Raw genomic sequence first — 125,421 nt, 5'->3', positions numbered from 1 at the left:
GGGATGTGCAGGTTAGGGTGGATTGGCCGTGCTAAATTACCAATAGTTCCAGGGATGTGCAGGGTAGGGTGGATTGGCCGTGCTAAATTACCCATAGTGCCCAGGGATGTGCAGGTTAGGATGGATTGGCCGTGCTAAATTACCCATAGTGCCCAGGGATGTGTAGGATAGGGTGGATTGGCCATGCTAAGTTACCCATAGCGTCCAGGGATGTGTAGGTTAGGGTGGATTGGCCGTGCTAAATTACCCATAGTGCCCAGGGATGTGCAGGTTAGGATGGATTAGCCGTGCTAAATTACCCATAGTGCCCAGTGATGTGCAGGTTAGGGTGGATTGGCCATGCTAAATTACCCATAGTGCCCAGGGATGTGCAGGTTAGGGTGGATTGGCCGTGCTAAATTACCCATAGTGCCCAGGGATGTGCAGGTTAAGGTGGATTGGCCATGCTAAATTACCCATAGTGTTCAGGGATGTGCAGGTTAGGGTGGATTGGCCATGCTAAATTACCCATAGTGTCCAGGGATGTGCAGGTTAAGGTGGATTGGCCATGCTAAATTACCCATAGTGTCCAGGGATGTGCAGGTTAGGGTGGATTGGCCGTGCTAAATTACCCATAGTGCCCGGGGATGTGCAGATTCGGGTGGATTGGCCGTGCTAAATTACCCACAGTGCCCAGGGATGTGCAAGTTAGGGTGGATTGGCCGTGCTAAATTACCAATAGTTCCAGGGAAGTGCAGGGTAGGGTGGATTGGCCGTGCTAAATTACCCCTAGTGTCCAAGGAAGTGCAGGTTAGAGTGGATTAGCCGTGCTAAATTACCCATAGTGCCCAGGGATGTGCAGGTTAGGATGGATTGGCCATGCTAAATTACCCATAGTGCCCAGGGATGTGCAGGTTAGAGTGGAATGGCCATGCTAAATTACCCATAGCGTTCAGGGATGTGTAGGTTAGGGTGGATTGGCCGTGCTAAATTACCCATAGTGCCCAGGGATGTGCAGGTTAGGGTGGATTAGCCGTGCTAAATTACCCATAGTGTCCAGGGATGTGCAGGTTAAGGTGGATTGGCCATGCTAAATTACCCATAGTGTCCAGGGATGTGCAGGTTAAGGTGGATTGGCCATGCTAAATTACCCAGAGTGTGCAGGGATGTGTAGGTTAGGGTGGATTGGCCATGCTAAATTATCCATAGTGTCCAGCGATGTGTAGGTTAGGGTGGATTGGCCATGCTAAATTACCCATAGTGCCCAGGGATGTGCAGGTTAGGGTGGATTGGCCATGCTACATTACCCATTGTGTCCAGGGATGTGCAGGTTAGGGTGAGTTAGTCAGGGGTGAAGGTAGAGTAACAGGGTCGGGGAATGGATCTTGGTGGGTTACTCTTCGCAAGGGCTGGTGTGGACTTGTTGGGCCGAAGGGCCTGTTTCAACACTGTAGGGGATTCTAAGAAGGTGTTGGACAGAATCATCCAGCACGGGAAAACAGACCCTTCGGCTCGAACAGCCCGTACCGACCACAATCCCAAACTAAATCAGTTCCAGTTGCCTGCTCCGGGCATATATCCCTCTGGAACCATTTCTGTTCGATAACTCATCCAAATGTCATTTTGTAACTGTCCGTACATTCACCACTTCCTCAGGAAGTCTGAACCACACACAGAATAGCCCCCTCGTGTCCTTTACGGTAAAAAGCTTTCTCCTCTAACTTTAAAAATATGTCCCCTTTCGGTTTGACTATCCTGGGGATATGGCCTTGGCCTGGTCCATACACTCCCCTCCCCGTGACCTTGTCAACATCAGTGAGGGTTTGTCAAAGCCCAGGGCTAGAGGGATCAAGGGGAAGGGGGCAGAGGGATCGAGGGGAAGGGGGCAGAGGGATCGAGGGGAAGGGGGGAGAGGGACCGAGGGGAAGGGGGAGAGGGATCGAGAGGAAGGGGGGAGAGGGACCGAGGGGAAGGGGGAGAGGGATCGAGGGGAAGGGGGGAGAGGGACCGAGGGGAAGGGGGAGAGGGATCGAGGGGAAGGGGGGAGAGGGACCGAGGGGAAGGGGGAGAGGGATCGAGGGGAAGGGGGGAGAGGGACCGAGGGGAAGGGGGAGAGGGATCGAGGGGAAGGGGGGAGAGGGACCGAGGGGAAGGGGGAGAGGGACCGAGGCGAAGTGGGGAGAGGGACCGAGGGGAAGGGGGGAGAGGGATCGAGGGGAAGGGGGGGAGAGGGACCGAGGGGAAGGGGGGAGAGGGATCGAGGGGAAGGGGGGAGAGGGACTGAGGGGAAGGGGGAGAGGGACCGAGGGGAAGGGGGGAGTGGAACCGAGGGGGAGAGGGATCGAGGGGAAGGGGGGAGTGGGATCGAGGGGAAGGGGGGAGAGGGACCGAGGGGAAGGGGGGAGTGGGACCGAGGGGAAGGGGGGAGTGGAACCGAGGGGGAGAGGGATCGAGGGGAAGGGGGGAGTGGGATCGAGGGGAAGGGGGGAGAGGGACCGAGGGGAAGGGGGGAGTGGGATCCGAGGGGAAGGGGGGAGAGGGATCGAGGGGAAGGGGGAGTGGGATCCGAGGGGAAGGGGGGAGAGGGATCGAGGGGAAGGGGGGAGTGGGACCGAGGGGAAGGGGGAGAGGGATCGAGGGGAAGGGGGGAGTGGGACCGAGGGGAAGGGGGGAGAGGCACCGAGGGGAGGGGGGGGGAGAGGGATCGAGGGGAAGGGGGAGAGGGACCGAGGGGAAGGGGGGAGAGGGACCGAGGGGAAGGAGGGGAATGGGATCCGAGGGGAAGGGGGGAGGGGGACCGAGGGGAAGGGGGGAGTGGGATCGAGGGGAAGGGGGGGAGAGGGACCGAGGGGAAGGGGGAGTGGGATCGAGGGGAAGGGGGGAGAGGGACCGAGGGGGAGAGGGACTGAGGGGGAGAGGGACCGAGGGGGAGAGGGACTGAGGGGGGGGGGGGAGTGGGATTGAGGGGGAGAGGGGAGAGAGATCGAGGGGAAGGGGGGAGAGAGATCGAGGGGGAGTGGGACTGAGGGGGAGAGGGACCGAGGGGGAGAGGGACTGAGGGGAAGGGGGGAGAGGGACCGAGGGGAAGGGGGGAGTGGGATTGAGGGGGAGAGGGGAGAGAGATCGAGGGGAAGGGGGGTGAGAGATCGAGGGGAAGGGGGGTGAGAGATCGAGGGGGAGAGGGATCGAGGGGGAGAGGGACTGGGGGGAAGGGGGGAGTGGGATCGAGGGGAAGGGGGGAGAGGGACCGAGGGGGAGTGGGATCGAGGAGAAGGGGGGAGAGGGACCGAGGGGAAGGGGGGAGTGGGATGAAAGGCTGTGATGCTGTGGCCTGGGGTTGGGACCAAACGAAAAGTGCAGATGCTGGAATCCAAAGGGGAACAGGCAGAAGGAGACAGCAAGGCCAGGCAGGGTTGTACAGGGCAGGTACAGGGTCGAGGGGCTGAATAGCCTCCTGGTGTTCCCGAATCCTCTGTCTCTGTCCAGCTGAGAGTCTGTGCGGAGGGAGCGGGGAGCTCTGGGACACTGACCCTGCAGCCTGACATCGCCTGGAGCTGGTGGGGGACGGGAGCACACACAGAGATGGGAGAGTGTGTTGTTTTTATGGGGGGGGGGGAGGGGAAGGACGGTGGTGGAGAGCTGGGGAGGAGAGGTGGGGGTAGGGTTTAGATAGGCTCTGCCCACCGAATTATCCTCTTCCCCTCGCTGGGGGAGGGAAAGGGGGGGAAGAAAATCCTCCCCTTACATCCAAGACACACTCACTCTCTCACTCACTCTCTCACTCACTCTCTCTCACTCTCCCTCTTACCTGTTGAACATCAGCTGCAGCTGGGAGACTCTCTCTCTCTCTCTCTCTCTACAAAGAGAGAGGAAAAGGCAAGTCTTTTTGTTCCCGAAACTTCCTCCTCTCACTCTGCTCCCAGAGGAGTGACAGAGTTGTGGGTGGTTTCGTTTCTTCCCAGTCTCGCTGTACTTCACCTCTCTCTCTCTCTCTCTCTATTCCCTCCTGCCTTTCCTCTCTCCTCCCCCTCTCTCTCTCTATTCCCTCCTGCCTTTCCTCTCTCCTCCCTCTCTCTCTCTCCTCCCTCCTGCCTTTCCCCTCTCTTGTTTTCTCTCTATCTCCTCCCTCCTGCCTTTCCCCTCTCTCTCTCTCTCTCTCCTCCCTCCTGCCTTTCCCCTCTCTCGTTTTCTCTCTCTCTCCCTCTCTCTCCTCCCTCCTGCCTTTCCCCTCTCTCGTTTTCTCTCTCTCTCTCTGTGTGAGTGTGGGGGACCTCCCTCCTCAAAATCCTAATCTGGTATCTCCAATTCCTGGGACCATCTCAGGAAATTGAGAGAGAGAGAGAGACACAGAGACAAACACGCAAACAGAGGAGCAACAAAACCTGGGAGGGGACTCGATCCTTCTCTAACCTCTTGCGTTTTCTCATTTTTAAAAAATGTTCGTTAACCCTTTCCCTGCCACATCTCTCCTGCATTGTTCAGCTTTAGTCAGAGATTTGGGAGCACTAGCTCTGGGTTCTCTCTCTCTCTCTCTCTCTCTGTCCCCTGCCAGGCCAACAGACTTAACAAACTGTAGATTCCGGAATCAAAGGGAGACAGACCGGCCACTGGAAGAACCCACTGGGGCTGGGGTAACATCAGGAATGTGTAACCCTTCTCCAGGACCGGCCGCCAACCCGGCTTGCTCAGTTTGTCCAGCCTCCTGTTTGGTCTACCTTTGCTGAGTTAAAGAGACGTACAGCACAGAAACAGACCCTTTGGTCCAACTCAGCCTAAACTGTTCTCGTCCCGTGTGCCAGCACCCGGCCCATATCCCTCCAAACCCTTCCTATTCATATACCCATCCAAATGCCTCTTAAATGTTGTAATTGTACCAGCCCCCACCACTTCCTCTGGCAGCTCATTCCATACACGTACCACCCTCTGGGTGAAAATATTCACCCGCAGGTCCCTTTCCCCTCTCACCTTAAACCCTCTAGTTCTGGACACCCCCACCCCATGGAAAAGACCTTGTCTGTTTACCCTAACCATGGCCCTCGTGATTTTATAAACCTCTGACAGGTCACCCCTCAGCCCCCAGGGAAAACAGCCCCAGTCTCTCCTCAAACCCTTTCAAGTTTCACAACATCTTTCCGATAGCGGGAAGAATTGATTGGGGTATTCCAGAAGTGTCCCATACGGCCGCAACATGGTGTCCCCAACTGCTCGCCCACAATATTCTGACCAATTAAAGCAGCTTCAGGTCTCTGGCAACTGAAGACCTTTTGCACAGAATCCCTACAGTGTGGGTGCAGGCCATTCAGCCCATCAGGTCTACACTGACCCTCCGAAGAGCATCCCACCCACCATTTCCCGTGGCTAACCCAGCTAACCTGCACATCCCTGGGCACTATGGGTAATTTATCACTGCCAATCCACCCTAACCTGCACATCCCTGGGCACTATGGGTAATTTAGCATGGCCAATCCACCTTAATCCACACATTCCTGGGCACTATGGGTAATTTAGCACGGCCAATCCACCCTAACCTGCACTTCCCTGGACACTATGGGTAATTTAGCACGGCCAATCCACCCTAACCTGCACTTCCCTGGGCACTATGGGTAATTTAGCACGGCCAATCCACCCCAACCTGCACATCCCTGGGCACTATGGGTAATTTAGCACGGCCAATCCACCCCAACCTGCACATCCCTGGGCACTATGGGTAATTTAGCATGGCCAATCCACCCTAACCTGCACATCCCTGGACACTATGGGTAATTTAGCACGGCCAATCCACCCTAACCTGCACTTCCCTGGGCACTATGGGTAATTTAGCACGGCCAATCCACCCCAACCTGCACATCCCTGGGCACTATGGGTAATTTAGCACGGCCAATCCACCCCAACCTGCACATCCCTGGGCACTATGGGTAATTTAGCACGGCCAATCCACCCCAACCTGCACATCCCTGGGCACTATGGGTAATTTAGCACGGCCAATCCACCCCAACCTGCACATCCTGGGCACTATGGGTAATTTAGCATGGCCAATCCACCCTAACTTGCACCTCCCTGGGCACTATGGGTAATTTAGCACGGCTAATCCACCCTAACCTGCACCTCCCTGGGCACTGTGGGTAATTTAGCACGGCCAATCCACCCTAACCCGCACATCCCTGGGCACTATGGGTAATTTAGCATGGCCAATCCACCCTAACCTGCACATCCCTGGGCACTATGGGTAATTTAGCACGGCCAATCCATCCTAATCCACACATTCCTGGGCACTATGGGTAATTTAGCATGGCCAATCCACCCTAACCTGCACATCCCTGGGCACTATGGGTAATTTAGCACGGCCAATCCATCCTAATCCACACATTCCTGGGCACTATGGGTAATTTAGCATGGCCAATCCACCCTAACCTGCACATCCCTGGGCACTATGGGTAATTTAGCACGGCCAATCCACCCTAACCTGCACATCCCTGGGCACTATGGGTAATTTAGCACGGCCAATCCACCCTAACCTGCACATCCCTGGGCACTATGGGTAATTTAGCATGGCCAATCCACCCTAACTTGCACCTCCCTGGGCACTATGGGTAATTTAGCACGGCTAATCCACCCTAACCTGCACCTCCCTGGGCACTGTGGGTAATTTAGCACGGCCAATCCACCCTAACCCGCACATCCCTGGGCACTATGGGTAATTTAGCATGGCCAATCCACCCTAACCTGCACATCCCTGGGCACTATGGGTAATTTAGCATGGCCAATCCACCCTAACCTGCACATCATAAGCGTTTAGGAGGAAACCCGCAGAGGCAAGGCATTGTTCCTGGTCATTTATTTAAGATATTAAAGAACCAATTAAACAGCATGGCCTGGTCCCTCCTGTCCTCAGAGAAATGTACTTCAATACATTAATCTTCCCTGGCATCCCTGCTGGTTTCCCTCTCATACCATCTGCTACCCCCCCTTTAGCAGTTCCAGTTCCTGATGCAACATCACTCTGTGTTAGGGTCTCAGCCTCTGAGAGGCCCTCCCGAAACCCCTCCACCTCTCTCTTCCCCTTAAGCCACTTATTAACCTCAACCGAGCTGCCCCTGACATCTCACCGTCATAGAGTCACACAGCGCAGAGAAACAGACCCTTCGGCCCAACCAGTCCATGCTGACCATAATCCCAAATTAAACCAGTCCCACTGAGCCTGCTCCTGGTCCATATCCCTCTAACCCCTAACTATCCATGTCCTCATCCAAATGTCCGTTAAACGCTGTAGCTGTTCCTGTATCCAACACTTCCTCTGGTGGCTCATTCTGCACACGAAGCTCTCTCTCTGTAAAATAAAACTGCCCCTCATGTCCTTTTTAAATCTTTCCCGTCTCACCTTAAGGCTATGCCCCCTAGTTTGTAATCCCCCACTCTGGAGAAAACACACCTCTGTACCCTCCGTGAGTTTACGGTGGCACAGCGGTTAGCGCTGCTGCCTCATGGCGCCAGGGACCCGGGTTCAACTCCCGCCTCGGGCGACAGACTGTGTGGAGTTTTGCACATTCTCCCCGTGTCTGCGTGGGTTTCCTCTGGGTGCTCCGGTTTCCTCCCACAGTCCAAAGATGTGCAGGTTAGGGTGGATGGCCGTGCTAAATTGCCCGTAGTGTTAGGTGAAGGGGTAAATGTAGGGGAGTGGGTGTGGGTGGGTTGCGCTTCGGAGGGTCGGTGTGGACTTGTTAGGACCTGTTTCTACACTGTAGGGAATCTAATCTAATCTAACCTCTCAACCTTGTGTGCTCCAGTGATAAAAATCCCAGCCAATTCATAAAAGTCAAACCCTCCATGCCCTGCAACATTCTGGTAAATCTCTTCTGAACCATCTCCAAGTTTAATAATATCCTTCCTGTCACAGGGTGTTCCGAACTGGACACAGTATTCCAGAACAGGCCTCACCAATGTCCCGTAGAACCTCAACGTCATGTCCCAACTCCTGTACTCCAAGGTCCCAGTCACTCCTGGAGGAAATCTCTGGGGTAGTTTCCCGGAGTTGAAGGGGAGGGGGGGGGGCTGTAAAAATGTTGTTGTGGGGTGGGTGGGCCGATTCAAACACTGGTCCTGCCCCGGTTACAAGCTGGGGTGGGAGGGGGAGGGAACACAGGGAGGAGGGAGAGAGAGAGGGAGAGAGATAAACGCTCAGCCCGGGGCCTGACATCCGAGGCTTCGTCCCACCTCGCGGATTGGCTCGCTCCGAAAGTTGACCGTCTGTGGGATCTTGCTGTGCCCGTGATGGGTGGCGTGAGACCTGTCAAACGAACCTGACGGGAGTTTTGGGTGGGTGAGGGATTATCCGGTTAAATCCCCAGTGGGCGGAGCTATTCCAAAACTCGCCAGTTAACCCTTTCACGGTGTCACGTGGGCGGGGCATATTTCTAAGGGCGAGAAGAGGGAAGGTATAAAGGAGGCCTGAGGGGCAACTTGATTTCACACCCAGAGGGTGGTTCGTGTGTGGAATGAGCTGCCAGAGGAAGTGGCGGATACAGGTCCAGTTACAATGTCTAAAAGACTTCTGGATAAGTACATGAGTGGGATAGGTTTGGAGGGATATGGGTCAGGAGCAGGCAGACGGGACTGGTCTGGTTTGGGATTATGATCGGACATGATTCCTGATGAAGGGGTTATGCCCGATTCTCCTGCCCCTCGGAGGCTGCCTGACCGGCTGCGCTTTTCCAGCACCACACTCTCGACTCTGATCTCCAGCACCTGCAGGCCTCACTTTCTCCTGCAAGATGTTTCCCCCATCCTCTCCCCGCATCACCCCTCCCCCCCCCCAACTTTAGCCAAAAGACATCGGTGTGACATTGTGAAACTGTTAGGATCAGTTAGAATTGCCTACAGTGTGGACACAGGCCATTCGGCCCAACGGGTCCCCACTGAACCCACGCTGAGTAACCCAACCAGACCCATTCCCCTACCCCTGACTAATCCACCCTAACCTGTACATCTACAGGTAATTTAGCACGGCCAATCCACCCTAACCTGCACGTTCCTGGGCACTATGGGGTAATTTAGCATGGCCAATCCACCCTAACCTGCACGTTCCTGGGCACTACGGGTAATTTAGCATGGCCAATCCACCCTAACCTGCACATCCCTGGGCACTATGGGTAATTTAGCATGGCCAATCCACCCTAACCTGCACATCCCTGGGCATTATGGCTAATTTAGCACGGCCAATCCACCCTAACCTGCACATCCCTGGGCACTATGGCTAATTTAGCAAGGCCAATCCACCCTAACCTACACATCCCTGGGCACTATGGGTAATTTAGCATGGCCAATCCACCCTAACCTGCACGTTCCTGGGCACTATGGGTAATTTAGCATGGCCAATCCACCCTAACCTGCACATCCCTGGGCATTATGGCTAATTTAGCACGGCCAATCCACCCTAACCTGCACATCCCTGGGCACCATGGGTAATTTAGCATGGCCAATCCACCCTAATCTGCACGTTCCTGGGCACTATGGGTAATTTAGCATGGCCAATCCACCCTAACCTGCACATCCCTGGGCACTGTGGGTAATTTAGCACGGCCAATCCACCCTAACCTGCACATCCCTGGGCACTATGGCTAATTTAGCAAGGCCAATCCACCCTAACCTGCACATCCCTGGGCACTATGGGTAATTTAGCATGGCCAATCCACCCTAACCTACACATCCCGGGGCACTATGGGTAATTTAGCATGGCCAATCCACCCTAACCTGCACATCTTTTGAAGGAAACTGGAACACCCGGAGGAAACCCACGCAGACACGGGGAGAACGTGCGCAGACAGTCACCCGAGGCAGGAATCGAGCCCCAGTTCCGCCATGAATCTACTCTTGGAAGATTCTGGAACAAGCACCTGCCAGTATCCCCTTCCGCCAAAAGGTGCTACAGAAATGCACACTGCTTCCATCAAAAGGTGTTGCTTTGCTTCCTTGATCTGTGATTTAGAAACTAGCAGCTGCTGTAGGCCATTCAGCCCCCCCATAGTCTGCTGTCCCATTCAACTCAGCCCCCTGGTTCCCGCCCTCGCCCTTTGGCTCCTCAAGCCCCATGAACAATTCCTAATTCCAAAGGCCTCCCCACTCTCGGGGGGGGGGAGAAGACATTTCTCCTCAGCTCAGTCAGAAGAGCACGGTCGAGTCCCTTCAGTCCATTGAGACAGCGTTTGCCTACCTACTCTCATCCCGTGTTGCAGCTCTTGCTCCTGGCCTTGCGAATGGTGTGACATTCCAAGCGCTCACCCTTTCAACTTGAACTTTGAACTCAATAGCATATCTCTGTTACCCTATTTCTGACGCATCCCTGTGATTCATTCCCCCTCTCGTTCTCTCAGTCTGTCACTCTGCAACTACCCTCGAATCCCGGATTACAAGCATCCTCTGTCAGTACGTTTGCGGAACCCTTAATTGGCATATAACCCATTCTAATAATATTCCTGCCCTACCTCTCAAGTTAAGCTGCATTCTGTGCTCAGGACACAAGCAATCTATTTATTTCTTTGTTTGACCTTCCTCCTCCGTGCATGGTTTTGTCCCACCCCTCCCCCTTGCTACATTTCCTGTGATTCTGAATTTGTCTTTCTCTCTTCAAGGCCTAGAGTAGGATCCCCGTTATTTACAAGATGATGTTTTTAACACGGCCGTTACTGGTTGAGAATAGGGTGTGAGTGAGAGCCCAGTAACGCGTGTGGGACTGGGTCTAATCCATGATGCCACATACATGTGTGACTGGGTCTAATCCGTGATGCTACACATGCGTGTGTGACTGGATCTAATCTATGGTGACACACATGCGTGTGGGACTGGGTCTAATCCATGATGCCACACACATGTGTGACTGGATCTAATCCGTGATACTACACATGTGTGTGTGACGGGGTCTAATCTATGGTGACACACATGCATGTGGGACTGCGTGTAATCCGTGATGCCACACATGCGTGTGTGACTGAGTCTAATTCGTGATGCCACACACGCGTGTGTGACTGGGACTAATCCAGAGTGACGCACATGTATGTGGGACTGGGTCTAATCTATGATGCCACACGTGTGTAACTGGGTCAAACCCATGATGCCACACACACGCGTGTGTGACTGGGACTAATCTGTGATGCCACATATGTGTGTCACTGGGTCTAATCCATGATGCCACACACATGTGTGTGACTGGGTCTAAGCCATGATGCCACACACGCATGTATGACTGTATCTAATCCGTGATGCCACACACGCATGTGTAACTGGGGCTAAACCATGGTGACACACGTGTGTGTGGGTGGGAATAATCTGTGATGGCACATATACAAGTGGGACTGGGTCTAATCCATGATGCCACACACGCATGTGAGACTGGATCTCATCCGTGATACTACACATGCGTGTGGGACTCGGTCTAATCCATGATGCCACATACAGGTGTGACTGGGACTAATCCATGATGCCACACACACGTGTGTAACTGGGTCTAATCTGTGATGCCACACACGCGTGTGTGACTGGGACTAATCCATGGTGACACACATGCATGTGGGACTGGGTCTAATCCGTGATGCCACACATACATGTGTGACTGGGACTAATCCATGATGCCACATGCGTGTGTGACCGGGTCTGATCTGTGAGGCCACACACACACACACACATGAGAGAGACTGGATGTAATCCATGATGTCATACTCATGTGCTGCTGTAAACACAAAACAAAACATTTTCTCAATGACTTTTCTGTGTGTTTTCACTGGCAGGCTCAGTGTTGATCCACCGTTCATTCACAGATTAATCAATCATATCATTAATCTGTCTTCATAAACATTGGACAGCTAACTCTGGTCAATGACCCATTCCCTCTCTCTCTCTATAAGGTCTTTACTCTGTTACTTTACCATGGGGCTCCCTCAAGTGGCAGGGTCCAGAACTACAGCACATCCCTTGCCTCTACCTTGCCATTGTATAGCGCCTCATGGCCTTAACCCCTGAGCAATGTGGGTCTGGAGTTACACAGCGAGCAGTTAGCACAGTGCACAGCTCCTCATATGGCACCATAGTAATGCAACAAAGTTCATCCGTGATCATATTTCTGTCAGGATCAGTTAAACTCTCTGGGTGTGAGCATCGCTGGCTGGGATCTGCATTTATTGCACCATCCCGAGTTGCCCCTTGAGAGGGTGGAGGTGACTCATCTTTCGAGAATCGCTGAAGTCCATGTGGTGTAGAGACACGCCCACAGTGCTGTTAGGGAGGGGGTTCCAGCACTGTGCCCCAACAACACTGAAGGAACAGCACTGAGGGAGTTTTACTCTGTATCTAACCCCGTGCTGTCCCTGTCCCTGGGAGTGTTTGATGGGGACAGTGTAGAGGGAGCTTTACTCTGTCTCTAACCCCGTGCTGTCCCTGTCCCTGGGAGTGTTTGATGGGGACAGTGTAGAGGAAGCTTTACTCTGTATCTAACCCCGTGCTGTCCCTGTCTGGGGAGTGTTTGATGGGGGACAGTGTAGAGGGAGCTTTACTCTATATCTAACCCCGTGATGTCCCTGTCCTGGGAGTGTTTGAGGGGGCGACAGTGTAGAGGGAGCTTTACTCTATATCTAACCCCTTGCTGTCCCTGTCCTGGGAGTGTTTGATGGGGCGACAGTGTAGAGGGAGCTTTACTCTATATCTAACCCCGTGCTATCCCTGTCCTGGGAGTGTTTGATGGAGACAGTGTAGAGGAAGCTTTACTCTGTATCTAACCCTGTGCTGTCCCTGTCCTGGGAGTGTTTGATGGAGGGACAGTGTAGAGGGAGCTTTACTCTGTATCTAACCCTGTGCTGTCCCTGTCCTGGGAGTGTTTGATGGGGGACAGTGTAGAGGAAGCTTTACTCTATATCTAACCCCATGCTGTCCCTGTCCCTGGGAGTGTTGGATGGGGGGACAGTGTAGAGAGAGCTTCACTCTGTATGTAACCCCATGCTGTCCCTGTCCTGGGAGTGTTGGATGGGGGGTGAACGGTGTGGGGGGAGAGGGGGCGGGTGTGGGTGGAGAGAGGATGCTGGGACAGTGTGGTCCCAGCTGATTGGCTGTGGGAGGCTGACCAATGGGAGTTGATGCGGAACAATGCAGGAATCTACCAATGGGTTAATCAGAGGGGAGCACTCCTGGGGAACGAACCTAAAGGAAAACATGGTGGTAGTCGAGACACAGTTCAACATCACCCTTGGCATTGGCTGCATCAAACCCCTTTGATGTGGGGTGGGACAACCCTTCAGGGAGTGGAGGGGTGGGGGTGAGCGTCTGTAGATGACCAGCTGATACCACATTGCCATCTATTACACTGACATCCCCCCTCCCCACTTATAGTATCCCTTATAAACAACCCTACGCCAGCTCTCCTCCCTATCAGAGAGTCACGCAGCACCGAAACAGACCCTTCGGCCCACCAGTCCGTGCCAACCCTAATCCCAAACTAAACTAGTCCCAGCGAGTTTGGAGAAGATTTGAGCTTGAGGTTCTGGATGTAGGTTTGCTCGCCTGAGCTGGAGGGCTCGTTTTCAGACGTTTCGTCACCCAAACTCGGTGACATCTTCAGTCGCCGAAACGTCTGGAGATGAATCTTCCAGCGAGCAAACCGACATCCATAAGCTAGTCCCACTTTCCTGTTCCTCGCCCACATCCTCAAAATCTTTCCTATTCAAGAACTTATCCAAACGTCTGTTAACTGTTGGAACTATAGTTGCATCCACCACTTCCACATTCCAGGCACGGACCACCCTCTGTAAAAAGAAAATTGTCCCTCATGTCTTTTTAAGTCCCCTCGCATCTTAAAAATATGCCCCCTCACCTTGACATCCCCCACCCAAGGGAACACCTGCCATTCACCTTATCTATTACCTCTCGTGATTTTATAAAGCTGTTGTGATTTTATAAAGCTCCCCTCAACCTCCTACACTCCAGTGAAAAAGGTCCCGGCCTATCCAGCCTCTCCTGATAACTCTAACCCTCAGTTCCCAGCAACACCCTGGTAACTCTCTCCTGAACCCTCTCCACTTTATTGATATCCTTCCTGTAACATGGCGAGCAGAGCTGGACACAGTTACTCCAGACGGAGCCTCACCAACATCCTGTACAACCTCAACACGACGTTCCAACTCCTGTACTCCAAGGCCTGAGCAATGAAGGCAAGCGTGCCAAATGCTTTCTCAATCTACCTGCGATGAGGGGAAAGTGAGGACTGCAGGTGCTGGAGATCAGAGTCGAGAGAGTGTGGTGCTGGAAAAGTGCAGCCAGTCAGGCAGCATCCGAGGAGCAGGAGAATCGACGTTCCGGGCAGAAGCCCTTCATCAGAAGTGAGGTTCGTGGCCTGGCCTCCCACCCTAGCTCCTGTGAGGTTTTGGAAAACCCCCACCTAAAAAGTCAGCAACATAGCCTCCGGGACTCCCAGTCAGCAGCTGGGAACACTACCTACTCCCCTAATGGTCTCCTGTATCTGTTACATTTCTCTCACCTCACTCCCACTCCGATGGTGCTCTGCATCATTTTGCTCATCTTCCCAACAATCCGAGTCCTCGTTCACCTTGGGGAAAAGAACTTCCTTCCCGCTGGACAAGGACAGCGGCCCGAGCACCCTCCGGAGGTAATTTCTGGAAACCCATCCCCATACCTGACTCACTGAGAGTCGCACTCTCCCTATCCCGGACCAGAAACCAAACTCGAGAAGGGGTGACTGCCTCCTGGCACCTACGCCCTTCACTCATAGGTCACTGTGTCCCCAACTGACACTAACCAAAGCAGTGAGTCCACCTCAAACACTGCCCTGACCTCAGCCCTGACACTATCCCTATCCTTAACCTTATCCCTAACCCTATCCTTATCCCTAACCCTATTCCAAACTCTATCCCTAACCCTATCCCTAACCCTATTCCAAACTCTATCCCTAACCCTATCCCTAAAACCCAAACCCTAATCCTGACCCTAACCCTAAAACCCAAACCCTAATCCTGATTCTATTCCAAACCCTAACCTGACCTCTGAGCCCTGACCCTAATCCTGACCATAACCCTAACCCTACTGCTATCCCTATGCCTGACCCTAACACTAACCCTAACTGTAAACCTGACTCTAACTCTGACCCTAACCCTGACCCTAAACCTCACCCTAAACCTGACCCTAACCTCTGAGCCCTCACTCTAACCCTAACCCTAGCACTAACCCTCTGACTGACTCTATCCCTAACCCTTAACGTGACCCTAATCTTACCACTAACCCTATCCCTAACCATAACTCTGACCCTAACCCTGACCCTATCTCTGACTCTAACCCTATCCCTTACCATGACCTAACCCAATCCGTAACCATGACACTAACCCTAACCCTATCCCTAACCTGACCCTAACCCTAACCCAAACCCAATCCTTAATCATGATCCTAACCCTAACCATATCCCTAACCCAATCCCTAACCATGACACTAACCCTATCCCTATCCCTAAACTGACCCTAACCCTAACCCTAATCCTGATCCTAACCCAATCTCTAACCATGAGCCTAACCCTGACCCTAACCTTCTCCCTGGCCCTAACCCTATCCTTGACCCTAACCCAATCCCTAACCATGACACTAATCCTAACCCTATTCTGAACTTGACGCTAACCCCAACCCTAACCCTGACACTGACACTGACCCTGACCCTATCCCTGACCCTAATGGTATCCCTGACCCTAACCCTGACACTGACCCTGACCCTATTCCTGACCCTAACCCTGAACCTAACCCTGACACTGACCCTGACCCTGACCCTATCCCTGACCCTAACGGTATCCCTGAACCTAACCCTATCCCTGACCCTGACCCTATCCCTGACCCTAACGGTATCCCTGACACTGACCCTGACCCTGACCCTATCCCTGACCCTAACGGTATCCCTGACCCTAACCCTGAACCTAACCCTGACACTGACCCTGACCCTGACCCTAACGGTATCCCTGACCCTAACCCTGAACCTAACCCTGACACTGACCCTAACGGTATCCCTGACCCTAACCCTGACACTGACCCTGACCCTATCCCTGACCCTAACAGTATCCCTGACCCTAACCCTGAACCTAACCCTGACACTGACCCTAACAGTATTCCTGACCCTGACCCTATCCCTGACCCTGACCCTGACCCTATCCCTGACCCTGACCCTATCCCTGACTCTATGTCCAACAGAGAGTGGTCGCTCCATGCCCTCCTGAGGTCAACATCCATCTCTTTCATCTTGTCCACGTTCAGAGACAGGTTGTTGGCGCTACACCAGTCCGTTAGCTGCTGTCCCTCCTCTCTGTACGCTGACTCGTCATTCCTGCCATCGTGTCATCAGTGACCTCGATGGTGTGATTCAAGCCGTGCCTGACTGCCCAGTTGTGTGTCAGCAGGGTGGCCAGCGGTGGACTGAGCACACAGCCCTGGGGGGAATCTGTACTCAGCGTGATGGGGTTGGAGATGCTGTTCCCAATCCGCACTGACTGAGGCATCCCAGTCAGTAAGACCAGGATCCAGGGATTGGGTTAGGGTCAGGGTTAGGGATTGGGTTAGGGTTAGGGATAGGGATGGGGTTAGGGTCAGGGATAGGGTCATGGTTAAAGTTAGGGTCATGGTTAGGGATTAGGTTAGGATTAGGGATAAGGTTAGGGTTAGGGATAGGATTAGGGTTAGGGTTAGGGTTACGTTCATGGTTAGGAATTGGGTTAGGGTTAGGGATTGTGTTAGGGATAGGGATGGGGTTAGGGTTAGGGTCATGGTTAGGGTTAGGGTTAGGGTCATGGTTAGGGATTGTGTGAGGGTTAGGGGTAGGGTTAGGGTCATGGTCAGGGCTAGGGTCATGGTTAGAGTTAAGGTCATGGTTAGGGATTGGGTTTGGGTTTGGGATAGGGTTAGGGATGGGGTTATAGTTAGGGATTGGGTTAGGGTTAGGGATTGGGTTAGGGATAGGGATGGGGTTAGGGTTAGGGTCATGGTTAGGGATTGGGTTAGGGATAGGGTCATGGTTAGGGTTAGGGTCATGGCTAGGGATTGGGTTAGGATTAGGGATAAGGTTAGGGTTAGGGATTGGGTTAGGGTTAGGGATAGAGATGGGGTTAGGGTTAGGGTCATGGTTAGGGATTGGGTTAGGGTTTGGGATAGGGTTAGGGATGGGGTTATAGTTAGGGATTGGGTTAGGGATAGGGATGGGGTTAGGGTTAGGGATTGGGTTAGGGTTTGGAACAGGGTTAGGGATTGGGTTAGGGATGGGGTTAGGGTTAGGGTCATGGTTAGGGTTAGGGTCATGGTTAGGGATTGGGTTAGGGTTAGGGTTAGGGTTAGGGTCATGGTTAGGGATTGGGTTAGGGTTAGAGTTAGGGATTGCGTTAGGGATAGGGATGGGGTTATGGCTAGGGATGGGGATGGGGTTAGGGATAGGTATGGGTTCGGGATTGGGTTAGGGTTTGGGATAGGGTTAGAGATGGGGTTAGGGTTTGGGTTAGAGTCATGGTTAGGGATTGGGTTAGGGTTAGGGTTTGGGATAGGGTTAGAGATAGGGTTAAGGTTAGGGATAGGAATAGGGTTAGGGTCATGGTTAGGGTTAGGGTCATGGTTAGGGATTGGGTTAGGGTTTGGGATAAAGTTAGGGATGGGGTTAGGGTTAGGGATTGGGTTAGGGTTTGGGATAGGGTTAGGATTAGGGTTAGGGATTGGGTTAGGGATTGGGTTAGGGTTAGGGTCATGGTTAGGGTTAGGGTCATGGTTAGGGATTGGGTTAGGGTTTGGGATAAGGTTAGGGTTAGGGTTAGGATTAGGGTCATGGTTAGGGATTGGGTGAGGGTTAGAGTTAGGGATTGGGTTAGAGATAGGGATGGGGTTAGTGTTAGGGATAGGGTTTGGGATGGGGTTAGTGTTAGGGATAGGGTTAGGGATTGGGTTAGGGATAGGGACGGGGTTAGGGTTCAGGTTAGGGTCATGCTAAGGCCCAGCAGCCTCAGCTTTCCATTCAGGTTCTGAGGAATGATCGTGTTAAATGCACAGCTGAAGTAGATGCACAGTAATCTGGTGTCCATCTTCCCCAGGTGGGTGAGGGCCTGGTGGAGGGTGGAGGGTGGGCGAGGAGGGAATTGGCACCATGTGTTGAGTGGTTGGGATGATTTGCGAACTGCAGGGTGTTCAGCAACAGGGTCTTAATCTGCCTCATTACGAGCCTCTTGAAACCCTTCGCGATGATGCGTGTTAGCTCAACGGGGCGGTAGTCATTGAGGCAGGACACTAACGACTTCTTTGGCACGGGGGGGGCGATGGGAGAAGCCTTGAGGCACGTTGGGACAGCTCCAGGAGATGTTAAAGGTGTCCGTGCAAACATCCAGCAGAGCACCGTGTGACCACTCGGCCGGGGATGGTGTCGGGTTTTCCAGGGGGTTGACCCTGCGATAGGGTTTTCCTCACATTGGCCATGGTGAGACCCAGCGCCTGGGCATTGGGAGCAGGAGCAAGGCAGTCAACTTCCTCACTGCCATGGCGTTCTGTACCTCAAACCCGTGCATTAACGTTGTTCAACTCACCCGGGAGGCAGGCATCACGGGCACAAGCAGGCGATGCTGTTCCGTGGTTGGGGATGGCCCGAATGCCCTTCCACATGCTCCACGTATCGCTGCTGTCCTGAAAATGCCTCTATATCCATCTAACCCCCTTCCTATTCATATACCCATCCAGATGCCTTTTAAATGCTGTAATTGTACCAGCCTCCACCACATCCTCTGGCAGCTCATTCCATACACACACCACCCTCTGTGTGAAAAAGTTACCCCTTCAGTCCCTTTGAAATCATAGAATCCCTACAATGCAATACAAGGCCCTTCAGCCCCTCAAGTTCACACCGTCCCTCTGAAGACCATCCCACGCAGACACATCTCCATATACTATCCCTGCATTTCCTATGGCCAATCCACCCTAACCGACCCATCCCTGAACACTATGGGTAACTTAGCACAGCCAATCCACCCTAACCTGCACATCCCTGGGCACTATGGGTAATTTAGCATGGCCAATCCACCCTAACCTGCACATCCATGGGTACTATGGGTAATTTAGCACGGCCAATCCACCCTAACCTGCACATCCCTGGGCACTATGGGTAACTTAGCATGGCCAATCCACCCTAACCTGCACATCCCTGAACACTATGGGTAACTTAGCATGGCCAATCCACCCTAACCTGCACATCCCTGGGCACTATGGGTAATTTAGCACAGCCAATCCACCCTAACCTACACATCCCTGGGCACTATGGGTAATTTAGCATGGCCAATCCACCCTAACCTGCACATCCCTGGGCACTATGGGTAATTTAGCATGGCCAATCCACCCTAACCTGCACATCCCTGAACACTATGAGGTAACTTAGCATGGCCAATCCACCCTAACCTGCACATCCCTGGGCACTATGGGTAATTTAGCACAGCCAATCCACCCTAACCTACACATCCCTGGGCACTATGGGTAATTTAGCATGGCCAATCCACCCTAACCTGCACATCCCTGGGCACTATGGGTAATTTAGCATGGCCAATCCACCCTAACCTGCACATCCCTGGGCACTATGGGTAATTTAGCATGGCCAATCCACCCTAACCTGTACATCCCTGAACACTATGAGGTAACTTAGCATGGCCAATCCACCCTAACCTGCACATCCCTGGGCACTATGGGTAATTTAGCATGGCCAATCCACCCTAACCTACACATCTTTGTGATTGTGTGAGGAAACCGGAGCACCCGGAGGAAATGCACGCAGACACGGGGAGAATGTGTAAACCCCACACTGATAGTCAGCCGAGGCTGGAATCGAACCTGGGTCCCTGGCGCCATGAGGCAGCAGTGCTAACCACCGAGCCACTGTGCTATCTTTTCCCACTCACCTTAAACCTATACCCTCTAATTCTGGACTCCCTCACCCAAGGGGAAAGCCTATTTATCCTATCCACGTCCCTCATGATTGTATAAACCTCTGTAAGGTCACCCCTCAGCCTCCGACGCCCCAGCCTGTTCAGCCCTAACTCAAATCCTCCAGTCTTCCTAACATCTCCCGCTCTCTTAAACTCCACTGGATAACAGCTCAGCCTATGACCCCTATCCTCAACCTAGTCCTTACCGGTAAACCTCCTGTGAATGGCCTCCAGTCCACTTCCTATCTCCAGCAAGGCTCTGGAACCATCAGGCTAACATTCCAATATCATTGGTTAGGTCACACTTGGAGTAATGGGTATGGCTTTGGTTCCCTTATCTCCAGTAAAATATTATTGCCATCGACAGAGTGCAAAGAATGTCAGACAGGCCTATCCAGACAGAGGCTCAGGGGTGGCCTTATAGAGGTTTATAAAATCATGAGGGGCACGGATAGGATAAATAGACAAGGCCTTTTCCCTGGGGTGGGGGAGTCCAGAGTTAGAGGAGTATAGGTTTTGGGCGAGAGGAGAAAGATATAAAAGAGACCTAAGGGGCAACTTTTTCAGGCAGAGGATGGTACGTGTATGGAATGAGCTGCCAGAGGAAGTGGTGGAGGCTGGTACAACTGCAACATTTAAAAGGCATCTGGATGGGTATGTGAATAGGAAGGGTTTGGAGGGATATGGGCCGGGTGCTGGCAGGTGGGACTAGATTGGGTTGGGATATCTGGTTGGCATGGAGGAGATGGGCCGAAGGGTGTGTTTCCGTGCTGTACATCTCTATGACTCCCTAAAAGCTATTGTGCACGTTCCGAAAACAGAAATTGCTGGAGAAACTCAGCAGGTCTGGCAGCACCTGTGGGGAGAGAGAGATTGCAAAGAGTGAACGATTCCAGCTCGGTTACCTTTCTGGGAGCCCCACAACTGGGCAAACAATTGTTTACCGGTTCTGGGGAAGGGTCGACAGACTAACGCTGTTTTCTCTCTCTCTCTCTCTACAGATGCTGCCAGACCTGGTGAGTTTCTCCAGCAGGATCCGTTCTTTAAAAAAATTAGCACTGAGTCCTGAGATGAGGAGAAACTGATTTTCTAGGAAGAGGGTTTTGTTCAGGTTTGGTCCTGTTTTCAATATGTTTCAGAGAGAGATTGATAAATTTCCAATTTAATGGGGTGTGACACAACATTCCTCCCCTCTGTGCCTGTGAATCCTCACTGCATATCATTATTTTTTACTCAACCTTACTAAACATGACAGGACACATGTCTGGAGTAACTCTGGCTTGAACTTGGACTTTCTAGCTCAGAGGGAGGGACATTACCACTGCACCACAACAGCTTTTTGTCATCGGACAGATACTTACTGACGTGGTTATCTGTGAATAGATGACTTAGAGTGTGGAAACAGGCCCTTCGGCCCAACAAGTCCACACCGACCCACCCCCATAGTCCTACATTTACCCCTTCACCTAACACTACGGGCAATTTAGCACGGCCAATTCACCCTGACCTGCACATCTTTGGAGTGTGGGAGGAAACCGGAGCACCCGGAGGAAATCCACGCAGACACGGGAAAACTCCACACGGACAGTCGCCTGAGGCAGGAACTGAACCCGGGTCTCTGGCGCTGTGAGGCAGCAGTGCCGCCCATACTTGGAGTCACTCAGTTCGGAAACAGACCCTTCGGCCCAACCGGTCTGTGTCGACCTTAAGCCCAAGCTAAACCAGCCCCACCTGCCTGCGCCTGGCCCATATCCCTCCAAACTTTTCCTATTCATGAACTGATGTGTAAATGTCTTTTAAACATTGTAACTGTCGGCGCTCCCACCACTTCCTCTGGCAGTTCAATCAACACACGAACCACCGTCTGCGTAAAGAAAATTGCCTCTTGTGCCTCTCTCCCCTCACCTTAATAATATGCCCCTAGTCTTCAAACCCCGCCCCCCCCCACCCTAGGGAAGAAGACATCTGTCATTCACCTTATCTGTCCCGCTCATGATTTTATAAACCTCTATAAGGTGACCCTCTCAACTCTCCAGTGAACACAGCCCCAGTCTTTCCTTACAACTCAAACCCTCCATTCCCGGGAACGTCCTGGTAAATCCTTTTCTGAACCCTCTCTGATTTAATAACCTCCCTGCAACAGGGAAACCAGAACTGGGCACAGAAACTCCGAAAGAGGTTTATAAAATCATGAGGGGCGTGGATAGGGTGGAGTAGACAATGTCTCTTCGCTGGAGTCCAGAGGGTATAGGTTTAGGGTGAGAGGGGAAAGATTTAAAAGGGACCTAAGGGGCAAATTTTTCACACAGAGGGTGGTACGGGTATGGAATGAGCTGCCAGAGGAAGTGGTGGAGGCTGGTATAATTGCAACATCTAAAAGGCATCTGGATGGGTATATGAATAGGAAGGGTTTGGAGGGATATGGGCCAAGTGCTGGCAAATGGGACTAGATTGGGTCGGAATGGACGGGGATTGGGCCGAAGGGTCTGTTTCCGTGCTGAACATCTCAGTGACTCTAAGAGGCCTCACCAATGTCCTGTACAACCTCAACACGACGTCCCAACTCCTACACTCAAAGGTCTGAGCGATGAAGACAAGTGTGCTAAACACCTTCTCAGCTGAAAATGTGTTGCTGGAAAAGCGCAGCAGGTCAGGCAGCATCCAAAGAGCAGGAGAATCGACGTTTCGGGCATGAGCCCTTCTTCAGGAAGAAGGGGTCATGCCCGAAATGTCGATTCTCCTGCTCCTTGGATGCTGCCCGACCTGCTGTGCTTTTCCAGCAACACATTTTCAGCTCTGATCTCCAACATCTGCAGACCTCACTTTCTCCTTAAACACCTTCTTAACCTCCTCAGACCTAACCAATCCAGGTCTCTCTTAATATGTCAGTCCTGCCATTTTAGTCTTCAGTCTGCTAAACCTTTTCTGCGCCACCTCCTTCCTCAGATAAGGAGACCACAACACCATGCCATATACGACACATAAAGCTAACATTGAAAACATTAATTGCTTCCACTCATGGTTTTTGGCGATGGATACCTCGTTGGGAAGTAGACTTCCCTGTTCGAATCAACCGTCAACGTGCACCTCCAGGATCTGACCACCAGGTGGCTGCGCAGGGCAAGATATCAACTCTGAGTCAGAAAGCGCTGGAGAAACTCAGCAGGTCAGGCTGGGAGAGAAAACGCAGGTAACATTCCGAGTCCAGTGACCCTGCTTCAGAGCTGATAGCAGGTGGGTATTAATGCTGATAACGGGGTTGCGGTGGGGTGAAGAACGAGTGGAAAATTGGAGGCAGAATCGAAATCAAATCAAAGTTAGTTGCTATGCCATATCACTGGAAACATTACATGTTTTCTCTCGCCACAGGTGCTACCAGACTTGCTGAGTTTCTCCAGTGCTTCTCTGTGTTTATAGAGTCCTACAGCGCGGAAACAGACCCTTCGGTCCAAGCAGTCCATGCTGACCGTAAAACCCCAAACTAATCTAGTCCCACTTGTCTGCATTTGGTCCCCTATCTCTCTAAACCTTTCCTGTCCTAAATGTTGTAATCGCCCCTGCATCTATCATTTTGGGCATAAGCCCTTCATCAGGAGTGAGGCTTGTGGCTGAAGGGGGCTGAGGGATAAAGGGGGGAAGGAAGGGAAGGGAGGGGGGGTAAGGTAGCTGGTAATGTGATAGGTAGATGGAAGTGAGGGGTGAACCACGCACCAAGTGCAGAACCCCGCCAGTACTAGGAGCAGTTTTATCATGAAGTTACGCTACAGTGAGCATCTCAAAAGAGGCAGAGAGAGAAAGAGAGGTTAAGATATTTACAGAGCCATAGATTCTTGAGGATGCTGCCAGGGTTGGGCGATTTGAGCTATAGGGAGACACTGAACAGGCTGGGGCTGTTTTCTCTTGAGGACGGAAAAATAGCTGTGGTCATGCACTCCTCCAAACTGTGGAGGGCTTGAAGGAGATCCTAACACCGTAAGACATAGGGGCAGATATTAGGCCGTTTGGCCCATCGACTGAAGACACTCTCCCTGTGTCTGCGTGGGTTTCCTCCGGGTGCTCCAGTTTCCTCCCACATTCCAAAGATGTGCGGGTCAGGTGAATTGGCCATGCTAAATTGTCCGTAGTGTTAGGTAGGGGGTAAATGTAGGGGTATGGGTGGGTTACGCTTCGGCGGGTCGGTGTGGACTTGTTGGGCCGAAGGGCCTGTTTCCACAATGTAAGTAATCTAATCTAATCTAAAACTCTGCACTCACTATACACACACACACTTTCTCACACTCACAACCCCCACCCCAGACACACACAGACAGACAAAGACCCACATGAACACATATATTTCGTGGGGTGAATTTGTACTTGCAGAGTTACATTGCACTTTGCTGAAAAACTGCATGCATTCATGTAGCACTCTGAGCTCAAAAACTGCATGAGTTTATGTAACACTCTGTTATCTCACTTTTTAGATTCGAGTCAATCTAAACATCAGGTCATAGACAGAGAACACGGGGGGGGGGGGGGGGGCCAACACCTTCAACATACTGTCTAGATATTGCCATTGTTAACAGCTAACCCAAGAAGGTAAAAACAATGACTGCAGATGCTGGAAAGCTGATTCTGGATCAGTGGTGCTGGAAGAGCACAGCGGTTCAGGCAGCATCCGAGGAGCAGGGAAATCGACGTTTCGGGGGAAAAAGCCCTTCATGCCGAAAGGTCGATTTCGCTGCTCCTCGGATGCATCCTGAACTCTTCCAGCACCACTGATCCAGGATCTAACCTGGGAACGCTACTATAAATAAAAGGGTTTGTGATTTACACATGAAAGAAGTGAATCTATCATGGTATTCGAACAGATGAAAGGGCTTAACAGACAATCAGTGTATAATTTTAGTTAGATCCCACTGTAAATTTTTGCTGTAAATTCTGTGTTAGGACTGAGCCCTCCACTAAAACCTAATGAAGGGGCAGCGCTCTGAAAGCTAGTGCTTCCAATTAAACCTGTTGGACTATAACCTGGTGTTGTGTGGTTTTTAACGGTTCATCAAGTGCGTCGTAAAGGGTCCCCATCCCAGCTTCCCCCCCAAACTCCAGTCTCCAAGTGAAACCATTCCCCTCCCTCAGACCCCTTCATCCACCTCCAGTCCAGCCACTTTGAAGTGACGTCCCGCCCTCTGTCTGTCACCCCGGCCAATGGGAAGCCGTGACGGTTGACCGGCGGCCGGTGTGACCAATGGGGAAACGTGGCGGCTGAGTGGCGGTCCGTCCAGCCAATAGGAAGCGGGTTCGGTTGAGTGCCAGCCGGCTGGCCCAATGGAAGCTGGCGAGCAAAGGGCGGGGTTCTCCGGCCGGGCGGAGGACCCACGACACTGATGGACAGCCCTGATAGCCAATGGGAAGTGGGAGACCGGTACAACGGCTTCCTAACACCACCCCAGAAAGCGGGGCAGTCTGCGTACCGGACAGCTGGACCAATAGGATGCAAGCATTGCTCACAGCTGTGTACTTGACCAATGGGAGACAGAAGTGCTTGAGTGGCGGCCGAATTAACCAAACAGAAGCAGGATCTGTTGTGTGGCGGCCAACTAGACCAAGGGGAAACGTGCCCGCTGAGTGGCAGTCCGTCCAGCCAATGGGAGGCGGGCCCGGTTGAGTGCCAGCCGGCTGGTCCAATGGAAGCTGAGGGGGTAGCGAGCAAAGGGTGGGGTTCTCCGGCCGGGCGGTGGATCCACGACACTGATGGACAGCGCCGATAGCCAATGGGAAGTGGGAGACCGTTGCAACGGCTCCCTAACACCACCCCAGAAGGCGGGGCAGTCTCCGTACCGGACAGCTGGACCAATACGATGCAGGTGTTGTTAACAGCTGTGAACTTGACCAATGGAAGACAGGTGTTCTTGAGTGGCGGCCGAATTAACCAATCAGAAGCAGGATCGGTTGTGTGGCTGCCAACTGGACCAAGGGGAGGTGGGACGATTCAGTGGCGGCCTGCCCGACACGCGTAAATCCTGCGTACAGGACAGTTGGACCAATAGAAGGCAGCTACTGTTGACTGGCGGCCACCTGTACCACTGAGAGGAAGGTGTTGGTAGAGTGGCGGCCAGCTAGGCCAATGCGAGGAGGGTGAATAGCCATTATGACCAATCGGGGATGAGTATGACTGATTGGCAGTCAACATAGCCAATTGGGGGAGGCGAGGCCTCTTGAGCGGCGGCAAATCTGACCAATAGAAAATAGCGTTGACTGAGAGTAGGCCGAGGTGACCAGTGGGAGGCGGGTCATATTAAGTGGAAGTGAAAATGACCAATAGAATTCAGGGTCAGTTGAGTGACAACCAAGCTGCCCAACTGGAAGTGAGGCATGTTGCGTGCTGGCCATCCTGACGAATAGGAGATGGGGCATGTTGAGTGACAGCCACCCTAACCAATAGGAGACAGAGGGGCTCGAGCGGCTGCCACATTAACCTAGGGGCGAGGCACGTGAAGTGGTGGCTAAACCGACCAATAGAAGGCAGGGTTACTTGGGTGGCAGCAAGGCTGACCAATAGAAGGCAGAATCCGTTGAGTGACGACCAAGCTGCCCAAGTGGAAGTGAGGCATGTTGAGAGCTGGCTAACCCAAACCAATAGGAGATGTGTGGGAGGGCGTGGTGGGGTGGCGGCCACACTAACCAATAGGAGGCGAGGCATGTAAAGTGGGGACGAAACTGACCAATGAAAAACAGGATTAGTTGAGTGGCGGCCAAGATGACCAATAGAAAACAGGTGTACCTGAGTGACGGCTGGGCTAACCAATAGAACGCGAGTCTTACTGATGAGCAGCCGGATCAACCAATGGGGCATGTATTCCGTCCAAAGAGACGGTTGTCCCACCCCAGGAGGCGTGACCAATGATGGGGGTGCGCCTGGCGGGGCGTGCGCCGGCCGGACCAATGGCTGGAGAGAGAGGGCGGGGATTGGCCTCGCCTCACGGGCGCCCGGTGGAAAGTTGTCAACAGCGGGAGGGCCGCGGGTCCCGGGGACCGAGGGAAGGGGCTGATTGTGAAGCGGCGAGGCGAGTTTGGAGCGGGTTATAGGGGAGCGGCGATGGCGGCAGCGGCGGCGCGGGGCCTGCAGCGTGGAGGGGCCTCACGGTCGGCGCTGGCGGCGGAGGAGGAGAGGCAGCGGCGAGGAGCCTGACAGGTGGGAGAGCTCCCTCTACACCCGCCCCGACCCCTCACCCCCGACCCCTCACACTCACCCCCGACCCGACCCCTCACACTCACCCCCGACCCCTCACCCCCGACCCCTCACACTCACCCCCGACCCCTCACACTCACCCCCGACCCCGACCCCTCACCCCACACCCCGACCCCTCACCCCTCACCCCCGACCCCTCACCCCCGACCCCGACCCCTCACCCCCGACCCCGACCCCTCACACACACCCCCGCCTCGACCCCTCACACTCACCCCCGACCCCTCACCCCCGACCCCTCACCCCGCCCCGACCCCTCACCCCCCCACCCCGACCCCTCACCCCCCCACCTCGACCCCTCACCCCCCCACCCCGACCCCTCACCCCCCCACCCCGACCCCTCACCCCCCACCCCGACCCCTCACCCCCGACCCCGACCCCTCACACTCACCCCCGCCTCGACCCCTCACACTCACCCCCGACCCCGACCCCTCACCCCCGTCCGCTCACACTCACCCCCGACCCCTCACCCCTGCCTCGACCCCTCATACCCCCCGATCCCTCAACCCCCCCGACACCTTACTCCCCTCCTCTCCCGCCCCGGACACCTCACTCCCCCCCCCCCCCCAGACCCCTCACCCCCCACCACCCGACCCTTACACCCCCCACCCCCCCGACCCTTACAACCCCCCTGACCCTTACAACCCCCCTGACACCTCACAATGCCCCCCGACCCCTCGCACCCCCTCAACCCCTCGCACCCCCCCCCTCACACTCTCCCCGAACCCTCACACTCACCGGCCCCCCCCCCCCCCCCCACGCCCCCTGCCCTGCCCCGTGGTGTGTCTGAGGGAAATAAATAAACCCCCTTCACCCTGGCTGGGGAACTGTTTCAGGAAACTCCGAGGCTTCAGGTTCTGCTCCAGAGGGAGGGAGGGAAAGTCCCCGCATGTCCCCCACATCTGTCCCCACGTGTCCCCCACATCTGTCCCCGCGTGTCCCCCACATCTGTCCCCGCGTGTCCCCCACATCTGTCCCCGCGTGTCCCCCACATCTGTCCCCGCGTGTCCCCCACATCTGTCCCCGCGTGTCCCCCACATCTGTCCCCGCGTGTCCCCCCACATCTGTCCCCGCATGTCCCCCCACATCTGTCCCCGCATGTCCCCCCCACATCTGTCCCCGCATGTCCCCCACATCTGTCCCCGCATGTCCCCCACATCTGTCCCCGCATGTCCCCACATGTCCCCCACATCTATCCCCGCATGTCCCCCACATCTATCCCCGCATGTCCCCCACATCTATCCCCCCACATCTATCCCCGCATGTCCCCCCACATCTATCCCCGCATGTCCCCCCACATCTATCCCCGCATGTCCCCCACATCTGTCCCCGCATGTCCCCCCACATCTGTCCCCGCATGTCCCCCACATCTGTCCCCGCATGTCCCCCCACATCTGTCCCCGCATGTCCCCCCACATCTGTCCCCGCATGTCCCCCCACATCTGTCCCTGCATGTCCCCCCACATCTGTCCCCGCATGTCCCCCCACATCTGTCCCCGCATGTCCCCCCAATCTGTCCCCGCATGTCCCCCCAATCTGTCCCCGCATGTCCCCCACATCTGTCCCCGCATGTCCACCCAATCTGTCCCCGCATGTCCACCCAATCTATCCCCGCATGTCCCCCGCATCTGTCCCACATGTCCCCCACATCTATCCCTGCATGTCCCCCACATCTATCCCCTTGTCCCCAAATGTCCCATAAATCTATCCCCTCATCCCCAAATGTCCCCCAAATCTATCCACTCGTCCCCTAAATCTATCCCCTTGTCTGCAAATGTCTCCGAAATCCATCCCCTTGTCCCAAATCTATCCTCTTGTCCCTGAAATCTAACCCTTTATCCCCCAGTGTCCATTAAATCTCTTGCCCTCGCTCCCCGCGTGTCTCGTAAATCTCTTCCCCTTGCCCCCTGAATCTTACCTAAATTTAGAGTCGTACAGCACAAAAACAGACGCTGTGGTCCAACTCGCCCAATTCCTAAACTAATCCCGAACTGTTTGTCTGTGTTTGGCCCATATCACTCTAAGCTGAAAATGTGTTGCTGGTTAAAGCACAGCAGGTCAGGCAGCATCCAAGGAGCAGGAGATTCGACGTTTCGGGCCTTCCTGATGAAGGGCTTATGCCCGAAACGTCGAATTTCCTATTCCTTGGATGCTGCCTAACCTGCTGTGCTTTAACCAGCAACACATTTTCAGCTGTGATCTCCAGCATCTGCAGACCTCATTTTTTGCCCATATCACTCTAAACCTTTATTCCGTTGTATCTTTACCTGGGGAGAAATCATGGGTAGTATTTTCAGGAGATCAGCACTGGGACCCTTGTCCCTCCTGAGATACATTAATACAATAAGCCCTGGTGGACAGGGTAGGGTTCTTAAGGCAGGTAATTAATCATTTTGTTAGAAAGCATGTGGAGAGGTCACATAAACTGAAAGTAATTCTAAGCATGGAATGAGAGCTGAGATGCCTGGGTCACTGTGTGCCTCACTCATTGAAGGTGGCCAGACAGGCAGCACAGTGAGTACACAATATCCAAGGGTTTACTAATGAGGGTGTAGAGCCAGGTGTTATGATAGGCTTGGGCATGAAACAAGTTCAGGCTTCAACTGGAGGGGGATGTTGTGTCCAGCCCGTTGCACCGGGCTTTAGGAAGGATGGTGATGCCATCAGGTGCGAGAAAGTTTGACAAGAATAAGGTGCAGCAGACTTTGTTTTAATCAGCACCTCGATAAACCGGCAACAATTATATTCCTGAAATGCTGTGTTGTCACAAAGTGAGACGGTTGAGGGTGTAAATGAGAAGGCTTTCGGGTAAGTTTTAAGGCAAAGTTGCGTTATTATCTCAGTGCTCATTAAACAGTGATGTGTGTGCCCTCCACGTGTGGTTACTCGTGTGTGTTTTCACTTTCAGTATGTTGGCCTCTGGGATGTTTGATCAACCCGTTCCCATTGTCTGCTCATAAAACGTTTGCTGTGTTCCCATTGGGGAGTTTAATTGAAAAGGTTGGGACCGTTTTCAGTGAAGACAAGACAAAAGATTGCGAGAGAATCCGACAGACCGTCAGGGGTCTGGACAGAGTAGAAGAGGGGGGAGCTGCTCCTAGTTGTGATGGAATCGAGGACGAGAGGGCACAGCGTTTTAAACAAAATCTTGGCAAAAGCTTTGCTAGTGTCAGTGGTTAGAGGCTGGAATGCGCTGCCTGCGAAGGTAGTGGAGGCTGGTTCAGTTGGGGCTTTCAGAAGGGAGGTATTCGGCTAAGGAGTTGGAAGGTCATGTTGTGGCTGTACAGGACATTGGTCAGGCCGCTGTTGGAACATTGCGTGCAATTCTGGTCTCCTTCCTATTGGAAAGATGTTGTGAAACTTGAAAGGGTTCAGAAAAGATTTACAAGGATGTTGCCAGGGTTGGAGGATCTGAGCTACAGGGAGAGGCTGAACAGGCTGGGGCTGTTTTCCCTGGAGCGTCAGAGGCTGAGGGGTGATCTTATATAAGTTTATAAAATCATGAGGCATGGATAGGGTAAATAGACAAAGTCTTTTCCCTGGGGTGGGGGAGTCCAGAACTAGAGGGGCCTAGGTTTAGGGTGAGAGGGGAAAGATATAAAAGGGACCTGAGGGGCAACGTTTTCACACAGAGGGTGGTACGTGTATGGAATGAGCTGCCAGAGGAAGTGGTGGAGGCTGGTACAGTTACACCATTTAAGAGGCATCTGGATGGGTATATGAATAGGAAGGGTTTGGAGGGATATGGGCCGGGTGCTGGCAGGTGGGACTAGATTGGGTTGGGATATCTGGTCGGCATGGACGGGTTGGGCCGAAGGGTCTGTTTCTGAGACTCTATCTGAAGAGCAGGAAATGGAGTTACAGGAAGAAGGCAGGAGAGTGTCATTATGTGAATGGTTTATTCCAGGAGATAATGTGGTCACGTTTGGGCCAAACGGTGTCCACCTGCACTGGAATTCCCCCCCAAGTTAATCCACTTGCCTCGAAATCTCTCCGATTTGATTTAGATTTCACCTGAATTTTAGCCTGTTCACCTTGAAATCTATTTGCCTGCGTTTGTTGATTCGAATTTCTGATCATTTAAATTCGACAAAGAAAGCAGTTTGAAAGCTGAAATGCCAACGCTAAAATGTGAAGTGTCGCAACCTTTGGGCTCCTATTTGAAAAACGAGAACGGGACTTCCAAGAAAGTGAGGTTACTGTTCCTGGGGCTGAGGAGGTGACAGGGAGACGACAGCCTGCTGCTCGTAATCATGAGGAGTGTCTGGAGAGAACTGGATTTGAGTAGCGCCTCAGCAGGTTGCCAAATGATTCGGTGCCAGTTATGTACTTGTGGCGGACTAGTCAAACAGGAAAAGGGGCTTGTACTTTTGCGCACGGCAGGCTGTTACTGACAGGCAAGTAAGTGGTAGTGGCCCGGTAAACGTGGAAAAGGAATGTGCTGTTTGTAAGAACATATTGTGTAAAAAGTGGCTGCCACATTTCTGGCAGGACAGAATGACTTCAAAACGTAGTTCACAGGCAAAGTCCTGCAGCTGCTGGAGACCTGAAATAAAAATGGTTGGATGTGGGGGGGTGTGTGTGTGTGTCTGTGTTTGTCTGTCTGTGTGTGAGAAAAGCTGAACACATCTCGCAGCATCAGTGGAAACACGAAAGCGAGCTGATGTCCCGCCTTCAGTGTGGCTCTGCGTTGGAAGAGCCTTCTCACTTGAAAGGGTCCTGTTAGACCAAGCAGCACGCTAACTGTGTACCTGTCTCTCCTTCGGAGTCACTGAGTCTCAGTGTCTGCTCCCCACCTCCCGAAGCTGCTGTTTATATTGTAAATTCACTGTGAGGCAAGCATTCTGCTGCTCACGGGTGTAGTTACACAACTGAGCTCCGACTCGGGGAGGTGCTGTCAAGTGAGGGAGCGAGCATGCCCGCTGGGTGCTGGGTGGATAACCGTGTCTAGGTGAGTGGTCTTTTCCCATGCCAGCCCAACTCCATGGGGTCGAGAAAAGTGAGGGAAGCTGGGGAGGCATGTTGGCCGCTCACAGTATGTTGCCTGAAACGATGGTGGAAACAGGTTCAGTAGCAGTTTGGAAAGGGAGGTTCAGCCAGTGATTGGAGAAGCCAGAGTTTTCTGGGCAGGAGGTTAAGAATTGGGGGCCAGGTTCGAGGCGCGTGACAGAATGGTCTCCTTCCGTGCTTGTGTTGTTTCTGAACGGAGGAGAAAGTGAGGTCTGCTGATGCTGGAGTATCAGGGCTGAAAATGTGTTGCTGGAAAAGCGCAGCAGGTCAGGCAGCATCCAAGGAGCAGGAGATTCAACGTTTCGGGCATAAGCCTCATTCCTGATGAAGGGCTTGTGCCCGAAACGTCGATTCTCCTGCTCCTTGGATGCTGCCTGACCTGCTGCGCTTTTCCAGCAACACATTCTCAGCTTTGTTTCTGAATGGGGTGGGTAGTGTGGTGTGTTGGACCTGAAGGGACTCACCTGCTTCTCTCTGTCTCTCTGACTCCGCAGGTCGCTTCTGTTTCTCAACGAAGAAAAAACCCCCCAAACCTCTGGAGAGTTCTGGCCGTGCCCGGTGCGAGGGCCAGGGGAGATTTCCATCGGCTGCCACGGTGTCTCCGTCCCGGCCAATCGCTGCCTGAAAGCCGCCTCCTCGCCTCGCAGCACCTTCCGGCGGAGATGTGGAGGAATTCTGTCGGCTCCCAGGATGCTGGCGGGGACTGAGACCGGCGCCTGGTAACGCCCGACGAGCTTGAGGGAGTCTGGGAGAGGGTGTCCGCAGTTATCCTTCCCTCCCACCCTCCCTCTCTCTCACACACACCCTTCCTGCACCATTTGGAGAGCGAGTGTGTGTGTGTGTGTGTGCCTTCCTACCGTCGGGCGATGTGGACAGTGAGGAGCTGAGGGGGCGCGGGGAGCCGCGGCGGAGATGATTGGCAAGAAGAAGAGTGGCTTCCAGATCACCAGCGTCACCTCGGAGTACGAAGGCAGCACCGGCGGTGAAGGGCTGAGAGAGCCGCTGGGCGGCGAGGCGGAGGCTGTGGTGAACGGGGGTCCGGCTGTGGGCCCCTCCGCCGACCCCGAGCTGCCGGGCAAAGACGGCCGGACTAAGCCGCCCCCGGCAACGGCGGGACAAGGCGCCGCCGGCGGGGAGGTGCCAAAGGAGACTGGGACGGCGGCCGCGGGGACGCTGCCCGGGACCAGGTCCCCCCCGCCGCCGGCCCCCAGCCCCTGTGGCTCCCGCTTCCGGGTGGTGAAGCTGGACCACGGGCTGGGCGAGCCGTACCGCCGCGGCCGGTGGACCTGCGTGGACCTGTACATGGACCGCGAGCTGGACGCCCACGGGCTGGCCAAGGCGCTGGCCGGGAGCCGGCACGTCAACTCGCTGGACTCGCACCCGGAGCTGGGCGCCCTGCTGGCCCACCGGGCGGTCAGCCAGCTCCGGCCCCGGCCCCACGCCCCCAAGAGCCAGGGCTCCCCCCTGGGCGAGAGCCTGCCGGCGCCGCTGGGCACCGACCCCCTGCAGGTGCTCCTGCAGGCCGCCCGCACCCTCAGCCTGGACTCTCCGCCTGCTCCCCAGGAGAAAGGGGACCCAGCGGCGACGCCTCACCCTGCCAACCAGTCACACGGAGCCAAGGCCGGTGCCAGGGAGACCACCTCGCCCCCGACCAATGTGAAGCAGCCCTCCTCGGGAGATCAGGGAGGACTGAGAAAGGCAAGTGCAGGCCGGCTACACGTGAGAGGGGGGTGGAGGGGGAAGAGGCTGCCACGTTCTGGTTAGAAACTATCAGGGCGTGGGCCTCCCTGGCTGTGCCCAGCGTTTAGTACCCTGTCCTGAAAACGAAAGCTCCTGGGAGTCCGAGCGGGTCAGGCAGCAACCGTGCAGAGAGAGAGCGAGCTAACGTTTCAACTCGCTGTGACTCTTCAGCAGGACTGACGATGAAGAGCCATCTAGCCCCAAAGCATTAGCTTCTGGCTCCCTCCCTCGCTCGCTCTCTCTCTCTCCACTGATGCTGCCTGACTCGCTGTGCTTCCCAGCAGGGTTTGTTCTCCAGCAGCTGCAGTAATCTGCCCCCACACTTATTAGGCGAAAGTGAGGACTGCAGATGCTGGGGATCAGAGTCGAGAGAGCGGTGCTGGGACAAGCGCAGCAGCCGGGAAGCAGGAGAATCGACGTTGCCTGATGAAGGGCTCGTTCCTGAAACGGCGACTGTCCTCCTCCTCCTCGGATGCTGCCTGAGCTGCTGTGCTTTTCCAGCACCGTGCTCTCAACTCGCATATTTATTACCCCCCCCGTTTCCCATTGCCCCGTCCTTGAGAGGTGGGTGGTGAGCTGCCTACCTGACCTGCTGCAGCCAACGTTCTGACCCAGCAACACTGAACCTGATCTATTTCCAGGTCAGGAGGGTGAGAGGCTTTTGGGGGGTCGGGGGGGGGGGCGGGAGTTTGCAGGAGGGTGGTGCGCCCATGTATCTGGAGCCCTTGTCCTTCCAGATGGTAGTCATCACAGGTTCGGAAGGTGGTGCCTCAGGTGCCTTGGTGAGTCTCTGCAGTGCATCTTGTAGCTGGTACCCACTCCTGTGACTGGGCATCGGTGGTGGAGGGAGTGTGAATGTTTATGGTGGTGAGTGGGGTGCAGATCAGACTGGACTGTTTTATCCCGCTGGTGTTGGGCTCCTTGAGTGTGTACGTCTCCTCCCTCAGTGCGGGTCTTTGGCAATGCTTTGTGCTGTCCGATCACCAGGGTCACTGGCAATATTTGGAGTATTCCCCTGTCTCCCAGCCCTCCCCTCTTGCCCACGGCACACTGCCTCAGTGGTTAGCACTGCTGCCGTACGGCGCCAGGGACCCGGGTTCGATTCCAACCTCTGATTGCTGCACGTGTGGAGTTTGCACATTCTCCCCATGGCTGCGTGGGTTTCCTCCGACAACCCAAAGGGTGATTGGCTGTGCTAAATTACCCATAGTGCCCAGGGATGTGCAGGTTAGGGTGGATTGGCCATGCTAAATTACCCATAGTGCCCAGGGATGTGCAGGTTAGGGTGGATTGGCCATGCTAAATTACCCATAGTGCCCAGGGATGTGCAGGTTAAGTGCATTCGTCTGGGGAAATGTAAAGTAATAGGGTAGGGAAAGAATAGAGTTCTGGGTTGGTTTCTCTTTGGAAGGTCAGTGCGGACTTGTTGGGCCGAAGGGCCTGTTTCCATCCTGTGGTGGTTCTGTGATGTAGCAGCTTGCTGCAATGGAGCGTTTGACCGGCCTGTTCCCGGTGAGCCGGTACCTGTCCTGACTGAACCCCCATGAGTGCCGTGCCGTCTGTTCAAATACACTCGTGCCTGTCGTTGTGTCTACTCATAATATTTACACTGGGCTCCTGCCAAAAGGTTACTGCGCAGCAGAGCGCAACGGGCTGTTACTGCCCTGTTGGGAGTGGGGGGATGGAAGGACTGGAGAAGGAAGCAGCACACCGCGATATAATAAAACCCCAGGCAGCTGGTGCACATGGAGAAAGAATTTCCCTCTGTCTCCCCTTCCATTAGGCTGAGGATCTGCACTGTGCTGCCATTCCCTCACAAGCGACAGAGGGCTGAGCCACAAGCGGAGGCCATTCAGCCCAGCCAGGCTGTGCCAGCTCTCCGAAAGGGCTATCCCGCCCCTCTCCCGGACTTCCCCCTGGACATATTTGTCTGATTTCTGCTTGGAAACGTGTCGGACCTCTCACACAGCCTTCGAGGTCGTGTGCTCATCCAGCTTAACAGATCGTTTGCATCAATCCTCCCTGTGTTCCCCGTCTGCCCTGCCTGTGGGAAGACCCCTCCCCCATCCAGTCATGTTGAAACCCCCCCATGGGTTTGAGCAGTTATACTCAACGCCGTGCCCCTGACCCCTGACCCTCCTCTGCCGTAAGGAGTGTGATCCCATTCACCTCTACGCCAATGGAAGCCCCTCGTTCCTGGTCGTCTTCTGGTAAAGCTTACCCAGAGGCCTGGATGCCTTTCCTAAGGTGTGGTAGGGAGCCCGGTGTTTCAGCCATTCCCCCTCCCACCCCCTGCCCCCAGTGGGGTTTCAGCGCAGCCTCCTCCCCTTCGGGACCTCGTTGTGATCGGGCCCCGTCGCTGCATGTGCTGGTGAAGTGACTCCTGTCTCTCCCTTTCCCGCCAGTTCCCTGAGCCTCGATCCGCGTCGGTGTCGCCGGTGCCCCCTGCCCAGGACGGCAGCCCCTCCCGAAGGCTCCGTGCCTTGGAGGCCAGCGCCGCCGGCTCTCTCCGGTTCGTCTCGCCCATGCAGACGCTGGCCAAGTCCATGCTGTCGGTCGGAACGCAGCCGGACAGCGACGACGACAGGTACGCCCGGCCACCTGGGGTGGGGGTGGGGGGAGGTGGGGGGCGACAGGAGGGGCAGGACCCCCCAGTCCCCCACAGAGGGAGGGTGGGGGAGGGGAGCGACAGACCCGCGAGACCCCCAGTCCCCCACAGAGGGAGGGTGGGGGAGGGGAGCGACAGACCCGCGAGACCCCCAGTCCCCCACGGAGGGAGGGTGGGGGAGGGGAGCGACAGACCCGCGAGACCCCCAGTCCCCCACGGAGGGAGGGTGGGGGAGGGGAGCGACAGACCCGCGAGACCCCCAGTCTTGTGGAAGGCTGCGATATGTCTGCCCCCAAGTAATGTTCCCCGTGCAAGGGGAATGGGGGCCGGGCTGGCTGTGTGGGGAGGGGGATGGGGGAATGATCCTGCCGTCTTTGGTGGGGGGGTGGGAGGTCCGTGCGGGGGAGGGGTATCTGGAGTGGCCATGTCGGTGGGAGGGGGTGTGGGAGTTTTGGCTGTGTGTGTGTGTGTATGTGTATGTGGGGAGGGTGGGGGGTGGCGGTGGAGTGGGGCTTGCCTGTATACTGCGGAGGGGTGGGGGGATAATTCATCGGAACCACTGCAGCGCTCATTCCGATTCAGGCATCAGGGAGGTGCGTGATGAATACCTGAGGCAAAATTGTGATGGTGGTGTCTGCTGTTTGAATTCAGGAAAGAATTTGTCCCTTCTGCCAAACCCCAGGATTGAACATAGGGGTGGCTCAGTGGTTAGCACTGCTGCCTCACAGCACCAGGGACAGGGTTCGATTCCCGCCTTGGGCCACTCTCTGTGTGGAGTTTGCACATTCTCCCCGTGTCTGCATGGGTTTCCTCCGGGTGCTCCAGTTTCCTCCAAAAATGTGTAGGTTAGGGTGAATTGGCCATGGGAAATTGCCCGTAGTGTTAGGTGAAGGGGTAAATGTAAGGGAATGGGTCTGGGTGGGTTGCTCTTCGAAGGGTCGGTGTGGACTTGTTGGGCCGAAGGGCCTGTTTCACACTAAGTAATCTAAACAAAACATGACTGAAGTGTGGTTGGCTGTTGTTACTGGACTGAAGGGATCCACAAGGCAATGGATAAACGGGGGTGAGCCGTTCCACATGGCTGAAGGAGAAAGCCGGCTGCAGCCTCCAGAGTGGGAACTGAACCCGTGACCTTTGAGGTCACTCGGAGTTAGCAATGAGCCAAGGCTGCTGCCTTTATACAGCCTGCAAGGGGCAGGGAGGTGGAATCAGCACAGCCCGGGGCCTCTGTGAGCCTGGGGTTATCTTGCTGCACTAGGGCCGGCTCCCTGTATATACAAGACAGTGGGTCAGCTCGTGGCCAAACAGCCAGCTCTACGTCTGGCTTGGCACAGACCTCGCAAAGCGCTGGGTGATGTGAGCGGTGTGGCGTCTGGGGGCCATCGTCATCACGTGCTGCGGAACCTTGGCTCGATGCAGGGCTGCTTAGACTGTGGTTCAGGGTGTCAGGTCTCATCACTTGGCGGGCAGCTGGACCAGAGCTCGCTTGGGAGGGAAGGGTGGGTTTCAAGGAGGCGAGAGAGGCAGGCAGGTCGGAGGAAGGGAAATCCAAGAGATTAGATTTTAGATTAGGTTAGATTCCCTACAGTGTGGAAACAGCACCCCCCCTCCTCCCCCAGCCCAACCAACCCACACTGACCCTCCAAAGAGTAACCCACCCAGACCCACCTCCCTCTGACAAATGCACGGCCAATCCACCCTGACCCACACATCTTTGGACTGTGGGAGGAAACCGGCGCACACCCACGCAGACACGGGGAGAACGTGCAAACTCCAACACAGACAGTCGCCTGAGGCGGGAATTGAACCCGGGTCTCCGGCGCCGTGAGGCAGCAGTGCTAACCACTGAGCCACCGTGCGGCCCTAGTGCTCGCAGCTGAGGGAGCACGGAGGCTCACAGCGCTGGAGGTCAGGAGCAGTGCAGGATGGGGGATTTTGGTGGACGGTTCAGGGGTGGGGGGGGGTGGCGTGGCTGTCTTACCGGGGCCCAGCAGCGTCTCTGATGTAACCCGTGACCGCCCGGGCTCCCAGCAGGGTTTGTGACTGTCCTGTTTGTCTGTCCACTCTGTGGGCTGCCTCCTCACAGCCCAGTCTGGCTGATGGAGCGTCGTCCATTTGTCAGAGTCCGGCAGGGTAACGGTGCAGATCTGTCCGGGGCATCCGCTGTGACAGCGTCCAGACAGTCAGGAGCTGTTACCAGGCTGTGGTGGAGCTCCTGCCCTGGTCTGGGCTCACACAAAGCGGTTGACGATAAGAATTTGACCGGCAAGCTTTGGGCCTCTTTACTGCTTCCTCTCCAAACTTTGGGCAGTATCACTGCGTTGTGTCAGGGATTGTTAGGCAAAGGAAATGCTTGCGCGTGGTAGTTCTGGCGCAGAAAGGAAGCTACTCGGCCCATTGAGTCTCTGCTAGCCCTTCTGTTGGAGGAATCCAGTCAGTCCCATTTCCCCCTCCCCCAGTCCAGGCCTGGAATCCTGTGCGATAATTCCCTCAGAAGCTGGTCTGTCTTCCTCCCGAAGTGATCAGCTGCCTCCCTGTCCACTGGGGCATCACAGGCAACAGGCTCCACGTCACCACCTGCTTCCACTGTGCGGCCTGCCATTCCTCCCTCTCCGGCTGCGCTGGCTTCCTCCCGCACTCTGCAGATGTGCAGGTCAGGGCCGTGGGAGATTGCCCAGAGTGCCCAGGGACGGGCAGGCCGGGTGGGCTAGCCATGGGAAACGCAGGGTTACAGGGATAGGATCCGACAGGGAGGGGTGGGGGCTCAGTGGAACGCTGCTCGGTTTCGATTCGATGGGTGGAATGACCTGTTTCCAGGCTGTGTAGGGATTTTATGATTGTATAAGACAACACATAGCAATGGTTGCTTGTGTCCTATGTACGTGCCTCTCCCCGCTCTGACCTCAGCTGCTGCAAGTCCCTTCAGGTCAGAGAGAGAGAGAGGTATCTCTGACCCCCTGCATGTACCCACCTACCCTGGCCAAGCCACTAATGGCAGAGCCTGCGATATCCAAGCTCAGGTCCCTGTAATTCCCATGTCACATACAGCTAGCTGTTTGTAAGAAGCACCTTAACGTGCCTCTCTATGATCCACCGTCCCACGGTGCTCTCTCACCCCTCGGCTACAACGTCGTCCTGATGCTTCCGTTCTCACCTTCCTGTTCAGGTCTGTCCATTGCAGAGCTGTCTCTCTCTAACCTCCTTGAGCCCCAAGATCTCCATGCTCCCCTTATTCTGGGTTCCAGTCACTTGCAATTTCAATCACTCCACCCCATTGGCAACCGTGCCTTCAGATACACCTTTATCTACCTCTCTCTCTCTCTCTCCTCTCTCTTTCTCTCTCCTCTCTCTTTCTCTCTCTCCTCTCTCTCTCTCCTTCTCTCTCTCCTTCTCTCTCTCCTTCTCTCTCTCTCTCCCTCTCTCTCTCCTACTCTCTCTCTCTCCTACTCTCTCTCTCTCCTACTCTCTCTCTCTCCTACTCTCTCTCCTACTCTCTCTCTCTCCTACTCTCTCTCTCTCCTACTCTCTCTCTCCTACTCTCTCTCTCTCTCTCTCTCTCTCCTACTCTCTCTCTCCTTCTCTCTCTCTCTCTCCTTCTCTCTCTCTCTCTCCTCTCTCTCTCTCTCCTTCTCTCTCTCTCCTTCTCTCTCTCCTCCCTCCTTCTGTCTCTCTCTCTCCTCTCTCTCTCTCTTCTCTCTCTCTCTCTCCTTCTCTCTCTCTCTCCTTCTCTCTCGCTCTCCTTCTCTCGCTCTCTCCTGCTCGCTCTCTCCTGCTCGCTCTCTCCTGCTCGCGCTCTCCTGCTCGCGCTCTCTCTCCTGCTCGCGCTCTCTCTCCTGCTCGCGCTCTCTCTCTCCTGCTCGCGCTCTCTCTCTCCTGCTCGCGCTCTCTCTCTCCTGCTCGCGCTCTCTCTCTCCTGCTCGCGCTCTCTCTCTCCTGCTCGCTCTCTCTCTCTCCTGCTCGCTCTCTCTCTCTCCTGCTCGCTCTCTCTCTCTCCTGCTCGCTCTCTCTCTCTCCTGCTCGCTCTCTCTCTCCTGCTCGCTCGCTCTCTCCTGCTCGCTCGCTCTCTTTCTCTCTCTCTCTCTCTCTCCTTCTCTCTCTATACCTCCCAATCCCCCTTCCCAACCCTACTCTCCCCGACGCTCTGGCTCCCCCTCCCCCACTCTCTCTCTCTCTCTCTCTCTCTCTCTCTCTCTCTCCCCCTCTCTCTGTCTCTGACCAATCTCTTTGCTGGTTATCTGCCTTCCTATCTGGATTTGTCAAGTTTTTAGTTTATCAGTTCCAATTCCTTGAAAGGGTGGTTTGCCTTCTGAAGAAGGGCAGAGCAGGCTATCTGCCTGTACTCCCTGGCGACGTGGGGAATTCATTTCGATGGAAAGCTGCTGTAGGATCTTTCCTGGGTGGGGGTGGGTGGGTGGGTGTGAAGGGCGGTCCCATTTGTGGTGAGTTTTAGAACAAAATTTAACAGAGAAGGAGCCATTTCTTCTCGGGTCGAGAACCTTTGGAATTCTCTTCCTGAAAACTCACCGGAAAAGGAATATGGTTTCTTGATAATTAATTCTTTGAAGTTGTGTCACCTGTAGACGGGGTGGTTAGGAAAGTGTTGAGCATGCTTGCCTTCATTGCTCAGACCTTGGAGTACAGGAGCTGGGACGCCATGTTGAGATTATACAGGAAGTTGGTGAGGCTCCTTCTGGAATACTGTGTCCAGTTCTGCTCGCCCTGTTATAGGAAGGATGTTATTAGGCTGGAGAGGGTTCAGAAGGGATTTACTGGTCAGTTCCCAGGAATGCAGGGTTTGGGTTATAAGGAGAGGCTGGAATAGGCTGGGACTGTTTTCACTGGAGTGTAGGAGGTTGAGGGGTGACCTTCTAGAGGTTTATAAAATCATAAGGGGCATGGCAGATGTCCTATCCTGAGGATGGGGGGGATTTTCAGACTGTGGGACATATTTCTAAGATGAAGAGGAGAAAGGCTTGAAAAAGGTCATAAGGGCAGTTTGTTTTTTTACAGAGTGATACGTGTGTGTGTGTGTGTGTGTGTGTGTGTGTGTGTGTGTGTGTGTGTGTGTGTAGGAACTTCCTGAGGAAGTGGTAGATGTTCAAAAGACATTTGGATAAGTACACGGGTAAAAACTGTTTGGAGGGATATGGGCCAAGCGCAGGCAGGTGGGACTAGTTTAGTTTGGGCTTAAGGTCAGCACGGACTGGTTGGGCCGAAGGGTCTGTTTCAGCGCTGCATGGCAATGGCCATATCCTAAACATGGTGGAATGTTCTTATTTTTGGTCAGGGGAGGAGATGGAATGATGATCAGGCTTGAGGGGCTGAATGGCCATCTCCTCTTAACCTGTATTATCAGATGTAACACTTCTTACGAGCGTAAGAGCTCAGAGTATGAATAGGCCGCTCAGCCCATCGAGCCAGCTCTGCTGTTCAGGTATGGTCATGGCTGACCTTGTGGCTTCCTCTCCACTGTCATGTCCAGCCCTCTCCCCCCAGTGTCCTTTGGCTCCCTTTTGTTGGTGAAGAATGTATTTGTGTCTTAAAAATATTCACTGACTCCTGCCTCCCTCAGCCTCCGAGTTTTCCCACCCATTCACAGTCCGCAGGGAGACGTTCCCCCTTGTCTCCATCTTCAGTGGGAGACTTTATTCTTAAACTCTGACCTCTCCCAACCTGGAAGCATAGAATGCCTATAGTGTGGAAGCAGGCCGTTTGGCCCATCATCGATAATGGCCTACTGAAGAGCATCCCATCCGGGCTCCCCGACCCCTACCTTATCCCTGTAACCCTGCACTTTTCCCATGGCTAATCCACCTAGCCAGCGCACCCCTGGACACTATATGAGTAATTTAGCACAGCCAGTCCACCATAACCTGCACATCTTCGGACTGTGGGAGGAATCCCATGCAGACATGGGGAGAATGTGCAGACTCCACACAGACAGCCATCCGAGGGTGGAATCGAACCCGGGTCCTTGGTGCTGGGAGGCAGCAGTGCTAACCACTGAGCCACCAGCTCATCCATTCACTCTCCACCCTTTCAGAAAGTGCTTAAACCCCTCAGTGATGCTTATTGTGTTAATGGTGTTAAACAAATACATGTTATTCCGCAGCAGTGACCTGGGTTCTGGCGTTTCACTGTTGTGGGTGGGTTGGCAGAGTTCAGGAGCTTCTGTGACTGTGTGGCATGTAGTACATTTAACAGTGATTTATTGCACTCAGCTGATGCCTGTTGTATGTTCCCTTTGTCACGTGTACCAGCTCCCTTGCTGTCTGAGGCGAGCAGTCTCCCTTGCACCAACAACAAGGAGGTTGGCTAACATTAAAGTGCCTTTAACTTTCAAAATAAAGAAATCTCCACCCTTCCGAGGTACGTGAGGTACAAGACCGAGCTGAGCTGAAGCAGCACGTCTGTGAGGAGAGGCTGGAAATGACAGGGGTGTGGTAGAAATGGCAGCCTCATGTTATTATCGTCAGGCAATGTTCAAATCCCATCACTGCCGACAGTGGAGTTTGACCTCACTAAAAATCTGGAATCTAGTCCAGTGCTGACCGGGAATCCGATTGTCGGAAAAGCCCATCTGGCTCACTAGTGGGCTGGAAACCTGGTCTGACCCACGGCAATGCGGGGGAAGCTTTGCAATGGGTAAGGGCAATAAATCAGGGTGAGAGGGTGGGGCTGGAAAAGCACAGCTGGTCAGGCAGCGTCCTGGGAGCAGGCGAGTCGACGTTTCGAGCAAAAGCCCTTCATCAGGAATGACAATAAGTACTGGCCTGGCCTCACCTGGCGAATAAATCAGAAACCGAAGTTTAACAGAGGTCAGGGAAATCAGCAAAAGGCGAGGGCTATCGGAAGAACCGCCCTGCGGCGGTTACAACTCATTCACCGAGGGCGATTCATTCCCATTACTTTTGTGTGGATTCATGTCACGTTTGCCGCGCGGAAAGCAGGCCATTCAGCCCGTCAGCTTTATGCTGCCAAAGCAGGTGCTCCCACCCCGTGTGGATCTCGCCGCCTCAGCAGTTCCCTTTGTCCCTCGTGTGTTTATCCAGCCACCCCTATCAATGCAGTGCTGCTGTTTCTCCTCCCTCGCTCCCACATTCTCCCCACTCCAAGTGAAGACATTTCTTCCGGAATTCCCAGTGGGATTTGTCAGTCATTGCCACGTATCAATGACCCCAGTTTTCATCTCCCAACATTTGGGGACTTTTTTTTAATAGATGAAAATGAAGGGCTTATGCCCAAAACGTCGATTCTCCTGTTCCTTGGATGCTGCCTGACCTGCTGTGCTTTTCCAGCAACACGTTTTCAGCTCTGATCTCCAGCATCTGCAGACCTCACTTTCTCCACGACTTTTTTTTAATAGTTGTGTTATCCTTTAACAGTATAAGAAGTCTGTAACAAACCACTTGTCAGAATCGTGTGTCTCAAGGAGAAAGCCCCTTTCAATTCAAACTTTCCTGTTGCTATATACTGTCTCGGTACATTCCTTGGGAATATGCTGTACCGTTATAGCATTAAAACATCATAGAGGTCTGTAGCACGGAAACAGGCCCTTCGGCCCAACTTACCCATGCTGTGCAGTTTTCATAATTTAAACGAGTCCCATTTGTCTGCGTTTTGCCCTTATCCTTCCATATATGGCCCTGTTCAGTGACCAAACTGTACTCATTACCACCGCGTTTAATGGTAAGATCCGAGGGAGTGTTGCTGAACAAAGAGACCTTGGAGTGCAGGTTCATAGCTTCTTGAAAGTGGAGTCGCAGGTAGATAGGATAGTGAAGGCGGCGTTTGGTATGCTTTCCTTTATTGGTCAGAGTATTGAGTACAGGAGTTGGCAGGTCATGTTGCGGCTGTACAGGACATTGGTTAGGCCACTATTAGAATATTGTGTGCAATTCTGGTCTTCCTATCGGAAAGATGTTGTGAAAGGGTTCAGAAAAGATGTTGCCTGGGTTATGAGGGCCATGGATAAGATAAGTGGACAAAGTTTTTTCCCTGGGGTCAGGGAGTCCAGAACTAGAGGGCATATGTTTAGGGTGAGAGGGGAAAGATATAAAAGGGATCTAGGGGGCAACTTTTTCACACAGAGGGTGGTACGTGTATGGAATGAGCTGCCAGAGGATGTGGTGGAGGCTGGTACAATTACAGCATTTAAGAGGCATTTGGATGGGTATATGAATAGGAAGGGTTTGGAGGGAAACGGGCCGGGTGCTGGCAGGTGGGACTAGATTGGGTTGGGATAGCTGGTCGGCATGGATGTGTTGGGCCGAAGGGTCTGTTTCCGTGCTGTACATCTCTGTGGCACTACGTCTGGCAGCCTGTTGCAGACACTCGCCCTACCCTTAGTGTGTAACAAATCGCCCCTCTGGACTCTTGTGCCTCTTCCCCCCCCCCCTCTCATCTTCAACCTATGCCCTCTGGTTTTAGATTTCCCCTACCCTGGGGAAAAGCTGACCACTGTCGTCCTGGTCCGTGCCTCCTCCTGATTTTATACACCTCCATAAGGCCACCCTCCAGCCGCCTCCGCTCCAGGTAAAGAAGTCCCAGCCTATCAAACCTTCCAATCCAGGTAGGGTCCTCCTAAACCCTCCCCGCTTTCTCGAACCTCCTCCAGTTCCTCTCTGTGTTTAACAGTAAGGAGGGTCCGAATTCGGCAGGTCACCTAACCAAGGCACCTCTTCATCTGCTGCCGACATGTCCCAAGGCCACCAGTGCAGTGGAGACCCTGGACAGAGCTTGAGGAGGATTGGTGGGGTGGGGGGAGAGAGGTGGTAGTTAAGCAAGGCCAGCATTTGTTTCCCATCCCTAGTTGTCCCTTGAATGGAGTGGCTTGCCCAGGCCGTATCAGAGGGCACGTGTAGGTATGGAGTCACATGTCGACCAGACTGGGTAAAGACGGCCGATTACCCTCCCCCGAAGGGGCGTTCGTGAACCAGTTGGGTCTTTCCGACAGTCGGTGATGGTCACCGTTACTGAGATTGGGTTTTAACTCAAGAGTTTTCACGTTGAATTGGAATGCTACCCTGGGAAATGGGCCAAGCATGGGCAGGTGGGGCAACTTTAGTCTGGGGGCGTGGACTGGTGGGGCTGAAGGGCCTGTTTCCATCCTGTATGGTCGTGTGCGCGCCCCCACCCCTCCCCCATTGTTTGGGCCTGTAAGTTTCCTAGCCAAGTGACCCTCTCACCTCTCTACTCCTCCCCCCCCCCCCGCCAAGACACCCTGTCTCCTGGTTCCTGGCTGTCAGTATCGCACTGAGCTAGTTACAGGTGTACTTTTCTGACCAAGCCTGTCCTGGTTCAGTTGACATGGCACCTTGAGGTTTTGATTCCCACGATCTCTGCCCGCTGAACCGTTATTGTTGGAAGTCCGTCCAATGTGACACTTCAAGCCCCTTTACAGGGTGTGGGCATTACTGGCTGGACCAGCATTGATAGTCCATCCCTGTTAGCCCACTCATCAAAAGAGAGCCCCTGTGTCCTGGGAATCAGCCAGGGGAAGAAGTTCCAGCCTCTCCCTTTAACTCAACCAGCCCAGGTAGCACCCCAGTGAATCATCTCTGCTTTCCCGAACTTTACCCTGACCTCTCTCCAATGTAGGTACGTCCCTCCATAAGGAGGAGGGCCAAAACGCTACACACTGTTGCAATCACGGCATCCCCGGTATGCTATTACAGTTGTAGCACGACTTCTGTCCTTTTGAGGTACAAACGGTGTGCGTCCCTAATGACTTGCTGCATCTGTGTTCTAACAGGATAGCCAGGTCTCTACATTTGCTAGGCTAGGCGGAGGAGGGGGCTTGGGACATTGCTCCACAGAGGCCTGGCATGGCCTTGACGGGCCGAACGGCAGCCTCCTGAGCTATCGAATCTCGTTTTAAAGATCAGAGAGTCACTACAGTGTTCGGCCCAACCAGTCCACACCCGCCCTCCAAAGAGTATCCCACCTAAACCCTTTCCCCATTACTCTATACTTACCCCTGAATAATGCATCTAACCTACACATCCCTGACACTATGGGTAATTTAGCACGGCCAATGCACCTTAACCTGCACATCCCTGGGCACTATAGGTAATTTAGCACAGCCAATGCACCTTAACCTACACATCCCTGGGCACTATAGGTAATTTAGCACAGCCAATGCACCTTAACCTACACATCCCTGGGCACTATAGGTAATTTAGCACAGCCAATGCACCTTAACCTACACATCCCTGGGCACTATGGGTAATTTAGCACAGCCAATGCACCTTAACCTACACATCCCTGGGCACTATGGGTAATTTAGCATGGCCACACCACCCTAACCTACACATCCCTGGGCACTATAGGTAATTTAGCACAGCCAATCCACCCTAACCTGCACATCCCTGGGCACTATGGGTTATTTAGCATGGCCACACCACCCTAACCTGCACATCACTGGGCACTATGGGTAATTTAGCACGGCCAATCCACCCTAACCTGCACATCCCAGGGGACTATGGGTAATTTAGCATGACCAGCCCCCCTGCCAACCTGCACACCCCTGGGCATTATGGGTAATTTAGCATGACCAACTGCCCCCTTAACCTGCACGTCTTTGGACTGTGGAAGGAAACTGGAGCACCGAGAGGAAACCAACGCAGACACGGGGAGAATGTGCAAACTCCACACAGACAGTCGCACGAGGCTGGAATCGAACCGGGGTCCCTGGCGCCGTGAGGCAGCAGTGCTAACCACTGAGCCACCGTGCTGACAAAAGAAAACAATGATGCCTGTTGTGCATTTTTGCAGGCCGTGTACCACACTGACGTGGAAACTGCTAGTTACTCCCAGCATCCAGCCCTGTCCATTCGGCTCCTTGCTTCTGTCCTACCCCTGCATTACCCCATCAGCGATTCCTTCTGTTCAAGCCTCCCCGGGACTGTATCCAGGCTCCTGAACCACTCCCTGTGGAAACGAGTTTCACATTCTCACCACCCTCTCTGGTGTTTCTCCCTGAATTCCTCGCGTTAACCACAGGATCGTGACCGTGCAGGTATCGACCAGAACTCTCAGCATTCTGGCTCTGCGCCCATTTCCCGTGCGTCGTCGGCTAATCCTCTTTATTTGGTGCCTCGATTGAAGCTGCCTCCACCCACCCCACTCCCCCCCTGACGTGACACTGAGTCCAGAGTGGTTCACCTTCCCAGTGCTGCCTTGGTCTGGACCCCACCCTGCGGAGCCTAGCAGAAAGCGGGCGACGTCATGCTTTCAGGAGATGGGTGCCCCTTTGTTGCCAGGTGAGAAGGTTTGTACACCGCCCTGGGACCTGTTGCCCGAGAGCTTGCCAGCACTCTGTGTACTCTGCCAGCCTCGTGATGGGGAGGTCATGGTGTTCCGAGTGAGGAGCTGAGCCTCAGGCACACCGACCTAGTTGTGGAGGATTAGCTGCGTTACAAACCTCTCCTCTCCAGCTTGTGTTTCACTCGGAGCGTGGCGTGCCAGGCGTTGGGGGCAGCCAGGGTGCCGTCCTCTCAGGGTGAAGGCTGGGGAATCCCATCGGCGCTTTGCTGCTGCATGGTTTGCCTGAGGTTGGCGCCGAAGGTCAGTAATCTCTGGTAAATCCTGCCCCCCCCCCCCCTCTTCCACCCACTTTGCTCTGTAACTCTCCATCGTGGGCAGCATGGCACCAAGGCCAGGCCATTCAGCCCTTCCAACCAGCTCTGCAGTTCAATAAGATTCCCACCTTGACTCCGTATTCCCAATATTCTTTCATCCCGTTGGGCATCAACAACTTCTGTGCCTTAAACAGAGTGAGGAATTCCTTAACCCCTGCCTTTGACGAAGGGACTTCCAAAGACTCTCAACTAGGATCGAGAACTAGGGGGTCAGTGTTTAAAAATAAAGGGGTGGCCGTTTAAAACAAACATTTATTTTCATCCGAGAGGAAAACAAATGTTTGTTTTAAATTGCCATCCCTTTATTTTTAAACAGAGCCCTAGGTTCTCGATTTCTCCCAGGTGAGGAAATATCCAAGGCCCCTCAGGATCTTCCATGTTTTAATAAAGTTGCCTCCTCACCTCCAGAGGTGACAGGGCCTGGCCTGTTTCACTTTTCCTCAGAAGGCAAGCTCTTCATTCCAGGTATGAGTCTAGCCAAGCGTCTCAGTCCCGCTTCCATTGGTACAGGGCCCAGTAATGTGCGCAGTACTGTGGTCTCCCCACTGCTCTGTATAACTGAAAGATAACCTCACTCTTGCATTCAATTTCCCTCGACATTTTGTGAGTTTTTCAGATGACTTTGCACTAACCGTCTCCAATTCTTGGGATGGCACGGTGGTGCACTGGTGAGCACTGCTGCCTCTCAGAGTCAGGGGCCTGGATTCGAGTCAGGTGACTGTGTGGAGTTTGCACATTCTCCCCGTGTCTGTGTGGGTTTCCTCCCACTGCAGCGGTTTCAATAGACAAGAGGTCCAGGGGTAGGCCATCCAGCCCTTTGGGCCAGCACCACCATTCATTATGGTCATGGCTGACCATCCACAATCAGTATCCTGTTCCTGCCTTATCCCCATAACCCTTGGTTCCACTATCTGTAAGAACTCTATCCATCTCTTTCTTGGAAGTATCCAGAAACTTGGCCTCCACTGCCTTCTGGGGAAGATTTCCTCCCACATTCCAAAGATGTGCAGGTTAGGGCGGATTGGTCAAGATAACTTACCCATAGTGCCTAGGGATGTGCAGTTTAGGGTGGATTGGCTGTGCTAAATTACCCATAGTGCCCAGGGATGTGCAGTTTAGGGTGGATTGGCCATGCTAAATTACCCATAGTGCCTAGGGATGTGCAGGTTAGGGTGGATTGGCCATGCTAAATTACCCATAGTGTCCAGGGATGTGTAGGTGAGGGTGGATTGGCCATGCTAAATTACCCATAGTGCCTAGGGATGTGCAGGTTAGGGTGGATTGGCCATGCTAAATTACCCATAGTGCCTAGGGATGTGCAGGTTAGGGTGGATTGGCCATGCTAAATTACCCATAGTGTCCAGGGATGTGTAGGTTAGGGTGGATTGGCCATGCTAAATTACCCATAGTGCCCAGGGATGTGCAGGTTAGGGTGGATTGACCATGCTAAGTTACCCATAGTGCCCAGGGATGTGCTGGTTAGGGTGGATTGACCATGCTAAGTTACCCATAGTGTTCAGGGATGTGTAGGTTAGAATGGATTGGTCAAGCTAAATTAACACACGGTGCCCAGGGATGTGTGCAGGGTAGGGTAGATTGGCCGTGCTAAATTGCCCCACGGTACCCAGAAAGGCTCAATAGATTAGCCATGGGTGAATGCAGGGTTACAGGGAGCAGAGTGGAAGGTTGGGTCTGGGTGGGATGCCTTTCAGAGGGCTAGTGTGGACCCAATGGGCCAAGGGTCCTGTTTCCACAGTGTAGGGAGCCTATTCTGTGGTAGATGCTCTAGGAGACTCCGAACCCTCTGTATCTCACTCTGCAGTCTCGTTACTGTTTCAGTAATATGCTTCTGCTTTATTCCATCTGGCTAAATTCTCATCTTATGTTCCATTGTGGTGGGGGGGGGGGTGCGGTACCGGGGGGGGTGGTAGCGGGAGGGGGGGGTGCTGATGTCTGTCTTGGGGAGGTCTGCCGGGGGGTCTCAGCTGAAAACTCACACAGAAGGGCCCTTCCCTCCATATCGCGCTGGAGTGGAAGCCTGGATTTGTATGTCCATGTCTCGGCATGGAACCTGACTGTGAGTGCGGGTGGGAGGCCGTGCAGCCCGTCGAACCCCGTGGCTGCCCTTTAGAAGAGCGGTCAAATCATTCCCTTTATCCTGCTCCTGCATCCCGAGTCCACCGCATCAGAGAGTCATACAGCACAATGCGAGACCCTTCAGTCCAACTCATCCGTACTGACCAGATGTCGTCAATTATCCTAGTCCCATTTAGCAGCACTTGGCCCATATCCCTCTAAACTCTTCCCATTCATGTACCCATCCAGATGCCTTTTACCTATAACCGTACCAGCCTCCACCACTTCCTCTGGCAACTCTTTCTGTATACGTACCATCCTCTGAGTGAAAAAGTTGCCCTTCAGGTCCCTTTTATATCTTTCCCCTCTCACCTTAAACCTATACCCCTCTAGTTTTGGACAAAATGGACAAGTCCTTGTCCATTTACCCTATCCATGCTCCTCATGATTTTAGAAATTTCTCTCGTGTCACCCTGTCAGAGGCTCCAGGGTAAACAGCCCCAGCCTGTTCAGCCTCTCCCTGTAGCTCCAACCTTGGCAACGTCCTCGTAAATCTTTTCTGAGCCCTTTCAAGTTTCACAGCGTACGGTGTGTAGCAGGGAGACCAGAATTGCGTGCGGTATTCCAAACCAATGTCCTGTACAGCCACAACATGAGCTCCGAGTTCCTGTACTCAACACTCTGACCAGTGAAAGCAATCGCACCAAACGCTTTCCTCACTGAGATTGAAACAAATCCTTTTATTTCCCCTTTCCATCTTTAAGAATCTTTGAGAATTTCTGGATGAAAGCTGTATTCTCGCAATACGCTGCCCGTTCTGAGTTTTATGTTTAAAAATCTCCCAGCATCTTTGATTTTTTTTTTATTCTTCCCCCCCTCCCACTGCTGATCCTAAACGGATAATCTCTAGTGACTGGCCAGTGGGGAATGTTTTCCTAGTTACTTCTAATGAGCTAAAACGTCAGAATGCTTCCTCCTCACTAAACCTGACAATGTACTCCATTGATTAGAAAGGTCTGGTTGAAGATGTGTAATCAGAAAAGAGGAATGAGTGGCTGGCTTATCAGGTGGTCCGTGTGGGTGTGTGGGTGGACCGTCCTCACCCTGAACACCTTGAGCTATCTCCCTGTTTAACCGTACAAGTGCAGGGTTAGGTGACTCTCCAGTGTTGAATACATTTAACACTGGGGCGTACGGATTTATTTTGTTTGGTCTCTTGGGGGATTCTTTGAATCCCTATAGCGAGGAAGCTGGCCATTCAGCCCTTCGAGTCCACACCGACCCTCCAAAGAGCGTCCCGACCCCTCCCCCCCCCCCTCCTTGTAACCCTGCATTTCTCAGCTGACCTGCACACCCTTGGATACTATATAGTGCTTTAGCACGGCCAATCCACCGTACCCTGCACATCTTTGTGACTATAGGAGGGAGCCCACACAGACCCGGGGAGAATGTACAGACTCCACACAGAAAGTGGGATCGAGCCCGGGTCCCGGGCGCTGTGAGGCAGCAGCGCTCCCCACCGTGCTGCCCTAATCGCGGGTTGGGCAGGAAAGGGGAAATGTAACCCCAAGTCTTGAAAGGCGGAACGGGCTCGATGGGCTGAATGGCTCACCGCTGTCTCTCGCAGATCTTGTGTAAAATGCTGAGGTCAGCCCCGATTTGGATCAGCTCAGGTTGCTTCCCAGCGTAGCCTCTGCTCCCACTGTACCCTGGGGAGGGTCTCGGGGTAGGGGCAGTGCAGGAAGACCCCCACCCCTACCCCGAATCCATACCTCCATTCCGTTAGATCATACCCATGAACCATGTCAGCCGGGCGAGTTGGACCGCAGAGTCTGTTTCCGTGAGTCTTCGCCTTGTAATTGTTGTATCTTTTTGCCCAATAATTGTCTCCTTAGCAGCACTAATTCCCGCCCCCCCCCCCCCCCCCCCCTCCCCCCACCTCGCCAGCCCTGATCCCTGAACCGTGACGGTTTTTTACAGGGGCCTGTTCCAGATTCCCACTCCCCTTCTGTGAGGACCCACCTGCCAACCTCACTTCTGAGCAGCTTGGCTCGAATCTGAGGTGCTGTGTAAATGCAGGGCCGTTCTGGTTGAAGGCTGGCCCTTGATTGTGCCCAAGCGGCTAAACCCATTGAGCCAGCTCAGGCAGCCCTTGGTCCTGTCGCTTGCTGCCCGGTAATCTCCTTCAGCCTGTGCCCACAGGGGATAAGCTGTTGGCAGCCGTTTCACTTGTGGAAAGTGTTCGCTGTTTTACCTTCAGTGTGAACTTCACCTGAAACCTGATGAGCTGGCTCAGTGCTGGGATCCGAGTTCACACCAGACTCCCCCCCCCCCCCCCCCCCCCCCCCCCCCCCCTCTACACTGCTATCCTTGTCCCAAGTGTCTCATGATCAACCAGCCTTCACCGCTCTTGCATTTGACTAGCACCTGATGAAGGAGCGTCGCTAGCGCTTCCAATTAAACCTGTTGGACTATAACCTGGTGCTGTGTGATTTTTAACTTTGTCCACCCCAGTCCAACACCGGCACCTCCACATCATCTCTCGCCTCTGTTTGTCTAGTTTCTTGCTGCTTTGCAACCTGATGATCTCTGTGCAGCCACTCTGTGAAGACTGACTGCTTTTGCATCCCAATGTTCGCTGCCTTCCACTTGCAACCCACCCTTCAACTGTCCGGGCTTTAGCTTTTGGAAAGTTTTCTTCAAAAATATTCGTTTGGATGGGGGCAGTGTTGCCTGTTGCGTCTCCCTAATTACCGTCTGCACTGAGTAGCTTGCTGGGCTGTTTCTGAGGACCGTTTCCTGCCTGCTTTCCACACCGTACGGATTAGAGTCATAGAGATGTACAGCACGGAAACAGACCCTTTGGCCCAACCTGTCCATGCCAGCCAGATATCCCAACCCAATCTAGTCCCACCTGCCAGCACCCGGCCCATATCCCTCCAAACCCTTCCTATTCATATAGCCATCCAGATGCCTCTTAAATGCTGTAATTGTACCAGCCACCACCACTTCCTCTGGCAGCTCATTCCATACACGCACCACCCTCTGTGTGAAAAAGTTGCCCCTTAGGTCTCTTTTATATCTTTCCCCTCTCAACCTAAACCTATGCCCCTCTAGTTCTGGACTCCCCCACCCCAGGGAAAAGACTTTGTCCACTTACCCTATCCATTCCCCTCATAATTTTATAAACCTCTATAAGGTCACCCCTCAGCCTCTGACGCTCCAGGGAAAACAGCCCCAGCCTGTTCAGCCTCTCCCTGTAGCTCAAATCCTCCAACCCTGGCAACATCCTTGTAAATCTTTCCTGAACCCTTTCAAGTTTCACAACATCTTTCCAATAGGAAGGAGACCAGAATTGCACAGGATATTCCAACAAGCCTCTCGCCTCCCTGACTTTACTGGAAGAGACACCAGCCGCACAGCCTCCTGAACCAGTTCCGTTCTGAGAGTCACATCCAATACCTAGCCCTGTATCAACAATAGGATCAGATAATTTGATCATTGGCCACATGTGGAAACAAAGTGGGTATTTGTGTTCCCTGCGGTATTTCAGCTGTCATCCAGAACATCATCCTACGGCTGCTTCTTCCCCCCCAGTTAAAGGTGTTGATCTAACGGACTGACGGAACTGGTTCAGGAGGCTGGTGTCTCTTCCAGTAAAGTCTGGGTGGTGAGAGGCTTGTTTTCGTTCCACATCTCTGCCAGCGGGGTGGTGTTTCACGTTGTGTTTGTGGGTCAGCAGCCTGAGTGTGACTCTCCAGAACGTTGTTTTACAGGAAGGGTGCGATCAGACTTTATTTCAGGTTGGCAGTTTTAATTGAACGGTCCTCAGAAAACCTTCTGAGGGAGTGGGGTGTCTGTGTGTGTGTCTGGGGGTGTGTGTGTTTGTGTCTGGGTGTGCGCCCGCCATACTTTGACAGTAAGCCTGAGTTAAGCTTGCGTTGAAATACGACAGGCGGTTCCTCTGGGCAGTCTGGGTTTGGATCAGCCTGGATGCTGGCTGCTAGCGACCACACGATGGAGCCCAGTGTCCTTACAAATGCTCATTGTCTTGATCAAGCCTGTTGAAATGCAGCCCCGCTCTCCGAACCACCTTGTGTCGGCAACTTCCATCAACAAGGTTAGAGGGGGGTCTTGTGCTGTTCGTTACAGGACCCCAAAGTCCCTCACAGGGTAGGTGCAGAAGGTGAAGTAGATCTATCTGGACATCGAACAGGTTCAGCATGGGGTGAGATAAAGGGTGAAGCTCTCTCTCCATCAGCCCCTCCTTGGGTCTCTCAGGATTGTATACGGGAAGGGGGTTTTCGGGTTGAGCTGGTACGCCATTGAATGGTGTCTCCGTGACAGGGGTGAGTGAAAGGAACCAGGAAAGGCCCTGTCATAGAGATGTACAGCACGGAAACAGACCCTTCGGCCCAACCCGTCCATGCTGACCAGATATCCCAGCCAAATCTAGTCCCACCTGCCAGCACCCGGCCCATATCCCTCCAAACCCTTCCTATTCACATACCCATCCAGATGCCTCTTAAATGTTGCAATTGTACCAGCCTCCACCACATCCTCTGGCAGCTCATTCCATACCACCCTCTGTGTGACAAAGTTGCCCCTTAGGTCCCTCTTTCCCCTCTCACCCTGACCCTATGCCCTCTAGTTCTGGACTCCCTCCACCCTAGGCAAAAGACCTTGCCTATTTACCCTATCCATGCCCCTCACAATTTTATAAACCTCTATAAGGTCACCCCTCAGCCTCCGACGCTCCAGGGAAAACAGCCCCAGCCTGTTCAGCCTCTCCCTGTAGCTCAAATCCTCCAACCCTGGCAACATCCTTGTAAATCTTTTCTGAACCCTTTCAAGTTTCACAACATCTTTCCGATAGGAAGGAGACCAGAATTGCACAAACAGAGAGGAATTTGTTTAATGTGTACAAGACAATTTTCTGATTCAGTATGTGGATGTACCTACTAGAGAAGGTGCAAAACGTGACCTACTCTTGGGAAATAAGGCAGGGCAGGTGACTGCGGTGTCAGTGAGGGAGCACTTTGGGGCCAGCGACCATAAATCTTTAGTTTTAAAATCGTGATGGACCAGATCTAAAAGTTGAAGTTCTAAATTGGAGAAAAGCCAATTTTGACAGTGTTAGGCAAGAACTTTTGAAAGTTGATTGGAGGCAGATGTTCGCAGGTAAAGGGACGGCTGGAAAATGGGAAGCCTTCAGAAATGAGATAACAAGAGTCCAGAGAAAGTATACCTTGTCTCAGTCGGTTCTCTCAACTCAGCACCGCCCTCCTAACCTGCAATCTCCTTCCTGACCTCTCCGCCCCCACCCCACTCCGGCCTATCACCCTCACCTTGACCTCCTTCCACCTATCCCACCTCCATCGCCCCTCCCCCAAGTCCCTCCTCCCTACCTTTTATCTTAGCCTGCTTGGCTACTCTCTCTCATTCCTGATGAAGGGCTTATGCTCGAAACGTCGAATTCCCTATTCCTGAGATGCTGCCTAACCTGCTGTGCTTTAACCAGCAACACATTTTCAGGGTGAAAGGGAAGGCTGGTAGGTATAGGGAATGCTGGGTGACTAAAGAAATTGAGGGTTTGGTTAAGAAAAAGAAGGAAGCATATGTCAGGTACAGACAGGATAGATCGAGTGAATCCTTAGAAGAGTATAAAGGCAGTAGGAGTATACTTCAGAGGGAAATCAGGAGGGCAAAACGGGGACATGAGATAGCTTTGGCAAATAGTGTTAAGGAGAATCCAGAGGGTTTTTCTGAATACCTGAAGGAGAAGGGGGGAATTAGGGAGCGAATAGGGCCCCTCCATGAAGGCAGCTCCTCCGATTCCACATGAACTAACGCTGGCTGGGAGAAAGGTCACCCTTGTCAGATTGAAGGTGTTGCCAATTTGGTAAATTCCTTTCCAAGATTGTTCTGGGGCTCACCGCTGCTGGCTCAGTGATGCAGATCAGGGTGGCTGGGTTTCTTCAGGCTGAGTGGTACCCTCTGCCCCGTGTCAGATAGAATCCCCGCAGTGTGGGAACTACAAGTCCATACCGACTCTCAGAAGAGTATCCCACCCAGACCCATTCCCCTACCCTATTGCTCTACATTAACCCTACACGTCCGTGAACACTACAGGGCAATTTAGCACGGCCAGTCCACCCAAATCTGCACACCTTTGGATCATGGGAGGAAACCGGAGCACCCGGAGGAAACCCACGCAGACAGGGGGGAGAATGTGCAAACTCCACACAGACAGTCGCCTGGGGCTGGAATCGAACCCGGGTCCCTGGCGCCGTGAGGCAGCAGTGCTAACCACTGCGCCCCAGTGCCATCTGAGAGTCAAACTCATTCCATTACATGTTAGCCACCCGAGTATTCACTTCCCCGTGAAATCAACTCGGCGTCTCTCTGTGCCTTTTCTCTCCTGCCCCTCTGTTATCTGCACCTAACGCCTGTCTCTGCTTTGAGCCCTCGATGCTTGTGATGCCCCTTCAGGTCCACCTGACACGGGGTTCCGGAAACAAACAGCACAAGAACTCAGTTTGTCAGAAGTCCGGTCACCACTTGGCATTTCGTGTACATTGCATCTCTAGTCCCAAATGAGCTCTTTGTGATGCTCCCACGCCTGTTCTCTGACATTGTGAAAGTGGGCAGAATAAATCTCCTGGAATTGAAACACAAAGACCCCCACGTCATTGGTGAACATTACATTAGTGTCTGCGACATTTGGAGAAATTCTGGAACATTCTGATCTCGTGCCTGACCCACATTCGCACTCGCGTTCCTGTCAGGAGGCAAACACTTTTCTCGGTGGGAACTCGGGGACAACAAAGTTAAAAATCACACAGCACCAGGTTAGAATCCAACAGGTTTAATTGGAAGCACGAGCTTTCGGAGCATCGCTCCTTCATCAGGTGCATCGCTCCGAAAGCAAGTATGCTTCCAATTAAACCCGTTGGACTATAATCTGGTGCTGTGTGATTTTTAACTTTGTACACCCCAGTCCAACACCGGCACCTCCAAACCATGACTGGTTCGAATCCCTCAGAGCTTTAATCCTACTAAAGCAGGCATTTCTGTCCTGTTAGTAACACGAACTCGACAGTCAGACAGCGAGTAACCCTTACCCTGCTGAATATACACTGACTGTACTGTCACTCAGCGAGTAACCCTTACCCTGCTGAATATACACTGACTGTACTGTCACTCAGCGAGTAACCCTTACCCTGCTGAATAATCACACTGTACTGTCAGACAGCGAGTAACCCTGACCCTGCTGAATGTACACTGACTGTACTGTTACACAGCGAGTAACCCATACCCTGCTGAATATAGAAAGTGTACTGTCACCAGCGAGGAGCCCTTACCCTGCTGAATAAACACAGACTGTACTGTCACACAGCGAGTAACCCTGACGCTGCTGAATAAACACAGACTGTACTGTCACACAGCGAGTAACCCTTACCCTGCTGAATATACAAAGTGTACTGTCACCTGCGTGTAACCCTTACCCTGCTAAATAAACACAGACTGTACTGTCAGACAGCGAGTAACCCTTACCCTGCTGAATATAGAAAGTGTACTGTCACCAGCGAGTAACCCTTACCCTGCTAAATAAACACAGACTGTACTGTCACACAGCGAGTAACCCTTATCCTGCTGAATAAATACGACTGTACTGTCAATTAGCGAGTAACCCTTACCCTGCTGAATTAACACTGACTGTTCTGTCACACAGCGGGTACCCCTTACCCTGCTGAATATACACTGACTGTACTGTCACACAGCGGGTAACCCTTACCCTGCTGAATATACACTGACTCTACTGTCTCACAGCGAGTAACCCTTACCCTGCTGAATATACCGACTGTACTGTCTCACAGTGGGTAACCCTTACCCTGCTGAATATACACTGACTGTAGTGTCACACATCGAGTAACCCTTACCCTGCTGAATATACACTGACTGTACTGTCACAAAGTGTTTAACCCATACCCTGCTGAATATACACTGTACTGTCACACAGCGAGTGACCCTTACCCTGTTGAATAAACAATGACTGTACTGTCACACAGAGTTTAACCCTTACCCTGCTGAATATACACTGACTGTACTGTCTCACAGTGAGTAACCCTTACTCTGCTGAATATACATTGACTGTACTGTCATACAGTGAGTAACCCTTACCCTGCTGAATATACACTGACTGTACTGTCACACAGCGAGTAACCCTTACCCTGCTGAATAAACACAGACTGTACTGTCACACAGTGTTTAACCCTTACCCTGCTGAATATACACTGTACTGTCACACAGCGAGTAACCCTTACCCTGCTGAATAAACACTGACTGTACTGTCACACAGAGTATAACCCTTACCCTGCTGAATATACACTGACTGCACTGTCACACAGTGAGTAACCTTTACCTTGCTGATTAAACGCGACTGTAGTGTCACACAGCGAGTAACCCTTACCCTGCTGAATATACACTCACTGTACTGTCAGACAGCGAGTAACCCGTACCCTGCTGAATTAACACTGACTGTTCTGTCACACAGCGGGTAACCGTTACCCTGCTGAATACACACTGACTGTACTGTCACACAGCGAGTAACCCTTACCCTGCTGAATATACCGACTGTACTGTCTCACAGTGGGTAACCCTTACCCTGCTGAATATACACTGACTATACTGTCACACAGCGGGTAACCCTTACCCTGCTGAATAAACACTGACTGTACTGTCACACAGAGTATAACCCTTACCCTGCTGAATATACACTGACTGCACTGTCACACAGTGAGTAACCTTTACCCTGCTGATTAAACGCGACTGTAGTGTCACACAGCGAGTAACCCTTACCCTGCTGAATATACACTCACTGTACTGTCAGACAGCGAGTAACCCGTACCCTGCTGAATTAACACTGACTGTTCTGTCACACAGCGAGTAACCCTTACCCTGCTGAATATAGAAAGTGTACTGTCACCAGCGAGGAGCCCTTACCCTGCTGAATAAACACAGACTGTACTGTCACACAGCGAGTAACCCTTACCCCGCTGAAGAGACAAAGTGTACTGTCACCTGCGTGTAACCCTTACCCTGCTAAATAAACACAGACTGTACTGTCACACAGCGAGTAACCCTTACCCTGCTGAGTATACAAAGTGTACTGTCACCTGCGTGTAACCCTTACCCTGCTAAATAAACACAGACTGTACTGTCACACAGCGAGTAACCCTTACCCTGCTGAATATACACTGACTGTTCTGTCACACAGCGGGTAACCCTTACCCTGCTGAATATACACTGACTGTACAGTCTCACAGCGAGTAACCCTTACCCTGCTGAATATACCGACTGTACTGTCTCACAGTGGGTAACCCTTACCCTGCTGAATATACACTGACTGTACTGTCACACAGCGAGTAACCCTTACCCTGCTGATTATACACTGACTGTACTGTCAGACAGCGAGTAACCCTTACCCTGCTGAATATACACTGACTGTACTGTTACACAGCGAATAACCCTTACCCTGCTGAATATACAGTGAATGTACTGTTACACAGTGTGTAACCCTTACCCTGCTGAATATACACTGACTGTATTGTCACACAGTGAGTAACCCTTACACTGCTGAATAAATACTGACTGTACTGTCTCACAGCATTTAACCCTTACCCTGCTGAATAAACACTGACTGCACTGACACACAGCGAGTAACCCTTATCCTGCTGAATATACAAAGCGTACTGTCACACAGCGAGTAAACCTTACCCTGCTGTATAAACACAGACTGTACTGTCACACGAGTAACCCTTACCCTGCTGAATATGCACTCACTGTACTGTCAGACAGCGAGTAACCCGTACCCTGCTGAATTAACACTGACTGTTCTGTGACACAGCGGGTAACCGTTACCCTGCTGAATATACACTGACTGTACTGTCTCACAGAGAGTAACCCTTACCCTGCTGAATATACACTGACTGTACTGTCTCACAGCGAGTAACCCTTACCCTGCTGAATATACACTGAATGTACTATCACACAGCGAGTAACCCTTACCCTGCTGAATACACACTGACTGTACTGTCACACAGCGGGTAACCCTTACCCTGCTGAATATACACTGACTGTACTGTCACACAGCGAGTAACCCTTACCCTGCTGAATAAACACTGACTGTACTGTCACACAGAGTATAACCCTTACCCTGCTGAATATACACTGACTGCACTGTCACACAGTGAGTAACCTTTACCCTGCTGATTAAACGCGACTGTAGTGTCACACAGCGAGTAACCCTTACCCTGCTGAATATACACTCACTGTACTGTCAGACAGCGAGTAACCCGTACCCTGCTGAATTAACACTGACTGTTCTGTCACACAGCGGGTAACCGTTACCCTGCTGAATACACACTGACTGTACTGTCACACAGCGGGTAACCCTTACCCTGCTGAATATACACTGACTGTACTGTCTCACAGCGAGTAAACCTTACCCTGCTGAATATACCGACTGTACTGTCTCACAGTGGGTAACCCTTACCCTGCTGAATATACACTGACTGTACTGTCAGACAGAGTTTAACCCTTACCCTGCTGAATATACACTGACTGTACTGTCACATGTGAGTAACCCTTACCCTGCTGAATAAACACTGACTGCACTGACACACAGCGAGTAACCCTTATCCTGCTGAATATACAAAGCGTACTGTCACACAGCGAGTAAACCTTACCCTGCTGTATAAACACAGACTGTACTGTCACACGAGTAACCCTTACCCTGCTGAATATGCACTCACTGTACTGTCAGACAGCGAGTAACCCGTACCCTGCTGAATTAACACTGACTGTTCTGTGACACAGCGGGTAACCGTTACCCTGCTGAATATACACTGACTGTACTGTCTCACAGAGAGTAACCCTTACCCTGCTGAATATACACTGACTGTACTGTCTCACAGCGAGTAACCCTTACCCTGCTGAATAACTACTGACTGTACTGTCACACAGCGAGTAACCCTTACCCTGCTGAATATACACTGACTGTACAGTCACACAGCGAGTAACCCTTACCCTGCTGAATAAACACTGGCTGTACTGTCACACAGCGCGTCACCCTTACCCTGCTGAATAAACACTGACTGGACTGCCACAAAGCGAGTAACCCTTACCCTGCTGAATAAACGCGACTGTCCTGTCAGACAGCGAGTAACCCTTATCCTGCTGAATAAACACTGACTCTACTGTCACTCAGCGAGTAACCCTTAGCCTGCTGAATAGATACGACTGTACTGTCAATTAGCGAGTAACCCTTACCCTGCTGAATAAAAGCGACTGTAGTGTCACACAGTGAGTAACCCTTACCCTGCTGAATAAACACTGACTGTATTGTCAGACAGCGAGTAACCCTTACCCTGCTGAATATACACTGACTGTACTGTTACACAGTGTGTAACCCTTACTCTGCTGAATATACACTGACTGTATTGTCACACAGTGAGTAACCCTTACACTGCTGAATAAATACTGACTGTACTGTCTCACAGTGTGTAACCCTTACCCTGCTGAATACACACTGACTGGACTGTCTCACAGCGTGTAACCCTTACCCTGCTGAATAAACACTGACTGTACTGTTACACAGCGAGTAACCCTTACCCTGCTGAATATACACTGACTGTATTGTCACACAGTGAGTAACCCTTACCCTGTTGAATAAACACTGACTGCACTGACACACAGCGAATAACCCTTATCCTGCTGAATATACAAAGCGTACTGTCACACAGCGAGTAAACCTTACCCTGCTGTATAAACACAGACTGTACTGTCACACGAGTAACCCTTACCCTGCTGAATAAACGCGACTGTAGTGTCACACAGTGAGTAACCCTTACCCTGCTGAATAAACACTGATTGTGTTGTCAGACAGCGAGTAACCCTTACCCTGCTGAATATACACTGACTGTACTATCACACAGCGAGTCACCCTTACCCTGCTAAATAAACACAGACTGTACTGTCACACGAGTAACCCTTACCCTGCTGAATAAACACAGACTGTACAGTCACACAGCGAGTAACCCTTACCCTGCTGAATATACACTGACTGTACTGTTACACAGCGAGTAACCCTTACCCTGCTGAATATACACTGACTGTATTGTCACACAGTGAGTAACCCTTACCCTGCTGAATAAACACTGACTGCACTGACACACAGCGAGTAACCCTTATCCTGCTGAATATACAAAGCGTACTGTCACACAGCGAGTAAACCTTACCCTGCTGTATAAACACAGACTGTACTGTCACACGAGTAACCCTTACCCTGCTGAATAAACGCGACTGTAGTGTCACACAGTGAGTAACCCTTACCCTGCTGAATAAACACTGATTGTGTTGTCAGACAGCGAGTAACCCTTACCCTGCTGAATATACACTGACTGTACTATCACACAGCGAGTCACCCTTACCCTGCTAAATAAACACAGACTGTACTGTCACACGAGTAACCCTTACCCTGCTGAAAAAACACAGACTGTACAGTCACACAGTGAGTAACCCTTACCCTGCTGAATATACACTGAATGTACTGTTACACAGTGAGTAACCCTTACCCTGCTGAATATACACTGACTGTACTGTCTCACAGTGTGTAACCCTTACCCTGCTGAATAAACACTGACTGCACTGACACACAGCGAGTAACCCTTATCCTGCTGAATATACAAAGCGTACTGTCACACAGCGAGTAACCCTTACCCTGCTGTATAAACACAGACTGTACTGTCACACAGCGAGTAACCCTTACCCTGCTGAATATACACTGACTGTACTGTCACACAGCAAGTCACCCTTACCCTGCTAAATAAACACAGACTGTACTGTCACACAACGAGTAACCCTGACCCTGCTGAATACACACGGACTGTACTGTCACACAGCGAGTAACCCTTACCCTGCTGAATATACACTGAATGTACTGTTACACAGTGAGTAACCCTTACCCTGCTGAATATACACTGACTGTACTGTCAGACAGCGAGTAACCCTTACCCTGCTGAATATACACTGACTGTACTGTCAGACAGCGAGTAATCCTTACCCTGCTGAATAAACACTGACTGTACTGTCACACAGAGTTTAACCCTTACCCTGCTGAATATACACTGACTGTACTGTCACACAGCGGGTAACCCTTACCCTGCTGAATATACTGACTGTACTGTCTCACAGTGGGTAACCCTTACCCTGCTGAATATACACTGACTATACTGTCACACATCGAGTAACCCTTACCCTGCTGAATATACACTGACTGTACTGTCAGACAGCAAGTAACCCTTACCCTGCTGAATATACACTGTCTGTACTGTCACAAAGTGTTTAACCCTTACCATGCTGAATATACACTGTACTGTCACACAGAGTTTAACCCTTACCCTGCTGAATATACACTGACTGTACTGTCACACAGCGAGTAACCCTTACCCTGCTGAATAAACACTGACTGTACTGTCTCACAGCGCGTAACCCTTACCCTGCTGAATATACACTGACTGCACTGTCACACAGAGTTTAACCCTCACCCTGCTGAATATACACTGACTGTACTGTTACACAGTGTGTAACCCTTACCCTGCTGAATATACTGTGAATGTATTGTCACACAGTGTGTAACCCTTACCCTGCTGAATAAACACTGACTGCACTGACACACAGCGAGTAACCCTTATCCTGCTGAATATACAAAGCGTACTGTCACACAGCGAGTAACCCTTACCCTGCTGTCTAAACACAGACTGTACTGTCACACAGCGAGTAACCCTTACCCTGCTGAATATACACTGACTGTACTGTCACACAGCGAGTAACCCTTACCCTGCTGAATATACACTGACTGTATTATCACACAGCGAGTCACCCTTACCCTGCTAAATAAACACAGACTGTACTGTCACACGAGTAACCCTTACCCTGCTGAATAAACACAGACTGTACAGTCACACAGCGAGTAACCCTTACCCTGCTGAATATACACTGACTGTACTGTTACACAGCGAGTAATCCTTACCCTGCTGAATATACACTGACTGTATTGTCACACAGTGAGTAACCCTTACCCTGCTGAATAAACACTGACTGCACTGACACACAGCGAGTAACCCTTATCCTGCTGAATATACAAAGCGTACTGTCACACAGCGAGTAAACCTTACCCTGCTGTATAAACACAGACTGTACTGTCACACGAGTAACCCTTACCCTGCTGAATAAACGCGACTGTAGTGTCACACAGTGAGTAACCCTTACCCTGCTGAATAAACACTGATTGTGTTGTCAGACAGCGAGTAACCCTTACCCTGCTGAATATACACTGACTGTACTATCACACAGCGAGTCACCCTTACCCTGCTAAATAAACACAGACTGTACTGTCACACGAGTAACCCTTACCCTGCTGAATAAACACAGACTGTACAGTCACACAGCGAGTAACCCTGACCCTGCTGAATATACACTGAATGTACTGTTACACAGTGAGTAACCCTTACCCTGCTGAATATACACTGACTGTACTGTCACACAGTGAGTAACCCTTACCCTGCTGAATATACACTGACTGTACTGTTACACAGCGAGTAACCCTTACCCTGCTGAATATACAGTGAATGTGCTGTTACACAGTGAGTAACCCTTACCCTGCTGAATATACACTGACTGTATTGTCACAGAGTGAGTAACCCTTACCCTGCTGACTAAATACTGACTGTACTGTCTCACAGTGTGTAACCCTTACCCTGCTGAACAAACACTGACTGCACTGACACACAGCGAGTAACCCTTATCCTGCTGAATATACAAAGCATACTGTCACACAGCGAGTAACCCTTACCCTGCTGTATAAACACAGACTGTACTGTCACACAGCGAGTAACCCTTACCCTGCTGAATAAACACTGACTGTACTGTCACACAGCAAGTCACCCTTACCCTGCTAAATAAACACAGACTGTACTGTCACACAACGAGTAACCCTGACCCTGCTGAATACACACAGACTGTACTGTCACACAGCGAGTAACCCTTACCCTGCTGAATATACACTGAATGTACTGTTACACAGTGAGTAACCCTTACCCTGCTGAATATACACTGACTGTACTGTCAGACAGCGAGTAACCCTTACCCTGCTGAATATACACTGACTGTACTGTCAGACAGCGAGTAATCCTTACCCTGCTGAATATACACTGACTGTACTGTCACACAGCGAGTAACCCTTACCCTGCTGAATAAACACTGACTGTACTGTCACACAGAGTTTAACCCTTACCCTGCTGAATATACACTGACTGTACTGTCACACAGTGAGTAACCCTTACCCTGCTGAATATACACAGACTGTACTTTCACACAGTGAGTAACCGTTACCCTGCTGAATAAACACTGACTGTACTGTCACTCAGCGAGTAACCCTTACCCTGCTGAATAAATACGACTGTACTGTCAATTAGCGAGTAACCCGTACCCTGCTGAATTAACACTGACTGTTCTGTCACACAGCAGGTAACCCTTACCCTGCTGAATAGACACTGACTGTACTGTCACACAGCGGGTAACCCTTACCCTGCTGAATAGACACTGACTGTACTGTCACACAGCGGGAAACCCTTACCCTGCTGAACATACACTGACTGTACTGTCTTACAGCGAGTAACCCTTACCCTGCTGAATATACTGACTGTACCGTCTCACAGTGGGTAACCCTTACCCTGCTGAATATACACTGACTATACTGTCACACATCGAGTAACCCTTACCCTGCTGAATATACACTGACTGTACTGTCAGACAGCAAGTAAACCTTACCCTGCTGAATATACACTGTACTGTCACACAGAGTTTAACCCTTACCCTGCTGAATATACACTGACTGTACTGTCACACATCGAGTAACCCTTACCCTGCTGAATAAACACTGACTGTACTGTCTCACAGCGCGTAACCCTTACCCTGCTGAATATACACTGACTGCACTGTCACACAGAGTTTAACCCTCACCCTGCTGAATATACACTGACTGTACTGTTACACAGTGTGTAACCCTTACCCTGCTGAATAAACACTGACTGCACTGACACACAGCGAGTAACCCTTATCCTGCTGAATATACAAAGCGTACTCTCACACAGCGAGTAACCCTTACCCTGCTGTATAAACACAGACTGTACTGTCACACAGCGAGTAACCCTTACCCTGCTGAATATACACTGACTGTTCTGTCACACAGCGAGTAACCCTTACCCTGCTAAATAAACACAGACTGTACTGTCACACAACGAGTAACCCTTACCCTGCTGAATATACACTGACTGTACTGTCACACAGCGAGTAACCCTTACCCTGCTGAATATACACTGAATGTACTGTTACACAGTGAGTAACCCTTACCCTGCTGAATATACACTGACTGTACTGTCACACAGCGAGTAACCCTTACCCTGCTGAATATACACTGAATGTACTGTTACACAGTGAGTAACCCTTACCCTGCTGAATATACACTGACTGTACTGTCAGACAGCGAGTAATCCTTACCCTGCTGAATATACACTGACTGTACTGTCACACAGCGAGTAACCCTTACCCTGCTGAATAAACACTGACTGTACTGTCACACAGAGTTTAACCCTTACCCTGCTGAATATACACTGACTGTACTGTCACACAGTGAGTAACCCTTACCCTGCTGAATATACACAGACTGTACTTTCACACAGTGAGTAACCGTTACCCTGCTGAATAAACACTGACTGTACTGTCACTCAGCGAGTAACCCTTACCCTGCTGAATAAATACGACTGTACTGTCAATTAGCGAGTAACCCGTACCCTGCTGAATTAACACTGACTGTTCTGTCACACAGCAGGTAACCCTTACCCTGCTGAATAGACACTGACTGTACTGTCACACAGCGGGTAACCCTTACCCTGCTGAATAGACACTGACTGTACTGTCACACAGCGGGAAACCCTTACCCTGCTGAACATACACTGACTGTACTGTCTTACAGCGAGTAACCCTTACCCTGCTGAATATACTGACTGTACCGTCTCACAGTGGGTAACCCTTACCCTGCTGAATATACACTGACTATACTGTCACACATCGAGTAACCCTTACCCTGCTGAATATACACTGACTGTACTGTCAGACAGCAAGTAAACCTTACCCTGCTGAATATACACTGTACTGTCACACAGAGTTTAACCCTTACCCTGCTGAATATACACTGACTGTACTGTCACACATCGAGTAACCCTTACCCTGCTGAATAAACACTGACTGTACTGTCTCACAGCGCGTAACCCTTACCCTGCTGAATATACACTGACTGCACTGTCACACAGAGTTTAACCCTCACCCTGCTGAATATACACTGACTGTACTGTTACACAGTGTGTAACCCTTACCCTGCTGAATAAACACTGACTGCACTGACACACAGCGAGTAACCCTTATCCTGCTGAATATACAAAGCGTACTCTCACACAGCGAGTAACCCTTACCCTGCTGTATAAACACAGACTGTACTGTCACACAGCGAGTAACCCTTACCCTGCTGAATATACACTGACTGTTCTGTCACACAGCGAGTAACCCTTACCCTGCTAAATAAACACAGACTGTACTGTCACACAACGAGTAACCCTTACCCTGCTGAATATACACTGACTGTACTGTCACACAGCGAGTAACCCTTACCCTGCTGAATATACACTGAATGTACTGTTACACAGTGAGTAACCCTTACCCTGCTGAATATACACTGACTGTACTGTCAGACAGCGAGTAACCCTTACCCTGCTGAATATACACTGACTGTACTGTCACACAGCGAGTAACCCTTACCCTGCTGAATAAACACTGACTGTACTGTCACACAGAGTTTAACCCTTACCCTGCTGAATATACACTGACTCTACTGTCACTCAGCGAGTAACCCTTAGCCTGCTGAATAGATACGACTGTACTGTCAATTAGCGAGTAACCCTTACCCTGCTGAATAAACGCGACTGTAGTGTCACACAGTGAGTAACCCTTACCCTGCTGAATAAACACAGATTGTACTGTCACACAGCGAGTAACCCTTACCCTGCTGAAAATACACTGACTGTACTGTTACACAGCGAGTAACCCTTACCCTGCTGAATATACAGTGAATGTACTGTTACACAGTGTGTAACCCTTACCCTGCTGAATATACAAAGCGTCATGTCACACAGCGAGTAACCCTTACCCTGCTGTATAAACACAGACTGTACTGTCACACAGCGAGTAACCCCTACCCTGCTGAATATACACTGACTGTACTATCACACAGCGAGTCACCCTTACCCTGCTAAATAAAGACAGACTGTACTGTCACACAGCGAGTAACCCTTACCCTGCTGAATATACACTGAATGTACTGTTACACAGTGAGTAACCCTTACCCTGCTGAATATACACTGACTGTACTGTCACACAGCGAGTAACCCTTACCCTGCTGAATATACACTGAATGTACTGTCACACAGTGAGTAACCGTTACCCTGCTGAATAAACACTGACTGTACTGTCAGACAGCAAGTAACCCTTACCCTGCTGAATGTACACTGACTGTACTGTTACACAGTGAGTAACCCTTACCCTGCTGAATATACACTGAATGTACTGTCACACAGTGAGTAACCCTTACCCTGCTGAATAAACACTGACTGTACTGTCAGACAGCGAGTAACCCTGACCCTGCTGAATATACACTGACTGTACTGTTACACAGCGAGTAACCCTTACACTGCTGAATAAACACTGACTGTATTGTCACACAGTGAGTAACCCTAACCCTGCTGAATATACACTGACTGTACTGTCAGACAGTGAGTAACCCTTACCCTGTGAATGTATACTGACTGTACTGTCACACAGTGAGTAACCCTTACCCTGCTGAATATACACTGACTGTACTGTCACACAGTGTGTAACCCTTACCCTGCTGAATAAAGTCAGACTGTACTGTCACACAGCGGGTAACCCTTAACCTGCTGAATTTAGAAAGTGTACTGTCACCAGCGAGTAACCCTTACCCTGCTAAATAAACACAGACTGTACTGTCGCACAGCGAGTAACCCTGACCCTGCCGAATAAACACAGACTGTACTGTCACACAGCGAGTAACCTTTACCCTGCTGAATAAATACGACTGTACTGTCAATTAGCGAGTAACCCGTACCCTGCTGAATTAACACTGACTGTACTGTCACACAGCGAGTAATCCTTACCCTGCTGAATATACACTGACTGTACTGTCACACAGCGAGTAACCCTTACCCTGCTGAATACACTCAGACTGTACTGTCACACAACGAGTAACCCGTACCCTGCTGAATTAACACTGACTGTTCTGTCACACAGCGGGTAACCCTTACCCTGCTGAATAGACACTGACTGTACTGTCACACAGCGGGTAACCCTTACCCTGCTGAATATACACTGACTGTACTGTCTCACAGCGAGTAACCCTTACCCTGCTGAATATACTGACTACTGTCTCACAGTGAGTAACCCTTACCCTGCTGAATATACACTGACTATACTGTCACACATCGAGTAACCCTTACCCTGCTGAATATACACTGACTGTACTGTCAGACAGCAAGTAACCCTTACCCTGCTGAATATGCACTGTCTGTACTGTCACAAAGTGTTTAACCCTTACCCTGCTGAATATACACTGTACGGTCACACAGCGAGTAACCCTTACCCTGCTGAATATACTGACTGTACCGTCTCACAGTGGGTAACCCTTACCCTGCTGAATATACACTGACTATACTGTCACACATCGAGTAACCCTTACCCTGCTGAATATACACTGACTGTACTGTCAGACAGCAAGTAAACCTTACCCTGCTGAATATACACTGACTGTACTGTCACAAAGTGTTTAACCCTTACCATGCTGAATATACACTGTACTGTCACACAGAGTTTAACCCTTACCCTGCTGAATATACACTGACTGTACTGTCACACATCGAGTAACCCTTACCCTGCTGAATAAACACTGACTGTACTGTCTCACAGCGCGTAACCCTTACCCTGCTGAATATACACTGACTGCACTGTCACACAGAGTTTAACCCTCACCCTGCTGAATATACACTGACTGTACTGTTACACAGTGTGTAACCCTTACCCTGCTGAATAAACACTGACTGCACTGACACACAGCGAGTAACCCTTATCCTGCTGAATATACAAAGCGTACTCTCACACAGCGAGTAACCCTTACCCTGCTGTATAAACACAGACTGTACTGTCACACAGCGAGTAACCCTTACCCTGCTGAATATACACTGACTGTTCTGTCACACAGCGAGTAACCCTTACCCTGCTAAATAAACACAGACTGTACTGTCACACAACGAGTAACCCTTACCCTGCTGAATATACACTGACTGTACTGTCACACAGCGAGTAACCCTTACCCTGCTGAATATACACTGAATGTACTGTTACACAGTGAGTAACCCTTACCCTGCTGAATATACACTGACTGTACTGTCAGACAGCGAGTAACCCTTACCCTGCTGAATATACACTGACTGTACTGTCACACAGCGAGTAACCCTTACCCTGCTGAATAAACACTGACTGTACTGTCACACAGAGTTTAACCCTTACCCTGCTGAATATACACTGACTCTACTGTCACTCAGCGAGTAACCCTTAGCCTGCTGAATAGATACGACTGTACTGTCAATTAGCGAGTAACCCTTACCCTGCTGAATAAACGCGACTGTAGTGTCACACAGTGAGTAACCCTTACCCTGCTGAATAAACACAGATTGTACTGTCACACAGCGAGTAACCCTTACCCTGCTGAAAATACACTGACTGTACTGTTACACAGCGAGTAACCCTTACCCTGCTGAATATACAGTGAATGTACTGTTACACAGTGTGTAACCCTTACCCTGCTGAATATACAAAGCGTCATGTCACACAGCGAGTAACCCTTACCCTGCTGTATAAACACAGACTGTACTGTCACACAGCGAGTAACCCCTACCCTGCTGAATATACACTGACTGTACTATCACACAGCGAGTCACCCTTACCCTGCTAAATAAAGACAGACTGTACTGTCACACAGCGAGTAACCCTTACCCTGCTGAATATACACTGACTGTACTGTCACACAGCGAGTAACCCTTACCCTGCTGAATATACACTGAATGTACTGTCACACAGTGAGTAACCGTTACCCTGCTGAATAAACACTGACTGTACTGTCAGACAGCAAGTAACCCTTACCCTGCTGAATGTACACTGACTGTACTGTTACACAGTGAGTAACCCTTACCCTGCTGAATATACACTGAATGTACTGTCACACAGTGAGTAACCCTTACCCTGCTGAATAAACACTGACTGTACTGTCAGACAGCGAGTAACCCTGACCCTGCTGAATATACACTGACTGTACTGTTACACAGCGAGTAACCCTTACACTGCTGAATAAACACTGACTGTATTGTCACACAGTGAGTAACCCTAACCCTGCTGAATATACACTGACTGTACTGTCATACAGTGAGTAACCCTTACCCTGTGAATGTATACTGACTGTACTGTCACACAGTGAGTAACCCTTACCCTGCTGAATATACACTGACTGTACTGTCACACAGTGTGTAACCCTTACCCTGCTGAATAAAGTCAGACTGTACTGTCACACAGCGGGTAACCCTTAACCTGCTGAATTTAGAAAGTGTACTGTCACCAGCGAGTAACCCTTACCCTGCTAAATAAACACAGACTGTACTGTCGCACAGCGAGTAACCCTGACCCTGCCGAATAAACACAGACTGTACTGTCACACAGCGAGTAACCTTTACCCTGCTGAATAAATACGACTGGACTGTCAATTAGCGAGTAACCCGTACCCTGCTGAATTAACACTGACTGTACTGTCACACAGCGAGTAATCCTTACCCTGCTGAATATACACTGACTGTACTGTCACACAGCGAGTAACCCTTACCCTGCTGAATACACTCAGACTGTACTGTCACACAACGAGTAACCCGTACCCTGCTGAATTAACACTGACTGTTCTGTCACACAGCGGGTAACCCTTACCCTGCTGAATAGACACTGACTGTACTGTCACACAGCGGGTAACCCTTACCCTGCTGAATATACACTGACTGTACTGTCTCACAGCGAGTAACCCTTACCCTGCTGAATATACTGACTACTGTCTCACAGTGAGTAACCCTTACCCTGCTGAATATACACTGACTATACTGTCACACATCGAGTAACCCTTACCCTGCTGAATATACACTGACTGTACTGTCAGACAGCAAGTAACCCTTACCCTGCTGAATATGCACTGTCTGTACTGTCAGAAAGTGTTTAACCCTTACCCTGCTGAATATACACTGTACGGTCACACAGCGAGTAACCCTTACCCTGCTGAATAAACGCTGACTGTACTGTCACACAGAGTTTAACCCTTACCCTGCTGAATATACACTGACTGTACTGTCACACAGTGAGTAACCCTTACCCTGCTGAATATACACTGACTGTACTGTCTCACAGCGAGTAACCCTTAACCTGCTGAATATACACTGACTGTACTGTCACACAGCGAGTAACCCTTACCCTGCTGAATATACACTGACTGTACTGTCTCACAGCGAGTAACCCTTACCCTGCTGAATATACAGTGAATGTGCTGTTACACAGTGTGTAACCCTTACCCTGCTGAGTATACACTGACTGTACTGTCACACAGCGAGTAACCCTTACCCTGCTGAATAAACACTGACTGTTCTGTCACACAGTGAGTAAACCTTAGCCTGCTGAATAAACACTGACTGTACTGTCTCACAGCGCGTAACCCTTACCCTGCTGAATATACACAGACTGTACTGTCACACAGCGAGTAACCCTTACCCTGCTGAATATACTGACTGTACCGTCTCACAGTGGGTAACCCTTACCCTGCTGAATATACACTGACTATACTGTCACACATCGAGTAACCCTTACCCTGCTGAATATACACTGACTGTACTGTCAGACAGCAAGTAAACCTTACCCTGCTGAATATACACTGACTGTACTGTCACAAAGTGTTTAACCCTTACCATGCTGAATATACACTGTACTGTCACACAGAGTTTAACCCTTACCCTGCTGAATATACACTGACTGTACTGTCACACATCGAGTAACCCTTACCCTGCTGAATAAACACTGACTGTACTGTCTCACAGCGCGTAACCCTTACCCTGCTGAATATACACTGACTGCACTGTCACACAGAGTTTAACCCTCACCCTGCTGAATATACACTGACTGTACTGTTACACAGTGTGTAACCCTTACCCTGCTGAATAAACACTGACTGCACTGACACACAGCGAGTAACCCTTATCCTGCTGAATATACAAAGCGTACTGTCACACAGTGGGTAACCCTTACCCTGCTGTATAAACACAGACTGTACTGTCACACAGCGAGTAACCCTTACCCTGCTAAATAAACACAGACTGTACTGTCACACAACGAGTAACCCTGACCCTGCTGAATAAACACAGACTGTACTGTCACACAGCGAGTAACCTTTACCCTGCTGAATATACACTGAATGTACTGTTACACAGTGAGTAACCCTTACCCTGCTGAATATACACTGACTGTACTGTCAGACAGCGAGTAACCCTTACCCTGCTGAATATACACTGACTGTACTGTCACACAGCGAGTAACCCTTACCCTGCTGAATAAACACTGACTGTACTGTCACACAGAGTTTAACCCTTACCCTGCTGAATAAACACTGACTCTACTGTCACTCAGCGAGTAACCCTTAGCCTGCTGAATAGATACAACTGTACTGTCAATTAGCGAGTAACCCTTACCCTGCTGAATAAACGCGACTGTAGTGTCACACAGTGAGTAACCCTTACCCTGCTGAATAAACACAGACTGTACTGTCACGCAGCGAGTAACCCTTACCCTGCTGAATATACACTGACTGTACTGTTACACAGCGAATAACCCTTACCCTGCTGAATATACAGTGAATGTACTGTTACACAGTGTGTAACCCTTACACTGCTGATTATACACTGACTGTATTGTCACACAGTGAGTAACCCTTACACTGCTGAATAAATACTGACTGTACTGTCTCACAGTGTGTAACCCTTACCCTGCTGAATATACAAAGCGTCATGTCACACAGCGAGTAACCCTTACCCTGCTGTATAAACACAGACTGTGCTGTCACACAGCGAGTAACCCCTACCCTGCTGAATATACACTGACTGTACTGTTACACAGTGAGTAACCCTTACCCTGCTAAATAAAGACAGACTGTACTGTCACACAGCGAGTAACCCTTACCCTGCTGAATATACACTGAATGTACTGTTACACAGTGAGTAACCCTTACCCTGCTGAATATACACTGACTGTACTGTCACACAGCGAGTAACCCTTACCCTGCTGAATAAATACGACTGTACTGTCAATTAGCGAGTAACCCGTACCCTGCTGAATTAACACTGACTGTTCTGTCACACAGCGGGTAACCCTTACCCTGCTGAATAGACACTGACTGTACTGTCACACAGCGGGTAACCCTTACCCTGCTGAATATACACTGACTGTACTGTCAGACAGCAAGTAACCCTTACCCTGGTGAATATGCACTGTCTGTACTGTCACAAAGTGTTTAACCCTTACCCTGCTGAATATACACTGTACTGTCACACAGCGAGTAACCCTTACCCTGCTGAATAAACACTGACTGTACTGTCACACAGAGTTTAACCCTTACCCTGCTGAATATACACTGACTGTAGTGTCACACAGCGAGTAACCCTTACCCTGCTGAATATACTGACTACTGTCTCACAGTGAGTAACCATTACCCTGCTGAATATACACTGACTATACTGTCACACATCGAGTAACCCTTACCCTGCTGAATATACACTGACTGTACTGTCAGACAGCAAGTAACCCGTACCCTGCTGAATATGCACTGTCTGGACTGTCACAAAGTGTTTAACCCTTACCCTGCTGAATATTCACTGTACTGTCACACAGCGAGTAACCCTTACCCTGCTGAATAAACATTGACTGTACTGTCACACAGAGTTTAACCCTTACCCTGCTGAATATACACTGACTGTACTGTCACACAGTGAGTAACCCTTACCCTGCTGAATATACACTGACTGTACTGTCTCACAGCGAGTAACCCTTACCCTGCTGAATATACACTGACTGTACTGTCACACAGCGAGTAACCCTTACCCTGCTGAATAAACACTGACTGTACTGTCACACCGAGTTTAACCCTTACCCTGCTGAATATACACTGACTGTGCTGTCACACAGTGAGTAACCCTTACCCTGCTGAATATAGACTGACTGTACAGTCACACAGTGAGTAACCCTTACCCTGCTGAATAAACACTGACTGTACTGTGTCACAGCGCGTAACCCTTACCCTGCTGAATATACACTGACTGTACTGTCACACAGCGAGTAACCATTACCCTGCTGAATATACACTGACTGCACTGTCACACAGAGTTTAACCCTCACCCTGCTGAATATACACTGACTGGACTGTTACACAGCGAGTAACCCTTACCCTGCTGAATATACAGTGAATGTGCTGTTACACAGTGTGTAACCCTTACCCTGCTGAATATACTCTGAATGTATTGTCACACAGTGTGTAACCCTTACCCTGCTGAATAAACACTGACTGCACTGACACACAGCGAGTAACCCTTATCCTGCTGAATATACAAAGCGTACTGTCACACAGTGGGTAACCCTTACCCTGCTGTATAAACACAGACTGTACTGTCACACAGCGAGTAACCCTTACCCTGCTGAATATACACTGACTGTACTGTCACACAGCGAGTAACCCTTACCCTGCTAAATAAACACAGACTGTACTGTCACACAACGAGTAACCCTGACCCTGCTGAATAAACACAGACTGTACTGTCACTCAGCGAGTAACCCTTAGCCTGCAGAATAGATACGACTGTACTGTCAATTAGCGAGTAACCCTTACCCTGCTGAATAAACGCGACTGTAGTGTCACACAGTGTGTAACCCTTACCCTGCTGAATAAACACAGACTGTTCTGTCACGCAGCGAGTAACCCTTACCCTGCTGAATATACACTGACTGTACTGTTACACAGCGAGTAACCCTTACCCTGCTGAATATACAGTGAATGTACTGTTACACAGTGTGTAACCCTTACACTGCTGATTATACACTGACTGTATTGTCACACAGTGAGTAACCCATACACTGCTGAATAAATACTGACTGTACTGTCTCACAGTGTGTAACCCTTACCCTGCTGAATATACAAAGCGTCATGTCATACAGCGAGTAACCCGTACCCTGCTGTATAAACACAGACTGTACTGTCACACAGCGAGTAACCCTTACCCTGCTGAATATACACTGAATGTACTGTTACACAGTGAGTAACCCTTACCCTGCTGAATATACACTGACTGTACTGTCAGAGAGCGAGTAACCCTTACCCTGCTGAATAAACACTGACTGTACTGTCACACAGAGTTTAACCCTTACCCTGCTGAATACACACTGAATCTACTGTCACTCAGCGAGTAACCCTTAGCCTGCTGAATAGATACGACTGTACTGTCAATTAGCGAGTAACCCTTACCCTGCTGAATAAACGCGACTGCAGTGTCACACAGTGTGTAACCCTTACCCTGCTGAATAAACACAGACTGTACTGTCATGCAGCGAGTAACCCTTACCCTGCTGAATATACACTGACTGTACTGTTACACAGCGAGTAACCCTTACCCTGCTGAATATACAGTGAATGTACTGTTACACAGTGTGTAACCCTTACACTGCTGATTATACACTGACTGTATTGTCACACAGTGAGTAACCCATACACTGCTGAATAAATACTGACTGTACTGTCTCACAGTGTGTAACCCTTACCCTGCTGAATATACAAAGCGTCATGTCACACAGCGAGTAACCCTTATCCTGCTGTATAAACACAGACTGTACTGTCACACAGCGAGTAACCCCTACCCTGCTGAATATACACTGACTGTACTATCACACAGCGAGTCACCCTTACCCTGCTAAATAAAGACAGACTGTACTGTCACACAGCGAGTAACCCTTACCCTGCTGAATATACACTGACTGTACTGTCAGACAGCGAGTAACCCTTACCCTGCTGAATATACACTGACTGTACTGTTACACAGTGAGTAACCCTTACCCTGCTGAATATACACTGACTGTACTGTCACACAGTGTGTAACCCTTACCCTGCTGAATATGCACTGACTGTACTGTCACACATCGAGTAACCCTTACCCTGCTGAATAAACTCAGACTGTACTGTCACACAGCGAGTAACCCTTACCCTGCTGAATATACACTGACTGTAGTGTCACACAGCGAGTAACCCTTACCCTGCTGAATATACACTGACTGTACTGTCACACAGCGAGTAACCCTTAAATTTAGAAAGTGTACTGTCACCAGCGAGTAACCCTTACCCTGCTAAATAAACACAGACTGTACTGTCGCACAGCGAGTAACCCTGACCCTGCTGAACAAACACAGACTGGACTGTCACACAGCGAGTAACCTTTATACCCTGCTGAATAAATACGACTGTACTGTCAATTAGCGAGTAACCCGTACCCTGCTGAATTAACACTGACTGTACTGTCACACAGCGGGTAACCCTTACCCTGCTGACTACACACTGACTGTACTGTCACACAGCGAGTAACCCTTACCCTGCTGAATATACACTGACTGTACTGTCACAAAGTGTTTAACCCTTATCCTGCTGAATATACACTGTACTGTCACACAGCGAGTAACCCTTACCCTGTTGAATAAACACTGACTGTACTGTCACACAGAGTTTAACACTTACCCTGCTGAATATACACTGACTGTACTGTCACACAGTGAGTAACCCTTACCCTGCTGAATATACACTGACTGTACTGTCACACAGCGAGTAACCCTTACCCTGCTGAATATACACTGACTGTACTATCACACAGCGAGTCACCCTTACCCTGCTGAATAAACACTGACTCTACTGTCACTCAGCGAGTAACCCTTAGCCTGCTGAATAGATACGACTGTACTGTCACTTAGCGAGTAACCCTTACCCTGCTGAATAAACGCGACTGTAGTGTCACACAGTGAGTTACCCTTACCCTGCTGAATATACACTGACTGTACTGTCAAACAGCGAGTAACCCTTACCCTGCTGAATAAATACTGACTGTACTGTCTCACAGTGTGTAACCCTTACCCTGCTGAATATACACTGAATGTACTGTCATACAGTGAGTAACCCTTACCTTGCTGAATACACACTGACTGTACTGTCACACAGCGAGTAACCCTTACCCTGCTGAATATACACTGACTGTACTATCACACAGCGAGTCACCCTTACCCTGCTGAATAAACACTGACACTACTGTCACTCAGCGAGTAACCCTTACCCTGCTGAATAGATACGACTGTACTGTCAATTAGCGAGTAACCCTTACCCTGCTGAATAAACGCGACTGTAGTGTCACACAGTGAGTTACCCTTACCCTGCTGAATATACACTGACTGTACTGTCAGACAGCGAGTAACCCTTACCCTGCTGAATAAATACTGACTGTACTGTCTCACAGTGTGTAACCGTTACCCTGCTGAATATACACTGACTGTACTGTCTCACAGTGAGTAACCGTTACCCTGCTGAATAAACACAGTCTGTACTGTTACACAGCGAGTAACCCTTACCCTGCTGAATAAACACTGACTGTACTGTCACACAGTGAGTAACCCTTACCCTGCTGAATATACACTGACTGTACTGTTACACAGCGAGTAACCCTTACACTGCTGAATAAACACTGGCTGTATTGTCACACAGTGAGTAACCCTTACCCTGCTGAATATACACTGACTGTACTGTCACATAGCGAGTAACCCTTACCCTGCTGAATATACACTCACTGTACTATCACACAGCGAGTCACCCTTACCCTGCTAAATAAAGACAGACTGTACTGTCACACAGCGAGTAACCCTTACCCTGCTGAATATACACTGAATGTACTGTTACACAGTGAGTAACCCTTACCCTGCTGAATATACACTGACTGTACTGTCAGACAGCGAGTAACCCTTACCCTGCTGAATATACACTGACTGTACTGTCACACAGCGAGTAACCCTTACCCTGCTGAATATACACTGAATGTACTGTCACATAGTGAGTAACCCTTACCCTGCTGAATATACACTGACTGTACTGTCTCACAGTGAGTAACCGTTACCCTGCTGAATAAACACAGTCTGTACTGTTACACAGCGAGTAACCCTTACCCTGCTGAATAAACACTGACTGTACTGTCACACAGTGAGTAACCCTTACCCTGCTGAATATACACTGACTGTACTGTTACACAGCGAGTAACCCTTACACTGCTGAATAAACACTGGCTGTATTGTCACACAGTGAGTAACCCTTACCCTGCTGAATATACACTGACTGTAGTTTCACACAGCGAGTAACCCTTACCCTGCTGAATGTACACTGACTGTACTGTCACACAGCGAGTAACCCTTACCCTGCTGAATATAGGAAGTGTACTGTCACCAGCGAGTAACCCTTACCCTGCAAAATAAACACAGACTGTACTGTCGCACAGCGAGTAACCCTGACCCTGCTGAATAAACACAGACTGTACTGTCACACAGCGAGTAACCTTTACCCTGCTGAATAAACGCGACTGTAGTGTCTCACAGCGAGTAACCCTTACCCTGCTGAATAAACACTGACTGTACTGTCACTCAGCGAGTAACCCTTACCCTGCTGAATAAATACGACTGTAGTGTCAATTAGCGAGTAACCCGTACCCTGCTGAATTAACACTGACTGTTCTGTCACACAGCGGGTAACCCTTACCCTGCTGAATACACACTGACTGTACTGTCTCACAGCGGGTAACCCTTACCCTGCTGAATATACACTGACTGTACTGTTACACAGTGTGTAACCCTTACCCTGCTGAATATACACTGACTGTATTGTCACACAGTGAGTAACCCTTACACTGCTGAATATACACTGACTGTACTGTCTCACAGTGTTTAACCCTTACCCTGCTGAATAAACACTGACTGTACTGTTCCACAGTGTGTAATCCTTACCCTGCTGATTATACACTGACTGTATTGTCACACAGTGAGTAACCCATACACTGCTGAATAAATACTGACTGTACTGTCTCACAGTGTGTAACCCTTACCCTGCTGAATATACAAAGCGTCATGTCACACAGCGAGTAACCCTTACCCTGCTGAATACACACTGACTGTACTGTTACACAGCGAGTAACCCTTACGCTGCTGAATATACAAAGCGTACTGTCACACAGCGAGTAACCCTTACCCTGCTGTATAAACACAGACTGTACTGTCACACAAGGAGTAACCCTTACCCTGCTGAATATACACTGACTGTACTGTCACACAGCGAGTCACCCTTACCCTGCTAAATAAACACAGACTGTACTGTCACACAGCGAGTAACCCTTACCCTGCTGAATATACACTGAATGTACTGTTACACAGTGAGTAACCCTTACCCTGCTGAATTAGCACTGACTGGACTGTCACAAAGCGAGTAACACTTACCCTGCTGAATAAACGCGACTGTCCTGTCAGACAGCGAGTAACCCTTACCCTGCTGAATAAACACTGACTCTACTGTCACTCAGCGAGTAACCCTTAGCCTGCTGAATAGATACGACTGTACTGTCAATTAGCGAGTAACCCTTACCTGCTGAATAAACGCGACTGTAGTATCACACAGTGAGTAACCCTTACCCTGCTGAATAAACACAGACTGTACTGTCGGACAGCGAGTAACCCTTACCCTGCTGAATATACACTGACTGTACTGTTACACAGCGAGTAACCCTTACCCTGCTGAATATACAGTGAATGTACTGTTACACAGTGTGTAACCCTTACACTGCTGATTATACACTGACTGTATTGTCACACATTGAGTATCCCTTACACTGCTGAATAAATACTGACTGTACTGTCTCACAGTGTGTAACCCTTACCCTGCTGAATATACAAAGCGTCATGTCACACAGCGAGTAACCCTTACCCTGCTGTATAAACACAGACTGTACTGTCACACAGCGAGTAACCCTTACCCTGCTGAATATACACTGACTGTACTATCACACAGCGTGTCACCCTTACCCTGCTGAATAAACACTGACTCTACTGTCACTCAGCGAGTAACCCTTAGCCTGCTGAATAGATACGACTGTACTGTCAATTAGCAAGTAACCCTTACCCTGCTGAATAAACGCGACTGTAGTGTCAGACAGTGAGTAACCCTTACCCTGCTGAATAAACACTGACTGTACTGTCAGACAGCGAGTAACCCTTACCCTGCTGAATATACAGTGAATGTACTGTTACCCAGTGTGTAACCCTTACCCTGCTGTATATACACTGACTGTATTGTCACACACTGAGTAACCCTTACACTGCTGAATAAATACTGACTGTACTGTCGCACAGCGTGTAACCCTTATCCTGCTGAATAAACACTGACTGCAGTGACACACAGCGAGTAACCCCTACCCTGCTGAATATACACTGACTGTACTATCACACAGCGAGTCACCCTTACCCTGCTAAATAAAGACAGACTGTACTGTCACACAGCGAGTAACCCTTACCCTGCTGAATATACACTGAATGTACTGTTACACAGTGAGTAACCCTTACCCTGCTGAATATACACTGACTGTACTGTCAGACAGCGAGTAACCCTTACCCTGCTGAATATACACTGACTGTACTGTCACACAGCGAGTAACCCTTACCCTGCTGAATATACACTGAATGTACTGTCACATAGTGAGTAACCCTTATCCTGCTGAATAAACACTGACTGTACTGTCACACAGCGAGTAACCCTTACCCTGCTGAATATACACTGACTGTATTGTCACACAGTGAGTAACCCTTACCCTGTGAATGTATACTGACTGTACTGTCACACAGTGAGTAACCCTTACCCTGCTGAATATACACTGACTGTACTGACACACAGCGAGTAACCCTTACCCTGCTGAATAAACTCAGACTGTACTGTCACACAGCGAGTAACCCTTACCCTGCTGAATATACACTGACTGTAGTGTCACACAGCGAGTAACCCTTACCCTGCTGAATATACACTGACTGTACTGTCACACAGCGAGTAACCCTTAACCTGCTGAATATAGAAAGTGTACTGTCACCAGCGAGTAACCCTTACCCTGCTAAATAAACACAGACTGTACTGTCGCACAGCGAGTAACCCTGACCCTGCTGAATAAACACAGACTGTACTGTCACACAGCGAGTAACCTTTACCCTGCTGAATAAACGCGACTGTAGTGTCACACAGCGAGTAACCCTTACCCTGCTGAATATACACTCACTGTACTGTCACTCAGCGAGTAACCCTTACCCTGCTGAATAAACACTGACTGTACTGTCACTCAGCGAGTAACCCTTACCCTGCTGAATAAATACGACTGTACTGTCAATTAGCGAGTAACCCATACCCCGCTGAATTAACACTGACTGTTCTGTCACACAGCGGGTAACCCTTACCCTGCTGAATACACACTGACTGTACTGTCTCACAGCGAGTAACCCTTACCCTGCTGAATATACACTGACTGTACTGTCACACAGCGGGTAACCCTTACCCTGCTGAATACACACTGACTGTACTGTCTCACAGCGAGTAACCCTTACCCTGCTGAATATACACTGACTGCACTGTCACAAAGTGTTTAACCCTTATCCTGCTGAATATACACTGTACTGTCACACAGCGAGTAACCCTTACCCTGCTGAATAAACACTGACTGTACTGTCACACAGAGTTTAACACTTACCCTGCTGTATATACAGTGAATGTGCTGTTACACAGTGTGTAACCCTTACCCTGCTGAATATACTCTGAATGTATTGTCACACAGTGTGTAACCCTTACCCTGCTGAATAAACACTGACTGCACTGACACACAGCGAGTAACCCTTATCCTGCTGAATATACAAAGCGTACTGTCACACAGCGAGTAACCCTTACCCTGCTGTATAAACACAGACTGTACTGTCACACAGCAAGTAACCCTTACCCTGCTGAATATACACTGACTGTACTATCACACAGCGAGTCACCCTTACCCTGCTGAATAAACACTGACTCTACTGTCACTCAGCGAGTAACCCTTAGCCTGCTGAATAGATACGACTGTACTGTCAATTAGCGAGTAACCCTTACCCTGCTGAATAAACGCGACTGTAGTGTCACACAGTGTGTAACCCTTACACTGCTGAATATACACTGACTGTATTGTCAAACAGTGAGTAACCCTTACACTGCTGAATAAATACTGACTGTACTGTCTCACAGTGTGTAACCCTTATCCTGCTGAATAAACTCTGACTGCACTGACACACTGCGAGTAACCCTTACCCTGCTGAATAAACACTGACTGTACTGTCAGACAGCGAGTAACCCTTACCCTGCTGAATGTACACTGACTGTACTGTTACACAGTGAGTAACCCTTACCCTGCTGAATATACACTGACTGTACTGTCTCACAGCGAGTAACCCTTACCCTGCTGAATATACACTGACTGTACTGACACACAGCGAGTAACCCTTACCCTGCTGAATAAACACTGGCTGTACTGTCACACAGCGAGTAACCCTTACCCTGCTGAATTAGCACTGACTGTACTGTCACAAAGCAAGTAACCCTTACCCTGCTGAATAAACGCGACTGTCCTGTCAGACAGCGAGTAACCCTTACCCTGCTGAATAAACACTGACTGTACTGTCAGACAGCGAGTAACCCTTACCCTGCTGAATGTACACTGACTGTACTGTTACACAGCGAGTAACCCTTACCCTGCTGAATATACAGTGAATGTACTGTTACACAGTGTGTAACCCTTACCCTGCTGAATATACACTGAATGTATTGTCACACAGTGAGTAACCCTTACACTGCTGAATAAATACTGACTGTACTGTCTCACAGTGTGTAACTCTTACTCTGCTGAATATACAAAGTGTACTGTCACCAGTGAGTAACCCTTACCCTGCTAAATAAACACAGACTGTACTGTCACACAGTGAGTAACCCCTACACTGCTGAATATTCAATGAATGTACTGTTACACAGTGTGTAACCCTTACCCTGCTGAATATACACTGACTGTACTGTCACACAGCGAGTAACCCTTACCCTGCTGAATATATAGTGAATGTACCGTTACACAGTGTGTAACCCTTACCCTGCTGATTACACGCTGACTGTACTGTCACACAGCGAGTAACCCTTACCCTGCTGAATATAGAAAGTGTACTGTCACCAGCGAGTAACCCTTACCCTGCTAAATAAACACAGACTGTACTGTCACACAGCGAGTAACCCTTACCCTGCTGAATAGACACAGACTGTACTGTCACACAGCGAGTAACCCTTACCCTGCTGAATATACACTGACTGTATTGTCACACAGTGAGTAACCCTTACCCTGTGAATGTATACTGACTGTACTGTCACACAGTGAGTAACCCTTACCCTGCTGAATATACACTGACTGCACTGTCACTCAGCGAGTAACCCTTACCCTGCTGAATAAACTCAGACTGTACTGTCACACAGCGAGTAACCCTTACCCTGCTGAATATACACTGACTGTAGTGTCACACAGCGAGTAACCCTTAACCTGCTGAATATAGAAAGTGTACTGTCACCAGCGAGTAACCCTTACCCTGCTAAATAAACACAGACTGTACTGTCGCACAGCGAGTAACCCTGACCCTGCTGAATAAACACAGACTGTACTGTCACACAGCGAGTAACCTTTACCCTGCTGAATAAACGCGACTGTAGTGTCACACAGCGAGTAACCCTTACCCTGCTGAATATACACTCACTGTACTGTCACTCAGCGAGTAACCCTTACCCTGCTGAATAAACACTGACTGTACTGTCACTCAGCGAGTAACCCTTACCCTGCTGAATAAATACGACTGTACTGTCAATTAGCGAGTAACCCATACCCCGCTGAATTAACACTGACTGTTCTGTCACACAGCGGGTAACCCTTACCCTGCTGAATACACACTGACTGTACTGTCTCACAGCGAGTAACCCTTACCCTGCTGAATATACACTGACTGTACTGTCACACAGCGGGTAACCCTTACCCTGCTGAATACACACTGACTGTACTGTCTCACAGCGAGTAACCCTTACCCTGCTGAATATACACTGACTGCACTGTCACAAAGTGTTTAACCCTTATCCTGCTGAATATACACTGTACTGTCACACAGCGAGTAACCCTTACCCTGCTGAATAAACACTGACTGTACTGTCACACAGAGTTTAACACTTACCCTGCTGTATATACAGTGAATGTGCTGTTACACAGTGTGTAACCCTTACCCTGCTGAATATACTCTGAATGTATTGTCACACAGTGTGTAACCCTTACCCTGCTGAATAAACACTGACTGCACTGACACACAGCGAGTAACCCTTATCCTGCTGAATATACAAAGCGTACTGTCACACAGCGAGTAACCCTTACCCTGCTGTATAAACACAGACTGTACTGTCACACAGCAAGTAACCCTTACCCTGCTGAATATACACTGACTGTACTATCACACAGCGAGTCACCCTTACCCTGCTGAATAAACACTGACTCTACTGTCACTCAGCGAGTAACCCTTAGCCTGCTGAATAGATACGACTGTACTGTCAATTAGCGAGTAACCCTTACCCTGCTGAATAAACGCGACTGTAGTGTCACACAGTGTGTAACCCTTACACTGCTGAATATACACTGACTGTATTGTCAAACAGTGAGTAACCCTTACACTGCTGAATACATACTGACTGTACTGTCTCACAGTGTGTAACCCTTATCCTGCTGAATAAACTCTGACTGCACTGACACACTGCGAGTAACCCTTACCCTGCTGAATAAACACTGACTGTACTGTCAGACAGCAAGTAACCCTTACCCTGCTGAATGTACACTGACTGTACTGTTACACAGTGAGTAACCCTTACCCTGCTGAATATACACTGACTGTACTGTCTCACAGCGAGTAACCCTTACCCTGCTGAATATACACTGACTGTACTGACACACAGCGAGTCACCCATACCCTGCTGAATATACACAGACTGTACTGTCACACAGCGAGTCACCCTTACCCTGCTAAATAAACACAGACTGTACTGTCACACAGCGAGTAACCCTTACCCTGCTGAATATACACTGACTGTACTGTCACACAGCGAGTCACCCTTACCCTGCTAAATAAACACAGACTGTACTGTCACACAGCGAATAACCCTTACCCTGCTGAATATACACTGACTGTACAGTCACACAGCGAGTAACCCTTACCCTGCTGAATAAACACTGGCTGTACTGTCACACAGCGAGTAACCCTTACCCTGCTGAATTCGCACTGACTGGACTGTCACAAAGCAAGTAACCCTTACCCTGCTGAATAAACGCGACTGTCCTGTCAGACAGCGAGTAACCCTTACCCTGCTGAATAAACACTGACTGTACTGTCAGACAGCGAGTAACCGTTACCCTGCTGAATGTACACTGACTGTACTGTTACACAGCGAGTAACCCTTACCCTGCTGAATATACAGTGAATGTACTGTTACACAGTGTGTAACCCTTACCCTGCTGAATATACACTGACTGTTCTGTCACACAGCGGGTAACCCTTACCCTGCTGAATACACACTGACTGTACTGTCTCACAGCGAGTAACCCTTACCCTGCTGAATATACACTGACTGTACTGTCACACAGCGGGTAACCCTTACCCTGCTGAATACACACTGACTGTACTGTCTCACAGCGAGTAACCCTTACCCTGCTGAATATACACTGACTGCACTGTCACAAAGTGTTTAACCCTTATCCTGCTGAATATACACTGTACTGTCACACAGCGAGTAACCCTTACCCTGCTGAATAAACACTGACTGTACTGTCACACAGAGTTTAACACTTACCCTGCTGTATATACAGTGAATGTGCTGTTACACAGTGTGTAACCCTTACCCTGCTGAATATACTCTGAATGTATTGTCACACAGTGTGTAACCCTTACCCTGCTGAATAAACACTGACTGCACTGACACACAGCGAGTAACCCTTATCCTGCTGAATATACAAAGCGTACTGTCACACAGCGAGTAACCCTTACCCTGCTGTATAAACACAGACTGTACTGTCACACAGCAAGTAACCCTTACCCTGCTGAATATACACTGACTGTACTATCACACAGCGAGTCACCCTTACCCTGCTGAATAAACACTGACTCTACTGTCACTCAGCGAGTAACCCTTAGCCTGCTGAATAGATACGACTGTACTGTCAATTAGCGAGTAACCCTTACCCTGCTGAATAAACGCGACTGTAGTGTCACACAGTGTGTAACCCTTACACTGCTGAATATACACTGACTGTATTGTCAAACAGTGAGTAACCCTTACACTGCTGAATACATACTGACTGTACTGTCTCACAGTGTGTAACCCTTATCCTGCTGAATAAACTCTGACTGCACTGACACACTGCGAGTAACCCTTACCCTGCTGAATAAACACTGACTGTACTGTCAGACAGCGAGTAACCCTTACCCTGCTGAATGTACACTGACTGTACTGTTACACAGTGAGTAACCCTTACCCTGCTGAATATACACTGACTGTACTGTCTCACAGCGAGTAACCCTTACCCTGCTGAATATACACTGACTGTACTGACACACAGCGAGTCACCCATACCCTGCTGAATATACACAGACTGTACTGTCACACAGCGAGTCACCCTTACCCTGCTAAATAAACACAGACTGTACTGTCACACAGCGAGTAACCCTTACCCTGCTGAATATACACTGACTGTACTGTCACACAGCGAGTCACCCTTACCCTGCTAAATAAACACAGACTGTACTGTCACACAGCGAATAACCCTTACCCTGCTGAATATACACTGACTGTACTGTCACACAGCGAGTAACCCTTACCCTGCTGAATAAACACTGGCTGTACTGTCACACAGCGAGTAACCCTTACCCTGCTGAATTAGCACTGACTGGACTGTCACAAAGCAAGTAACCCTTACCCTGCTGAATAAACGCGACTGTCCTGTCAGACAGCGAGTAACCCTTACCCTGCTGAATGTACACTGACTGTACTGTTACACAGCGAGTAACCCTTACCCTGCTGAATATACAGTGAATGTACTGTTACACAGTGTGTAACCCTTACCCTGCTGAATATACACTGAATGTATTGTCACACAGTGAGTAACCCTTACACTGCTGAATAAATACTGACTGTACTGTCTCACAGTGTGTAACTCTTACTCTGCTGAATATACAAAGTGTACTGTCACCAGCGAGTAACCCTTACCCTGCTAAATAAACACAGACTGTACTGTCACACAGTGAGTAACCCCTACACTGCTGAATATTCAATGAATGTACCGTTACACAGTGTGTAACCCTTACCCTGCTGATTACACGCTGACTGTACTGTCACACAGCGAGTAACCCTTACCCTGCTGAATATAGAAAGTGTACTGTCACCAGCGAGTAACCCTTACCCTGCTAAATAAACACAGACTGTACTGTCACACAGCGAGTAACCCTTACCCTGCTGAATAGACACAGACTGTACTGTCACACAGCGAGTAACCTTTACCCTGCTGAATAAACGCGACTGTAGTGTCACACAGCGAGTAACCCTTACTCTGCTGAATATACACTCACTGTACTGTCAGACAGCAAGTAACCCTTACCCTGCTGAATAAACACTGACTGTACTGTCACTCAGCGAGTAACCCTTACCCTGCTGAATAAATACGACTGTAGTGTCAATTAGCGAGTAACCCGTACCCTGCTGAATTAACACTGACTGTTCTGTCACACAGCGGGTAACCCTTACCCTGCTGAATACACACTGACTGTACTGTCACAAAGTGTTTAACCCTTATCCTGCTGAATATACTCTGTGCTGTCACACAGCGAGTAACCCTGACCCTGCTGAATAAACACAGACTGTACTGTCAGACAGCGAGTAACCCTTACCCTGCTGAATATACACTGACTGTATTGTCACACAGTGAGTAACCCTTACCCTGTGAATGTATACTGACTGTACTGACACACAGCGAGTAACCCTTACCCTGCTGAATATACACTGACTGTACTGTCACACAGCGAGTAACCCTTACCCTGCTGAAAATACACTGACTGTACTGTCACAAAGTGTTTAACCCTTACTCTGCTGAATATACACTGACTGTACTGTCACACAGCGAGTACCCCTTACCCTGCTGAATAAACACTGACTGTACTGTCACACAGAATTTAACACTTACCCTGCTGAATATACACTGATTGTACTATCACACAGCGAGTGACCCTTACCCTGCTAAATAAACACAGACTGTACTGTCACACAGCGAGTAACCCTTACCCTGCTGAATATAGAAAGTGTACTGTCACCAGCGAGTAACCCTGACCCTGCTGAATATACACAGACTGGACTGTCACACAGTGAGTAACCCCTACACTGCTGAATATTCAGTGAATGTACAGTTACACAGTGTGTAACCCTTACCCTGCTGAATATACACTGACTGTACTGTCACACAGCGAGTAACCCTTACCCTGCTGAATATACACTGACTGTACTGTCACACAGTGAGTAACCCTTACCCTGCTGAATATACAGTGAATGTACTGTTACACAGTGTGTAACCCTTACCCTGCTGAATATACACTGACTGTATTGTCACACAGTGAGTAACCCTTACACTGCTGAATAAATACTGACTGTACTTTCTCACAGTGTGTAACCCTTACCCTGCTGAATAAACACTGACTGCACTGACACACAGCGAGTCACCCTTTCCCTGCTGAATATACAAAGTGTACTGTCACACAGCGAGTAACCCTTACCCTGCTGTATAAACACAGACTGTACTGTCACACAGCGAGTAACCCTTACCCTGCTGAATATACACTGATTGTACTATCACACAGCGAGTCACCCTTACCCTGCTAAATAAACACAGACTGTACTGTCACACAGCGAGTAACCCTGACCCTGCTGAATAAACACAGACTGTACTGTCACACAGCGAGTAACCCTTACCCTGCTGAATATACAAAGTGTACTGTCACCAGCGAGTAACCCTTACCCTGCTAAATAAACACAGACTGTACTGCCACAAAGCGAGTAACCCTGACCCTGCTGAATAAACGCGACTGTCCTGTCAGACAGCGAGTAACCCTTATCCTGCTGAATAAACACTGACTCTACTGTCACTCAGCGAGTAACCCTTAGCCTGCTGAATAGATACGACTGTACTGTCAATTAGCGAGTAACCCTTACCCTGCTGAATAAACGCGACTGTAGTGTCACACAGTGTGTAACCCTTACACTGCTGAATATACACTGACTGTATTGTCAAACAGTGAGTAACCCTTACACTGCTGAATAAATACTGACTGTACTGTCTCACAGTGTGTAACCCTTATCCTGCTGAATAAACACTGACTGCACTGACACACTGCGAGTAACCCTTACCCTGCTGAATAAACACTGACTGTACTGTCAGACAGCGAGTAACCCTTACCCTGCTGAATGTACACTGACTGTACTGTTACACAGTGAGTAACCCTTACCCTGCTGAATATACACTGACTGTACTGTCTCACAGCGAGTAACCCTTACCCTGCTGAATATACACTGACTGTACTGACACACAGCGAGTCACCCTTATCCTGCTGAATATACACAAACTGTACTGTCACACAGCGAGTCACCCTTACCCTGCTAAATAAACACAGACTGTACTGTCACACAGCGAGTAACCCTTACCCTGCTGAATATACACTGACTGTACTGTCACACAGCGAGTAACCCTTACCCTGCTGAATAAACACTGGCTGTACTGTCACACAGCGAGTAACCCTTACCCTGCTGAATTAGCACTGACTGGACTGTCACAAAGCAAGTAACCCTTACCCTGCTGAATAAACGCGACTGTCCTGTCAGACAGCGAGTAACCCTTACCCTGCTGAATAAACACTGACTGTACTGTCAGACAGCGAGTAACCCTTACCCTGCTGAATGTACACTGACTGTACTGTTACACAGCGAGTAACCCTTACCCTGCTGAATATACAGTGAATGTACTGTTACACAGTGTGTAACCCTTACCCTGCTGAATATACACTGAATGTATTGTCACACAGTGAGTAACCCTTACACTGCTGAATAAATACTGACTGTACTGTCTCACAGTGTGTAACTCTTACTCTGCTGAATATACAAAGTGTACTGTCACCAGTGAGTAACCCTTACCCTGCTAAATAAACACAGACTGTACTGTCACACAGTGAGTAACCCCTACACTGCTGAATATTCAATGAATGTACAGTTACACAGTGTGTAACCCTTACCCTGCTGAATATACACTGACTGTACTGTCACACAGCGAGTAACCCTTACCCTGCTGAATATATAGTGAATGTACCGTTACACAGTGTGTAACCCTTACCCTGCTGATTACACGCTGACTGTACTGTCACACAGCGAGTAACCCTTACCCTGCTGAATATAGAAAGTGTACTGTCACCAGCGAGTAACCCTTACCCTGCTAAATAAACACAGACTGTACTGTCACACAGCGAGTAACCCTTACCCTGCTGAATAGACACAGACTGTACTGTCACACAGCGAGTAACCCTTACCCTGCTGAATATACACTGACTGTATTGTCACACAGTGAGTAACCCTTACCCTGTGAATGTATACTGACTGTACTGTCACACAGTGAGTAACCCTTACCCTGCTGAATATACACTGACTGTACTGACACACAGCGAGTAACCCTTACCTTGCTGAATAAACTCAGACTGTACTGTCACACAGCGAGTAACCCTTACCCTGCTGAATATACACTGACTGTAGTGTCACACAGCGAGTAACCCTTACCCTGCTGAATATACACTGACTGTACTGTCACACAGCGAGTAACCCTTAACCTGCTGAATATAGAAAGTGTACTGTCACCAGCGAGTAACCCTTACCCTGCTAAATAAACACAGACTGTACTGTCGCACAGCGAGTAACCCTGACCCTGCTGAATAAACACAGACTGTACTGTCACACAGCGAGTAACCTTTACCCTGCTGAATAAACGCGACTGTAGTGTCACACAGCGAGTAACCCTTACCCTGCTGAATATACACTCACTGTACTGTCACTCAGCGAGTAACCCTTACCCTGCTGAATAAACACTGACTGTACTGTCACTCAGCGAGTAACCCTTACCCTGCTGAATAAATACGACTGTACTGTCAATTAGCGAGTAACCCATACCCCGCTGAATTAACACTGACTGTTCTGTCACACAGCGGGTAACCCTTACCCTGCTGAATACACACTGACTGTACTGTCTCACAGCGAGTAACCCTTACCCTGCTGAATATACACTGACTGTACTGTCACACAGCGGGTAACCCTTACCCTGCTGAATACACACCGACTGTACTGTCTCACAGCGAGTAACCCTTACCCTGCTGAATATACACTGACTGCACTGTCACAAAGTGTTTAACCCTTATCCTGCTGAATATACACTGTACTGTCACACAGCGAGTAACCCTTACCCTGCTGAATAAACACTGACTGTACTGTCACACAGAGTTTAACACTTACCCTGCTGTATATACAGTGAATGTGCTGTTACACAGTGTGTAACCCTTACCCTGCTGAATATACTCTGAATGTATTGTCACACAGTGTGTAACCCTTACCCTGCTGAATAAACACTGACTGCACTGACACACAGCGAGTAACCCTTATCCTGCTGAATATACAAAGCGTACTGTCACACAGCGAGTAACCCTTACCCTGCTGTATAAACACAGACTGTACTGTCACACAGCAAGTAACCCTTACCCTGCTGAATATACACTGACTGTACTATCACACAGCGAGTCACCCTTACCCTGCTGAATAAACACTGACTCTACTGTCACTCAGCGAGTAACCCTTAGCCTGCTGAATAGATACGACTGTACTGTCAATTAGCGAGTAACCCTTACCCTGCTGAATAAACGCGACTGTAGTGTCACACAGTGTGTAACCCTTACACTGCTGAATATACACTGACTGTATTGTCAAACAGTGAGTAACCCTTACACTGCTGAATAAATACTGACTGTACTGTCTCACAGTGTGTAACCCTTATCCTGCTGAATAAACTCTGACTGCACTGACACACTGCGAGTAACCCTTACCCTGCTGAATAAACACTGACTGTACTGTTACACAGTGAGTAACCCTTACCCTGCTGAATATACACTGACTGTACTGTCTCACAGCGAGTAACCCTTACCCTGCTGAATATACACTGACTGTACTGACACACAGCGAGTCACCCATACCCTGCTGAATATACACTGAATGTATTGTCACACAGCGAGTAACCCTTACCCTGCTGAATAAACACTGGCTGTACTGTCACACAGCGAGTAACCCTTACCCTGCTGAATTAGCACTGACTGGACTGTCACAAAGCAAGTAACCCTTACCCTGCTGAATAAACGCGACTGTCCTGTCAGACAGCGAGTAACCCTTACCCTGCTGAATAAACACTGACTGTACTGTCAGACAGCGAGTAACCCTTACCCTGCTGAATGTACACTGACTGTACTGTTACACAGCGAGTAACCCTTACCCTGCTGAATATACAGTGAATGTACTGTTACACAGTGTGTAACCCTTACCCTGCTGAATATACACTGAATGTATTGTCACACAGTGAGTAACCCTTACACTGCTGAATAAATACTGACTGTACTGTCTCACAGTGTGTAACTCTTACTCTGCTGAATATACAAAGTGTACTGTCACCAGCGAGTAACCCTTACCCTGCTAAATAAACACAGACTGTACTGTCACACAGTGAGTAACCCCTACACTGCTGAATATTCAATGAATGTACAGTTACACAGTGTGTAACCCTTACCCTGCTGAATATACACTGACTGTACTGTCACACAGCGAGTAACCCTTACCCTGCTGAATATATAGTGAATGTACCGTTACACAGTGTGTAACCCTTACCCTGCTGATTACACGCTGACTGTACTGTCACACAGCGAGTAACCCTTACCCTGCTGAATATAGAAAGTGTACTGTCACCAGCGAGTAACCCTTACCCTGCTAAATAAACACAGACTGTACTGTCACACAGCGAGTAACCCTTACCCTGCTGAATAGACACAGACTGTACTGTCACACAGCGAGTAACCTTTACCCTGCTGAATAAACGCGACTGTAGTGTCACACAGCGAGTAACCCTTACTCTGCTGAATATACACTCACTGTACTGTCAGACAGCAAGTAACCCTTACCCTGCTGAATAAACACTGACTGTACTGTCACTCAGCGAGTAACCCTTACCCTGCTGAATAAATACGACTGTAGTGTCAATTAGCGAGTAACCCGTACCCTGCTGAATTAACACTGACTGTTCTGTCACACAGCGGGTAACCCTTACCCTGCTGAATACACACTGACTGTACTGTCACAAAGTGTTTAACCCTTATCCTGCTGAATATACTCTGTGCTGTCACACAGCGAGTAACCCTGACCCTGCTGAATAAACACAGACTGTACTGTCAGACAGCGAGTAACCCTTACCCTGCTGAATATACACTGACTGTATTGTCACACAGTGAGTAACCCTTACCCTGTGAATGTATACTGACTGTACTGACACACAGCGAGTAACCCTTACCCTGCTGAATATACACTGACTGTACTGTCACACAGCGAGTAACCCTTACCCTGCTGAAAATACACTGACTGTACTGTCACAAAGTGTTTAACCCTTACCCTGCTGAATATACACTGACTGTACTGTCACACAGCGAGTACCCCTTACCCTGCTGAATAAACACTGACTGTACTGTCACACAGAATTTAACACTTACCCTGCTGAATATACACTGATTGTACTATCACACAGCGAGTGACCCTTACCCTGCTAAATAAACACAGACTGTACTGTCACACAGCGAGTAACCCTTACCCTGCTGAATATAGAAAGTGTACTGTCACCAGCGAGTAACCCTGACCCTGCTGAATATACACAGACTGGACTGTCACACAGTGAGTAACCCCTACACTGCTGAATATTCAGTGAATGTACAGTTACACAGTGTGTAACCCTTACCCTGCTGAATATACACTGACTGTACTGTCACACAGCGAGTAACCCTTACCCTGCTGAATATACACTGACTGTACTGTCACACAGTGAGTAACCCTTACCCTGCTGAATATACAGTGAATGTACTGTTACACAGTGTGTAACCCTTACCCTGCTGAATATACACTGACTGTATTGTCACACAGTGAGTAACCCTTACACTGCTGAATAAATACTGACTGTACTTTCTCACAGTGTGTAACCCTTACCCTGCTGAATAAACACTGACTGCACTGACACACAGCGAGTCACCCTTTCCCTGCTGAATATACAAAGTGTACTGTCACACAGCGAGTAACCCTTACCCTGCTGAATATACACTGATTGTACTATCACACAGCGAGTCACCCTTACCCTGCTAAATAAACACAGACTGTACTGTCACACAGCGAGTAACCCTGACCCTGCTGAATAAACACAGACTGTACTGTCACACAGCGAGTAACCCTTACCCTGCTGAATATACAAAGTGTACTGTCACCAGCGAGTAACCCTTACCCTGCTAAATAAACACAGACTGTACTGCCACAAAGCGAGTAACCCTGACCCTGCTGAATAAACGCGACTGTCCTGTCAGACAGCGAGTAACCCTTATCCTGCTGAATAAACACTGACTCTACTGTCACTCAGCGAGTAACCCTTAGCCTGCTGAATAGATACGACTGTACTGTCAATTAGCGAGTAACCCTTACCCTGCTGAATAAACGCGACTGTAGTGTCACACAGTGTGTAACCCTTACACTGCTGAATATACACTGACTGTATTGTCAAACAGTGAGTAACCCTTACACTGCTGAATAAATACTGACTGTACTGTCTCACAATGTGTAACCCTTATCCTGCTGAATAAACACTGACTGCACTGACACACTGCGAGTAACCCTTACCCTGCTGAATAAACACTGACTGTACTGTCAGACAGCGAGTAACCCTTACCCTGCTGAATGTACACTGACTGTACTGTTACACAGTGAGTAACCCTTACCCTGCTGAATATACACTGACTGTACTGTCTCACAGCGAGTAACCCTTACCCTGCTGAATATACACTGACTGTACTGACACACAGCGAGTCACCCTTACCCTGCTGAATATACACAAACTGTACTGTCACACAGCGAGTCACCCTTACCCTGCTAAATAAACACAGACTGTACTGTCACACAGCGAGTAACCCTTACCCTGCTGAATATACACTGACTGTACTGTCACACAGCGAGTCACCCTTACCCTGCTAAATAAACACAGACTGTACTGTCACACAGCGAATAACCCTTACCCTGCTGAATATACACTGACTGTACAGTCACACAGCGAGTAACCCTTACCCTGCTGAATAAACACTGGCTGTACTGTCACACAGCGAGTAACCCTTACCCTGCTGAATTAGCACTGACTGGACTGTCACAAAGCAAGTAACCCTTACCCTGCTGAATAAACGCGATTGTCCTGTCAGACAGCGAGTAACCCTTACCCTGCTGAATAAACACTGACTGTACTGTCAGACAGCGAGTAACCCTTACCCTGCTGAATGTACACTGACTGTACTGTTACACAGCGAGTAACCCTTACCCTGCTGAATATACAGTGAATGTACTGTTACACAGTGTGTAACCCTTACCCTGCTGAATATACACTGAATGTATTGTCACACAGTGAGTAACCCTTACACTGCTGAATAAATACTGACTGTACTGTCTCACAGTGTGTAACTCTTACTCTGCTGAATATACAAAGTGTACTGTCACCAGTGAGTAACCCTTACCCTGCTAAATAAACACAGACTGTACTGTCACACAGTGAGTAACCCCTACACTGCTGAATATTCAATGAATGTACAGTTACACAGTGTGTAACCCTTACCCTGCTGAATATACACTGACTGTACTGTCACACAGCGAGTAACCCTTACCCTGCTGAATATATAGTGAATGTACCGTTACACAGTGTGTAACCCTTACCCTGCTGATTACACGCTGACTGTACTATCACACAGCGAGTAACCCTTACCCTGCTGAATATAGAAAGTGTACTGTCACCAGCGAGTAACCCTTACCCTGCTAAATAAACACAGACTGTACTGTCACACAGCGAGTAACCCTGACCCTGCTGAATAAACACAGACTGTACTGTCACACAGCGAGTAACCTTTACCCTGCTGAATAAATGCGACTGTAGTGTCACACAGCGAGTAACCCTTACCCTGCTGAATATACACTCACTGTACTGTCAGACAGCAAGTAACCCTTACCCTGCTGAATAAACACTGACTGTACTGTCACTCAGCGAGTAACCCTTACCCTGCTGAATAAATACGACTGTAGTGTCAATTAGCGAGTAACCCGTACCCTGCTGAATTAACACTGACTGTTCTGTCACACAGCGGGTAACCCTTACCCTGCTGAATACACACTGACTGTACTGTCACAAAGTGTTTAACCCTTATCCTGCTGAATATACTCTGTGCTGTCACACAGCGAGTAACCCTGACCCTGCTGAATAAACACAGACTGTACTGTCAGACAGCGAGTAACCCTTACCCTGCTGAATATACACTGACTGTATTGTCACACAGTGAGTAACCCTTACCCTGTGAATGTATACTGACTGTACTGACACACAGCGAGTAACCCTTACCCTGCTGAATATACACTGACTGTACTGTCACACAGCGAGTAACCCTTACCCTGCTGAATATACACTGACTGTACTGTCACAAAGTGTTTAACCCTTACCCTGCTGAATATACACTGACTGTACTGTCACACAGCGAGTACCCCTTACCCTGCTGAATAAACACTGACTGTACTGTCACACAGAATTTAACACTTACCCTGCTGAATATACACTGATTGTACTATCACACAGCGAGTGACCCTTACCCTGCTAAATAAACACAGACTGTACTGTCACACAGCGAGTAACCCTTACCCTGCTGAATATAGAAAGTGTACTGTCACCAGCGAGTAACCCTGACCCTGCTGAATATACACAGACTGGACTGTCACACAGTGAGTAACCCCTACACTGCTGAATATTCAGTGAATGTACAGTTACACAGTGTGTAACCCTTACCCTGCTGAATATACACTGACTGTACTGTCACACAGCGAGTAACCCTTACCCTGCTGAATATACACTGACTGTACTGTCACACAGTGAGTAACCCTTACCCTGCTGAATATACAGTGAATGTACTGTTACACAGTGTGTAACCCTTACCCTGCTGAATATACACTGACTGTATTGTCACACAGTGAGTAACCCTTACACTGCTGAATAAATACTGACTGTACTGTCTCACAGTGTGTAACCCTTACCCTGCTGAATAAACACTGACTGCACTGACACACAGCGAGTCACCCTTTCCCTGCTGAATATACAAAGTGTACTGTCACACACCGAGTAACCCTTACCCTGCTGTATAAACACAGACTGTACTGTCACACAGCGAGTAACCCTTACCCTGCTGAATATACACTGATTGTACTATCACACAGCGAGTCACCCTTACCCTGCTAAATAAACACAGACTGTACTGTCACACAGCGAGTAACCCTGACCCTGCTGAATAAACACAGACTGTACTGTCACACAGCGAGTAACCCTTACCCTGCTGAATGTACAAAGCGTACTGTCACCAGCGAGTAACCCTTACCCTGCTAAATAAACACAGACTGTACTGTCACACAGCGAGTAACCCTGACCCTGCTGAATAAACACAGACTGTACTGTCACACAGCGAGTAACCCTTACCCTGCTGAATATACAAAGTGTACTGTCACCAGCGAGTAACCCTTACCCTGCTAAATAAACACAGACTGTACTGTCACACAGTGAGTAACCCCTACACTGCTGAATATTCAGTGAATGTACAGTTACACAGTGTGTAACCCTTACCCTGTTGAATATACACTGACTGTACTGTCACACAGCGAGTAACCCTTACCCTGCTTAATATACAGTGAATGTACTGTCACACAGTGTGTAACCCTTACCCTGCTGAATAAACACTGACTGTACTGTCAGACAGCGAGTAACCCTTACCCTGCTGAATATACACTGACTGTACTGTCACACAGCGAGTAACCCTTACCCTGCTTAATATACAGTGAATGTACTGTTACACAGTGTGTAACCCTTACCCTGCTGAATATACACTGACTATTGTCACACAGTGAGTAACCCTTACACTGCTGAATAAATACTGACTGTACTGTCTCACAGTGTGTAACCCTTACCCTGCTGAATAAACACTGACTGCACTGACACACAGCGAGTAACCCTTACCCTGCTGAATATACAAAGTGTACTGTCACACAGCGAGTAACCCTTACCCTGCTGAATATACACAGACTGTACTTTCACACAGTGAGTAACCGTTACCCTGCTGAATATACACTGACTGTACTGTCAGACAGCGAGTAACCCTTACCCTGCTGAATAAACACAGACTGTACTGTCAGACTGCGTGTAACCCTTCCCCTGCTGAATATACACTGACTGTACTGTCACACGGTAAGTAACCCTTACCCTGCTGAATATACACTGACTGTACTGCAGACCCAGAGCAATGTAGTTGATGCTTAACACTTCTCTGAGCAATGTGGGATGGACAGCAAATGCTGGGCTCAGCCGGCGATACCCTGATCCTGTGAATGGATAACGACATTTTGGGTGCAGTTTTCTGCCCGTTTGATAACTGAGTGCACCGTGCTGACCACCCGTGTTTACGTACGTGGCTGTGCAAATGGTTGTCGCGTTCTTTCCAATCGAACTTGGGTTGGCACGAGGATGCCCTGTCCACTGAGCCACTGTGGGCCCCCTTTGGTTCTAAAGGCCTCTGTGCTCATCACCAACTGAGCACACGCCCGTGCCCCCACATCCCCGGTAACTCAGCAGCAGTATGGAGACCTGGCATTTCTCACGACTGGTCTGCCTCTCGTTTGTCAGCCCCATCCTTACAGGAAGGGGGGACCCTCAGCCTGGGAGGAGACTGGCTGCTACAGCCTCAGGGGTGATGTTAACGGAGATCACAACCTGGTGTGACCACAGGGGCAGGACTAAACTGCAGAGGCTGCTCACACAGCGCAGAATCATCCCTCCCCCCCGTTCTGATCCAACTCCAGGCCGCTCGATCGATCATCGTTCGATTTGTTTTCACTTTATGACGCGTGGCTTCGCTGGAACGCAGTGCGACAGACTTTGCTTTAATCATAAAGCACACGTTCGTCGACAAAAGAAATCTCAGCGCTTGGGTTGGGCCAAAAGACTCGGCAGAAGTGGGGTCCCACCGACGCTGGAGATCAGAGTCAAGATGAGAGTGGTTTGCTGGAAAAGCACAGCAGGTCAGGCAGCCTCCGAGGAGCAGGAGAATCGACATTTCGGGCACCGGCCCTTCATCAGGAATGATGGCCGATTCCCCTGCTCCTCGGACGCTGCGCTTTTCCAGCACCACACTCTCTCGACTCTGATCCCCAGCATCTGCAGCCCTCACTTTGTCCCAGGAAGGTGTTTCCCCTGGTTAGAGGGAGTCTCGAACCGGGGTTGGAGGGGAGGGACATCATTATCACCCGGGTTCGAGGTGAGAATGTTTGCCATTTTACTTGGTGCCTGGTGAGCTTTGGAAGCTGGTGCCACGGCAGGCTGAGCCGGTGAAGCTGTTCCGGGCAGAGATTGGTCAGTATCTGATTGTCAGTGCCGCAGGGTTAAGGGGGTGGAGATGTTGAAGTGTTTGGTCAGGCCAGGCTTGATGGGCTGAATGGCCCACAGTGTTCCGTCACCCCCCTGTTCCAGAGACAGACAAGAAGGCCCTTGGTTTTCTCCTCTCCAACAATCCCCCTCCCGGGAAGGGGGAGGCCAGTGCTCTGTGAGCCACCTACCGGGGGGGCCCCCGTCTCATCTCTTTGCACCTTCCAGGAACATTGTTGCCTGGTTGGTGGCCTGCTGCAGATATCAGTTAGCCCTTCCTCCCTGTCCCCCTGTCTCACCCCCCACTGCCCCACACTCCCCCTCCTTCCCTCTCTCTCCCCCTTCACTCTTTCCCTCTCCCTCTCCCCCCACACTCTTCCCTCTCTCTCTTCCCCCATACTCTTCTCCCTCTCTCTCTCTTGCCCCACACTCCTCTCTCTCTCCCCCAACTCTTCCCCTCTTTTTCCCCCAAACTCTTCCGCTTCCCTCCGCCCCAACTCTTCCCTTCTCTTTCTCTCTTCCCCTCCCACTCTTACCCTCTCTCTTTCTCTCTGCCCCAGTCTTCGCCCCATACTCTTCCCTCTCTCTCTCTATCCCGACTCTCTTCCCACACTCTCTCTCCCCACACTCTTCCCTCTCTCTCTCCCCCATGCTCTTCCCTCTCTCGCTTCCCCCACACTCTTCCCTCTCTCTCTCCCCCATGCTCTTCCCTCTCTCGCTTCCCCCACACTCTTCACTCTCTCTCCCCCCACACTCTTCCCTCTCTCTCCCCCCACACTCTTCCCTCTCTCTCCCCCATGCTCTTCCCTCTCTCTCCCCCCACACTCTTCCCTCTCTCTCCCCCATGCTCTTCCCTCTCTCGCTTCCCCCACACTCTTCCCCTCTCTCCCCCCCACACTCTTCCCTCTCTCTCCCCCATGCTCTTCCCTCTCTCGCTTCCCCCACACTCTTCACTCTCTCTCCCCCCACACTCTTCCCTCTCTCCCCCCCCACACTCTTCCCTCTCTCTCTCTCCCCCCACAATCTTCCCTCTCTCTCCCCCCCCACAATCTTCCCTCTCTCCCCCCCCACACTCTTCCCTCTCTCTCCCCCCCCACAATCTTCCCTCTCTCTCCCCCCCCCACACTCTTCCCTCTCTCTCCCCCCACACTCTTCCCTCTCTCCCCCCCCACACTCTTCCCTCTCTCCCCCCCCACACTCTTCCCTCTCTCCCCCCCCACACACTCTTCCCTCTCTCCCCCCCCACACTCTTCCCTCTCTCTCCCCCCACACTCTTCCCTCTCTCTCCCCCCACACTCTTCCCTCTCTCTCTCCCCCCACACTCTTCCCTCTCTCTCTCCCCCCACACTCTTCCCTCTCTCTCCCCCCCCACACTCTTCCCTCTCTCCCCCCCCACACTCTTCCCTCTCTCTCCCCCCACACTCTTCCCTCTCTCTCTCCCCCCACACTCTTCCCTCTCTCTCTCCCCCCACAATCTTCCCTCTCTCTCCCCCCCCACACTCTTCCCTCTCTCTCTGCCCCCCCACGCTCTTCCCTCTCTCCCCCCCCACGCTCTTCCCTCTCTCTGTCCCCCCACACTGTTCCCTCTCTCTCCCCCCACACTGTTCCCTCTCTCTCCCCCCCCACACTCTTCACTCTCTCTCCCCCCACACTCTTCCCTCTCTCCCCCCCCACACTCTTCCCTCTCTCTCCCCACACACTCTTCACTCTCTCTCCCCCCACACTCTTCCCTCTCTCCCCCCCCACACTCTTCCCTCACTCTCCCCCCACACTCTTCCCTCTCTCCCCCCCCCACACTCTTCCCTCACTCTCCCCACACACTCTTCACTCTCTCCCCCCCCACACTCTTCCCTCTCTCTCCCCACACACTCTTCACTCTCTCTCCCCCCACACTCTTCCCTCTCTCCCCCCCCACACTCTTCCCTCTCTCCCCCCCCACACTCTTCCCTCTCTCCCCCCCCACACTCTTCCCTCACTCTCCCCACACACTCTTCACTCTCTCCCCCCCCACACTCTTCCCTCTCTCTCTCCCCCCCCACAATCTTCCCTCTCTCTGCCCCCCCACGCTCTTCCCTCTCTCTCTCCCCACACACTCTTCCCTCTCTCCCCCCCCCACGCTCTTCCCTCTCTCCCTCTCCCCCACAATCTTCCCTCTCTCTCTCCCCCCACACTCTTCCCTCACTCTCCCCACACACTCTTCCCTCACTCTCCCCACACACTCTTCCCTCTCTCTGTCCCCCCACACTCTTCCCTCTCTCCCTCTCCCCCACAATCTTCCCTCTCTCTCTCCCCCCACACTCTTCCCTCACTCTCCCCACACACTCTTCCCTCACTCTCCCCACACACTCTTCCCTCTCTCTCCCCACACACTCTTCCCTCTCTCCCCCCCCCCACACACTCTTCCCTCTCTCCCTCTCTCCCCCCACACTCTTCCCTCTCTCCCTCTCTCTCTCTCTGGGATCTCCTGTTTCTTGGTTGCCCCATTACTGTGGGAGTGCAGCAACTTCTAATCAGCCCGATTACCATTTCAAAGGGAGCTGTCCAAGACTCTTTTGTGTGCACAAATGTCACAGCGCTGGTAAACAGGGGCGTTATTTACTCGCGAGCTGTGTGAACTCCTGTGTGAGAGAGAGAGGGCCATTGAAACTCTCTCCTCCCAGGCAGTCCCTCCGACAGAGTGTGCCGGAGCTCATTCCCGTCCAGCCGCACTCTGGTTAATACCGGTTTAGCTTTGGGTGGCCTTTCCAAACTTTCTGAATGCAATCCTTAACTGTCACATCGCAAGCACAGCACGGGATCTTCCTGCCCAGTGTCAAATCAGTTGGGGCGCTGTGCTGTATAGAAAGGAAATGTTTTATATTCTCATCACTCATGGGAGTCCATGTGTGTGTGAGTGTCTGAGAGAGAGTGTGTGTGTGTGCGTCTGTGTGTGTTAGAGAGTGTGTGAGAGAGTGTGTGTGTGTGCGTCTGTGTGTGTTAGAGAGAGTGTGTGTGTGTGTGTGAGTGTGTGTGGTAATGTCTATGTCTGTGTGTGAGAGTGTATGTCTGTGTGTGCGTGCGTCTGTGTCTGTTGTGAGAGAGAGAGAGTGTGCATGCATCTGTGTCTGAGAGAGAGGGTCAGTATGTTGTGTGTGTGCATGCATCTGTGTCAGTGTGTGTGTGTGTGTGAGAGAGAGACAGTGTGTGTTGTGTGTGTGAAAGTGAGTGTGTGTGTGCATCTGTGTCTGTGTGAAAGGGTGTGCGTGCGTCTGTGTCTGTGAGAGAGTGTGTGTGTGTGTGCATCTATGTCTGTGTGTGAGAGTGTGCGTGCATCTGTGTCAGAGAGACAGTGTATGTTGTGTGTGTGTGCATGCATCTGTGTCAGTGTGTGTGAGAGAGAGAGAGAGAGACAGTGTGTGTTGTGTGTGAGAGAATGTGTGTGTGCGTGCGTCTGTGTCTGAGAGTGTGTGTTGTGTGTGTGTGAGCGAGTGTGTGTGTGCATCTGTGTCTGTGTGTGAGAGTGTGTGTGTGTCTGTGTCTGTGAGAGAGAGAGACAGTGTGTGTTGTGAGTGTGTGTGTGTCTGTGTGTTAGAGAGTGTCTATGTGTGTGTGTGTGTGTGTTTGAAATTCTCAAGACTCCAGCCTCTTCCCATCCAGTGTCTGCATTATCTTGGTATTGGGTGCGTTCCCGGTTCCTCCCATTGAGATGTCTCCCTGCTGAGTATCTCTCCCCCCCCCCCCCCCCCCCCCCCCCCCCCCCCATTCCAGCTCCCTGAGCTCTCGATCACCATGGAACAGTCCTGCCCATGTCTGAGCCTCGGCAGGGGGAGGGGAGAGCAGAATGGGCGCGAAGGGCTGAATGTCCTCCCCGTGTTCCTCACGGCAGTGAAAGGTTCGGAAGGAGAGGCTTGGCACAGACGCAGGGGTAGGAGCTGGGCGTGGGAGAGCTGTGTTCTCTGCCAACCAGTCGCAGTGAGCTGTGTGGGCTGATGGGCCGCGCTGGCTCTGGATATTAAGGCAGTGGAATGCCGCGCTCCTGGCAAACAGGATGGCAATGTTCTAACCCAACGGTTCTCCCGAGCCCCTGTCCTCTGTGCCCCTGCACTCAGCTGTCCCAGTCATTTTAAACCGTCACCAGAGTGGGGTGTACCTCTTATTGCCAGAGCGGGTATCTCACTGTCCCCTCCCAACGAGGTGCCAATCCACAGGCTCGGGCCGGAAGGAGAGGACAGGTCTGGGTGCCAATCCCTGTGCCAGCCTCCTGACCGCTCCGCCCCTCTAGATCATGCTGTCGGCTCGGGAGATGTCCACAGCTCGCTCGGGCAGCTGTTGCAGTAGCAGCAGCAACAACAACAACAACAACAACTGCCAGCAGCAGCGCCGCTGGAGGACCCTGTCCCCACGGCGCAGCCAGCAAGGGCCCGAGGCTTACACTGGCAGCCTCGGCACGGTGAGGAACAACAACCGCCACAACCACAGCTACAACCGCAACCTGGACAAGACCCTCCTGTCGCTGCTGCTGTTCCTCCACAGGTAAAAGGCGCTACTGACGTTCCCAGCTGCCCAGCCTGACCTTCCCAGAGCCCCGCATTTGTGTAGCACCTCTCCGTGCGCGCCTTTGGGTGCTGGGCGACCAGGCCGTTTATTCCACCGCAGGAGAAAGTGAGGTCTGCAGATGCTGGAGATCAGAGCTGAAAAAGTGTTGTTGGAAAAGCACAGCAGGTCAGGCAGCATCAAAGGAGCAGGAGAGTCGACGTTCCGGGCATGAGCCCTTCTTCAGGAATGTTTCGGGCATGAGCCCTTCTTCTTCAGCCCATTCCTGAAGAAGAGCTCATGCCCGGAACGTCGACTCTCCTGCTCCTCGGATGCTGCCTGACCTGCTGCGCTTTTCCAGCAACACATTCTCAGCATTATTCCATCGCGGTTAATCTCCGGCTCTGGGAGCGAGCGGAACTTTCTCCACCCCCTCTTTGTCCAGCAGCCTCCATCCTGGCAGAGGAGGCTCGGCAGTCCGCCTGTGCACAGCAGGATCCCGTGGTGCCTTCGGCGGTCTGCATTGAGGTTAGGTGGAGTGACGTACAGGCTTAAGGGGAGGTTGCTGCTGTCCCTTTAGTAACACAGGTGTCACCGGTGCTGGGTGCCCACTCTCACAGACACCGCCTTACAGTGGGGGGGGGAGGGGGGTGCTGTGCAGGCAGTTTGCAACCAGGATTATGGGCTTGTTCACCCTCATCCCGTATATGGCCACTGGGAGACATTCAAACCTCACACTGGTACAGTCACCTGTGGGTAGAATCGAACCTGGTTCTGAATCACTGAGCCACCGTGTAAACCCAGGAGGAGGCGCTAACTCACTGAGGTACGCCTTGCTCTGATATTCTGAGGGCGATTTGAAGGACGCGTTGGCATGAAATACTTCTATGTGCCCTCCGTGTTGTGGTTTAGGGGCACTGGTGTAGCAGGGCATCCCGAGCGATAATGCTGTGTCAGGGAGCAGGGTTAGACACAGTCACATCTCGGTGGTTGTGAGTCAGAGCGGGGAGGAAATGGGCCAGTGTTCTTGTTGGTGTCTCCTGTTCTGGGAGCCCCTGATGGTGCCGCTGACCAGTGACGCTCACTAAACCTTTAGCAAGGTCCATGGGGCATTCTGATCAGGGTTGGGGGGCTGGGGTGGAGTTACCTGAAGGGAAATCCAACAGCATTTCACTTCTGTTGTGGGGGGGAGAACACCAGTCTCGGAGCCAAAACCGGGGTTCAGTGACAGAGTGGAGAAAGTGAGGACTGCAGATGCTGGAGATCAGAGCTGAAAATGTGTTGCTGGAAAAGCGCAGCAGGTCAGGCAGCATCCGAGGAGCAGGAGAATCGACGTTTCGGGCATGAGCCCTTCTTCAGGAAGGGCCTGCGATGACAGAGTTCATTGTACAAGGAAATCCCAGGGAGAGGAAGACACCAACAGCAGAGGGGTCAGCTGGGAGTCCTCTCTCGACCCGGAGCACACATCAAGAAACTTTTATCCATCTTGTGATACAATAGGTCAGCGATGTGATTATTGACTTTGTGAGGTGGTTTGGTTCTGGCAATCATTGATAGTTTCGATCCAGCCTTTGTCAGTTCCACGTGGTCATTGTCAGTTTCAGTGCAAGATATTGTCAGTTTCAATGTCTGTGTGGAAATCCAATGCTGTAGTAATGGGCGATAATCTCTCTTCCTGAGGAGGACGATTACTGCAGCCCTGGCTCTTAGCACTTGCATTTCTATAAGAGGTGTTGGCTGAACCCAGACACTTTGGGGGCAGTTTCTGGATCAGTGGTGCTGGAAGAGCGCAGCAGTTCAGGCAGCATCCAAAGTGCAGAGAAATCAATGTTTCGGGCAAAAGCCCTTCATCAGGAATAAAGGCAGTGAGCCTGAAGCGTGGAGAGATAAGCTAGAGGAGGGTGGGGGTGGGGAGAAAGTAGCATAGAGTACAATGGGTTGTCTCCATGTTGTGATCCAGCGGCCATCTTGGGTGTCACGTTGGCCAACTGATGACTCAGCGGCCATCTTGGGTGTCCATGTGCCTAGTGTCACCCTGCCCAGTGCCACCTCCCTGTTCACCTCCTACCTCCCACAGAGAGGGCAAAAGGGGGAATGGATGACTTGTAGAATCCACGTGCTGGGATTTACTGCTTACCAGAAACTGAACTGGGCTTGCTGTGTGAACGCTGTGGCTACAAGAGCAGGTTGGAAGCTGGGAATCCTGCAGCAAGTAACTCCTCGTCTAGACAGGAGGGTGAGGGAATACTCTCCACTTGCCCTGAATGGGGGCAGCTCCAATGTTAGAAGCTCGACACCGTCCCGGACAAAGCAGGCCCTGCTTGATTAATGTCACATCCATAAGTGTCCACCACTGACGCTCAGGGGCAGCAGCGGGTGCTGTCTACAAGATGCACTGCAGCAAATCAGCAAGGCTGCTTGGAGAGTACCCTAACCCTTTGGCACAGAGCTGAAGCAATACTAAACCACAGAGAATCGTGGTCAGAACCATAAAACCACCGAGGGAGCCCACCCCCGGTGTTGAATTCTCTGTCGATAACCCAATCACAGGCCACAGCTGAACAAGCCCTGGGAGTCCAGTTTCCTCCCACAATCCAGAGATGAACTAGAGAGTATAGGTTTAGGGGGAGAGGGGAAAGATATAAAAGGGACCTAAGGGGCAACATTTTCACACAGAGGGTGGTACATGTATGGAATGAGCTGCCAGAGGAAGTGGTGGAGGCTGGTACAATTACAGCATTTAAGAGGCATCTGGATGGGTATATGAATAGGAAGGGTTTGGAGGGATATGGGCCGGGTGCTGGCAGGTGGGACTAGATTGGGTTTGGATATCTGGACAGGTCGGACCGAAGGGTCTGTTTCCTATGACTGCATGTGCAGATTGGGGTGGATTGGCCACGCTGAGTTGCCCCATAGTGTTCAGGGGTGTGTGGGTTAGGTGCATTAGTCAGGGGTACACGTAGAGTGTTAGGGGAACGGGTCAGAGTGGAGTGGTTGGGCCAAACGGCCTGTTTCCACCCTGTAGGGACTCGGTGAGCTGTGGCTGGGCGAACTGACGAGACTCCTCCTTCAGATGCTGAAGTCTCCCAGTGACCCTCGTTGAGGCCTCTTCCGTTTGTAGGTTTCACTGTGATTTTGGGACACTTCCCCCTAACCCCGGACGACGCTGACAGGAAATGAAATCCAGGCCCCAGCCCCCATTCTCACTGGCGGGGCTGTGCGGGAGGTAGGGAGGGAGAGGGGAGTTGTGACTGAGTTCCATAGATGGTTCCCTGGATGGTTCAGGCTGTGCCACACGGCGTTACTTCATCACCCCACAGCACAGAACTTCCCCCTTCCACTTCGAGCTTAGCCAGAGATTGCGAGATCGATCTGTTGAACTGGCCAGAGGATGTGGAGACAGAATTTTTTTTTAAAAATACTAACCAGAAGCAGAGTGGGTCACGGGGCCCCAGTGACGTTTCGAAATGTGGAGTAATCGAGGAGCAACGAGTACAGGCCGAAATCAGGCAGGCAGCAGTGCGCTGGTAACATCATCCCCATGTCCTCATCAAAGTCCCATGTTCAGACCCCGGCGTGAGGGTTGCGGAATGGGCCCAGCCCTGAAAGAGGCCATTCAGCCCAGCCGATCTGTGCCAGTAGGTGGCTGGCCAGGGGGGCAATTAGGGATGAGCACTCAACACTCGCCAGCCATGCCCGTGTCCCACCTCCGGGCGGATCTTCCAGAATCCTCCCGCTCTAGAGAGTCTCCCCTCCCCACACCCGGGTAGGGAGGCCTGTGGCCTAACCTCAAAATGGCTTCCATAGCGAGGGAATCGCAATAGCCTCGCGTCTGGTCAGAAAGGCCACCCCCCCGCCCAGCTCTCTTTGCTTTTGGGAGGGCATAGAGTTTACACAGTGAATAGTCAGGCTGCAGGAAGTTACATCTCTCTGACTGTTTCACTGTGGAGTGCTAGGAGTCAGGCCAGGCAAGACTCCAGGACTGGAGCAGAACCGAGATCTCTCGGGGTCAGTCGGACTGGAGGAGGGGAATTGGGGGCCCGAGGAGGGCAGCTGAGGAAGATAAGGCAGAACGCTGTGCTGTGCGCTCTCTCTCAGCGCTGCCTTGTGTAACCCGCTTTCTGTAATTCATTCACTGACTATGTGGGCCCAACTACCAGTACTCTGTAGATCTGGCCAAGTGATTTCCTGGGCAGTTGAGCCGCAGTGGTCTGGAGTCACGTGTAGGCCGGGCTGGGTAAGAGGGGCTGTTTCCCTCCTTAAAGGATGTTGGTGAACCAGGTGGGGTTTTCACAGGAGTCTTGTGGTCACTGTCATCCCAGGCTGAGACATGACCTTTTGGATTTATTTCCCCCTTACATGGCTGCAGTGGGATTCTAGGCGCCATTACCTGCACCATTTACGAGTAACACCATAACCACGCTGCTGACGGTTCAGAGCACCAGTAGATAAGGCTTTACTCCTCCGAGCCCTCAGTGTCTCGGTCCGAGTTGCCCCCCTTGTGCGGAATCCTTTGTCACCCCATCAGGGAGCAGGATTGGCCCTCTGGGATCAGACTTCCCGCTTGCTCCTCTCAGTCCGAGTCAGACTGTAAGCTGCTGGGAGAATGGGCTGGCAGCAGAGAAATATCTGAGCTGGACCAGAGCTGGAAACGTGCTCGGGAAGGTCAGTACGCACGGAGCCGGGGACCATCCTGAAAGCCAGCCAGAGTTTCCGTTCATATGCTTCCAAATCACACACCACCGGGTTAGAGTCCAACAGGTTTCTTTGGAAGCACTAGCTTTCAGAGCGCTGCCCCTCCATCAGGTGGTTGAGGAGCGTCGCTCCGAAAGCTAGTGCTTCCAAATAAACCTGTTGGACTCTAACCCGATGATGTGTGATTTGTAACTTTGTCCACCCCTGTCCAACACCGGCTCCTCCATATCGTCACTTGCATTCATATAGTGCCTCAGGATGTTAGTGAAGTACTTCTGAAATGCAGAACCGGTCAAAGAGAGGCAGTGGAGTGCCTTTCACGCACGGGAGAGGGTGACTGGGCTTTAGTTACCGTCCCATTGACGGCAATGCCAGTCCCCCCCCTCTGGTCATGTGACTTAGGAGTTGGCCATTTGACCCCTCTGCCTTTCAGTAGAGTCATGCTGATCGAATTTCAGCTTCATTCCGTTTTACTCCTGATCAGTGTTGGACTCCTTAGTCAGTCTGTTCTCTCCCGGAAGGGGATGGATCTATCCTCGAAGCCCACCCTGTCAGGTCTCCTATCTCTCCCTTACTTTCTCCTATGAGAGTGGTGCCACTGAGCTAGACCCTTGTATGAACAGCAGCAGGCCCTGTTCCATGGCTGCTCTGTATCTCAACTCACATCAATCTCCCTTGAGTCCACATCCTTTGTTATTGTTTTATCTAAGGAAGTATATCTCTGATTTGAAATGGCTAACTGAGCTGCAGCCTCATGCCTTTTCACGAGAGTGAGTTCCTCAATTCTACCACCCAAAGGAGTGTCTCCTAACTTTCCTGCTGTACAGGGGCATGGATTTTAAAACAGGGGGGAGTCCCCAGAGACTTTCACGTCATTGTGCACATTGTCTTGTTTTCTCTCTCTCTCTCTCTCTCTCTCTCTCAATCTGTGTCTCGCTTGTGCTCTCGCTCTCAGACTTCTCTCTCTTATCTGTCTCTTGCTCACCCTCTCTCTCTCACTCGTGCACTCTCTCTGTCTCTCACTTGCTCGCGCTCCCCCGTCTCTCTTTCGCCGGCACTTCCTCTCTAACTCTCACTCGCTGGCGCTCCCTCTCTCTCTCACTCGCTGGTGCTCCCTCTCTGTCTCTCACTCGCTGGTGCTCCCTCTCTGTCTCTCACTCGCTGGCGCTCCCTCTCTACCTCACTCGCTCGCGCTCCCTCTCTGTCTCTTGTTTGCTCCGTCTCTCGCTCCCTTTCTGTCAGTCGCTTGCTCTCTCTGTCCCTCGCTCTGTCTGTCTCTTGCCCTCTGTCTCTCACCCTCTGTCTGTCTCTCTTGCTCTCTCTCTCTCTGTCTTTCTCACTCCCCCACTGTCTCTCGCTCTCTCACTCTCTGTCTGTCTCTCTTACTCCCTCTCTGTCTCTCTCTCACTCCTTCTCTGTCTCTCACTCTCTCCCTCTCTGTCTCTCACCCTCTCCCTCTCTGTCTCTCTCACTCCCTCTCTGTCTCTTTCGCTCTCCCTCTCTGTCTCTCTCTCTCATTCCCTCTCTGTCTCTTGCTCTCTCTCTATCTCTCTCTCCCTCCCTCTCTGTCTCTCACTCTCTCCCTCCCTCTCTCTCATTCCCTCTCTGTCTCTTGCTCTCTCTCACTCCCTCTCTCTCTCCCTCTCTGTTTCTCTCACTCCCTCTCTGTCTCTCCCTCTCTCCCTCCTTCTCTGTCTCTCACTCTCTCCCTCTCTCTCTCACTCCCTCTCTTTCTCTTGCTCTCTCTCTCACTCCCTCTCTGTCTCTCTCTCACTCCCTCTCTCTCTGTCTCCCTCTCTGTTTCTCCCACTCCCTCTCTGTCTCTCCCTCTCTCACTCCCTCTCTGTCTCTTGCTCTCTCTCTCACTCCCTCTCTCTCTCTCTCTCCCTCTCTGTTTCTCTCACTCCCTCTCTGTCTCTCACCCTCTCCCTCTCTGTCTCTCTCACTCCCTCTCTGTCTCTTTCGCTCTCTCCCTCTCTGTCTCTCTCTCTCATTCCCTCTCTGTCTCTTGCTCTCTCTCTATCTCTCTCTCCCTCCCTCTCTGTCTCTCACTCTCTCCCTCTCTCTCTCTCATTCCCTCTCTGTCTCTTGCTCTCTCTCACTCCCTCTCTCTCTCCCTCTCTGTTTCTCTCACTCCCTCTCTGTCTCTCCCTCCTTCTCTGTCTCTCACTCTCTCCCTCTCTCTCTCTCTCACTCCCTCTCTGTCTCTTGCTCTCTCTCTCACTCCCTCTCTGTCTCTCTCTCACTCCCTCTCTCTCTCTCTCTCCCTCTCTGTTTCTCCCACTCCCTCTCTGTCTCTCGCTCTCTCCCTGTCTGTCTCTGAAGCCCACAGTCAAGCTGAGAAATCCCGTCAGGGACTGAGAAAAAAAACCCCAATTGAACAACTCTTCCGACTTCCAGAGCCTGCAGACCTTGTTGATGGAATCGGTCCTCCCAAGAGCCCAAAATGTTCACAGCTCGGAACCCAGGCTTATTGAGTGCCCACATGGGCCTCCTCCGTCACCCTGCTAACGGGCTGTGCTGTTCCTTCCCTTCCCCCCCCTTCTCCGCGCCCCCTCCCCTGGAATCTGTCAGCACCTTCAGCCCTCAGCATCATCCCCTCTGGCTGCCAGGTCCACATTCCCACCGCTGTCCAGCTGGTGGAATCTCTGCCGAACCCCCGCCTGGACTCATGAGCGCCCCTCGCCTGTTTCCAGGCCGCCCACAAAGTGGATCTATCTCTTCCCCCGCTGACTGATTCCACCACGGGCCGTCCCGCTTTGTCGACCGGTTACAAAACGCGATGTCCTTCCTGTTCCCTTGTTTTGTTCCGTCCGTTTCATGAGATGGGCGTGGCACGCTCCAGTTTTCACACTGGTCAGTGTCGGTCTTCACTACAGGAAATGACATCGCCACAGGAAATGACATCCCCAACACAAAGAAACCCAAACATATAAATCGAAAGCAGGGATTACCAGCAGTGCTTCACCCAGAGGCTCACTGACGATGTCACCGAGTGTGGTGACGAAACGTCTGGAAATGAACCTTCCAGCTCAGCGAGCAATCCTACATCCAGAACCTCAACCTGAGTTACACATCTTCTCAAAACTCGCTATCAGTCTTCACAATCACACGTTTCTCCTGTGACTGAGTGATGGAGTTTTAATGCCCCATTGTACAATGGTGGTGGCTTGTGTTCAAGGTGGAGGATGACCGGCCGTGGGACTTGGCTAACCCAGTGCTCGAAGCGCTAAGTAACTTGGATTTGATTTATTGTTGTCCCATGTACCTAGGTACAGGGAAAGGCATGGTTCTGTGTGCAGTACAGGCAGCTCATACCATACAGAGTGTGTTAGGGTGATAGAACAGAGCGAGGAATACAATGTTCCGGCTGCGGAGAAAGTGCACAAAGAGCGAGATCAACATTAAATTTAAAATCTGAGCAGTCAATTCCGAAATCTAATAACAGTGAGGAAGAAGCTGTTCTTGAATCTGTTGGGACGTGTTTTGTACCTTCTGCCTGGATTATAACCGGGGCTGGGAGGGGTCGTTGCTGCTGTTGGCTGCAGTCCCCAGGCAGTGGAGTATACGGATGCAGCCAGTGAACGGGAGGCTGGCTCGTGTTCTCGGGATGTGGGGGGAGTACCGTGCAGAACTGTGCTCTGGGTTCCAGCCGTGGGACGCCAGCAATTTGCAGCTCCCCCACCCCTACCTCATTACTCCAAGCCCTAGGTATTACCAGCAGCATTGCAGAAAGTGTGTGTGTCTGTAAATCTGTGTGTGCTGAGTGTGTGTGTGTGTGAGAGAGAGTGAGTGTGTATGGGTGGGTGTGTTTGTGTGAGAGTGTGTGTGTATGTGGGTGCATGTGGTGTGTGTTTATGTATGTGTGTGTCTGTGTGTGTTTTGCATATGTGTTTGTGAGAGTGTGTGTCTTTGTGTATGTGTGTTTGTGTCATTGTGTCTCTGTGTGTGTGTTTCTGTGTATATGTGTCTGTGTGTCCGTGTGTCTGTGTGTGTGTTTCTGTGTATATGTGTGTGTGTGTCTGTGTGTCCGTGTGCGTGTGTCTGTGTGTGTTTCTGTATGTGTGTGAGAGTGTGTGTGTGTGTGTTTCTGTGTATGTGTGTGTGAGTGACCGTGTGTGTGTCTGTGTGCGTATGTTTGTGTGTGTGTGTATGTGTGTGAGTGTGTGTGTGTGTGTGCGTATGTGTTTGTGTGTGTGTTTCTGTGTATGTGTGTGTGAGTGACCGTGTGTGTGTCTGTGTGCGTATGTTTGTGTGTGTGTCTTTGTGTGTGTTTCTGTATGTGTGTGAGAGTGTGTGCGTATGTGTTTGTGTGTGTGTGTGTGTGTCTGTGTGTGTGTGTGTGTGTGCGCGCGCACGTGTGTGTCTGTGTGTGTAAAGGGGGTAGGTTTCCAGCTCCCCTCTCCCTGGTGTGTGTCCCGTTCTGTTCTGCTCCCACTGACGTGTCCCTGTTTCTTGTCTCTCTTCCTCCCCCACTCCCCCCCCCCCACCCGCAGTGGTTCCAGCAGCAGCATGGTCGCCATCGACAACAAGATCGAACAGGCCATGGTAAGATGGCTGAGCCATTCCTCAGGGGTTTTATCCTGTCCCCCCCGGGATATGGCTGGGACGAGACCCACTTCTGCTGCCCGGCCCTGGTTGCCCCTTGAACCGAGTGGCTCTCCGGGCCTGTTTCAGAGGGCTGGATGGCGTCAGGTGTAGGATCGGCCCGGGTGAGGGCAGCAGATTCCCTCCTGGCACGGGGCACCAGCCGATCGGATAGGTTTTCCTGACGGCCAACCGCATCACGGTCTCTCAGTCCCACCGGTCTGTTTTATTTGTTCAAATGTCCGTTCCCCCCCCGTCCCGGCCTCTGTGGTGGGCTCGCTCGTCCGACCTCGGTTACCTTCACCTCCCTGGCGGCAGGGTGAACGTTTCATTGAGGCGGCGCCTTGCTCATCCTGAAGTGGGCCTTGTGTCGCCGTGCAGTCGGGCGTTCCCCCCATTCATTCCTCCTCTCTCTCCCCCCATTCATTCCTCCTCTCTCTCCCCCTATTCATTCCTCCTCTCCCTCTCCCCCCAATCGGCCCTCCTCTCTCTCAACCCCCTATCGTCCCTCCTCTCCCCCATCGTCCCTCCTCTCCCTCTCCCCAATCGGCCCTCCTCTCTCTCTCCCCACATCATCCCTCCTCTCTATCTCCCCCCCCATTGTCCCTCCTCTCTCTCTGTTTCCCCACTGTCCTTCTTCTCTCTCCCCCAACTCTCTCTCTCTCTCCCTCCCTGCTTATGCACACTCTCTCTCTCTCCCTCCCTGCTTATACACTCTCTCTCTCTCTCCCCCTGCTTATACACTCTCTCTCTCTCTCCCTCCCTGTTTATACACTCTCTCTCTCTCTCCCCCTGCTTATACACTCTCTCTCTCTCCCCCTGCTTATACACTCTCTCTCTCTCCCCCTGCTTATACACTCTCTCTCTCTCTCCCCCTGCTTATACACTCTCTCTCTCTCCCCCTGCTTATACACTCTCTCTCTCTCTCCCCCTTCTTATACACTCTCTCTCTCTCCCCCTGCTTATACACTCTCTCTCTCCCCCTGCTTATACACTCTCTCTCTCCCTCCCTGCTTATACACTCTCTCTCTCTCTCCCCCTGCTTATACACTCTCTCTCTCTCTCCCCCTGCTTATACACTCTCTCTCTCTCTCCCCCTGCTTATACACTCTCTCTCTCCCTCCCTGCTTATACACTCTCTCTCTCTCTCCCCCTGCTTATACACTCTCTCTCTCCCTCCCTGCTTATACGCTCTCTCTCTCTCTCTCCCCCTGCTTATACACTCTCTCTCTCTCTCCCCCTGCTTATACACTCTCTCTCTCCCTCCCCCTGCTTATACACACTCTCTCTCTCTCCCTCCCTGCTTATACGCTCTCTCTCTCCCTCCCTGCTTATACACTCTCTCTCTCCCTCCCTGCTTATACACTCTCTCTCTCTCCCTCCCTGCTTATACACTCTCTCTCTCTCTCCCTCCCTGCTTATACACTCTCTCTCTCCCTCCCTGCTTATACACACTCTCTCTCTCTCCCTCCCTGCTTATACACTCTCTCTCTCTCCCCCTGCTTATACACTCTCTCTCTCTCCCCCTGCTTATACACTCTCTCTCTCTCCCCCTGCTTATACACTCTCTCTCTCTCTCCCTCCCTGCTTATACACTCTCTCTCTCTCTCCCCCTGCTTATACATTCTCTCTCTCCCTCCCTGCTTATACACTCTCTCTCTCTCCCTCCCTGCTTATACACTCTCTCTCTCTCTCCCCCTGCTTATACACTCTCTCTCTCCCTCCCTGCTTATACACTCTCTCTCTCTCTCCCCCTGCTTATACACTCTCTCTCTCCCTCCCTGCTTATACACTCTCTCTCTCTCCCCCTGCTTATACGCTCTCTCTCTCCCTCCCCCTGCTTATACACACTCTCTCTCCCTCCCTGCTTATACACTCTCTCTCTCCCTCCCTGCTTATACACTCTCTCTCTCTCCCTCCCTGCTTATACACTCTCTCTCTCTCTCCCTCCCTGCTTATACACTCTCTCTCTCCCTCCCTGCTTATACACACTCTCTCTCTCTCCCTCCCTGCTTATACACTCTCTCTCTCTCCCCCTGCTTATACACTCTCTCTCTCTCCCCCTGCTTATACACTCTCTCTCTCTCCCTCCCTGCTTATACACTCTCTCTCTCTCTCCCTCCCTGCTTATACACTCTCTCTCTCTCTCCCCCTGCTTATACACTCTCTCTCTCTCTCCCCCTGCTTATACACTCTCTCTCTCTCCCCCTGCTTATACACTCTCTCTCTCTCCCTCCCTCCTTATACGCTCTCTCTCTCCCTCCCTGCTTATACACTCTCTCTCTCTCTCCCCCTGCTTATACGCTCTCTCTCTCCCTCCCTGCTTATACACTCTCTCTCTCTCCCTCCCTGCTTATACGCTCTCTCTCTCTCTCCCCCTGCTTATACACTCTCTCTCTCTCTCCCTCCCTGCTTATACACTCTCTCTCTCTCTCCCCCTGCTTATACACTCTCTCTCTCTCTCCCTCCCTGCTTATACACTCTCTCTCTCTCTCCCCCTGCTTATACACTCTCTCTCTCTCCCTCCCTGCTTATACGCTCTCTCTCTCTCTCCCCCTGCTTATACACTCTCTCTCTCTCTCCCTCCCTGCTTATACACACTCTCTCTCTCTCCCTCCCTGCTTATACACTCTCTCTCTCTCCCCCTGCTTATACACTCTCTCTCTCTCTCCCCCTGCTTATACACTCTCTCTCTCTCCCTCCCTGCTTATACACTCTCTCTCTCTCTCCCCCTGCTTATACACACTCTCTCTCTCCCCCTGCTTATACACTCTCTCTCTCTCCCCCTGCTTATACACTCTCTCTCTCCCTCCCCCTGCTTATACACTCTCTCTCTCTCCCCCTGCTTATACACTCTCTCTCTCCCTCCCCCTGCTTATACACTCTCTCTCTCTCTCCCTGCTTATACACTCTCTCTCTCTCTCCCCCTGCTTATACACTCTCTCTCTCTCCCCCTGCTTATACACTCTCTCTCTCTCTCCCCCTGCTTATACACACTCTCTCTCTCCCCCTGCTTATACACTCTCTCTCTCTCCCCCTGCTTATACACTCTCTCTCTCCCTCCCCCTGCTTATACACTCTCTCTCTCTCTCCCCCTGCTTATACACTCTCTCTCTCCCTCCCCCTGCTTATACACTCTCTCTCTCTCCCCCTGCTTATACACTCTCTCTCTCTCTCCCCCTGCTTATACACTCTCTCTCTCTCCCCCTGCTTATACACTCTCTCTCTCCCTCCCCCTGCTTATACACTCTCTCTCTCTCTCCCCCTGCTTATACACTCTCTCTCTCTCCCTCCCTGCTTATACACACTCTCTCTCTCCCTCCCTGCTTATACTCTCTCTCTCTCTCTCCCTCCCTGCTTATACACTCTCTCTCTCCCTCCCTGCTTATACGCTCTCTCTCTCCCTCCCTGCTTATACACTCTCTCTCTCTCTCTCCCCCTGCTTATACACTCTCTCTCTCTCTCCCCCTGCTTATACGCTCTCTCTCTCCCTCCCTGCTTATACACACTCTCTCTCTCTCTCCCCCTGCTTATACACTCTCTCTCTCTCTCTCCCTGCTTATACACTCTCTCTCTCTCTCCCTCCCTGCTTATACACTCTCTCTCTCTCTCCCCCTGCTTATACACACTCTCTCTCTCCCTCCCTGCTTATACACTCTCTCTCTCTCTCCCTCCCTGCTTATACACTCTCTCTCTCTCCCTCCCTGCTTATACACACTCTCTCTCTCCCTCCCTGCTTATACACTCTCTCTCTCTCTCCCTCCCTGCTTATACACTCTCTCTCTCTCTCCCCCTGCTTATACACACTCTCTCTCTCCCTCCCTGCTTATACACTCTCTCTCTCTCCCTCCCTGCTTATACACTCTCTCTCTCTCTCCCCCTGCTTATACACTCTCTCTCTCTCTCTCCCCCTGCTTATACACTCTCTCTCTCCCTCCCTGCTTATACACTCTCTCTCTCTCTCCCCCTGCTTATACACTCTCTCTCTCTCTCCCTCCCTGCTTATACACTCTCTCTCTCCCTCCCCCTGCTTATACACTCTCTCTCTCTCCCTCCCTGCTTATACACTCTCTCTCTCTCTCCCCCTGCTTATACACTCTCTCTCTCTCCCTCCCTGCTTATACACACTCTCTCTCTCCCTCCCTGCTTATACACTCTCTCTCTCTCTCCCTCCCTGCTTATACACTCTCTCTCTCTCTCCTTCCCTGCTTATACACTCTCTCTCTCTCTCCCCCTGCTTATACACTCTCTCTCTCCCTCCCTGCTTATACACTCTCTCTCTCTCTCCCTCCCTGCTTATACACTCTCTCTCTCTCTCTCCCCCTGCTTATACACTCTCTCTCTCTCCCCCTGCTTATACACTCTCTCTCTCTCCCTCCCTGCTTATACACTCTCTCTCTCTCTCCCCCTGCTTATACACTCTCTCTCTCTCCCTCCCTGCTTATACACTCTCTCTCTCTATCCCCCTGCTTATACACTCTCTCTCTCCCTCCCTGCTTATACACTCTCTCTCTCTCCCCCTGCTTATACACTCTCTCTCTCTCCCCCTGCTTATACGCTCTCTCTCTCCCTCCCTGCTTATACACTCTCTCTCTCTCTCCCCCTGCTTATACACTCTCTCTCTCTCCCCCTGCTTATACACTCTGTCTGTCTCTCTCTTCCCCTGCTTATACACTCTCTCTCTCTCTCTCCCCCTGCTTATACACTCTCTCTGTCTCTCTCTCCCCCTGCTTATACACTCTCTCCCTCTCTCTCTCCCCCCCTGCTTATACACTCTCTCTCTCTCTCTTTCACTCTCCCCCTGCTTACACCCAGTTGGTCCTGATGACCAGGACACCCCAATCAGGAGAGAAAACTGAAGAGACTCTCCCTGAGACAACGCAAGGCCTTAATTGAGTGAAGCCTCTCTGCACTTCCCAACGCTGATCCGAAAACCCACCCCAGTCCCAGCCTCGTCAGCTGGGGAGCGCCCGTCCCTTCTGGCTGTGGGAGGTTAGTCATTAGTTGTCAGTGCCCGGCCCGCTCTCGAGAAGGTGGGGCTGAGCCCGTCACCTTCACCCCCTCCTTCAGGTGTCTCCTTCCCCTGTAGCCGTTTGGCAGAGCAGGGTGGAACACTTGGCTGGATCACCGGGACAGACCCTGTGGCTGTGGAGTCACGTCTAGTCCCAGGCCGGGGCAAGGTGACACACTCCCTCCCGAAAGGGATGGCAGGTCAGCATTTGGATTGTCAATCACTGTGCGCTAGTTAGTGTGCTAGTTAGTGCGCTAGTTAGTGTGCTAGTTAGTGCACTAGTTAGTGTGTGAGTTTGTGTGCTAGTGCATTTGTTAGTGTGCTAGTGAGTGTGCTAGTTAGTGTGCAAGTTAGTGCACTAATTAGTGTGCTAGTTAGTGCACTAGTGTGCTAGTTAGTGCATGAGTTTGTGTGCTAGTGCGTTTGTTAGTGTGCTCGTGAGTTCACTAGTTAGTGTGCTAGTTAGTGTGCTAGTTAGTGCAGCTGTAGTGTTGCAAGTTTCAGGAAGAGAGTTAAAGAGCACTACCAATGGTCAAGTGTTTGAATGTTCCAAATTGTAATTGTGTTTCTGCTCTCTGCAATGTTTCCATTGAGAATCTCTTGTTTGCTTTTCCCGTTCTGTGCTCCCCCTTCCCCACCCCGTTCCCCGTTCCCCGGGCAGGACTTGGTGAAGAGCCACCTGATGTACGCCGTGCGCGAAGAGGTGGAGGTGCTGAAGGAGCAGATCAAGGAGCTGATCGATCGCAACAACCTGCTGGAGCGGGAGAACACCCTGTTAAAGTCACTGGCCAGGCCGGAGCAGCTCTCCCAGCTCCAGTCTCAGCTCCAGAGTACAGTCAGCACCGCCACTGGGTCATCGGGCTCCTCACCCCCCACCAGCACTGCCTGAGGTGGGGGGGGAGAGGTGGCACAGCGCAGCTGAGCGCTCAGTACTGGGCGAGGGGAGGTGGGGAGGGGAGAGGGGTGGTCCTGTTCCTAACCCCCTCCTCACCACCACTCCCCACCCCCACCCCTTCAAAAAAACACTACGCACTAGAGCACGTCAAACTGTCGGGCCGGGGGGGGAGGATCATGTGCTGACACTCCAGCCCGGGAGGCCACAGGATGCAAAGTATTTCTGAACGGACTGATGGGTGTGATGCTGCTAACCCTGGTATTCGCTGCCTTTTTAATAAGACTGTGTGCGGGTGGGGAGGGGGGGCGTCGGACTGGCTGCTTTCTCCTGCAGGCGACTCCAGGCCCGGGCGGAGGTTGTAGAATGAGGTGAGCTCCTCTTCAACCCCTGCACTGCTGCCTGTCTGTCTACACTCACTCACTCACTCACTCGCTCGTTCGCACTCTCTCTTTCTCTCACAATCGCTTTCATTTCCTGTCTTTCTCTCTCTCTCTCTCTCCTCCCTTGTTCCTCACTCCCACCTTCCCTCAGGATTGGGAATCCAATGAGTGAGCATGTTCATGGAGATGGGATATGGAAGCAGTGTTTGGTTGGGATGAATGGAGAGGGAGCGTGGGTGGGTGTTGGGATGTGAAATCCTTCCCACCCACCCCCACTGTCCCACATTGCCCTCCTCCCTCAAGTTGTTTGGGGACAGTCACCCCATATCCTCCCCCCACCACCACCGCCCGCTAGCCTCACGTCGATGTACAGGATTCCCACTGAGCGGGTTGGACAGAGGGAGCGCCCCGTCACACACGGCTTTTGTAATTGTTTGTTCAAACTGATACAGAAAAGCCTTACCTTACCTCACTCAGCAGCGCCAGCCAATTGCTTCCCCAAAGCGCCTGACGAAATGTTTTTCCACCAGCCTGGCCCCACCTTGAGGATGGGTCTGAGCCCCACCCAGGACCCCTGTCAAGCAGAGGAAGCTGGTGACGCCACCCCGCCCCAGCTAGTGCCCTCGCGGGGCATCTTCGGGCCCCATTTAGCCAACCCCAGGAAGGGTGGCAGCAGATTGGAGCTGGGGGTTGGAGAGTAGGGGCCTTCCTGTTCCCAGCTTGTCTCTGAGCCTTGACCCACTCTTCCTGCCACATACGGACGCCCTCTGGGCGGTCAGGGGGTGAGAGAGATGGCTCCGCTCTGATCCACGCCTGCCAGGGTGCCCAGAGGTCAGCTCTGGCTTCCTCCGTCCGGTGATGGAAAGGCCCACACACGAGCCTGGGGAGAGAGTGGGCACTGGCACAGAGACTTAACGTGTCTGAGGGGTTCCCCATGCCTGTACGCCAAGGTCATGGGTATCTGCAGAGAGGCGGGAGGTCAGTCAGAGGGCCAGGCTTCGAGGGTCTCTGGAGGTGGGAATGAGATTAAAACATCCCCGCTCCCTCTCACCCCCACCAGTTTAGGAGAGATGAAACAACACCAGCTTTACTCAAATCCTTTACTCTCTCTCCCTCTCTTTGTCTGTCTCTCTCTTTCTCTGTCTCTCTCTCTCTTTCTCTCTCTCTCTCCCTGTCTCTTTTTCCCTTTCACTCTGTCTCTCTCTTTCTCTCTGTCCGTCTCTCCTCTCTTTCTCTCTCTCTTTCTCTCACTCTCCCTCTCTGTCTCTTTCTCTCTTTCTTTGTCTCTCTTTCTCTCCCTCTCTGTCTCTCTCTTTCTTTGTCTCTCTTTCTCTCCCTCTCTGTCTCTCTCTCTCTCTCTTTCTTTCTCTCTCTCTCTCTGTCTCTCTCCCCCTCTCTCCCTCTCTGTCTCTCTCTCTCTCTCTCTTTCTTTCTCTCTCTCTCTCTGTCTCTCTCCCCCTCTCTCCCTCTCTGTGTCTCTCTCTCTCTTTCTTTCTCTCTCCCTCTCTGTCTCTGTCTCTCTCTTTCTTTCTCTCTACCTCTCTGTCTCTCTCTCTCTTTCTTTGTCTCTCTCTCCCTCTCTGTCTCTCTCTCTCTCTTTCTTTGTCTCTCTTTCTCTCCCTCTCTGTCTCTCTCTCTCTCTCTCTCCCTCCCCCACTCTCTCTGTCTCTCTCTCTCTGTCTAGTTTACATACCTACAGCCTTTATTGACTGAGGGATCAGTGAATGAGGCGATGCAATCCGTTTTGTTCTCGAGGAGTGTGGTTTTTGACCTTTCCTCGGCTTCGATCGGGGCTTATCTGTTTTGAATAATCACTGGTTCGATTCCGTGGGGCGAGAGCATGAAACCGGGCGACAGAAGATACGCTTTGTAATATTTACGAGCGGTGCATTTGGTTTCGGAGATCGTCCCAAACCTTTCTTTTGGAATGAGGAGGGAAAGGAGCCCAGGGCTCCTCGCGGGGGATGCTTCAAAATCTGAACCTGGCTGTGGTCGCTCGGTGAGAGACTGGTGCTGCGGCTCCCCCTGCAGTGTGCGCTCATTCGGAGCGTGGAATCCCAAGCTTAGGGCTTCGAGCTGGAAAGGAGGACTCGCTCAGAGAGAGTAGTCTTGTGCTCGGTTGGTCGGAGGAGCTGGATCGAAGGCAACATGTGAGTGGTGCTAGGAGTGGGTTGGAGGGGCTGGTTAAAGGTGGACGGGCAGAATGCCAGGACACATGCCTGAGGCTCCACAGGTTCAGTAACTCCTGCAGCTGAGCAGGGTGTACCAGTGACTGGGTTTGATACTGGGAGGGAGAGGGTAAGGACAATTCAGTCACTGCCCTGGCTGGAGGGGTGGGGAAGGGGGAGAGCTGCACTGTGCCAGAATGTTGTCTGCGGATCGTCCCGTTACACCAGGACGAGTGCCCTCGGGTGCAGAGGAAGGGGGGGGGGGTCTGTCTGCTCAAGAGTTTGGGAGCCGAGGGGAGGAGGCGCAGCCACCAGGGCACGTGTGTGAGACCGGACGGTGCAGCTCTGAGCGGCTCCTTGGTGCTATTTGACAGCGGAAGGAGGGGGCTCCCTCCATCCAGCACCAGCCCCCTCCCGTTCTCATCCTGCCACTGAGTTGTGGAGAGTCCCGGAGGATGCTCACTCTCTGGCCAGAGTCCTGGGGGAGCTTGTGGAGATCAGCAGGGAGTGGACATTTTATTCAGCCCAGCAATAATGACTTACTGTACCCTGCAGTGACATCCAACTGGATGGAGCTGGGGCAGAGATTCTTTCCTAAAAATCACCCCGCCCGCAGCTCTGCTGACTAACCGATTTGATTAATTGTTGGGAGTCAGGGTAATGAAGATTGTCACCGGTCTGTACCGTGATTTCTGCTCGCTCTGTGGGGGGGGGTGATCTCACCGAACGGTACCGCGCTGTATCTAACCCCATGTGTACAGCACCATCTTTATTTGCTCCGCCAACTTATCGTTTTGGGGTTTTTTTTCTATGGATGACAAAAAAAAATCTCGTAATTAAAATCGAAAAGCACAATGCAAGGGCTGACTGGTGCATAGCATGATGTTATCGCGCGGGGTGTGGAATCGATGGTCCTGCTCGTTTTAACATAGAAACTAGGAGCAGGGGGAGGCCACTCGGCCCCTCTGAGTCTGCTCCTCCATTCCAGCTGATCATCCCACTCTGTTCCCTGGTGCATCTCCCATCCCCCTTTGATCCCTTTAGACCTCAGAACTACATCTAACTCCTTGCAAAGATTCGAAGTTTTGGCATCAACTCCTTCCTGTGGCAAAAAAAATTCCCACAGGCCTCCCCACTCTCTAGGGGAAAGACATTTCTCTCTCTCTCTCTCAGGCCAATCCCGTTTCCTTAGACTGTGACCCCCGATCATCGGGAAGACCCTTCCTGGGTTTCCCCCCGTCTAGTCCGGTTCGGATTTTATAGATTTCTATGAGATCTCTTCCCCCATTCCCATTCTTCCAAAATGCCACTGAATAGAACTCAAACTGATCCACAATCTCTCTTCATCTGTCAGTCCTGCCATTCCCAGGGGTCAGTCTGGGAGACCTTCACTGCACTCCCTCAAATAAGGAGACTGCAGCAGCACACGGGACTCCAGGAAGGCTCTGTCCAAGGCCACCGTATAATGGCAGTGAGACACCCCTGCTCCCACACTCCAGTCCTCCCACTATGAATGGTTCCCTCTCTGCCAGCTGCCCCTGCAATGCTTACTTCCAGTGACTGGTGTACAAGGGATACCCAGCTCCCACTGCACTTTCCCCCAT

The 125,421-nt window shown here is 51.0% G+C and overlaps 2 protein-coding genes across 3 annotated transcripts in view; one reads left to right on the top strand and one right to left on the bottom strand.

The window, feature by feature from the left end:
* The window catches only part of LOC132835313 (phospholipid scramblase 2-like), a 43,005-nt gene extending 38,939 nt beyond the window's left edge, over nt 1-4,066 (bottom strand). Inside the window, exon 1 of the mRNA XM_060854758.1 lies at nt 3,788-4,066. The gene's annotated coding sequence lies outside the window, so the exon portion shown is untranslated. The remainder of the gene's footprint in view (nt 1-3,787) is intronic.
* A 22,841-nt stretch (nt 4,067-26,907) lies between these two features.
* LOC132835227 (TSC22 domain family protein 4-like) lies at nt 26,908-124,677 on the top strand. Of its 2 annotated transcripts, XM_060854595.1 has the most exons (5): nt 26,908-27,113; nt 32,672-33,875; nt 36,323-36,504; nt 115,273-115,324; nt 121,036-121,343. In XM_060854595.1, the coding sequence occupies exons 2-5, from the start codon at nt 33,090-33,092 to the stop codon at nt 121,261-121,263; spliced, it is 1,248 nt and encodes a 415-aa protein (XP_060710578.1). In that variant the 5' UTR covers nt 26,908-27,113; nt 32,672-33,089; the 3' UTR covers nt 121,264-121,343. The 2 variants fall into 2 exon arrangements, with proteins under 2 accessions (XP_060710578.1, XP_060710577.1); XM_060854594.1 differs by lacking the exon at nt 36,323-36,504 and having other exon boundaries at nt 121,036-124,677.
* Nucleotides 124,678-125,421: the final 744 nt, after the last annotated feature.

The sequence above is a fragment of the Hemiscyllium ocellatum genome, chromosome 44, assembly GCF_020745735.1.
Source record: "Hemiscyllium ocellatum isolate sHemOce1 chromosome 44, sHemOce1.pat.X.cur, whole genome shotgun sequence".
Classification (NCBI taxonomy): domain Eukaryota; kingdom Metazoa; phylum Chordata; class Chondrichthyes; order Orectolobiformes; family Hemiscylliidae; genus Hemiscyllium; species Hemiscyllium ocellatum.
The sequence above is the reverse complement of the archived record's forward strand: the minus strand, read 5'-3'. Positions and strand labels throughout refer to the sequence as shown.

Coding starts and splice junctions, on each gene's coding strand:
- LOC132835227 (XM_060854594.1), top strand. CDS start 33,090: ATGATTGGCAAGAAGAAGAGTGGCTTCCAGATCACCAGCGTCACCTCG. Junction 33,876..115,272: donor ATCAGGGAGGACTGAGAAAG/GCAAGTGCAGGC, acceptor CCCCACCCGCAG/TGGTTCCAGCAGCAGCATGG. Junction 115,325..121,035: donor ACAAGATCGAACAGGCCATG/GTAAGATGGCTG, acceptor TTCCCCGGGCAG/GACTTGGTGAAGAGCCACCT.